We start from the raw sequence: 113,676 nt of genomic DNA, 5'->3' as shown, positions 1-113,676 counted from the left end.
TAACAGTAATTTGTATGTAGCAATAGACTATATATATTTCATCATATTCAACATCTTATTCAATTCAACCACTGATAGTGATACACCTAGTTGCATTTCACACTTGTGGATGGGTTTTGTCAGTTTTCGCCAGTCAGTCCTTCCATCCATTCATTGCCATTGGACAATTTGCAGACTGAATTCAATCATACAGATACAGCCACATGGCACAATACACAATGATACACTCGCAGTCATACAGCCACAAATACTGTACAAGACAACACAAGAGGCAGGAGTAGCCTACACAAGCTTATAAGAGTGGGACTAAGCAACTCATCCTTCTGGAGGCTGCTTACGCTACAGTTGATTGATGGTTTCTCGTTGTCGACGACGATGTCGAAGGCATACCTACTTTTGTTGTACATTGTTTTACTTTATGTAATGAAATATGAATTCGCGATGATACTCACAACGGCTGAAGCCATCCTTTCACGTAAACACGGACTGTCCGATGTGGGGAACCTACAGTATCTCAAGCACGATGTAGCAGCAGCGCGATCGGCGTATATGTAGCACGTGCATCGCTCCATCTCCACACGATCGTGACGAGCACTCACCGGAGCGGTGGGCGCAAGATGCGGCGCCGGCCGCGGGCGGCTGTTTCCCCTGACCCCTGAGTAAACTTCTCGATGCGGCGCGGCGGCGGCGAGCTGAGCGGTAGGATCCAGAGTGCCCATTATTTGAGGTCTGTCAGAGAGGACATGATGAGAGCTAGGAGGAGGCGACTGCTTACATGGCGACATACACTCAGGAGGAAGAAGACACAGAGAAAGATCTTGATGAACTTCTCCTGATACTTCGAGTATAGACACCAAGGCAGATGCAGAAAAACTTTCAAGAGCTGGCTGACAGTGACACTCAGTACAGTAGTGACAGGAGTGGAGGCCAGCTCTTAATAACCTAATATCAATAAATAAGATAAACTAATTTGATAAATAATGTCTGTCCTCAGACCTGCAAGTTGCAGACCCCAGTATTGTGTGGTAGCTCTCAGAAGAATTTTAGGATTTGACACCTGCAATTGGTACCGGTATCTTGGACGCGGACGAGTGCCTGTACAGCAATATGCGCCTGCTGAAAGATGTTTCGCTGATTTGACTTATCAACACAGTGGCAGCTGTAGAAATATTCACATTGGAGAGCAAAGTCTCCACTTGAGCGATGGGCACAGACTTGTCACGAAGAATTCAATCCGAAAATATCTTTTAGCAGCCAGAGTGACCCTACCCATTTGGAACAACTTCTGCAAGGCATTTGACTGCACGTACACTGACACTGTGAAGAGCGTTGGAAGGCAGCAGTGTTACAGAAGTCTGTCTTCGCATCCTCCAGGAGGCTCGTCACCATGGAAACAGGAACCCATTGCACTAAAAAAATCTGCATTGTTTAGCATCCATGGACATCAGTGGGTGGATGAGTTTTCATGGATGCAAGAAGGCATATCAAAGGTATAACCATGGTGACACACTAAACAGGTATGCTACAGGATGTTTGTCAGAGAGTTCAAAGTAAACATTTGGGTCCCAAAAATTATTTGTGTATCATATAAATTATAATTGTAATACTTTATTTGTTCGGCTGTGAGAAAATTTCAATAGAATGAAGTAAGGGTACAGACTAGAGGGGAAATTGATGGGATGACAGTTGTGTTGAGGACAATTAAAATGTGAAATACTGTACTGAGAGCTTCTAGTGATACAATGAAGAGTGAAGTCACAGTGGTACTCAACAAAGTAGTATTTTAAAACTACTTTTCAGGTCGCAAATTGAGTAGGCTAAGTGCTCCTATACTGTAGTTATTACAAATGATGGTAATCCGGCCCATTTCTGTTTTTAATTTATACAGTCAGTATGATCGAATGCATTATGCAAAACAGTGAAGATATAGTACCTGGTACTGAACTCTTTTGCACAAACTCATTTTGAAAAGCTATGCTGCCCCTTTAATCATCACTAGCTATATTGCATGTGGTACTGATGTTTGACAATATTTAGTGGTGCTATCCAATGTACCGTAACTGAAATTTTGAACTTTTGTTCATATACAAATTTCTATTTTGCAGGAACTCCTGAGCTACATCAATGATGAAAACAGGTGAGCTCATTATCCTATTCCTATATTCCAAAGAAAATTCTACATGTATGACCAGCAAGTTGTATTTCTGTTAGTGTTTTACAATGCCTTCTGTGATCTCACCACTTATTGGTGTCATTCACTTTATTTCTGTTTAAGTTTCATTTCTTTTTAAATGTTGCCCACTATCTTCTATATCTCCCAAGCCAAACTGTGACTGGTTTGAAGTTCTATGAGAAAGTGTTCTATACTGTGACTAGATGATAACTGTTTAGAGTGCATTGTAAGAGGGACCTCATCCTGTTTTCCTGAATGAGCAAAACATGTTAATCCATAGTTTGTTCACTTGAATATGATAAATGTTAATTGATAAAAACTGAACTGACTTATTCAAATGTCAAATTTGCTTTCTGTATAGAAGAAACCTCATAGAAGAAACACCATCCTTATAGTGTAATATCAGAAAATCGATCACAACTCCATTTATTACTTTCAAAAAGGCATTATAATAACAAACATTTAAAGATGGATATTTATATATATATCTCTTGCTTTCCAATACGTTCATTACGCTCTATGGTTAATGAAATTGTAACGAGATGCAAATAATTTTTGTATTTCTGTTCACAGATACTGTGATGCTGTTCTATCAGAATGGGCAGACTTTCAAGAACAAGTGAAGAGAGAGATATCAGAGCTGGATGAACTTTGCTCACCATCACCATCATATGGAGATATTCAAGTGAGGCATTGGCATTTGAGCCTATACATCCTCCATAAAAACTGTCCATTCACAAAATATTTGTAATGAATACTTTCATGCAGAGGAAGTTTTTTTTTGGAGAGAGAGAGAGAGTTAGGTTCACTCTTTCAGTTTTCACCCTAGCATTATGATATGAAGATTTCATTTGAGTTTTTTTGTTTGTTGGTTTGTTTCTTTGTTTGTTTGTTTTTGTACAAGACAGTGTATTCCATATGATTGGTACATCTGTAACCCATTGATTAGGGAAAATAGATGTGCCATTTATCATATGATCTATATTGGGAATCGCAGCATCCCAGAGGCAGTGCATTGGGTTGCTCAGGACCCAGGGAGTAGATGATAATCAATGTTTATAACTCAGCAGAAAAAGATATTGTTTAGAAGAGAAAATTAAATTATGTCTGGAAATGCAAGAGATGTTCAGACAATTTCAAAAGACAAGCTTTCAGTGCACATATTCATAGTGTGACCAGCCTTGCATTGACACCAATATGTGTGTTTCTTTAATCTTCACTCAGGTCATTGGAGACTTTGTGTATTATCAAAGAATCTCAGAGAAAGGCACAAATACATTCTGCCGAAGGAGCATCATTTCAGGTACTAGTACACTGGATTTGATGTATGCTCATATTTTGTTGCCAATTTAAGCTCTGCATTTGATGGCTTCTTTGTATTTTGTTCCTGTTATCCATTCATTATTGTTTTTATTTGTATTTACTCCTTTGTGATGTCTTCAGTCAATTCTTCTTGTCCTGTCATGAGCACCATCCTTTGTCTTTTTATCAATAATATTGCTCCTGTTTTTTTCTGTTGCTTTTATTATTGTTATTATTATTATTATTATTGTTATCATCATCATTATTATTGTTGTTGTTATTATTATTATTCATTATTATTATTATAATTATCTTTATTATTATCACTGGTTTTTTTTTTTTGTTGTTGTTAGTTAGTTAGTTGTACCGATACTAGTATCATCATCATCATCATCACTGTCATTGTCCCCATAGTGCAATTATATACTGTAATATTGTCTTCTTCCAGTTTTGTTATTGACAATTAAATATCAAAATACCCATAATTTATCAATGGCAGTAAAATCTTTGACTCTGAAATTAGACTTCCATATTTTGACCAGCCTCAACTTAAATGCAGGTAGAAATTGATGTAAGTAGTGGAATACATGTTTTTTTTAGAGTTGACTCTTTAATTCTATATTAGATACAAACTGTTAATAAGTGAAATATGCAAGTGCATGTGAAGTATATTGGAAGAAAGGAAGACTGTTTGTAGAGTAAATCATACTTATTGAAGTTATTTTTTTGAAGCACTTTGTTACTCTTTTGTGCACACAGGAGAAGAGCTGGTTCTCTTGGATGCTACAGATCTTGCTGAAGAGATTGGAAAGCCACATGTGGTCATCACAAGACTGACCATATCGCCATGCCAACACTTTCTTGGGGTTGTCATAGAAAGTAGTCCTGATGTGTATGAAGGTTGCATCTTCAGTATAGAGAGTGATGCAAAAACCACAGGCTTGGAATGTATACATAACATTGTCAATTTAGGTGAGTGGTTTCTCGTATTTGATAAATCAAAACATTTATGTGAACATCTCAACATTTGAAAAGAAAAAAAGATATTTGAAAAAAAAAAATGAAGTTATGATATAATGTTACTTGAAATCGCTCATGGTACAACTTGTTATACATATTTCAATTATCATGAAAGAAGTGATTACCTTGCCATGTCTGTAAAAAGAAAAACTTGGTTGCTTTTATATTTTTTCCATGTAACTAGCAAGAGAGAAATATTTGGTAGATTGATACTTATATGTGTCAACCTGGCTGCCTGCAAACAAGCATTGGTGTTATCTCACTCCCAACTTATATAGCTTTGGAGAAGCTGTGATCGTTGTAGGTTGATATACAGTGCACTCCCGTTATAACGAAATGCTCAGGACCGGCAGTTTTCTTTCGTTATAACGAAATTTCGTTATAACCGAACAATACACTATATAACGAAAACAAGGAAACCACGTATATACATGTATATCATATTCAGTTTGCTGAATACTCATCATACACTGGAAAGCTATGTGAAACTTGATGGGATAACTGTATTACAATAATAAATGCAAGTTCCCCTCAGAAACTGTGCGTGATGCAAGGAGTGAACACACAGTGGTGTGAAGCGTTCACCCATGCAGAGACGCTATACGCTTGTTCCGCTACGTATTTTCGAAAGCAATTCGCATTTCGTTCTAACGGAGCACATTTCTTTTGTTTTTCTTTGTCTGTGCTGCTCGGAAAAGACTTTGTTATAACGGAAATTTCGCTATAACCATGTTCGTTATAAGCGAATTTTGTACCATAGACTTTAATGGTGATAATTTTGGGACCAGAAGATTTACTTCGTTATAACGAAATTTCGTTATAACCGTGTTCGTTGTAACGGGAGTGCACTGTATAGTGTTCACCATGAGATTTAGATTTTATTAAATCACGTTCTGAGAGTTAGACAAGGAACATGATGACTCCAAACCACCATATATGGATGTAGTTTGATTCTTTAGATGCAACAATATGGTGGACTCTGGTTTTAACAAACTCCTTAGGACCAGAGAAATATTGATGTAGTTATACTTATACATGTATTAAATGTTTGTTATAACGGGTATGAAAAACAATTTGATTTATAAAGACTTTGAACTTTTAGCAAGAAATATTACTTTGTTAGGAGAAGAGTTTGTTATACCAGTGCTCTCTCTAATGATAATCCATTGTGCAGTTTATTTGTGAAGAATCTACATGTCCTTGACTTAACTTTTGAGCATGGTGCAGTTGAAATTTGCAGCTGATGTAAGTCAGAATGTATGCATGCTTTAGCGGGCTACTTTCCAATCTAACACAGAGTTTGGTGCCAGAGGATCTGTGCTGTACACAACTGCAGACAATCTGTGGGCCCATCAGGTCTGGTGTCATCAGATTGGCTCCTCAACAGCAGACGATCACTTGATCTTCGAGGAGACAGATGCAAGGTAATACATGTATATATCTCTTACCTGCTTAATTGAAATTGTATGAACTCTGATTAGTAAAAATAACATTGTGTATATGCCATATAAAATAGAGCAATGAAATGTAGATGTGGTAAGTATTTTGGCTGAAACATTAAACAACAACAACAAAATAATAATAAGTCAACTCCTTTGAGAAACACACCTTTCTAGTTGTCAGTACATTTGTGCCATACCTAGTGCTTAGATTGTGCATTGTACATAAAGGATGGGGCCTAATGTTGTCCTCATTCTCTGTTTCTGTTCTCTACATAATGGATGCGTGTATGGATACTAATTGAATCCTGATAGAATGTCCATTTGTGACCATCCCTCACTTTCTATATCTCTTTCTTTTTTTTCTTTGTTTCCATTCTCTCTCTATCTCTCTATCCATCCTTGTCAAGCATCTACCTGTAAATCTCTGGCTATTTGATTTTATCAGTCTCTCTCTCTTCTCTCTCAATTATTCTATCTGATAACCTTGATGTATCTGTCTATGTCTCAGGTTTTTTGTGGACCTGTCTCATACAAAAGACAGACGCTTTGCTGCCATCAATTGCAACTCCAAAACGACATCAGAAGTCTGGCTAATTGATGTTCATGGCTCGGTGGAGAACCCACCCACCTTGATCTGGCCCAGATGCGATGGAGTGGAATGCTACATCGACCACTGCAGGGATACATTATTTGCATTGGCTAACCCTGGCCCTTCGAGAGAGTTAAAGGTTATAGTCTGTTATGTCGTGTTTGGTGGAGTACTTCCTTTGTTAGACCATTTATTCAACAAATTGTAGATAATAAAAAAAAAATAGGCACCTTTTGTTGCCATATTTTCCCCAGTTTGGCATTATTTTATGTATTTTTAGGAAGATGAATTCCATTATTCAACAATAATTAAAACTATCATGTGCTTTTGTGAATATCTTATTGTCATCAGGAAAATTGGGCTAGGATGTTTGCTTGTACACTCCAATTTGCTTCAGACATTCTTCTGCTAACTGTAATAAGCGTATGTACATGGAGCTAATCCAGAATATAAATACATGATAAATAGAATGATTAAGAGAATCAACTGTGCACAGCTTAATCAGCTTACTTCAAGCCTGGGATTTTAAGGATTTGAATAAAGAATAATGTGAAGTTATATCTGCATAGCTCAGTTGACTATGAACAGATACATGTCCTGCGGTAGCAGTAACTGTATATCAGTGGAAAGTGTTAGCAGAATCTAGTTTGCGGCAGCCTCATTGCAAGCCTTTGCTCATTCCCACCTTTTGACTCACCAGTGTTAAACTTGTTAAACTAGAAATATCTATTTGTGTTTTACATTTTTCCTTGACACATAGCTCATCAGTGCACAATCCAGTGGTATTTCTAAGAGTGGTTGGGGACTGAAGCAATCCAAGTTGTCATGGCGAGACGTGTTCATCCCTCCTCCTGGATGCGTGCTACAAGACATGGATGTCTTTTCCTCGGCCTGTGTGCTGTGTGCAATGGCAAACAATGTTCCACAGTTAATCACTGTACCGCACATCTCCACGTCTGGGAAGCCCTCATTTATTGAGGTATGAAATAGTGTTTGCTTCTGTCTCGCTACTCAAATTACTCCCTCTGTGACTTATTTTACTGATCCGATTATTAGGAAGTGTTATACAAATTACATCACATCCTTGACGACATCACAATCATTACAATATATTGTCTGTGATATGTACAACTGCTACACGATTTTGAATGCACTATTTTTTTTATATATTACTATGTGTATGTGTATTTGTGTGTATGTGTGTGTGTGTGTGTTGCTAGACTCGTCTCACAGCAATCTGTAGTAAAAATGTATTTGAAACCAAATCCTATTCTTGCCTTTCAGCTTCCTGCAGATTGTACAAGCCTTGTTCCAGGGGTCAACTCTGATCATAACTTGAAGACATTCCAGTTCCAGCTGTCCTCTCCCGTTCTCCCACCTCGCGACTTTGAGCTTGACCTTCAGACTGGCAATGTGTGTTGCCATGACAAAGATACAGTAGAAGACTCAACTGGACAGAACACAAAGGAAAAGAGGGAGGGGAATGACCCATGGAAAGAAAAAGGATATGTTTGCACAAGAATGTTCTCTGATAGCAGGGTAAGTGATATGAAGTATTCCCTCATGATGACCCTTTTTGTCTATTTACTTTTCTCTTCTCTTCTCCTCTCTTTGTTTTATAGTATGACATTTTTAAAAACACAGGTTAAGAGTTATCTGATATGTTACGAGTCAGATTTTCAAGAAAATAGCTTATTAAAGATATATTATCAGAGTTGAAATTTCATTTATCATGATAGTTTGTTCCATAATATTTCACTTTCCTGAAAAAGAAAAGAAAAGCCTCTCTCTCTCTATCTCTCTCTGATTTTTCATACAGTGTTTTTGAGAGGAAAAGTTGACCAAGTGGTATATCATGACATAGTTTTTGAAGATGCCTGAATTGATTTCTTTCTACTGTAAGAATAGGTGTCAGTCGATGGTCAACCTATAAATTGTCAAGTGACTTGTGACTTATCTCCCTGTATTCATACATTTTTGTAGCTGAATGGAAGGCATTTCAGTTGTTTACTTTTTGGTTTGTGCTATGAGTTGTGTGTATTAGCAACAAGTGTTATTTACATAATCATGATATCAAATGATATAATAATATAACATATCATATCATATCATATCATATGATTGTGTGTCAGGTGTTTGGTGTCATATTTTTCTTTTCATGAAATAATCTTTTTGCAGAAATATATATGTATGCAGATGTCCATGGTCAATAGCTTTGTGTAAGGTTATACAGGTAGCACTAGCTCCTACCACAATTTACTAACTGCCTCCTTTCATTTCTTTTCCCTCCAGGACGGAACACCAGTCCCACTGACTGTCATCCACAACAGACATCTCCGCCTGGATGGCAGCAATCCCTTGCTGGTGATCGGCTATGGTGCCTACGGGAGGAGTGTTGACATGCAGTACTGCCCAGAGAGGAGAGCTTTGGTGGACCGTGGATGGGTGCTTGCTTTCTGCCATGTCAGGTAAAAATTTTCTGGCCGACAGCTTGATGAAATATCCAAGTTCAGTCTCGTATCAGACTGCATATATATATAATAGTGACTTATGTGATACTTTGATATTACTTTACATGATATAAGTGATCAGGTTGTTGCAATGTGAAGAAGGTCTGATCCTACAGAAAACATTTCTCAGAATTCAGTTCTCACAATATGATCAGAATCTTTACTCTTCTGTTGTTTCACAGGGGAGGTGGAGAAATGGGAAGACACTGGTACGATGATGGAAGGCTTGGTCGAAAACATCATAGCTTTGAGGTAAGTGTTTGACTAATTAGTATAAATACGATGGGAGAGCAAAACAGCTGGTAGAGAGTAGAGAGAGTGGCCCTCTCTAACAATGCTCCATTGCTTCTTTGAAAAGAGCAGTTTTTTGTTTTGTTGGGGTTTTTTTTTTTTTGGTAGGTAGGGATGATTGTGCAAGTAAAAATCAAAATTGTTCTATGTTTGTCTGTGAGAATCACTCTTCATGTGGCAATGGATGACAGCAAAACAGAAATCAACAAGGATTCTGATAGCCGAAAGATGATATTATTACATATCTGTGCTGTATATTTGCCCTTCCTCTCTTTGTTAAGAGGAACTGGTAATGGTAATTGCAACATTTCTGGAGCCCTACTCATGACGAGTTCTGTGGGAATGGACATAAAGATGATAAGTCTTAATGGATTTTTCTGACTCCCACACATGCTAAATATATCTTTTTGTATCATTCTCTGTTTCCAACATAAACGTAATGTGCAATATAATGTCATGTCAATATATTGTGTGTTTTATATATTAAACTAAATTGAAAAAAAAAAGAATTTAGATGGCACACATCACTACAGAGACATACCTTGTACCACAAGGGAGTAAAATGTGTAGAAAGTTGTTGTGTTTGTGTGTATGTGTGTGTGACTGACTGAGAGAGAAAGAGAGAGATACATACATGGGCCTAATTTACTGGTAAAGTGAGACAAAACATGAACCTATGGATAGGTGTGGTGCAAGGCAAGCCTGTACTGTTGTATCTGACATCGCTAAAATGGGACTCCCCCATATCATGCCTTTGCTTTAACCACACAACACATTTTTCATCTTTGCCCAAGTCATGCTCACTTTGAACACTCCCCTTCACAGGACTTTGAGAGCTGTGTCCACCTGTTGCACTCGGCAGGCTACTCCCAGCCCCAGCTAACGGCAGCCTGGGGTGCTAGTGCAGGTGGGCTCCTCCTAGCTGCATGCTGCAACAGATCCCCTGAACTACTGAAAGCTGCTGTGATGCGAGTAAGTCGCCATTTTCAGCTGCTCAAGTTTATGTGAGGTTCCTTCTGACACACTCCATTTTGCAATAATGGCACATTGAAAAACTGGTCTTTGAATTCACAGTACACAATCAGGCTCAATAATCTATTGTCAGCATTGCCTCCTTTCCAAGCCAGAAAGAGTATGTATGGTACATATATCACATTGGATCACCAAAGACAGTCTTCGGTATTCTTTTCCGATGACAACCGTTCAGCCTTTTCTAGATTACAATGATCTGTGTGTAGTACTTTTCCAATGGTATACCAGTAGAGTATTGTGGGGTTTTTTTCCCCTTTCTGTCAAGTCACAGTTTCTAAAAGTTGCGGTGCTCATTAACTTATCAATGCTTGCAAAATACTACATAACCAAAGATAGCAATATAACTTAATACTTTTGCACAAATTGCCATCTTACCATATCTTTAATCCCCTGGTAGATGCCTTTTGTGGATGTTCTGTCAGCCATGTTGGACAGAGACTCACCTCTGACCCTACAAGACACCATGGAGTGGGGCGACCCTCAAACTGATGCTGCTGCCTTCAAGACCATCTTGTCATACAACCCTTATCACAACATCACATCACAGGTAAATTTTAAGATCACTTTTTCACTCATGTCTGTTTTGTTTTTATTTTTATTTTTTTTTAATTGGTTTCTTCGTTTTTTAGGTTGTCAAGTAACATTCATAGGCAGGCCTTGAAATCTTCAAATATCATCTTGTCTGTACACAAAAAAGTCTGATGTATGGCTTGAGGATAAAGTGCTGTGGCCTGAATACAGGTTTTTGCACACACAAAAAAAAACATTACTCTGAAACCTCTGAAATACTTGTGCAACCTCTTGAATATCAGTGTGACTCTATACACAGCATGTAGATAAATTGTGTCATTAAAAAAAAAAAAAAATGTACTGCCATCCAAGACAACTTCATTGTCATCTTGATCTATATGCAGTACTGTTTGATTTGGGGATGAGTTCCAGGAGTGTGTGCTAATAAATGGTTAAAAGGTACACATTGTTGACTCATCAAATGTCTAATTTTATGTTTGTTTTTACTACATATTTCAGAAAAAGTACCCATCCATTCTTGTTACAACATCGACAACTGACCCAAGGGTCCCCATCTGGGGTCCCCTAAAATACATGGCACAACTGCGAGACGTAACAAGCAAGGACCACAAGCCAACATATGTGATGAAAGTGTATACCGATGGAGGACACTTTGGGCCAGAAGAAGTTGATGGAAATTTCGATCAGGTGATACAGTACATTGCACTTGATGACTGAACATTCAAAAAAGCAAGACCAGCCCCTTTTATTTAGTGTGATTTTCAAGAAACTGCCTTTACAGAGTGTAATAAATTGAATGAATGGATTGGACAGGTACTGTAATGTTTCAAATAAAAATAAATAAGTATCGGTAACCAAGACTTCCCTAATTTGTAGATCTATATTGCATTTACTTTGCTACTGCCATTCAATTATTTATGGTTTAATGTATATGTTATCCAGGTTATGTACACTGTATTTTGTTTTTCATGATAGATGAAAGGAAGGAATTATTCAACAAATATGATACTAACTTTAATTTAATTTCACCACAAAAAAAAAAAAAAATCCTGGCGTGTACACAATTAAGGTTATTTCTTCGTTACAAGACTACTACGTCATCCTTGAAACTTTCTGAAAAATACTTACCGGTATCTAATACATGTACGTGTATATGATACTAATACAACTGTATGTCATGTCTTCTGGTTTTTTTCCCCATCTGCATGCAGGCCACTCTGGAATGGGCTTTTCTTCAGAGAGAGCTACGACTTGGTAGATGACACTGACCGCCTTTGCCCTGTTTGTAAACGGCTTTTTCATAATCTTTACTCTTCTGCCATTGTTTGGAGAATGCAATCAAGGCAAAAGTATCCTATTTTAACCCACTGCCTAGTGGAAGTGCAACTCAGTTTAAAATATGTCAAAGTAGAGGATGAGTTTACATCTTCAGAGGCGAATGAAAGAATTATGTTGAGGCTTTTTCCATCGAGTAACTTTGATGGGAATGGGGTCATGAAAGGAGTTGGAGATTATGTCTGGAAAAAGGGGCATTGTGTGTGAACAGGGCATTGTGAAAGCCCCAATAATGTGGGGTGTGTCTAGAGAGGTAGAGTAGCCATGGAGCACTGCTATATTACCTCTGATAGGGCCTGCCCCCAGCATGTCTGCCAAAAAGATGCACTGTGGAGGCAGTCATTAAGAAAATTCCTCTGAACACCCAAGACAACAGCAGTTTTACAATAGGTGGGACCCACCTTTTTATAGGACCACTTTGTTTTGCTTTGTTTTAGGATATCTCAGCCATTTCAAAACCGATTTTCATCAAATAAACTTTTAATTCCCCTTAGAATTGTATGCTCTTCAGTATCAGTGGTTTCTAATTGTATCTCACAAAAAGTAAAAACCTGAATCCCTATCTTAACCAAAACTAGACCATCCCTTTAACTAAATGCACATTGTACCTATGAAAGTTCTTATTGTACCTGAAGTCCTTTAGAAAAATGTGTATTCTTAACATCAAATCTTAATGTGTTGCCGTATCCTTCCAACGTAACTTATAGATGAATACAGTGTAGATTGTAGTTGCTGGACAATCATCCATGCGCATGATTTTCATGACGTTTTCTGCACAAAGGAATGGAAGAGTTGCGAGTTGCTGGCATCACCTTGGCTAATTTTCATTGTGTGTGACTAGTGTCATTTGGTAAGATTTTATGAACTAAAAAAATTCCACAACTTTCATAATTCATGTCCAATTTGATGAAATTCTTACTCTACTTTTGAAAGTCATCTAGTGTGGAGTTCCTTTCTTGCTTGTAAGTAGTTGCACCTACACAGAAACTGTTTGTACACACATACGTACAACACATTGATTATGATAAAGGTGGAATCATTGGACCAGTGTCTCAAGAAGTACAGAACTGTACACTATGAATTTAAGTCTTTTGACTAATTTTCTTAGACATATTTATTCTGCTGCAAATACACAGAATAGAGTACCAACTGTGGAGAATGATTACTCATATCCAACAAGAGAATTACATAAATAAAGTGGAGTGACAATGGGTTACTTTATTTTTACACTGATGTTAAATTGCTACCGGGTAATGTCATGAATGTTACAAATGCTCATAGCATGTGTGAATGTGGTGGTATTTTCAAGAACATTTATATTTATATGATCACCCATTTTCCATGAAAGCAGGCAGGAAAATTTTTGATTTAACACGAGCGTATAGAACATAAAATTATATTGACAATGATTTATTTAAAAGGAAATTTTCATTTCAAGTTACATATTTTTGTGATGAATCACTCTGTAATTGCTTTACAGACACAATATTTTTAGCTTCTTCACAATTGAGAAATGGCTACATTTAGATTGGTAAATTAAGAAGGCTTTCCTCATTGTCCAACGTTAAGGACACTGTAACCTTGTTTAACCCAGTGTATTAAACCATGACAATTTCCGAAATTGTCAAACTTGGCTGACTGAGCTGTATTGTAATGTTCAATCATGTGAATAAATGCTCCATCATACAGGAGTCCTGAGAAATGTGCTGTCACTATCAAGACATTTTTGAACAAATAACACCATACTGATAAACTGTTCACTAAATGGTTCATTCTAACACGACTGTCAAGGAAATACTGAGTATGATATATCTGGTCACTTGCAGAGGCTTTCACTTTTTTCAAGCATTTCATGATTATTTTCAACCCTATTTTTCCAATACACTGGTAGGTTCATTTCAACACAATATCAAAGACTGGTACAAAGTGTTGAGCATCTTGGACCATGTAGCTCAGAGTTTTCAAACAGAAAATGTGTTTAAATAGTGCCTTCAATAGTTATAGGGAAAGAACATACAATTAGCTTCAGGTATTCACAAATCTATAGGAAACTGGCAACACTTGGATTCCGATTAGCAAATTTCCATGAAATATGGAGCCAATACTGTAAAATCACATCAAGATAATGTCTCTGCAGACTTAAAATCTTGTCATATAAAAAAACAGCACCTAAAATTTCAGGCTAATCAAAACAGTTTGACATTTTCCTGTGCTTGCATATCATGAATTACATAGAGTAATAAGAATCATCCACATTTATCTAATACTGTACATGTGTACATGTGTACAGTGTATTCTACATTACATGAACAGACATGAAATATTTAGAAACAAACACAAAACAATCGCATGATAGATTCATGTAATGCTACATACTTAACAGACGTGAAAGGAGCATTCACTGCTCTGGAAAAGTGGGAAGAAAATGTGACACAAAACCTGTGACACAATACAAGTATTGACACAAATACAAACTTTCATGAATTTAATATGCTGGATACGGTTGTACACGACTCTACGCTTCACAGTCGGACCTGATACTTTTTCATGTACCACTGTACTCTGACTTAGAAATGAATGTGCATTTGCACATCTTTGACTCATACGGAGTTGGCTGTGCTACACTTGCCATGGTCAAATCTGAGATGCGACAATTAAAGTCATGTTACTATGTGTATTTGAAATTTGGCAAAATCCTTCTTTCAGCTGAACTTCAACTTCATGAAGTACATGTCTCCATCACAAGAGAAAGGCCTGTAGATATCTGGTAAAGTTAATACTTGCAGTTCTAGTTTATTTTTCCATAAATTAAAAAAAAAAGGAAAATGTGAATCTTTAATGATTCATATGAATTGATTTGGATATCATATTTGAAGTCCCATGTTAAATTCTTTAAATGAGTCATTTTTCCAATACATGTATGTACCGTATCAGAAAATATGATATGTGTATAGAAAGGGCAAAACAGTGCTTTTGGCAAGTACAGTGGACTCCCATTATAACAAACTTCTCGGAACCAGCAATTTCTTTCATTATACCCAAATTTCGTTATACATGTACACGAACAAATAGACAATAAGAAACAGAGAACGGATAATGTGGCAGCCTGAATTTTTACTTCGTTGTAACTAGAATTTTGTTACAACCATGTTCGTTATAACGGGAGTGCACTGTATCTGACTTCAGTGACCTTATCACCTTTGGTAATGGGTCAATGTTTGCCTTCCATTTTGCTGTAAGATTTTCCCGATTGATCAAATGTTAACAAGGAACTATCTTTTTAGCTGACTTGAATATTCTGGACCTACTTTCTGATGATATTGCTTTAACAGCACAAGTAGATAAATAGTCAACAGTTGGCTTTTTTTTTACATGTTAATATTTACACTGTTCTCACTTTTACAGATGACTGTCTAATCATGTATAACCTGGAAAGAATGCTGTCCTATTTACTGACATCTCTGCACGGTGCTAGTGTCCCAGATTGCATGTATTCAGTCACTTCTGCAGAGAACCTTTTTTTTTTTTGTTCTTCCATGGAAGCACAGGGTGTTAGCTCACAAGACCTGCAATGCCAAAAAGAAATTCAATTCCAGTACAGCTGTATTTCATTGTTACTGCTTGCATGACCAAGACAATAGGCCAAACCACTCCAAGTAACATTACCTTTTACTGATGCAATCAAAACCTTACTCATGGCATTTGTAAAATTTTTGGCCATATATGGCTTTAATAGTTCTTACATTGTACACAGCACACTGCACAAAACAAGACAATATACTAATGTCTTTAATTCAATGATTGACCTGCCTGATTTTGTTTTGGAAGATGGGTAACAACATGCAGTACAGTCCATAATATCTTAAGCACAGCAGAGTTTCTGCACAGTGATATAAAAGCATCGTTTTATGTACAGATAAAACAGTTCAGTGCCAGTATGCCAATAATAGTGATACTGGGATCAGACGACCTACACCAATTTTTGGAGGTGTTTGCAGGTTGCCATATAACATGACTCACAAACATTCAAATTATCACTTTCTCATAAATAAATTTCATTGTAGAGATGAATCTGTGCAACATAATGACAAATGAAACTTACCGAGGTAATCATCCATAAGCGTACCAATGGCAAACTGTTCAAAATTAGGACATGAAATTATTGATTAGTGCATGCCACTCAGGGCAGACAGAGACATATGAATACAAGATTTTTTTATTTTTTTCTTCTTCTTTCGCACAAACCTTGATGAAATCATCTAGCTCTATAATTCCATTATTTCTCTCTACTTGAGTACAGCAAGTTTAATGTATATCAATCTTTTGAATGCAAAAAGTTGTACACAATTACTTGCAGTACTTCACAACTATGTACAATAGGTACATGTCACATGCAGTGACAATCATCTGATTTTAGACTGTGAATGGGATGAAATCTCTCAAATCCATTATTCATTTTATTTACAGGCAATCTTTTTTCCCTTTTTTGTTTGTGATACTAAACTACTGAAATTGATACTCATATTTCTTATGGCTACATACTTCTTGAAATGAAAATATATTTCACAAAGAAGGAACCATAGTTAAATTAAATCTTTAGCCTTGTCTCTGTGATTTTTTTTTCTTCTTAGTTTGCTTTCTTTGTTTGAAATAAAAATGATATATCCATGCTTCCTGTTAAGTTTTATGAACAGTCAAAATGTGTTGAAATATTTCCTTAATATATTCTGTAAATTGCACATCTTTCAAACCACCATGTCACCTCACTTTACTGTTAGGCATGATTTGCTCTATCAATAAATTGGTCTTTGGGGGTAAGACATCATCAATCCTGCAAAAGTAATTCGCAAGCACTGCTGTCGGTTCATGAGTAACGGGAACCAGGGTATACAAAGAATCTTGTTACAGCCAAGGCCTATCACACCACACTTCTCCCTCTAGTTCCTCCTTGATGACTTATTTTAAAAAAATGCACCTTTTGAATCATTCCTTCACCAGGGCTGCCAACATTTGCAGATCAAAATCATGCACTTTGAGATGAGCTTTCAGGAAGATGCTTGTGTATCACATGCATTTCCATGGGTGATTACTTTTCCGAAACCGAGGAGGAGTTTTTTTGCTGTGTTATCAGGATTCATAGAGACACTCGAGTCTTCAAGGAGCCTCCTACACAATCAGTGAGACTTGGCAGGTCTGCAGTACAGTTGACCCCCATTATAACAAAGTCCTCGGGACTGGCAGTTTTCTTTAGTTACATCAACATTTCTTTATAACCAAACAAATAAAGCACACAAAGATATATAGCTGATAATATTGGGGCCTGAATTCTCACTTCGTTGTAACCGGAATTTTGTTATAACTGTGTTTGTTATGACAGGAGTGCGCTGTACCTTCATCATAGTACAGCCTTGAATCATAAATGATATGAAAACACAACTTCATCCATGAAGAATTTCGGCCCATCAAGGCATTGTTAAAGACATAAATTGCTTCCACTCCCATGATTGAGGAAGCCAAACAATATCATCAGGCAAATGCCCATTCATTTTACTTGCCCTGCAAGCCCCAAACTGACAAAGTGTGTTTTAAGCATTTGGCACATATTTTGCATTTTTATTCCACTGACTGCCAGGAAGTAAACTTACGATGTCTGATGCATCCACTCTTGTACCAACGATCTTCAACCTTATTTCGTCATCTTGCTGGATAACAATGTCCTGGTAGTGTGAAATGGAATGACAATATGGATGTTAAGCTCATGGACATATTTTCTACAGTTAGTATTACGAAGAAGGTAAATAATTGAACAATGACTCTCTGTTTCTGAAACATACATACAACTGCATGTCTGTAAATAATTGGCACATCACATGCCAAACACAATGTTCTACACCTGTGCCTCATTATCTTGTATGTGATATCATAAAAAATACCTTCAAATAGAAGTTTCGGACTGTATTTCAGCAATAATTCATTCATGAATAACATTTAGTTACTCCTTATTATATAAATTACTTGCTGAATGAGAACATTTTATGATGTGTATTAATACGTCAAAGTAAGTCTGCAGTAAGATGCCAAAAAAATTACCCAAATTGACTAAAAATTGTTTTTCTATTATTATCAAATCATCTCTGGATAATATGACCTGTTTAAAATGTTCCTGTCCACTTGCTTTAGTCAATGTAGTCAGATTCATATAAAAATAATTTTCACCAATTAGGTATTGCTCCAGATGACAATGTTGTAAATTTGTTGCGCATAAAATGGCAACAAACTTGTAACATGGATCCTATCTGCTCCTTCTTTGTAATAGATTACCTCATCTTTCGTCTTGTAGCATGGTGGTTGCGAATTGGGATCAAACTCCATATCGGCAGGGATGGACTGCAAGGGGTTGACAGACAAAATTTAAACTCCACATGTCAGTATTTTGGTATAAATTTGTGAGACTATCTGGTTTAGTAGGAACAATTAATGTGGGTAAGTTCTTTTCCCATTACACATTTTACATATTATTCCCACAGTAGTTGCTAGGGCAAATGTAATACATCCATATGTACATATTGCTCACCATTTCCACTTTAATTGGAGTATTAACTTTCAAGCTTCAGTTACAACTATGCTATACGTAATCTATTCATAGCAAATAAATATTCATATATTCTTAACACTTATGGAACCGGTACTTCATTTATGAGCCCTTTATCTTCTCATATCAATAAAAGATAATTGTGGCCATGGTGCTTATCAAAAATATGAATATACAGTGGAAAACATAACTCAAGTGTTGTAACACATAAACGTAACAACATAATCTACCAAGGAACTTACATGTCTCGATACAAAGCATGAGAGGGGTCCAATCTCAGTGAAGAGGCCAACCTGCACAACACAAAAGTCATGGCTGTTAATCATTCAGTTTCTGTAAAGTTTGCACTGGAAGAAAATATGATGTAGCACTTTAGTGTAGCATTAAACTCTCAACATTGAGAAAGACAAGTCACTGTTACACTACTCTTGTGCTCTGTGTGATGCGGGTATAACTACTTCTGAAGAATAAAAGCATTACACACTTCCCAGGGCTGCCAACTCTCACACAGTTAGTGTGAGATTCACACAATTCACCAAATCTTAACTGTCTCACTCTAATGAAAGAATTCTCATGCTGCACCCCCAAAAACTGGTAAGTAAAAAAAAAAAAAAAAAAATGAATAAAGGAATGTCCCCAGAATCTCTGATAATTGGAACATTCAATATGCCCAAGTTCAAACTTTCTAGATTTCCCCAAGGCACACTCTCTCTATGCATGTGTTGAAATCTTTACTGAACCCCAACAGAATGCAACATTTAAAATGTAAAACTGTAACAAAGCTCCCTCCAATGGAGAAGGGGGGGGGGGGGGGGGGGGAGTCACTCCCCTTTCACACCATCCTTAACCCTTCCCCACCACTGTCGCTTCGATCCCTCAGATTTGGTCGCTCGCTCCCTCACATGTCACACAAGACTCTCACCCAAGGTTGGCAGCCCTGACTTAGTTCCACATTGCTCTTAGTCTACATATCATATATCTATTACAATACAGATACAGATACAATCACACACTGTGTGTGTCATAAAGTTAATACCTGGTAGATATTATTTAGTTCAATAGCCATGCCTAAGGCATACTGTGTTTAGAAATCAGAAGTACATTTGTAATACAAAATAATCTGTATGTATACTACAGTGTAAAACTGAATTGCAGGTAATGCTATTGATACACTTACAGTGAACTATAAAACAAAAGAATCCCAGAAAATTAATTGCACCTCAAACAATGATATGGTTTCGAATTAAGACACACTTTACCTTATTGACCTGAGTTACCATTGCATCAACAACTTCCCCTTTGAATGGTCTGAAAACGATGGCCTTGTACTTCACAGGATAGAGAACAAACCCTCTACCAGGCTGAATCATCCCAGCTCCAATGTTATCAATCGTTGTCACAGCAATCACAAAGCCATATCTTGAAAGGAACAGACATTGTTTGACAACTTGACAATAATCAATAAACAACAGCATTGACAACTTGACAATAATCAAACTAAAGCAAACTGTTCATGGTTGTGTAAGTGCCAAGAAACTTCACATTTCAATAATAAAGGTTGTAAATCTCAAGGGAATTTGTCAAGATACACCAGTCTTCTGAGAGATCAAGGTTAAGTAAAAGAATATGCATATACCTTTGGATCTGTAGAACAAGCAATGCATAGACAAACTCTTTAAAATCTAAAGACCACAAGATGTCAAGAGCATAGACTTGTCTACATGACCTCTTTTTTTTCTCCTTTTTTTTCACTGCTAATAGGATGGGATCTGTCAGACTTATTCAATGGCCAAACTGTCTCATATGTTTCCATGCTAAACTTCTGTGCGAAGATGGCCTGCCATAAATTGAAATATGGCTTTACGACAGATTTTCACACCAAGGAGAGAGTGGCTATCTGAAAAACAATTGTAACATTAAATCTATAACAGCTTGAGATGCTCCTAAAATTGTCACATGTTAACCTTTCCGTACTATTTGTCTAGCTTTAGCCAAATGTCACAGTTTTGTTTATTTTTTATATGACAATGACACCACTCAACCTGTAAAATACTGTGTCACAATTATTTTGTGGGAATATATTGCACATGAAAGAGCACAGAAGTGACTGTGAATTACTACGAATGAACATGAAGCAAGGCATAAGGTAACAGCTTCAAAACCTTTGGTGTACCTCACACTCACTAAATTCACCAAAGTTTCCATGGCTGACAAAATACTCCTGAAAAGAACCTTTCAGAATTTGATAGCATTCTGTGGTGGATATCTTTGACAGAAAGACATATTGTGGTAAGACAATGCAAGAATATTACACATATCACAAACAATTTTGGAGTGCTCAGGATGTTACAGAAAGAAAATGAATATGAAAATCTTAATAAGGCTTCAAAATTAAAAGCATTGAAAAGGATAATTGTAGAGATTCCTTTATAGGGGTCAGCAGAATATCATCATAATAGATTAATCAATGGTAACACTGCTCAATCATCACTCACTTGCCAGTGCATGTTCCTTCAACTTCTGTGAAAAGCTTCTGCTTGACTGTGTTCAGCAGGTTGGGTCCAAAGTACCGTGGATGGAGCAAGATTTCATGCTCCAGGGATACCTAAAAGTAAGCATAACCTTCCTGTATGAATTCCAATTTGAATGCTACATGAAAATCAATGTCTATGGATATGGGTTCAACAGCCCCATTATAAACTTCACTCAGGTATATAATGTAAGTAACACAGGCAACATTCAACATTTCTTCTTTAAAATAAAAAAAATTTCAATGCAACGGAACACACACAAATTCACACGTGAAAACAACAAATTCTAAACTTTCAGAAACTAAATTCACATCTTTCAAGATATGGACAAATTCCTCCTTTTTCTCTTTTTTTTTTTAATCGAGGGGGGGAGGGGAGGGGATGGGGAAGTATATTGTTGTTTAATTATTTGTAACACCCTGTACACAAACATCAAAAATAATTCCAGATTTTGTGCCCTTTCAAAAACATGTAAGGATACACTCAGACAAATACATGTGTAGTGTCGTGGCAACAACAAGTACAAGAATTATGCAGAGAACCGATTTATCCTATCTCATTCTCTGGATATAGTGAAGTCATTGATCAGATATACAGATAAGGTTCTTGGAAGTCACTCCAGGTCCGATCCTGGAAAAAAAACAATTTTATAATAAAAACTCGCTAATATTAGATGTTCTTAACCAATTAAAATAAGTGACAGAAATCAAAACTACAGGAATTCAGCTTTTAGGAAAGAGCTTTTAGGAAAGAGGTATGATAATCAAGATTTCGTGACTGACCAACTTAGTTTTTTGAAAGGATTTAATCTAGAACTTTCATTATTCATGCATTCACAAACTTGTACAAATCGTGAAACAAAAGAAAGTTAAAAACAAACCAGGAGCGTAAGAACGCCCTAAAAATGCCCTAAAAACCCCATATGTACAACATGACATCCCCTTCTAAACTCTACCCTCCATGTCATTTAAATGGGAATTTTGGTGCAGTTGAACATTATTCTGAAAAAAAGGACAAACATTTTCTTAGCATAACAATAAAAAAAAAAAATGATCAAAAATGGATGAAAACTAGAAGTTATGATATTTTGAAGCTTCCATAATTTTTTCAGGAGACATTTCCTAAGCAGTCAATGTGAATAGCTCTACAGACTGCACAGTGTACATTAAATGCAAGTATTGACGTGATGATGTCATCCACTCACAACTTGCCATATTTAATACATTAAAGTTTCTAGTTTTTTAGTTTTTCATTCAAAGTCTCAAATCCTGATATATTTAACTGATCATTATTCTTCAGTAATTCAAGCAGAAATAATATGTTTTACACTTGATTATTAACAGAAACACTAATTTTCATCTCTCTTTTTTTACACAATCAATGGGATCAATGGGAGATTGTGAGATAGTGACATCATCAGCTCACTCAATTTGCATATTCCATTTAACTATGACAACTTTTCTGCAGAAACAGAAATTAGTAAAACTTCACAATTTCATAACTTCCCTATTATCAAAAATTCTTATCCAATTTTGATGAAATTTTCAGTGTTGTACTCCTATTATTCTATTTACTCTTTTCTTTCTTATCAGGCTAATGGCCTAATATCTGAGGTGGACTGGAATTCCTCTTTAAAAATGGAAAATTTCAGATTCAGAGAGAAGTAGACTAACTATACTCCTTGTGAAAATACCAAATATTGGAAATCAGCATTGATGATCCAGACACAAATCTTTCTATAATTTCAATATTTTTAATTTTAGGCCTAAAAATGAAGATGAGACATTGCTTTGAGCTTTAATACTAATTACTAACATTATTTGATTGAGTAATTTCTAGTAACACACTTCTAGATCTCTAGTCTACGATCTGGACTAGATTGTAACGTTAGATAGTCAGTAGATCTATCATCTAACGAGTTAACATTAGTCTTTATAGTAAATACTCATTTTACTCATTTCATTTGATTTGGGTCCATACTTTGCTCTCTGTTTGCGCATGTATGATGGGGGGTTGTGTTTCCGGACACTTAAGTTCGCGCGTGAAAACTTATCTATTTTACATAGAATATGCACCCTTTACCTCAAAGACTTGATATAGACTCCTCATATAGACAACTAGTAGGGGCAAGCATGGTGTCACCGGACACCATGGTATTACCGGACACGCACATTTTTGCGTACTAATGACATTCTGTACGCGCGAGACTTCGTAGATTAGCCTCACAGAACTTTGTGTGGACCGAAATCGCAAAAAACGGCACATAAAAATGTAAAAACACGAAAAAATTCACATTTTACCTCAAATTTATAGTTGAGTGACCCGCACCTCGTTTATAGTTAATATTTATGCATGTTTGAATCACATTTCGCGACTGAAATTCTATGAAATCCCACTCACATACAGGAAAAATGCTGAAGATTCTATTAGAACCAAAAGTTCACTGATCAATATCGGAAAAATTGTAGCTATCGTCCTCAAACGCGAACGATGCGGAATAGTTGTGCGCTAAGGGGCACGCAACTCATCACCCGCGCGTGCAGCTCCCATAGACAAAGCACGTATACTCTAACCAGTTGTCGATTTCTCACAAGGTTTTATTGCGTGAACTGTTCGAAATGGTCAAGACAGACATTTTACTGTAAAATACGAAATTTGAGCTTCATTTGCAGATTTTTTTTGTGTGTCATCCGCTCGGTGAGAATGTGTACGGTGATTTGTGGGATGAATTGTGATTCTGGTGCAAGGATTAGGTGCGAAAGACCTTGATTATTCGATTACGATAATAGCGTCCGGTAATACAATGCGATTTTGCACGGCGCAAAAAACCACTATTTTTAGAGGGGTATGTTTGAAGCATATTTTCTAAAAACTGGAACGAAGAAATGACGTAAGTTGGCTGAATTCGTAATTTCCATGAGTCTGTGAATAAGTGGTGTTGTTTTTAGCCGAAATTTCATTCTATGAGTACGGAATTCAAAGCCACAAAGAAAAGCGTCCGGTAATAGGATGTTCCACCCTACTAAACAACATACTCTGAGTCTGAGAGTGTGAAAATGGCATGAGAATTATCTGCTAAATCGTTGGATTTTCCCTTCAAATCAAGGTGACTCTATGTACGCGTCCGGTCCCACAACGCTTGGTCATACTATATCTGTATAGAAACACTTCAGATATGCCACCTTATAGGATTTAGACCACTGTTCTAACTTCAAATTCCAAGTATCTAGGGCTTCGGGAGGTGACAAACACAAACACAAACACTTGAAACCTTGTTAGGCAGGCAGGCCGCGCGCGCCGCGCCGCCGAGCCGCTCCGAGCGAGGCCAGGGCAGCGTGCCGCGAAGAGGGTTCATCTCATGTAGGCTTACCCCACAAAAATATGAATACATGGGACAACGACCACGGGCACTCAAAACCCATGAGACATGACAGAGGCTTACTTGGAACTTTCAAACTACAGATGTCTGTGCGATATAAGACGAATTTGTCAAAATATTACAGCTAATGGCTATACATATACTTACATGGTAAAACATCTTTATCGGGGGTCTCTAGTTTATGAGGAAATCCCAGCCACATACGTAGCACAGACTGTAATCGTAGCGATGGTGCAGCGGCCTGGTGGTAGCATAAGCATACAGAACAATGCATTTTTGGATACTGCGAGGATGGACCACAGAACTCTTACTTCTGTGGGATGGACGCGCAGCTAGCAGCCGCAATGATGAGAGCCAGCAGGGGGGTCGCTATTCAAATTTCTCCATGAGCTCTGTCTGGGTGTGTGAGGTGTATTCATAGAGCTGAATTTCCTAGATGGGATATCTCCGCATCCTGCTTACAAGAGCTCATGGTCGATCAAAACAGTTGTGATCTAGGTCGTCAGAAATATCACACACTAGAGAAGAGCAAAAAGAAAACGAGAGAGAAGAAGAACACGATGTGAAAAGACATAGTTTCGGTTGATATATGATGGGGTTTCATAGTTTATCAACGTTTTTTGATGGTGATAGTTTTTTAGCTAGGTAATGAGAAACCCTTCTGAAATTTGAAAGAGCATGATTCTAAAAAGAATTCAAAGGGTTTTTTTTTTTGATGAAAATTGGTCTTCAATGGCTGAGATATAAAAAACAACAACAAAGTAACCCTAATATTTATTAAGATCTCTTCGTTTTGCCATGTTTCTGGATATCTCAGTCATTTCAAAACAGATTTCATCAAAATTAATGAACTTTGAATTTCTCTTAAAATTGTATGTTCTTTAGCATTTCATAAAGTAATTTCAAAGTATCTCGCAAAAAAAGTTAAAAGCTGAATCGTCATTTAAATCAATACTATATCGTCCCTTTAATTGCACACTACATGTATATGAAACAAGGCAGTAAAAAATCATATTTTGCCAAGTGCATATGGTAGGCCTAAGTACAATACACCAGTATATATTATCAGAACGTATAATGTCGAGGGTTCACGTTTTCCACTCCCTTTTTCTTATTATCTGTTATACATTTTTTAAAGCAAATATATATAGCTGCTATGTCATTCACCCAATTTGTTTTTGTATATCTTTTAAAGCATAGGCCCTATCTTCATCTTTTTTTCTTTTTCTTTTTCTTTTTGATTCTACTATTACACTTAAAGGGGAATTAACCCCAAATATACATGTGGATTGAGTGAATGCAGCAATATCAGTAGAACACATAGTGAAAGTTTGAGGAAAAACAATCTGTTGAAAAGTTATGAATTTTTGAAATTTGGTGACGAGACCACTGGATCATAAGACTACTACAGATTATGACATCACATATGGACTACGATATAAAGAAAATATAGAGAAAATTCAACAAAATATCATTTCATATGAAAAGTACACATTCCCTGGACTTGTTATTGACATTATGTCAAGGGTAATATTATTCCCCCTGCTTTCTGAAAGAGGTAAAGTCTAGTGCTCTTTCGTTATGCTAGAAAAATGAAAAAAATGTTTAATTTTCTCTATTTTTTCTTTGTATATGGTAGTCCCTGTGTGATGCCATGATCCGTAGTAGTCTTCTGATCCAGCGGTCTCATCACCAAAATTTCAAAAATTCATAACTTTTGAACGGATTGTCTGATTTTCCTCAAACTTTCACTGATACATTCTACTACTATTGCTCCATTCACTCAATCAACATGTATTTGGTGGGGGGGGGGGGTTAATTCCCCTTTAACCTATCAATTACTCCTCACAGGTTCTTCTTCTAATTCTTCTTCTTCTTCTTCTTCTGGTTAAATTTGCCTACTTCAGTTCGCTGAAGATTCTTGCAAACCATGTGCGTTCACCGTGTTACGTCCATTCAATTGATGAAACAGTTCATATATTTACAAGCACATAGATAGCTAACCCAGGCCAGGTTCTGGTTTGGGTTGAGAGCATCCAGGTCATTTTGACGACATTATGATGTCATTTGTCTCTGCACAGGTCTAGGTCCGATGTAACGATGACGTAATACTGTTCACATCTCTATCTATCTATCTATCTATCTATCTATCTATCTATCTATCTAGCTATCTATCTATCTATCTACCTTTTCATCTACCTATATATCTAATCATCCATTGCAGACCCATCTATCTAATACAGTATAACTATAGGCGTACTTACTGTATAATAAGACTTTAATACCAATATAGGCTCTATATACACACTGTGCCTATTTGCCTAACATTTGATGGAACCTTATTCCACTGTTCTGTTCACGACTTAAATGCTGAATGGATCAAGGTCAAACCGAGTTTCTCATATTGCGGCTAGAGCAGTAATACCGTAGGGCCATATATACACGCACATTATAAAAATGGGGCCTATATAGTCTAAAGATTGTGATGCTGATGATATCTGGATTCACACACACACGCACACACACACACACACACACACACACACACACACACACACACAAAACACACACACACACACACATGCACATGAGTACTCATCATATTCCTTCAAGTTTCTTTTCATGTAGGCCCTATAACGAAGTTGATGAATGGATATAATGACTTACTTGACACGCGGGAGATACAAGATCGAAGCATTGTTTTACAGTTGCTGAATTATTAGGTGATCCGAGTATTTTAATATTGTCAACTTTAATATCATGGAGTTGCTGTAAGTCTCAGGAACAATTTTTAGATTCGTAGCGGAAGGGAAATCTACAATAGATTCAAATGTCATTTGGTTGGTCAACATATTATGTTGAGACAACACTGTTGGTCATATCCATCAGCGAGATGAGAAGAAAATCCTCCCTATATAGACCTATACCAATCACTTGCGCACCTATCAAACTATAGACTGTGGGACCTGCATTATGAACAGAAAGAAAATGAATATAATATGAGACAGTTCCGGTGTAGCAGTTCGATATCCAGCTTAGAGAGGAAATCCGACAGATCTTGAATTCATTATTTACAACTATGTCTCAGTTCTGCAGTCCCAGGTCAGTTGTTAGTTGACGATACTTCGTATCGTCGGTGAGCGGCTTTCCGGGCCCCACGGCCCCACCCCACCCCCAATATTGCTCGTATTACTAGAATTTCTTCCCAGAATATCAACGCCTCCTAACGACAAAAGAAATGTTAGCAGGTTCAGCTGGATGGTCCTTGGCCTTTGGCAAAGGCAGCGGCGGCGTCCCGGAGGGCGCATTTTGTAAAAGGAGTACAGTTGAAAAAGGGTCTGGAAACCAAACACTACGCTTGTAGCGAAACCGTAAGTTTACACGTGCTCACGCACATGTGTACGGAGTACACAACTAAACGTAGACATAGTAGTAGGCTACGCATGCCATACCTTACTTCCCAAAGATGGTGATTATGCAACCTTTCGGAAGTAATTAATTTTGTATATCTATCTTTAATAGCAAATCAGAACCGATCTGTGATATTATCTTTTATTTCAACAAAGATTATATGTTGTTACAGTCTATTCATGAATACACGATTGACATATATGCGAGCTATTTTGTCAATACTTGTCTGAACTTAGACTAGCTTACTCGGGAATTACGTAAAGCAAGAATTGGCAGAAAACAGCTGTACATTACACTGCGCATACAGGTACAGCATAAGTAGACAGTGGTTAATCTTTTGGCGTGGAGTTACCACCGGACCGGGTAACTGAAGCACTTAATCATCAGAGAGAGGTATATTTCAAGTGATTTTACTTCACACTGCACCGCTTGTTCCACGTACATGTACCTGTGGTAAGTTGATCTCGAGTACTGACTAGAAACTATTTGGCTTCAATTTCGCTGAGCGAAATTGTTGGGTTTAATTTGTTGTAGACAATGGAATGGAATGGACTTTTGTTTACTTCAGTCATCACAGTCACGACACAGACACCAGAGCTAGAGGTGGTACGAGAGAGCGAGAAATAATGAGATGTGAGCACCGCGCCCCTATATAGCCTGTCCTGCTGTTGACCGACAAGTATGTCTAATTCCGCGAAAAACTTCTCATTTATAGTAATGACATTTGCTGGGTCAGTTTTTCGCTTCTTTAAAAACTGACCCAGCAAATGTCATTACTGTAAATGAGAAGTTTTTTGCGGAATTACAATTAGACATAGAATCTACTTGTCGGTCAAGTCCTGCTGCTGAGCCAGGCCGGGTCGGGGGGAATACCAATAGCAAATGGACCTCTTCGCATTCCCATGTTCGCATTCTGGTCGAAGGCCAATTAATCTGAATTATTTTGTTTCTGGTTGAAGGCCAATTCTATAATCTGAATCATTTGTTTTTGTTTTGTTTTATTCATTTCCATCTGAGAAGATGGCTGGATAGCCCATCTCTTAATGCAGGCTGCCGGCTGCTTGCAATTGCATGTCAACATTGAATCCCAAGCAAATACCTTTGCTATCACAAACTGACTGCTCAGGACAGGATCAGGAGTTGCATGCCAGCTAGAGAATACTGTTGAATAGATTATATTTCTCTAATGGTTTCTGAGATTCTGACTCTTTTCTATGTCTAGTCTATAGTCTTACAATCCAACATCTTAGAAGGGTCTGGAAAAGGGAAAAACAAACAAAAACAGAAGTAAACGACTGATCTAGCATCTACGGTAGGTGTGTGGGTATCATGAGTAAATTGTGTTAATAATTATGTAAATGGATGGAAAGTTAAGTTCTTATATAGGCCTACATATAACAAAACGGAAATCACTCATTAGTTCATCAGCATGCCTTAATTGCCTTAGCCCTTGCTGTCAATAAAATTTCCTGTTGGTCATTAGAATTAACGGTGGGTAGTTATTTAATATTAAAGGGTGTGTACAGTTCTGGTCGAGGTGAAGATTTAGCTTTTAACATTTTGCGAGATATTCAGAAACCACTCTATGAAATGTCAAAGAGCATGCAGTTCTAAGGGGTATCAGAAGTTTAATAGATGAAAATCGGTTTTGAAATTGCTGAGATATCCAAAAACAAGGTGAAACAAAGAGATACTAATAAAGTTGGGGCATGTCGCCTTTTATTATTAGCACTTTTTTTTTTGGATATCTCAGCCATTTGAAAACCAATTTTCATCAAATAAACATTGAATCCTTCTTAAAAGTACATGCTCTTTCATATTTCGTAAGAGGCTTTTCATTATCTCACTTAGGAATGTTCAAAACATGAATCCCTACCTCAACCAGTACTGTACAGTCCCTTTAAAGTGATTGTTTGTCGATCTTTTTGTAGAGTTTGCTCCATTGCTTGGCAGAACTTATTTAGGGATTGTATGGGAGCTGTGAAGAGGTTTGTCTCAAGGTGTGCCCATTTTATTAATTTTCAGGTGTGTTAACTTTTATGCATTACTGGAACATGAAACATGTCCTTCATTGAAGATTGTTTAATTTTATCTTCAAATTCAGGATTTTCATCTTGGCCCAACAATAGCAGTCGACATGGCTGGGAAAATGAAAATCATCATCTGCCTCCTGAGAAATGACCTCCGTTACCATGACAATGAGGTATGAATGCGATTGATCGTAGATTTTTTATCATCTTTGTGAAGTTGTATTTAGTGATGAGAGTGAGCACACAATAATGACTTGAAACACAAACGATCAACCCATATAAATACCCAGATGAGACATATTGCACGAGCTTGCCTGACTGAGAATGTGCCATTTGTGTTCAGTTTGGCAAAGAATTTGAAGCAGTTGTCTGCACTCTTATCCCTGAAGTTGAAGTCGTTGCAAATTACTGGACTTGTAGCGATGATAACAACTATGGTGTGGCTATCTCATTGCAAATCTGAGGAAGGATGCCCTGAAATTTGAGACATCCCATTGCTGGTGAGAAATGTCCGTCAGATGTGGTGTGCTCATATGTCAGCATTATGGTCAGTGTTATGGAGAAGCCACCCAGTTGTCTTTGAGTAACATGGCTGATGTCTACAGTAAGTTAACTCATTTCATAACATGGCTTGTCTTTAGTCATCACATTCAAAATTCACCCAGGATTGGAGAAGATGTACATTGTCACTTAGTCTGTTATTGTTCTCCCAATATTTATGTGCACATTTTTCTCTTGTGTTTCAGGTTCTCTTCTGGGCGCACAAGAATGCTGTAAATGTGCTTCCCCTGTACTGCTTTGATCCGAGGCATTATAAAGGAACATGGCACTTTGACTTTGCCAAGACTGGCCCTCATCGGCTCAAGTTTCTTCTCGAAAGCATAGTTGACCTGCGGTCCACTTTGAAATCCATAGGAAGGTAATGTGTGGTTTAGCAATTACATTGCATTATGAATTTTCTTCTGCTTACCATTGTACATGTGCTACAAATTTATGTGTTTATCTCGTAATTTTTCTACCAAAAGTTATATTGCCAAATTGAAATCACAATTTCAGTAATTGTCATAGGACCATGATCATTTTTTTTTTCTTCCTCTCAGCATGATATTCTTCGGCAGCAGTTGCAGATCTTTCCCATAGTACATTGCATCAATTGTTGCCCACTCTAGGAAAAGATGAAATTAAATGCAATGTTTTTCTTCAGAATGTATGATATGATTTTCCTTCCATCTTGCTATTTTGTGTGCGTGCATGTATGCATGTACCTTCCAAGTTCCATGTCTGTATTGAATGTCAGTGTCCATAAAAAGTAGATACCGAGTGAATGTTCAAATTAATCAACACATGTCCATGTTTGTTTGTTTGTTTGTTTTTTCAAAACTGCAGTGGCTTAGTGGTGAGGAATGGCCCACCCGAAGATGTTGTTCCAGAACTGATCCATCAGTTGGGTCAGGATCAGGTTGGAGCTGTAGCTCTTCAGGAGGAGGCAAGTGTGTCTCAATTTTTCATTGTGAGGTTGCTTAAGTTTTAGGACATCTGGTCAAGTGGTAGTCAACCTGATCAGACCCTCCCTGAGTAAACCCAAGCCAAGATTATGTAATGTTGGTCGATATATGTAGTTACTGTCATACTTTGTTCTGTTCACTGGTTATCAAAGAAAACCCACTTATAAGCTATATATCTTAAAATGTACCAATGAAGTTGTGTACTCCGTAATCATTTGTTAAGATGTTAAAATGTTATGTAGGCTCCTATATGCAGTATGTCCCCAAAAAAAAATTACAATCGCATTTTCGCATTGATAACGCCCAATATGATCAAACTGTTCAAATGCTACTTCAGAGTCTTAAGATATAACATCTTAGCTCTATTTTGCAGGAAACCCCATTCAATTTGGTTAAGCGGTTACAGAGAAATGTGGATTGTTGTACAGCATGTCATGAGTCTGATTCTTCCAAGTTTAGCACTTGGATGCTCTTGGAACTGCATATCAATGTGTAAACACAATAGACAGAATTTGGAGGGAAGAGATTCCTGACATGCTCTACAAAATTCCTCATTTCTCTTTGACCACTGAAGCAAATCGAATGGGGTTTTCCATAAGATGTGGGCAATGAGTTATTGTTTCATACCCTGAAATTGTATTTGGATTGATTCACTATTTTAAAAGCTATCATTGCAGGGGGTCCCGTTGTAATCTTTTTTTGGACATACGGTACATGTCATTCTGTCTCGAAGCTTAATAAGATTTCTTTGGAACTGCAGCTTTAAATTGTTTATCAAGTCAATGGTGATTAAGTTCTGTTCTGAACTCACAGATGAAGTGTGTTGCCTACAGAATTAATCTCTATATGCTTGGTATAATCGTCGCTTATCATCGATAGGATTGCTTCCCAGCATTTTGAGTGACCACACATCGTGTCTTTGCTGCATCCTCGTCTTCCGACCTCCTCCTTTTTCACAAAATAACCATTACAGCATTATTCATGAATAGGTGACTCGAGAAGAGCTGGATGTTGAAGCAGGGCTGCAACAGTCCTGCTCCAAGCTGGGTGTTCACTTCAAGAAGTTCTGGGGTTCTACACTCTACCACAGGGAGGATGTTCCATTTAGCCCACAGGGGTGAGTGGCACATCTAAGTCTTCCTTCTGTATTAAAATGCATCAATCTCATCTTTTTTTCTTATTTTTGCATTGCATTGCACTACTTTATAAACAATCAACTTGTAGTCATCTCTATTTTCCCCCAATGAGAATACTCATAGCACATCTTGCATCAGAGTAAACTCTTCTTCAATGAAATTATTTTGACATCACTTCAAGTTCCAGTCCCTTGATTATCTTTGTTTGTATGGTTATTACATTTGAATGATTCATTGGCAAATTAAAGTGATATTTTGGTGCACATATCTCATAAATTACAGTTTAAATGCACACGAATTCCTTGTCAATTACCTAAAACAACAGGAGTTTGAATATATATATATATATATATATATATATATATATATATTTTTTTTTTTTTTTTTTTTTTTTTTTTTTATGAGGCAAAAATTATTTTGGCCTGAGTAGACCTCATTTTGGAAGTATAAGTCCACCAGGCTTAGAAGGACTTTGGCCAAATCAAATACTGGCATTGCCCATTCAAGCTAACTATAACTCCTTAGTTTGCTTACACAGAGTTCCAATATGTTCAACTCTATACATTGGGGTCTCCGTCTGCATCTTGTGTATTTCGTATATATAGAGATTTACAGAGCTTGAAATGTCTTTATCAACTTCTTTCCTATATACACCTTTCCTGTGCAGAGTCCCAAATATGTACACAGAGTTTAGGAAGAGAGTGGAGAACCAGGCTAGGGTGAGACCTGCCATTCAGATGCCCAAACCTCTGAAAGGTTTACCAGAGGGCATTGAGGAGGGCGAGATTCCAACCTTTGCCATGCTTGGTATGAAAGGTAAGAAAGGGATGAAGGAGAGCACAACATCAAAATGTGGCTTTGTAGGCTGCACATGTACCTTCGCATGTCCATGTATGGGTGTGCAGGCTTGCTTGTGTGCCAGTGTGTGTGAGTGTGTGTGTGTGTGTGTGTGTGTGTGTGTGTGTGTGTGTGTGTGTGTGTGTGTGTGTGTGTGTGTGTGTGTGTGTGTGTGAAGGTAACACTCTCCAAATTTAAGCCAGGAGGAAACTCATTGATAAGAATATTTTGCCCTTCAATCATGGTATGCATGGTCCAATTTGGAAACATTACTCTTCTGTGAAAGGTGGAGAAATACCTTAATTATGCAAGATAATGGATAAATTTTCTTTATTTAATGATATGATGCATGGTATAAAGGTAATGTTAAGTAAGAGAAATAAGAAGGGACTGAAATCTATGGCATGGTGAATGAATAGATTTCAGGGTAAAGTGCCTGTGTGGTGTCTGATTTGTTTGTGATGTTTTCATCGTATTCTGTGTATTCTGCCTCAATCTTAGTAAGAAGAAAAAACAAATTGTGATTGGATATAAACATGAAATCCTGTTGTGCTTGAAGTGGTGCAACAAAGATTTCACGGTTGTGATTGAAAGTTCTTTAGCCATTGCCTTGTGGAATATTAGAAACTTTTCTATGACTTTGGCAGAAATATTGGTGTCAAATACTGAAAATTATTCTTTCTCTAGAACCAACTACTGATTCCAGGACAGCGTTTCCATTTGCTGGAGGGGAGAGCACAGGCCTTGCCAGGATTAATGATTATTTCTGGAAAACTGTGAGTGATATCACTTTTTTTAACATATATTTGTCTGCAAAGTAAGCTGCTGTGATGGTAATAGATTAAACAGACATCATCATTCGGAGATAAATAAAAGGGAGCAGAGTAACAAGCAAAATAGTTTATGGATGTTGTTACCCGTGGTGAGAAAGTGAGTGGCTATATGCAGTACTTGAAATGGGATTGTGATAAAACCAGGAGAGGGGACGAGAAGCACTCCTTCATATGTTACCCATCACTTATCTGTACTTATGTGTAATCTCGTTGGACACAATGATATATGTATGTCATCAATAATGAATTAAATTTTGCAGAAGCTGGTTTCTTGTAGGCTCTCATGTCATTTTGAGAATTTGGTCTACTTCCAAGCACAGATCAGTTGAAGTTTAGTAAAGTTAGTTTTAAAGTATGCCATTTTATCCCAGTAAATCATGAATGATACAGCTTTGTTTCCTCCAGCCTGCATATAGCCATGTTTGTATGTTGCGATAGGTTTATTTAAAGTTGCTTTATTATTTACTGCCACAGGACTGCATTGCCAAGTACAAGGAGACACGGAATGGGCTGATTGGGGCAGACTACTCGACAAAGTTTGCAGCTTGGTAAGCTGTTCATCATGTCATTTGTGTTGTTTACCTGATTCACAATGAAACTGAAACACTGTTTTTTTCAGGTCAGTAACCTTGTTCAGAGACATTATTGTGAGTTTAAGGGAAAATATTTTGTATGGTTTTGTCATGCAACTACAAGTGCATGGTACAGGTCAACTGGTATTTACCACAGACTAGCAAGGTTGTGGTCACGAGAGCAATAGAAATGAAGACAATTATATTTGACAATTTGCCATTATTGTAGAAGATTAATGGCACATTTCAACTCTGAAAATTGCATAGAAATATATCCTAACCTTGCAAGGCAACTCCTCTCAAATGTGCAGAATCAAACTGTAAATAAGATGCTTTCTTCATACATAACTGACAACACAGATCTTTGTATTTGTGACGTGAAATATATCTTAAGCTGTGCAGTAATTGGGATGAATATTTGATTATCTTAGTACTTGCTTTAGTCATCTTATGCAAGGAATTAAGACTTTGGTGCCCATCTTGCTTCATTAGGTTGGCCCATGGATGCTTGTCACCTCGGCAGATCTATAAAGAGGTGAAGAAGTACGAGAAGGAGAGAACAGCAAACCAGTCAACCTACTGGTGAGTGGAACATTGGATTCAGTCTCCTTCCTTTCCACTAATGTCTTTCCTACTCAGTCTAGTCCACCCTTAAACTGTGTTCATGTATTGGATTTCTCTATCTTTTGTCTCTGTGTATTTGATGTGACACGGGTTCTTTTTCTCTGTACAGGGTCATCTTTGAATTGATCTGGAGGGACTACTTCAAATTTGTGGCTCTGAAGTTTGGAGACCGCCTCTTTTACCTCAGTGGTAAGATTCAAGTGCATTAGACTGTTCACTGGTAATGTCATTTCTTACATTGACATCATGAGATTTTAGTGATGTACAATTTTTTTCAACATTTATCCACGAGAGAAGAAATTTCATGAGAAGATTAGTTACTCTGTGCATTTTATTTCTGAGCCTTTCGTGTGTAGCAGCTTGAAGAGTTGAAGCCAACGTCAAAATGTAGAATGTCACTATGTTTGCTCCCTGGTAAGGTAGGTTCAAGGTATCTTTTCACTTTCCTATTGTGTTAATCTCATGACAGTTTTTTTTTTTCTTTTTGACAGTTGTATGCAAAGATATGACCATAATGTTTGATGATGGGTCAGGGAAGCATTTTTGGGTTCATGGTTTTATCATCTTTCAGCATTTTGAACTAAGTCACTTTTGTGTGAAATACCAGATAATTGACATAACAGTTCATTATAGTACAAAGGATGTGTCTCTTCTCTTGCACACTATACATATATGTCCGCAGAGTATATTGTAATATAAAAGTTTTCTTCCCGCAACTCCTGCAAGAACCTGCACATTGCATAACCTTGAATCTTCATATTCTGCTTTGTGTAAATGATTTAGCCTATATTTATGCTCGGTGTACATGGTCATATAATGTCTAAGGTATGAATTTAAGTAGCATTGATTGATAAGTTTGTCTGCATCTTGCCATATGCAGGACTCCTCGGCACCCAGAAACAGTGGAACAAGAACCAGCGCTGGTTTGAGGCGTGGTGCCAGGGTCGTACAGGGGTGCCCTTCGTGGACGCCAACATGCGAGAGGTGGCTGCCACAGGCTTCATGTCCAATAGAGGGCGCCAGAATGTGGCCAGTTTTCTCACAAAAGACCTTGGCCTAGACTGGCGGCTGGGTGCAGAGTGGTTTGAATATCTCCTGGTAAGTCACCCCAACTTACCATTTTTTTTTCAATGAAACTGATGCCAAGTGAAATGTCAATCTGTTAACTTCTTGTATAGTCTCAAAGTTAGATGTCTGGGTAGCATTGCATTGCTAACTGCTGTCGTGAATGTTAATTCACAGAGGAACAAAGAGTTACTGGTACTAATGTCCGCTCATAAATACCCAGTTTGTACATTTGCCTGACTGTGTACACACAGAGAAGTACTATGAAGGAGGTTTTTAAGTAGTTGCATGAATCACTTGTCTACAGTGATTAAAATTAGTTTGTTTCTTTAATTCATTTGTTCCTTTAATTAATGTACTTCTCCTTTTGACATGCTTTAGTGTATTATTTCCTGAGTCAAAGACCTCACCATTGGTATGAAAGATTCTTTTTTTTTAACATGTTTCATGTTTCTATAACTGCTTGCTTACTATCAGTGAATTTGAATTCTATATATGACAGTAAAGTGATGGTATCAGCTATGTCTGTGTAATTCAGGTTGATCACGATGTCACCAGCAACTATGGCAACTGGCTGTACAGTGCTGGTGTGGGCAACGATCCGCGACAGGACCGGAAGTTCAACATGATCAAGCAAGGCCTGGACTACGATCCTGAAGTGAGTATACTGAGCTCTTGATCTCAGACTGGGGATGAAACCCTTGCTTGAAGTCAGAAAAAAACTGAGCTTGGCGAGTTTGATCAATAACAAGATATTCTTTTTGTTTACAAAGAAACATTTTATAGGCATTACCAGATGATGCTTGCAAGAACAATGAAAACTTGGTATTTAGGTCATGTGTGATAATTCCTGCTGTCGATTACAATTATAAGAAACATGTTCATGTTTATTAGTGAACTAGTTAAACTCTTGTATTTTGTAGTGAGGATTATCTCTTTTCCTTCAGAGATTGAAGAGAGTGTGCAAGTCGTTTACATAGGTGCAAAGGTAATTTGATCATTTCTCTGAACTGTGAATTTCAACGTTATCGTTTCTTACGCATAGCGCTTACACTGCTTATGAAGTATTTTCCAAAAGCATTTATATCAGTCTTGAAAGCTAAGGGATGTTTTCATGCAGCTTCAAGAAGTAAGAGTTGTAAAATTTGTCTGTATGCAGGGTGACTACATCCGCCAGTGGGTGCCGGAGCTGAATCGACTCAAGGGCAGCGGGATACACATGCCATGGACCCTGAGTGGTGCCCAACTCTCTCAGGCTGGGATATCCATTGGAGAGACATACCCTGCCCCAATTGTGAAGGCACCAGAGTGGGGCAGGCACACAAGCCGAATGGTGAGAACACTCCCTTTCTTTTCAGATTCCAAAGTAGTGGACCTTGTCAGAAATGTATATATCGTCGCTGGGGTGACAAGACCTTGTATCTGCAATTTTGGTGGATATGACTTTTTTGGCTTATCGGTCAAATAATGGGTCAAGTGATGTCCTGTCCAAATCCCAACTGTCTTATTCCAAAAAATGAAGCCCCCACGGTATGTCAAAGGAAAGGCTATCCCATTCGCCACAGTGCTTTGGCCGCCATGTTTTTTGGCTCTCCTGAACATTTGACATTTTGTAGATACGAGGTCTTGTCCGCCCAGCGACGATATATTGAAACTGAGGATGTCTGATGGAAAAGGACTGACCCTAGTTGAGACTATGACTTTCATAGTAATCAGATTCAGAATTTAAACAGGCAGTTACCATGACTGTATTGTTAATTTAATGCTCTATAAAATATGTTTTAGCTGAAGTGGTACACCAATCAGAAATGTGATGAAGGATGGTGGTACACATGACTGATTTTACTGTGGAAAAGAAACAATTAACACTGATGTAAATGCATATACACTCATTATAACCTGTCCGTATAGTAAGTTCTTACCCATAAAATCCAGCCCATGAAACTTCGTGCTTTTTGGTAGATGGGTAAATGTGTGGTTTGAATATGAAATGTGATCACCCTGTGACTAGAATTTATTTGCTGATTGTGAATGGAAGAAAAAAAATAAAGGCACTGTTTCTTTCTTATTTGTTCACACCTCAGGGGAGCTCAGGAGGAAGTAGAGGTGGAGGAGGAGGAGGAGGGGGAGGGAGGAACCAGTCTGGGAAAGGTCAAAGGAGGAACCATGGGTCAAGGGGTCAGCAGAGGGGGATTGACTTTTACTTCTCTAACCCAAGCAAGAAGAGTGAATATTACTGAGTGGCAGCCGACAGCAATCTCTGTGCATCAAGGATCTCAGTGATGCATCAACAGATACTGTAAAACATGATATATTCGCGGCATGAAATTTTCGCGAATTGGAGCTGACAGCCCTTTTCGTGGCATGAAATTTTCGCGAATTGCCACTGGTGTTCAGTGCACGTAGTGTAGACAAAAACTTTCGCGTGCATTTTAATTTCGCGAATTTTGGCACTCACGAAATTCGCGAAATTAAAATGCACGCGAAAATTTCTCGTTTTACAGTAGTGTGTGTGTGTGGGCATTCTGCAGCCAAGCAAGTGAAAACATGGACTTCACTCATGTGCTGTTCGTCCCATATTTTTGTAACCAAAGAGACCTCGACAACTGGTGGAGACAAAGACGTTGACACCTGAATGACGATATAAAGTCTGGTAGAATGCCAGACATATGCTATGTAACCCAGGAGTAAGTGGAATTGTTTGATTGTAGATACATCCGATTGGTTTGACAGAATTGGTATTAGTCTTCAACCTTCAATCTGCATCACTGCCCATTACTTTTTTTTCTTTTTTCTTTTTTCTTTTTTTTCTTTTTTTTTTGGGGGGGCATATCCCATGTTCTTTTTTCAGGTTTTTTTGCTTCTCTGTTTCCTTATGTGTGTTATGTCATGTGTGGTGTGTTATCTTGTAAACTTGAGGTATCTGACGTGACTATGAACTGTTTAGAGCAACTTTGAAAATGAGTCAAAGAGAGGAATCACTGTTCCTTTTCTAGTTTGTGTGTGTGTGGGGGTGTGTGTGTGCATGTGTGTGTGGTTTCTTTTTTTTTTTTGGGGGGGGGTTGGGTTTGGTTAATGGATATCGGGATGTTGTACCATATAGCATAGTCACACGCATTGATGAAAGGATGTGAAAGTCAGTGGCTGTCTATACTTGGGATACCCTTACAGATTATTATGAATGGCAGTTCAGTCAGTAATAATTAGGGTCAAGCTTGTTTACGAGTTTTTGTTGGTGAGATCATGTTCTCTTCCATAGTGCTCTCAGGGTGTGTACAGTTTGTTTTGTGTTCTTTAAAATTTCAAAGTTGCTCAAGGAACAATATTTCAAAGCATTACTACATATATTATAAGGAAGCACATAATCATGTTGGTCACTCTTAGATTTTTGCAGGCTGAAGCATGAAGATGTTGGTACTCAACTACTGAATACTGTTTGTGAAAATAACTGCATTTATCTATGACTGCATAGATGTAGTGATATGACTGTCATTGATATGTAGCCTATTCTTGGTTTGTATGCAGTTGTTAGTGTTAACCTTTACATTTTTCTAGCATGAAGCTGATAAAAGCACAAAGAGCTGAGCATTATAAGAAGTGGTTTTGGCCATTAGAATGATAGACATGCAGACAGTACACAGTAGTATGAAGTTCTGAAACTATCGGGATATGAAATCAACGTTCATCAGACCTTGACAAATTTTATTGGGAAAGGGCAATGGATGGATTCAAGTTTGGAGAGGGTATAACAGTAAGGGATAGCTCTGAAGTTTCAGCATTTGTGCTTGCTTGTTGAAAATGAAAATTTGGGTCTTCACATTGTTATGTATACATATGTAATGTACTTACATTGGAGTTTGCTTATTGCTGTCTGGGTCATCATGACTGATGACTGTGAAATACCAGTGTCAAAGTCATAGTCATACACTTAATGCTCAACAAGATACAAGATATTGATATTTCCACTGCCTTCTGTGTATTTTTGGTATTTAAGTATGTAAGCTTATTGAAAAGTATCACTTGCCCAAGAGAGAAGATTTTCTTTTGTCGGAGACATTCAACCTCCCAAAGTGGTATACAATGCATGGCCGGCGGAAAGGGGGGGGGGGGGGGGGCGGGGGGCCTGAGCTCAGGCCCCCACTTTTTGTGCACCATACAAAGGAATACATAAGCTGTCATCAATTTGGGCCCCCCACATAAACTTTTTTAACCCAGAAGTACGTAAGTGGCACTGAAAAGAAAAAGAAAGAGATCTTGAGGACAGGACTTTTTTTTTTTTTTTGCTTGTTAGCTCATGAAACCCGGAAGTGGCCCCCCCCCCCCCCTCCCCCCCCCCACCTTGGGAAAATGCTCCGCTGGGCCCTGCAATGTACATGTATTTATAGTTTCCAAGGTTTGCCAGAGGGGCACTATGTACTACCTTTGAGATAAGCGTGTAGTGTAGTACTATGTATGTGTGCTTCGTATCAACTTTTTTTTTTACTTGTTTATTGTAATGAAATTTTACAGCACATATTAGTTGGGAACTCTGTACAGACCTCATAATCGACCACACTCTCCTCACTTGTGATAATTATGGACAACTGCTGAGGAAAATAGCATTAGTCATGCCTAAACTATACTTGTGCTAAGGTATAGACAACCTTGTTAAAGTTGCTCAAACATGCAGACATCAACACAAACTCAACTTTTAATGGAGCTGCTCAGAAGGCTAATGAATTGTCTCAATTCCAGTATGATATATGACCCTCCCATGATTGACTGTATTATGCATGTCTTTCAGTGCTTCCCACACCCCCCTACCTCTCGTATTGTTAGAGATTGGGATGTGTAATTTTGTTTTTGTTCATGTTCACTCTTTGATGTAAGAATATTATTGTAGAGATGAAGGAGATTATACATACAGTATGAAGCCCTCAACAACTCAATTCATGCTAGTCTCTGGTATCGAGCATGTTGGCATGCAGACTATTTTTTAAGTTATAGGTGTGAACAGGTCACAAATAGTGTGTGTGTCTGGCAATACAATCATGACCTACATTAGTGTGGTGATACTTGCTAAGTTATTGGTAAAATAAACTGTTGAAAATAAAAAGATACACTGCGTAAAACATGTGTACTTACTAGAGCTGTAGAATTTCACCAGGCAATCATCAATTTCACCAGGCAATCATCATCGAGACAGCAGAGACACAGTCTTACAATGAAGTACAGTCATGTTCATTATATTTTGCAGTATTTACAGAAGATTTGTTATGAGCACAGTAATTCATATTTGACATGGATTCAGAAAGAGGCTACATTGCTCTATTCCCCCCTTTATCAATGGTACAATCACAAACAATGGTGAAATGTATATGATGAAAAAGACCCATATAGTGTGGGCTTCTGGGTGATAGGACAAGATGCTCTCACAGACAGTCTGGGTCATTTTCTTTCAATATGCACACAGTCATAAAGCTCAATGCAGCCCAGACTGCTCTACAAGATCATTTATATGTACTGTGTGGGCCAGTTGCTTAGGTTCAAACTGATTTAACTTGCATAACAAGCAGGTCTGCCAATCTAACAAGTTGGGCTTTTGCTGCTACAGTTTATTTGTGGGAAATGGTGTTTGTTTGATAATACAGGTACAGTATACATGTACATTTTACGGCTTAAACACTGCAAGCTACTCAATACATGTACACTTGTACATGTACACATGTCTGAGTGAGGTGTCATTTCTTCAAATTACTTTGTCACAGGAACACAACAAAATCATCATTTGATATTCAAATATCTGTACAAGAGGGGATATTGATATTGCACCATAAATATCACTGTACATGTATGAGTTATAGGTATCTTTATCAACCATTAGCAGTATGTGCTTCACTGAAACCTGGACACCGTCCAAATTAACAACTGATGCTGTCCCCAACAACTTTGGAATGCTAAGGAGTTTCCCTTAAAGTACTCTAGAGAGTTGAGTTTTACTTAGCACATCACTTTTACAAGACAAGCTAATGGATACACCAGGAGTGATGGGGCCTTCAGCATACTTTCTCCCAACAAACCACTCTAAGACACTTTTGTAACATAAATGCTAGTGACAGCTAATGCAAGACTGGTTATGTCCAGCACTGTTGACACCATTGATTTCTGGAGTCTGGACAGTCTGCAATTCACATCAGATATTAGCTCTTGCCAATGCAATTGATGTGTTGTATATACCATTTATCTATCTGTTACAGAAATCACATCAAATCCCCACACAATTTAACCCTTCTCGAGCTAAGAAACTTGATATGGTAATTTTTGTGATTCCCTCCCCCCCCAAAAAAAACAACAACAACAACAATAAAAAACCTCAAAACATCCTTGTGTTATGAAATAGGATGTGAAAAACAATTAAAACAGTGGTATATTGAAATCTCATACCATAACATAAACACAATACAAAATGTTATACATGTACATGTAATCCATAAGCAGGTGTGGTAATCAAATCAAATCAAATCAAATCAAGAGTCCTTGCAGAAAAAAAATCTGAAACTTGTAAGAAAAAAAAGAAATCTGAAGTGCATGAAACTGAACATTTCAATGCATTTAGATTACCAAAATGTTTGAGACATGGGTTTGGGGCAAACCAGAAAAATCTGAAATCAGATTAAACTCTGAACTCCACATCCCTGCACAAGCTCAGAAAATGGGAAAGCAAGAAGACAATGTTCACACAGCACAAGGGCCAAAGATACAGTGCAGAGTTGAGGACTTGGATGGTTTTGAGAGAGCTGTTCCTCCATTTGCTGAAGAGATTTTTAGATATGTAAACACACCAAAATATAGAACATTGGCAATTGGACAGGAAGAGAATCATAATCTTTTGTGCCGTACTTGAGAGCTCAAATAGCCTTCAGCATCAGCTGCTGGAAAAAGGTCTTCAAACACTAAATCCCTGATAAATGATAAATTTTAAAATGATGAATCTACATTGATATTATGCAGTGGAAACTCATTATAAAGAGGTTGGATATAACAAAATCCTCTTGTGACAAGGTGATTTGACAGGTCCCTAGTCTATATTCCTGTGCTTTTTTTTACTCTGGTATTGTAAGAAATCTGATTAGCGTGCTAATTGCCCTGGTCTGGTAGGGCTTCATTACAACGAGGTTCCCATATATTATCAGTCATTGCAAATTTTCTCTCAGAGGGAGACTGATGTTTGAGTGCCAATTAGGAAATTTTGCTCGGCTATAGCTAACCTGTAAGAGGATCTGTCAAAACTAAATTTTACAGTGGTCATAATTTCTAACACCATCATCACAGTAGCATAATTTCTAAAAAAAATACATTAAGTAAAGTTGAGATGTGGTATAAATGAATCTTGCTAACATTAATATTTGTTTACTTGCACTTGTTCACAGTGACACACTCCACTAAGAAATACACAAACCCTTACACAACTTGCCTATGTCAATATCACATAAACAAAGTACTAGGTCAAGCCAATGCTCCATGTACAGTATGTTCAAGTTGTGCTTGAATCAAGACTTCACTAATGGCAAGACAAATATTGTGTTGAAGTCAGACCCATCAGTCGGCCTCAACAATTGACTTCTATGTAAGGACAACTTCGCGTCATGCATCACGTCACTCGATGTCCCTGTTAATTCCAGCCAATAATAGCAGTTGTTCACAAAGATGACTGCATCTTGAAGGTGCACACTAATTCATGGATGTTGCATTGCAAATCTACCTTATCGCAGCAAAAGCTGTGATAAGGTAGGTCCAACTCCACATTTACCTGGAATTCAGTTTTCATGACATGTTCGAGTAGCATTAGGCTCACACTTTAATAATGCTATGTTCTGCTCCAACAAAGGTTTGATGATCTCCGCCTCCAAATTGGCACTATGTTCTTTGGATCATCACTTGAAATTTACCTGAAAGATATTACAAGGTAAAGGTATTAGAAGATAATGAGAAGGTTGCATATTATTCCCACTACTAAATACAGTGTATTGAGGAAATATCATCTTTAAGTCATCACTCATACTACAGCTGAATCCAAATATAAGACAAGAAAAAAAATCATGCTACAGTTATCTGAGAGTAATCTACTACACTTATATCAACATGACCATGGCCCCTCATCACACCACTTGCTGTAAGACAGGTAATAAGCAGCTTTCAATGATAACCATAAGATACTATGGATAGTGACTGTAGGATGGCAGACACTGGCAAAACAACAAACACTATTATCTGGTTTCTGTACACTGCAATAAATGTCAGGAAGTTTACATGCACATTATAATTAATTCCTTCTACGTAAAGAAAACATACAGTCCTTCATGAGATATTCATTTTTCTAGTACATAGTCACATGAGGCTGCAAGATCGCCACAAAATAATTAAGGACCCCAAGGAAGACCAACACTGTCATGTTGAAAAAGCAGAATAAGGGCAATCCATCTGGTTTTATTGTTTTACACAGAAATAAGTACTGCTATATAATACTGGACTCACATGCAGGCATGGTGCTAACTTCTGCTGTGACCACACAATTGATGCCAAGGTTTGCCAGTGCACCGCGTATAAGACCACATGGAAATGCTAGATACTGAACAGAAACAAGAAAACAAGCAGAGAGTGTAATAATATAGAGGACACAGTATTGATAATATATTGTACTACATGATCAGCTCAAGTTGGGGGGAGGGGATGGGGAGAATACAAGAATATATCTTTTAGAGAAGGGCTATCAGTATCACAGACCAAATCTGTGCTGTCATATGATATCATCTTTCATTCATTTTCTTTTAGAGAAGGGCTATCAGTTTTACAGACCAAATCTGTGCTATCAAATGATATCATCTTTCATTCATTTTATTTCTATCTTTCAGTACATTTTTATCTTGGCATGAATCAGTCTTCCTTGCACCATCTTCATGTAGACCAAAAAAAAAAAAAAAGTATCAACTTATAAAATGTATTCAATCTACAAGAACAAGAATCCACCAAATAATGCCTTGCAGATACCAAACATATTCTGTGCATACATGTAGTAACGGCAGATGCAGCACTTGAATGAATGTCATGCAGTGATGGGGGTAAGAAATGTAAGAAAAGGTACCTGTGGACATAGAGCTGCATACAGGACGAGACATTTACTCTACCAATCCTCACTCAATGCATGTATATCATTTCCTTTTCAGATTTTTTTTTAACTCATAAAAAGTACTTTACTTAATCCAAGCCCCTGTTTTACATCGCTCTCTTGTTCTGCCATTTAAAACACCATCAATTTACACTGACAACAAAAAACTGAAGCCATAAGTCATGATGTCTACATGTCTGGCAAATTCTGTTTTATTCTGATTTGTAAGCAGTGAAGTACTCACCCTTGGTGCTGATTCCATGTACTGCTTTCCTGCAGACATCTGGGTCAGCAGTTTGAATTTGTTGTCTTGAAGGACATATACACCCTGTTGGGAAAAATTACTGTGATTAGTCTGATTCTTGATATTGTGCTCTCTTAATTTTGCCCCCCTTTTTTTTTTTGGGGGGGGGGGGGGTGGTTTAACCCTGGGACAAATACGAACAAAACAATTAATAATGCCACTGTATGAAAATAATGAGTAGCAACTAAAAATATTCTGTCATGTTATGGCAAATAGGGAAATCATTTTTCTAAAGTGATAATATTCACCAAAAATTAAAATTTCTTGTATGAATGACTCACGCAAAAGATGCCATTGGTGGGAATTGTCATTAATAGACACAGCAGCAAAGTATTAATATTAAAACATTGTTTTTCCTCATCCCAGTCACTAGAAATTCTGAAACTCTGTACTCAGTATAACTTATTTATAGTTGTTCAAATGTAAAAATCTGAAAATCTTCCGGAGGTCCCCTTTAAGAGTGTCTTTTTCTTTCACTGTTTTTACAGATGTTTGTTAGGAGATTTCACTGTATCTCTCACAGTACTTAAAAGGTGATGGCTGTGACTTGTGAGATGCAATACTGCCAATAGAGTATGAGACATGCTGAATTCATCTTTGTGCAAATTGTGTTTCATACAGGTAACAATATTCAGAGAGAATCATCTCACCTGGTGATTTGTCCGCAGGTTATCCACCTGTTTCTTGTAGACACCATTCCACAGGTCCTTGCATACAAATTTAATGATATCCAGCTCACTGCTGAAACGTGGACTATCCCTGGTGAACTTCTCAATCAGGCTTTGGCCAACACGATAGCCCATTTGCTCAAGTTTGGAGATCACTTTGTCCTTCAAAGAAACAGGCAAATTATAAAGTCACATGATTAAGGCACATGATTCAGGCACATGATCAGCAATTTTAATGTTTAGCCATGTAATATTCCACCATACTATGCATGCTACACATTTTGTCTCATTCAAGTGCTGAGCATAGCCTTAGGTAGTGTAATCTAGTCTAATCAATCCAGAAATTAAAAATCATCATAAACACTATTCACTACAGTAAACACTCACTCACAGTCCATCACAGTTTAGCATTCTACGAGCTGCTGCAGGGATTATCCTTTCAAGGTTCAAGTCATGACCATGTTTTCTGTAACACAGCTTTGCACTGCTTTATCACATATCATTATCAATATCAGACTGAACTTTGTAATGCAATTTAAAAGTAAAATTTTTGACTTGAGTATAGGATGGCACTGTGCTTTCCGCGTTTTGACAGTTTTTTCCTTCTCTCTCAATTTTTCCCTCTTCTCTCTCTCTCAGCTCAGTCTCACTTCTCTAGAGAAACAATATGTACTCATGACATGACTGTGTTAGATCAATTATTATCAGATTACTGATTATTTACAGTAACAGAGTAAAGTTAGATGTCTACACTCCAGACTACTAGAACTAGTCTATCTAGTTAAGTTTGTTACATAATCTGCACTTGGCCGAGAACTAAACCACCACTTACACGATTTATCGCAAATGGGACTGTAGCTAAGCGTATGACATCAAGATTATGGAAACGTACGGGTACTACGGGCAGAAAAATCTAATAAGTGGATGGGCAAAACATACCTTTTCGTCTTTACACGCCGATCTTTGCACATAATCTACAATCTCCATGTGAAGAAAATCAAATATAAAATCATCAGCCATGTTGAGGTGGTATTTTCTGAGCTCTACTCACTGACCGCAGCTTTACAGAGGTGGTGCGTGTGTTATCTGTATCCGTGTACAGTGTAGAATTCCAGAATCGAGTCGTAATCGACTGATCGTCCGTGACCATAAAGGCCGCCTCACACTACACGATTTTTCAGGCGATAGCTTGCGATGCGATGCGACATTGTATCGCAAAAAAATCGTGTAGTGTGAGGCAAGGATATCAATAACGGGTGTTTTTGTTGTTGTTGTTGCTGTTGTTATTCTTGTTGACATGGTATACATAGCAATAGTGAGCAACACACCCCTTCTCGATCTGCTTCTTACCTTGATTTACCTCGATGTATGTTGGGAGTAATAAACATAACTTATTTGCCCCTCTGCATGGATCCTATTCAGTCCTGCTGAAAATGATATGTCTAGTACACGGATGTATTTTTGCCCTACTAAAATTCACATGTGTATCCGCTTTTTCTTTTTACGTCATGTCTGCATTTCTGCATGTGTTAAGTATTCTGTATTAGTTGCACTCTGCTTACCTTTTAGTTATTACTTTTATTTGTTCACTACCAATTGATTTACTGTAGTCCTGATGCCCGTGTAGGCACGTACCATATACGATCTCTTATAGTCTCCTCATGAATCCGTACAGGGCCTGTTGTCTGCCTAACCCTTGATCAAGGGCTGCAAAATGTTTTTCAGGATGGGGTGGGGTGGGGGGCTGTGATGAGGGTCAGAGGTCAACATGGTCAAAGGTATATCTCCTTCGAAAAGTCAATGGTGTTGTATGATTGTTTGATTCTTTTTTTTTTTCGGTTTTTCCCCCAACATTGTTGGGTTTTTGTTTTGTTTTTTCAGACCAAACAAAGTAGGGGTGCTGCAGCACCTCCCCCCCCCCCCCCCTGACCTTATGGTTCCGCAGCCCCCGATTATGTCTTGTAAACACATCAATTAATATACTTCATTTTATCACATCTAAATATGCAATTAAATGCAAAGATCACAAACATATGAAAGTGATTACATCCTATGAAGTCCCTCATTGTCTTCCTACATGTAATGGAAATCATGTTCTCTCTCATCTATATCTTTCTGTCCTTCTCCATAAACATACACACACACACATGCATATGTACCTACATGCATACATACATAGGTCCTACATACATACACGCATGCATAATATAGATAGATAGATAGATAGATAGATAGATAGATAGATAGATAGATAGACAGACAGATAGATAGATAGATAGATAGATAGATAGATAGATAGATAGATAGATAGATAGATAGATAGACAGATAGACAGATAGATAGATAGAGATCTACCCTACAAAGGGATGGTACATTTTCAGTTGAGATGGGGCTGCAGGTTTACATTTTTGTTATGATTATTCTTTGAGATAATGAGAAACCTTATATGAAATATGAGAGAGCATATAATTCTCAAAGGAATTCCAAGTTTATTTGATGACAATTGGTTTTGAAATGGCTGAGACATCGTAAACAGAGCAATCCTACTAAAAGGTGGGACCCACTTTTACTAGGATTGCCTTGTTCTATTTTGCTTTTGAATATCTCAGCCATTTCAAAACTGATTTTCATCTAATAAAGTTTGAATTCCTCTTAGAATTGTCTGTTCTTTTACATTTCATAAAGTTGTTTCTATGTACAGTATCTCGCAAAAAAAGTTTTAAGCTGAATCTTTATTACCTCAGCCAATACTATTTATGGTCCCTTTAATATATTCAACACAAACAAATGCACACGACTAACTTATCTGTATTCAAATGCAATACTTTAATGATTTTCCACATCATTTACTGTGCTCATGATTCATGATAACATATGAAGTAAAAGCAGTGCTCCTTTCATGTAAGCTAAATCAGCACCGGACAGGTAAGACTGCTAAAGTTTCCTTTATTCATATACTAAAACATAGCATAAGAGACAATAATAAAAAAAGGACATACAGTATTGCAAATGGACATATCTGAATTTGAAAACTTCTTTACAACAAAAAATGTATACTCAAAGGTTGATATTCAGGTGCATTACTAAGGTCACTGACAAATCCCCATTGAATGTACTCTCATTCGAATCCTGTGGTCTGGCAAGCCGATATGAGCTCTTCTCTTGAAGCAATGTCAGCATTGCAAATTGTGATCACTCTCCTATGCATTTAGTGCTATTTCCAATTGAAACACATAACAAACATGTGCAAAACTTTCTTCCTCATGACACACATGTGCACATATGATATATAAGGATTATTTTCATCTATATAAGTAGCTGTGGCTACTATATTTCACCGTGTGTCAATGCTTAAAGATGACAAATTTCACATTCTATCCCATATCCATTTATAATCCTCTGAGCACAAACAAGACAAAAAATATACTGTAATATATACGTATATTCTTCATCATAACAGGTTTTTATGCTGTAAAAATGTCCATGTCGATGACATACAGATGTCATGAACATCCATAAAAAGAACTGGCATTCATAATTTCACTACAAAAATAGGAATGGTAGAAAACATCTATGCCTATTAAAGCATTTCTTTAAACACACATACACACACACACACACACACATACGCGTCTATGGTGGAAACCGAGGACCTGTTTTACCCATAAGAATTTTACCACATAACCGAGGCCCTGTGTGTCAGTAGGACTCTTGTCAACCAAGGACTCATTCGTATATTACCATCCAACCGAGGACTTATTACAACAATGCTAATCAAGAACCTACAAACATGTACCCCTACACGCAAAAGCACGCAAAAGCAGATAGTTTGGAATGGTCTGCGTAACGAGGACGTCCTCGGTTTTCTGTGTGTCCTTGGTTTAAATGTAAAGTTCGTATGTGTGTCCTCGTTTTACACCATGGGTAAGTGCGCACACACACACACACACACAAAATCAACTGGATGCGTGTGCAACCCCCTCCCCCCCCCCCCCCCAAAAAAAAAAGCAACAACACAAAAAACAGCAGTCTTAGTTACAAGAGAGACATGTAAATTATTACAATTCACAGCAAATGTTAAAACTCAGCATATGTGTAACCATTTTCACCCTTTTTGACACAGGTTAAAACAGAACATAAAAATATGATAGTAAATTACATGACAGATTTACACTGTAGGGACAGCTTTTCAAACATGTTAATACACTCTGTCTCTGATTCAGCCTGTATTGTTAAATGGAAGCATCAGTAATCCATATAACGCAAGATATGATGAAATATTTAAAAAAAAAAAAAAAAACTAACTTGGGACATCCTGTTTATTGGACAGAACACATTATTACAGTACAAGAGAAATAAAGTTGAGAAATGAGAAACAAAGAGAGAGAGAAAAAAAAAAACCAGAAACAGACAGACAGACAGACAAATAGATAAAGATGAAAAATGAGCAATGAGACACAGAGAGAGAGAGAGAGAGACACACACACACACACACACATAAAGTATGGGTAATCTGAATGGTTGATTGGGCAATTTGCATACAGCCTCAGATCATGTGGTTTTCAGTTGACGATTCTTAGGTCCACATACCACATAGTTTGGCTGAAGATCATAATATAATCTACCCAGTTCACAAAATTCCTGGGTAGTTTTTCTTTTTCCCCACGGATGGCATAAAAGGCTGGTTCCAAAAAAATATCACAGGCTTAACTGTGTGGCATTACATCACTAGTAGGGGCAAAATAAGAAATAATATGAGAACACACAAACACACATACACACATACATATGTTGGTTTACAACAGTTAACCATGTCTGCTGAAATCCCCAACTTAGCCATGGTGGCGACAATTTTTTTTAATGCTCTCCTATGCATGCTAAACATCGGAGTTTGAAGATGATATGCAATAGTATTCATTTTGGTTTCACATTTCTTTCACAAATTCATCATCACTGCCATACACATTTAAAAAGGGTTACTTCTGATAAAGTGGAGGCATCTTTGCTAAAGCTTTTCTAATCTTGCATTCCTACATTGGAACTTTCAATCTACATTTGATGTAAATACCAAAAAACATTTGTGTAATACCAATAAATAGCGTGCACAGCACTGTCGCCTACACTGTTACACCACAACTATTTTTTTTTGTCAAAGAGTACAATGCGTGTACATTTGGATATCAACATTTCAGATATGCTATCACTTTTTTTTCTGTTCTTTACAAAGTGTCACTGGAAAATGTCACTTAAGAATATTGGCCTAAATATTCAGAGCACTGCTTGACATTGGATAAATCATTGTACACTGGGGGGGGGGGGGGGGGGGGGGGGGGGGGAAACAACATAGTGTACACAGATGGCTATAGATGGAGGATTTGCATTAAGGAATGTCTTCTTTTTTTTTTACGGCCCGCTTTTATTTACAAGCAGCAGAATACTGAAAATGCAGGCAGGCAATGTCACACAAACCCCAATTCATCTACTGGTCTTTTGGACGATGGTTTATTAGCTGATGTAAAGTTCTGTATGCCACATGAACTCGATGCCTCTTATGGAACACTCTGCAAATTGATTTGCATACATAGCTAAATTATTAATTTCTTCTATCATGGAAGCTGCTTACAAACATGATGTCACAGGGGATATCCTGAGCAGGGTTGTGAAGAAAATGTGTGTTTTGGGTGAAGAGTTACATTAACAACACTTAAAGCACACACATTTAAAGAATACTGTGTAAATGTCTACAATATGTGACTGTCACTTTTTACCTGAGATACCTCCTAGACATGAACTTTTCTCTACACACAAGAACGTAACCTTCCAAAATATTGTTCGAGCTTACTTTGCTTCAGTACAATTGTTCTGTTTCATTGATTCCTTTTAAATTACATTTTCTTCAGGATTAATTTTCTTCATGACTCCATCATCTTTATACAGTGCAACACCTCTACTGCTTTGTAAATGTCCATATTTCAAATTGGCGAGTTCATATAATGCAAGCTACAGTATATTACACCAAGGAATGTTCAGAAATTCCTACACTAGACATTCTGTTTGACAAATTAATGCAATTTACATGCATACCCCTTATTCAATATTTACAGTCAGACTATAGATGCAAAACACTAAACATGAATCTAGATTTCATATATTATTATTTCATATCAATATATTCTATCTTTAAGTGCAGGTATATTTGCTAAGTTGCATAAAAATAAAACAATTACATGAGGTTCCACATGATATTCAAAACTGCTCACATACAAATGAACACTATATCATTTGACCTGCTTATTCAAGCATGTTCACTTGAAGAAAAAATCATTTCATTGCCTCAGGAACTAAATGATTAGCTTTGTTCATACATGTATCTGGCCATGTTACATTAAAAAAAAAAAATCTTAAATAAAATAAATAAATGCAGCCAGAAATTTCTCGGCAAATCTGCAAATCATTGGATAACAAATCATTAGCCCACTTAAATGATATGATAACCAACACACACATGTTCAACACGTGTGGTATTAAACAAAAAGTAAACTGGGCATAGATTATCATGAGTAGAAGAAACTCAAAGATACATTGACCAAGCTAACTAACTGGATATATCCTTGTCACATGCACCTACAAGCTGCGCCAGAATGATTTCATGATGCTAAATCAGAAAGTTTGCACCGTGTGGTCTTTGCTGGTACTCACTTACCTGAGAATTGATAGAGTGCCCTGGTGAGATTGCTGGAATATGAACTTTGCAAACTGTATTTAATGCAGACAACTACCACAATTTATTACTTCTTAATGCATATATTATGATCAACGAGGAATTACCCCAATAAATATGTTTTAGCTGGCAAAAAAGACAACAAGTCAAAGAAAACTGAACAAAAGTCTTTACAATTTTGTCAGTCAAACATACAAAAGGCTACAAGTGCCTTCTCCATTTTTTCCCCACAATGCTCTTTCCGGTATCACATTTTCTCACTAAACTGAGGAAGATTTACACATTTAGTAATGAAGCAACCAAACAGACACAAAGAAGACACATTGTTTATCTGCCATTTGCTACTTTTCATTTAAACACCTAATCACTTTGCATACACTGCACATACAGATTACACTAAATCAAGTTCATACTCAATGTAAAACCACAAACTTGAAATTATTGCTGTAACATTAGCTTACTGTTATTTCAAATATCAAACTTGTCAAGAATATTTTCATTAACAAAAGAAAATGCTTGGCAAGGAATTTGCAAAGAATGCTGCAAGCTACAATTGAACCACACATGTAGACATACAGACAATAAATAGTTGAAACAAATAGCATCAGTATTCTGACATTTAGAAATGCTACCATATGAGTTCATAATGTACTAAGACTAACAATGATAATAATACTAGGAAGCATTTGCACAATATTTCATGTATTGCCATAAAAAAAAATCACAAATAAATCAATACAATTTGAGAGGCAAAAATGTATGGAGAACTAAAGTTGGTCCTACTCATATGTGAAAATGCACAAATTAATGATGAAATGTGATTCTTCGCATTAGGCATTATATGTTTTATATGTCATCTCAACAGAGTGGAACAGGTGTGGATTGGCATTCTATTTTTAAAAAAAATTCCACATGATTTAGATAGAATACTCATCTCAATTCTTGTTTTTTTAATCAACTTGGGCAAATAATGACTGTAAGCACTGTCACAGTCACTATTCAAACAACATGGAGGTTCAGATTTCATGATTGTTGATTAAGCTTTGCACTGGTCAGTCCTTATGAGTTATGAATAAAATGAGAATAAAAATCAGACTTTGAGGAGTGCAACTGCATTTTCACTTTCTCTTGTGTCCAGCTCCACATTGCACAAACTCCTCATGTATGGAACACCAGCCCAACCATGTAACCCCACCTTTTGGCGCTCTTACCCATTCACAACATGGCCAACAGAATATTTCAATAGAGTGTAAAATTCATGTGTGCAAAATCAGAATTTGGGTATTAAGCCCCCCACACAAATGAATGTCAATATTATCATCATTATCATAATTATTGTTACTATCGTCATATTCACTATCATTACTATTGTCATCTTCATCATCATATTCCATTTCATGCTGATGAAAAAGTGAATGTGACAAATTTATGCATAATATGCTGATGGTAATGTTAAATGGATCAAGCAAATACAGCAAGCATCTTACCCAATGATGCTTCATACATCTTGTTCAAATACATTTCTTATAGATATCCAAATTTCTTATTTTCTTTTTGTTCTCTACACATTGCTGCTTCACACCTACCCCCCCCCCCCCATAGAGTTGAAATACTCGTACATAAAAATCTGAGTGCCAACCCACCCCCCCTGTGAGGCATTAACCTTTATCATTTATGCTGCTTTCTCCTACAACATGATACCTATGAGCGACTCTGGGAAAACCCACAGGAGGAAAATACATTGATAGAATTAAGAGGCAATTTACTGAAAAATGATGAGCCTTTTCTGGCATTTCTATTCATTCTGCCCCAAAGTATAACAGGAAGAATTAGTCAGATATTCAATCTTAGATCCTTCAAAAATTATGTGTCTAATCCACATTTCAGGCATTTAACACACACAAACATAACAACAATGCAGCAGTCTTCAGTATAAAACAAACACTCAAAGCACTTCTTTTACATCATGACTAGTTACACCAGCACACACATTGTCAACATCTAAGTCACATTACTGGTGTATGTTTCTCCCTTACAATGAGACCAGCACGAAAAATTCAATGCGAGAACTACTAGATAAAAGAATGACATTAGCTCCTGGTGGATGGTTGTAAATTGGAGATGGTCCCCGAACCCAAGCGCCACGACCGAAAGGCCAGGTAGTAGGACCACATGTAGGTCCAGAGGAACTTGGGGGAGACGATCACTGAGAGCCAGCTATAGGTGCTGTAGAGGGTGTACATGGTGAAGGCCTGCCAGAGGAACCCTAGCACCATACCCGGTATACATAGTAGCACCCAGACCAGGTGCCTGGTGTCGTGCTGCTGCTTCGCGGTGCGGTTCGAGCGGGTGACCGTCCCGTTCGACACGTGGGAGGGCGGTGGGGAAAGTTGGACGGCACAGAAGAGGAGGAGGGGGAAGAATATTACATATGCCTGGAAAATATGAAGAAATGAAAAAATAGGAAAGGAATTATGAGCAGCAGCAAAAAAAAAATAAGACATGATGAGTTTACTTATCACCTCACTGATCTATTTATCATGTATCAAATTCCACTGTCCAAAAGAAGCCTTCTACATAATTACACAATGATTTATCAAAACCAATTGTTAATCATCCTGTACAAGTACTTGTCATATGCCCTTGAAATGTTCTTAATGCTCATCATATGGGCTAAATGATTTGCTTGACATCCAAACTACTTTCTTTCTCAACTATTCTATGATTTTTTTTTAAACACACATAAAATTGCACTTTAGAATAAATCATACAGCTTTCACATAAACTGAAACAGCCTCTACATTTTACTTCCTCTCTTTCAATTGTCTTTCTATGGAGTCACTTCGTGATGTAACATTACATTCAATACAAGGAAAAGTAGAAATTACGCGGTGCGTAAAATATGTCCCCGCCGGAAGTAGCATTTAGTAGCAAAATGTACAATATCGGTAAAAAATCAAGGTCAAAGGTCAAAGAAGTCAAAGGTCAAAATTCTGTGTAGAAGTTTTGAAGCCCTCACCTAGTGCCATCACAAAAAGCAAACGGAATCGAAATCGGGTTAGAAATGGCGAAGGAGTAGCATTTTGTAGCAAAATGTACAATATAGGTCAAAAATCAAGGTCAAAGGTCAAAGAAGTCAAAGGTCAAAATTCTGTGTAGAAGTTTTGAAGCCCTCACCTAGTGCCATCACATAAAGCAAACGGAATCGAAATCGGGTTAGAAATGGCGAAGGAGTAGCATTTTGTAGCCAATGTACAATATAGGTCAAAAATCAAGGTCAAAGGTCAAAGAAGTCAAAGGTCAAAATTCTGTGTAGAAGTTTTGAAGCCCTCACCTAGTGCCATCACATAAAGCAAACGGAATCGAAATCAGGTTAGAAATGGCGAAGGAGTAGCATTTTGTAGCCAATGTACAATATAGGTCAAAAATCAAGGTCAAAGGTCAAAGAAGTCAAAGGTCAAAATTCTGTGTAGAAGTTTTGAAGCCCTCACCTAGTGCCATCACATAAAGCAAACGGAATCGAAATCGGGTTAGAAATGGCGAAGGAGTAGCATTTTGAAGCAAAATGTACAATATAGGTCAAAGGTCAAGGTCAAAGGTCACAACTGAAATTCTGTGTAGAAGTTTCAAAGCTCCCATGTAGTGCTATCATATAAAGCAAACAGAATCAAAATTGGCTTATAAATGACAGAGAAGTAGCAAATTGAACATTTTGATCACACACGGACGCACAGACAGACGGACGGACAGACAGACGGACGGACGGACACACGGACACACACACGTACGGAGCCCGTTTCATAGTCCCCTGCTCGAACTCGTTCGGCGGGGACAAATATCATGACACATCTGACTCTACAGGGCAAAACATTTACAATGACGTCTGGAATATAGACTTACCTCTATGATTGTGACACAGAAAGTAAATGTTTCTGTGACAAAAGTACCATGAACATACATTCCATAGGCAGTGCTTATTCCGATATGATTAGTTAGAAGATGTCCTATACACCATGGACCTGGATAGGGGGAAAAAAAAAACCAATAATTACTGCAAAGATCAACCATAATTCTTTTACATATAAAACCAACATCAGTCTGACTCATGGACTGACAGAGATACTGAGGAAATTTATGCATTTTCATCAGTTTCTAATCACATACAGACCTTCCAACCTTTCAGACTGAAAAATAGGAATGATTTGGCTCAAAAATAGGAAAGAAAGAGCAGTTCCCATAAGAGTATAGAGTAAAATTATCCAGAAAAATAGGAAACTCCTGTTGAAACATGAGCTGGGGATGGTCAAAATTCAGATTCTTTCCTCCAAATTCAGTATGGATGGGAGGTCTGCATATATCACACACACAAAATGGAAAAATATTAATTCTAACTTTCCTGGTGCTGCATGTGTCATTATTTTTAGCTCAGTGTAACACTCAATTTTAGTTACCCAAAGTTATCATGTCATCAGCTTTTGTTACTGACACATGACCTTAATTCAGCATGCTGCACGGAAGGCATCCATTTGAGAACAATCAAACACTCCTATCACTGCACAGCAAACTGTTAGACCCATTGTCACACTGGTTCTCCAGGGATTAAATTCTGACTGTAGCTCTCTCGCAGGGGACTGATGTACTTACCAATGAATGGATAGAGTAACATGACAACAAAGGAGTAGAAGAAGAGGTCTGTGTGAGACAGACGAATAAGGCCCCTGATGACAATGCTCCTGTAGAAACCTGTGAAAGCAATTCATAAGAATATCAGGATAGCAAATCATGAGATCATTTCTAACATATATAACGAATGTAGGGGGAACAATGAATGCTTTTGGAAAGTGCAACCCTAGACAAATCTCAAGGACATAATTTAGTGAGACTGAGACCTGTCATTTTCTATACAGATTTCCTTTCTCCTCCCCTCTCCCCCCTCCCCCCTCCCTCACACATACAAATCATACCAAAACAGAATATATTTATACACGTACATATGAATAAATAAATAAATAAAGTATAAAGGCACTACTGCCTTGGCATAATAGTTATGACATTATCATTTCAGATCAATTGATCATTCAATTGACCCCTCCTGAAATGGTAAATTCAATCAACCACACTTACAATTCATTATTAATGGTTGTCCTAAACAATAATTGGTTTTAATACATACATACACACACTTGTGCATACATTAACATGGTGATATACGCTTAATTATATGTGAAATCCACACCGCCATGACGGCAGCAGTGCAACAGTGGATACGCCTGTCCGTATTACCTGCAGCAGGCTTGCGTATCTGTGTCCTGCAGATAGTGATTGTGCCAAGCAAGAAACCAACCAGAAGAAAATTCCACAGCTGGAACTGCAAAAAGACACAGACGATGATATTTGCAAATCAAGTATCACTCATTGTTTATGCATACGAATTGAAGAAATTACAATTATTGAAAGAAAAAAAAAACTTCAGCAACAATTTATCACCAGAGCAGAGAACTTTCTCTCTGATTGGATGAGTGCTGCAAAGGAAAAACAAAACAAACATGACATCTGAAGTGCTTGGAGTGTAAAGAATATATCTCTTGGGAAAGACACTTCACATCACTTCCCACCAATTTTCAACTCCATACGGCATGCTGATTGTTAGAAGACATTGTCATTATTCAACATCACAGCAATTAAGCCCACATGTTATGCTGATTGAAGTCACACCCACTCTCTACTACCCTTTACACGTTGCACAATTGAAATGATCCCTGCAGAAGTGAGGGCCATTGCCTTTTTTTTTCCTTCTTCTTTTACTGGTAATCTGGTTCAATCACATTAAAATTTACTCGCCTTTCAATAAACATGCCTACGTATTTCAAGCAGTCTCTACAGCACAGCAAAGCTGTCATCACATGGAAAAGACAAATTAATGTAAACCCACACATTTTCGCGAGCGTGAAACTTTCGCAAATTTCGCAAGGAGGCAAGATTTGCAAAAGTAAAATGCACACGAAAGTACTTGTTTGCAAAATACATTAAATGCCAGTGGCAATTTGCGAACAAAGCAAAATCACACTACAGGATTAGTGAACATGAAGAAAACCAGAAATAAAATAGTAACCGTAATACTCCTACAATAAACCTCCCTTGAGATCAAAGACACAAATCAATCGAACATATAACAAGAAAACAAACTTTGCATGCTTTTAATTTCCAGCTAGTTTCATGTTGCACCAAATCCATGCAAAATTTTCACACTGCAAATATTTCCACTTTAACAATATCTCAAACCGGAGGAAAAATTCTCTCCACGTGAGCGCTGAGACTGTACATGCTTCCACTGCTTTTCCATTTCCAATCAGAGTCGTCATGCAGCTTTATATGTTTTACTCGTTTCACGTGGTCATCATCAAGGGTAACTAGACTGCATGGGTAGTCAATGGTATTCTGTATGGGTAGTCCCAACTTACCGCTCTGGTTATGTCAATCATGAGGATCAGTGCCTGTACGAACCACTGCTGGGGCCTGCTCTCGTCCAGCGAGAAATGCTCCTTGTTCGTACTCCTCCTTCCTCTGGCATCCTGAGAAATGAAAAAAAAAAAGTTATAGAAAACATGCACAATATTTGAACACATCAAATCCCTGCCTACCATACGCTTCATCAACTGATCAGATCTTTGGGTTTCGTTTTGTTTTACTTTTGCTTTCATATACTGCACTTTTCAAAATGATGTTCTTGTTTATACAGGGAATACCACATCCTTCTCGCTAGATGTCCAAGAATTTTGTCAGAGCAATTAAAATAAAATCATGTAAGACTCATAAAATTCTAAAATGCTGTATCTTCCCTTTCTGAACACTTGACAGTGTGAAGTGTGAATGTCTTAATGGTTTCACTAATGATGTTTTTTCTTACTAATCATGTATACATAAACAAGACAGTAAAGAAATGAGATCTAGGAAGACAGGATTTGCTCCAACTGCCTGACTACATCACTGCTCACCTCTGCTGTCACTTTAATAGAGTGAAGTCCCTCTGAATAGGCATCTGGTTTCCACGGCAACACGTGGAGTGGTCCCTCTACATGCTTGGCAACCCCTATCACTGCATCATCAATGCTGATGGTGACAGATTTGATGGGGTCTGGTGAAAAGACTAGAACCCTGTAGAAATAGTAAAAATAAAACATAAAATGCATGCACTTCTTAACACATGAAAGTGATAGAGCAAGCACACAAACACACAATGATTGTTAATCAAAAGATTTGAATGAATGCTGATATAAGAACATATCATTTTCCTCAATTTTTCTTTCTTTCCGTCATAAAGATCGGGCTAAAAATTCACTGCCATGATATAGAGTCATTCTGCAAGGTAATCACTTCAAATGAAGTTGATGACTTGCCATGCCTTCACAACAGAGTTTTCTCACAACCATCACAGATTATACACAACAATGCACCTGCAAATTTGACACGGAACTGGCATCTTAAACAAGGAGATGCACACAGCTGTAGTCATACTGTACACAAACAAGAATATCAAACATTTAATCATCTCATTACTCCTTATCATCACAGCTGCTCTGAAGCCTAGGAAACAATTGTCCACATTAATCATATGTCTCCCTCTGAAATTCCAGTAAGGCTGAGTCAGAGGGGTGGTTGTAGATACAAACAGGCTTAAAGTCACATTTCCGATGCAGGTACAGTACAGGTCAGTATAGCATGATTGGACCAGCACCAAATACCACACCTGATATGGGTTGAGTGGGCCATCTTTTTGAGGGGCTCATGCCTGGGCACCATGAATCGGGCTCTCTTGGGATTGGTGATAAGGATGGCTGGCCACTCATTAAAATGGACATCAACGAACGACAGCAAGTCATGGTCGAAGGCCATGATTCGATACCTAGAAAGAGAGAAAGGGGTAGTCAAACATAAAACTGCTTGCTTTGAATATCTTCAAGGAATGAGGATGTGACCATTGGACATCACTCAAGAATCTGCATCATACAAGCAAGGTGCAACAGACTCACAAAACTCAATTGCGGGTACGTAAAATAAACGGGCACGGGCATGGCCAGTGGAAGTATGGTGCCCTTGCTGGAGTGCATGTTTGGGCAAGTAAGAAGAGTGATCGTTTGTCACTCCGTATACAGTTATCTCGTAACTCTTTGTGTGCCACATTCGCAATATGACCACTTGCTAACTTCACATATTCTGGTCAAATACACAACCACCCACAAACCCATCAGTAAATCACAACATGCAACAGTCCATTAAAAGCATCACGCCTGATTCCATCCCTCACACACATTTGCATCACACTACACAGCAAAGCTTGCCATCATCTCTACAACTTGACTGTACTGTATTTCTACCATGCACATTTCTACAGAAAGTCATATGACTTTGAAAAACTGAATGTTTTCTAAAAGCGTTCATGAGGTTGTAGTCTCAGAATAATGGGGCACACACAGAGATAACACCATGGCACACATAGAATTGATTTAAGTGTTAACTTTGTTTTCCCAGAGGCTACTCCTGCCATTATCACATTCCCAATCATTGGCAAATCACCATTTATACATCAAAGTCCAAGAGTCTCCTCCAAGGGTGTCCACACCAGACAGGATTTGACAACCAAACTTTCTGTTTCTATGGTCAAGAGCCCTATCCACTGCATCCCAGCCCTTCTTTACTATGTCTCATTTACAAATAAGAAAAAAAAAAAGAAAAGAAAAGAAAAGAAAAAGCAAAACACCGTGGCTCTTGTGTAGGAAAGTTCACTGGCATGTACTGATGTAACAAACTGGCAATAGAATGAACCCATACAATGTCTACTGACAGATTGGCTAGGAAATGTTGTAGGACATTTCATATGAATTACAAAGTACCGGTAATTGTTGCAATGTTTTTTGTTTTTCTCTGTCATTCATGGGATCGGTCCAGGGCAAGGGATATCAAAAGAAGGCAGTCTGCTCTGGCCAGTTGTCTCTTGCACCATACCATCAAATTGTCAGTACGATCGCTAATCATTTTTTTTTTAAAGTCCCAAAGTCAGGTTGCATCTTATACACAGGTGCGCCATATACATGGGACTTTACGGTAATGACAAGTTCATTTCTGAGAGAACCATGGATGTACTGGATTACAGCTGATTAGGTGGCATAGATTTCCAAGAGATTTATTTTACCATTGGTTCAGGACAAAATAAGAGAGAAATACAGAAGGGAAAAATTACCAAACACTATACCAATTCAATAGTAGCTTGGGTAGTTCCACAGCACAATCCCTCAAAGTCTGAGCAATCATATTATCAGTTGTTGTCACAATGATAGCAACAACAACATAAACGGGGCTGTACTGCTACACATACGAATCCAAACAGATTTACATAAATCTTAGATGGAAGACAGAGAGATGAGGTTTCTGTTGTTGTTGTGTATGAGTGTGTGTGGATTTTTGTTCTCTTTTTGCTTACATTCTATTCTTCTTCCAGTCCTCAATCTCAAGTTCCAGGGATCCAGTCTTCTGCAAAGCTTCCATATGTCTCACAGATCCCCCTAAGCTATGCAGGTGGCCACACAGATAGGTAATGCCGCTCCTAGGAGGCAAAATGCAACAAGATGTCAGCAATACTGTGAACATTCTCCCCCGATACACCACACTGTCACAGCAAAATGACTCCACAAAACAATTTCTGTCTGATCTAGAAGTATCAAAATGATTGCATCAAGCATGAAATTTTGTCATTTCAGTCAGACTGGCATTACCAATCTGTTTTTTGATCAAGACAAATTATATTTACTAATACCAAGAAGATTGTGTGGCTAACAAAATTAGCAAAGTGCGCAACAATGTATACGGGAAACATGTGGTGTAAGTGAAGTTCTTAAAGGGGAATTCCAGTGCAGTTGAAAGTTGGTCTGAAAAGAAGGAGTAATTTTTTCTCAGCACTCACACGATGAAGATTTCATAAAAATCAGATGAAAAATAAGGAAGATATGACATTTTGAAGTTTTGCTAATTTTTCAGGAAACAGCTCTTGAATAGTCAATGAAAATATGCAAATAGTGAAGGGATGATGTCATCCCCTCACAACTTGCCATATAGTTTATACATAAAATTTTGTAATTTCAAGATTTTCATTCAAACACAATTATGCCCTACCTCAAATCCTGATATACCTAACTGATCATTAATCTAGAGTTAATCAACAAAGAATAACATCATGTGCTACATTTTGATAACAAAACATTGAGTTTTCATCATTTGTGTACACATATTAATGGGGAATTGTGAGATGATGACATCATCAGCTTACTCATTTGCACATTCATATCAACTGCACAAGAACCATTCTGCTGATATTAGCAAAGCTTCACAATTTTCTAACTTCCCTAATTTTCATCCAATTTTGAATACATTTTCACTGTTATGCTTGTAAGGTTTTCTTTCATATCATACAAACTTATAACAAGACTGGAATTCCTCTTTGAAGTAAAACTCTATACCAATTTTACATTGATTTTAGCAAATAGTGTCAAATCAGATGAACAGATTTCTGTACAGGCTTCATCAAAGTCAAATAAAATGAAGGTTAGAGAATTCTGAAATTTCACATCTTTTTCCAAACAGTGCTAACATTGTGATCACATGTGCAAATGAGAGGAGATATTGATGTCGTTACATCACAAGTCTCTTACTGACTAGTGCATAAAACTATCATACTAATCACGGTTTGGAATCATCTGTTTGTTTTCTTTGAAAGAATAAGAAACAACAATCCTACCTCAGGGTTGAAAAAAAAAACTCTAACTCAGGGTTAACAACTAATGCATGGCATTGCTCATGCACTTCACGGCTCAGTAAGCTACATTTGTAACATGGGCTACTATCATTGCTAATTCTTGACATACAGTGTACACGCTTCAGGGTGAAATATGTTGCAAATTTGCACTATGACGTAAGCGGCACATGAAATGAGATAATTGAGTAACTTCACCGAGATAGAGTGTAAAATGATCTATTGGGTATGACATTTGACAATGGGGGATAATCAAGTTACAATACTGGTTGGCAAGGAGATGGGCTAATGTGATTAAGGGGTGCACAAAATTTGATCCTTCTTCCAACTGCCCACTTTAAAGTGGGGCACTGCCAAACACACTTGATGCAGACGAAAGCGAGTAATTGAAATCAAGGAGACAGGATGGGCGAACCGGAGTAGAAAGTCACGATATGACTTACTGCAGACTCCGGCTGAGCCTTTGGTGAGATGTGATAATGGTAGATGTTGGATAATGGCCGAAGAATACTGTGTGGTTGTTTGGACCTTGTGCGGCCTTCGACACGTACGAGTCTAGCCTGTCAAGTTCTTCCTGTCAGGTTCACAAGGTGTATAAGAAGATATAGTCACATGAAGAGGTTAATAACAACAGAGCAGTAATATGCTACAGTATCTAACTACAACATGCTCGTAGGAAACTGCGTAAATGGCACTTAATATTCGCAAATACCTAGGTACAACAAATTAATGCTGTTCTAAATGTAAAAAAAGGGCCTCATTCTGTCATATTTTAGCCGGCCACATTGACAAAAAATTTCTTACTGCTGCACATATCATTAAATGTTTGAAGACATACGTCAATACATTTCAGAGGTTTATTGATTTTTAAGACATAAATTGTCCCCCCCCCCCCCCCACAAAAGAATCATGCATGAAATAGACCTGGATATTTGCATTCCCTTTCTTTTCTTGTATTTCCCTTCAATCTTCCTCCCCCCCCCCCCACACACACACACACCACTCTCTCTTTCTCTGTCTTCCTTCCTCTATAATACCCACAGTTCATCACAGCTAGAGTTAACTGGCATCCAAGTCATTTGTTAGGCTAGAAACGAGAAACTCTCATTCCAATAAATTGTGTCATTTGTCAAGGTGAGTTTATATACCCTGTCTGTAATATATCAACACATCAGTTCTCTAATTTATTTACATTCCATTTTATCTCTCTACCAATTCTATCAAAGCAATCCCTCTTCATCTCTTTCCACACTTTTGTCTCTCTTGGAGAGATCCACTCTACTGGTTCCCCCCCTCCCCCCCCCCCCCCCCCACCGTCTACCCAACTAATAAGGCATAAATGCTTTGGACTAATCTAATTTATGTAAACATAGCCCCATCTGTCTTCATATATGGTCTCCTGTCTGCACAGAGCTATTTATTCCAAATGATATTCTCTTCCAGAGAAGATGGTTGCAAATTATATGATCAGCCTCCCTTTGAGCTGCTGCAAAATCTTTGAATATTTCTTTGAAACATTACACCAGCTAGCCCATTCTGATATTCCCTGTCTGCTGCAGCAACTGTCATACATTAAAACTTAATGATGGGTAAATGTCAATTTAAATTACAACTACTGCATTGAGCACAACAAAAGCCATTCTTCTTGGGCCTTCATTTCTCATTTGTGACAAGTTTATGTGCAGCCATCTCATAAAGACATACTTTAACTCCAACTCCCTCTCAGAAGCCATAAATACTGTACATACACCCCCCCCCCCCTCAACACATACCCCAAACACACAAGGTATATATTGTACACATACAAACACACAGACAAAGACAAAGAGAGAAAGAGAGAGAGTTCAACACTTGAGTGTATGCACACAATAGATATCAATAGGCATAAGGATACACAGTGTAGACAGCTATTTATCCAGAGTTATGCATAAAAATGTTTACAAGCATATACACACAGACACCAGAAAAAAACACAAACACACATACTCAGTGCAAGGCTGCACATTTGGCACTGGTCCGATGGTCCCTGACCAGTAAAAATCACTGTCAGACCAGCAACTTTTTCAGGAAAGGACCAGTAAACAAATGGCAAAACTGGGTACCTACTGGTCCAACATACAGGTCAGACCAGTAGAAAAAAATGGGTTAATGTGCAGCCCTTCATACTGTACATGAAATTCTCTCCAAATAATATAGATCTCATTCACTTTCATTTTGAACACAGTCTTATTGCCATTGTCACATAACTCTAGAACGGACTTTCATTTGTTATCAACAATCCTACCTCTGGCATGGTTCCAAAGAAATTAAAGGGCCTCTTTGGACCTGGATCCAGGAGAGCGTACACCGAGATGAAGGAGTAGGTGCCAAATGATGTTTTGTGTTGGTACATGAATGTTGAATCTCCCAGTTCACCTTGGACAGAATATTTCCTATAGCAGAGGAAATGGATACATATATGTGATGGTCAAAGTGGACATCTGAGCACATTTGTAGGTTGAATGATTGCATCTTTTTGTTCCCCTGTGAATGTTCTTGCTGATTCAATGTTTGAAATTAGTCATAAGATTTCAGTTGCATCTTTAGAAATACCTCACCTGACCCATCATCATCTTACCCATGTACTGCCGCAGAAAGCACTTCATAAAAATGCAAAAACAAGATGAAATGTAGCAATGTAAGAACTTTGAGTTAGCTTAAATAACTCAAAGTTTGAAAGATCATCTCATCTCTGTCCAACATTATAGTCTAAGAATTACGTTTTGAAATTCATTTTGTAAAGGTTTTCATAACATACTTTGATAAGACCAAGATATACAATGTATGTCTTGAACTTGATAGTGTTCAAATGCAGATCTCTTGTGCACTTGACAACACATAAACTTTAATGGTGATCTCCTTGAAATTGGTGTACAGCTGGTTGGGGAATTTCTCAATGTTTCTGCGGTAGATTTTAGGAAATAAAGCAGAACAAATTCTAGATTATGAAAGGATGCTAAGAGTCTGCAGGATATACATTCACAAAAACCAGGAAATCAATGGGCAGGGATTCTCAAAGGTACATGTTTCGGTGACCGGTCAAATATGGTGGAAAAAAAAACCACAACAAAAACGCAGAACATGGTGGTGGAGAGACACAAGGATTTTAAAAGCAACATCCAGTGTGCAGAGACAGAAGGGGGAAAACATGGTTTCAGAGCCCTAGAAGCCATGACTGACAGAATACCTAACAGATATGTATTATCATGACTACTATATGTTATCAATGCCCTGAATGTGATTTCTTCCTGTATAAACATGATGACACTTGCATATTCATATCGATTCGGCGTACAAATTACAACATACGCTAGTTTATACTCTTTGGAGGTACTGGTACATGTACTTATTATGGCATCTGTCACTGTCTGAGGACTGCCATTTTTGACAATTTAATCACCATATTAAACCAGTCTTTACCAACTTACACACATATGATCATAAATTATGCTGTTTATGATCATGTCATATGGGCTATTACTGCGATATGAAATAGCTCACCTGTAATAATTTGTCTCATGTTTCAGATGTGGGATATCAAATGCATCTGGAGGAAAAACAAACAATTCAGAAAAATAATTGTGGTGTCATAAGCCATATGAAGTCATGGTACAAAATGGTGCATTCATATGGGCACTATTCTCTGCCATTCTTTTTGACCAAATTGCTTCCAAATGTTTGCCTTTTGTCTATAGAATACGTAGAAACTCATGTGCATACTAAATGACTGCTTACTTCAGGCACACTCTCCTGCCGGGCAAATCACACACACACACACACACACACACACACACACACACACAAAGGTCTCATATATGTGCACATGATACAGATAACTTCCCCCTCCCCCATATACATGTATCTGTAAAGTTTGTTCAACAAAAAAGTAATAACAATAATCCTTATACAGGCCTCGAAATAGGATTTTGGAGGGGCAAGGCCATTTAGAAAAGGGCACTTTTTCCAAGAGGCCAGGGCACTTAGGTCAGTCAGAGGGGCACCAAGGCCACATTGGAAAGGGCATGTTGGGTGTTTATGAAAAAAGAAAGAAGAAAAAAAAAACGAGAAAAACAAACAAACACACACACACAAAGTGCAACACACAACAAAAACCTCTTCCCTACAGCTGTAACACATTCCCGATTTCTGCGTTTCTATCAGGTGAAACGACATTTTTTAAAACAGGAATAAAACAACAGTAGGTATTGATTGAAACTCGACACCCTTTCAGGCCAGCCAGGCCAGGCTGCCATGTAACTTCAAAGCACATTCCGACAGTTGGCTGGCAAAACCACATGGCAAAGGAATTTGCGCGCGCGAGTGAATTGCTCGAGGCCTGGGAGCATGGGTGATTAGTCTGTGAGCTATCACAAGCAGACCTTTTGAACAACTGCGAACGTCATGATACTATTTTGTCTTCCTTTTGGCCTCAAAGAAAAACATCAAAAAGACGAGTTGAGTATCACGAGTTTGTACATCGCCATGCAAAAAGATTACTACACTCATGTCATGACACGAAATGAATAGATATTCCAAGACAAAAACAAAGCAGCCTCGGGTATCTATACTAGTAGACGGTGACATCGAGACACCATGCATTCACCATGCACGTTGGGGAGCAACGAGTTGGAGTTGGCAGGGAGGGGTGATCCAGGAGTTTGTGAGAACTTCCCGAGTTACAATCTCAAAGCAAAGCTGAAGCTTCTTGTGGTCTCACGCTCAGCGAATCTGCGTGCTAGTTCTCAATTCGAAGGAAGTTTATCTCTGATCTGTTGCGTTATTTTTGCTGAATCACAGGAGCTTATCATGCCTGAAGTTCAAATGGAAGGTTGCCAAAAATTTCATATTCACAAAGCTTCAGAATTTTCTGACACATTGCCTACTATATTCATTTGAAATAGCAAATTTAGAGGGTACAAATCAATGTGGATGATGATCATCCACATCCGATGATTATCCACATATTTGCATCCTCAAAATTTGACATTTCAAATGCATTAAAAATCTTCCAGTAATTTATTCTAGGCTGCTGATGCAGCAGTAAAGACGTCAGATATTTCATATGAACTTGAATATAAGTCAGGATAAAGACAAAAAAATATGCACAAAAAAATACAATTCTTTCATTATTGTCACTGGTAGTCAAATTTGTGTTTTCACAAAAATATGACACACTACTAACACCTCAAAATCGCAGGAGAGTGATAAGAAATAAAGAATCATTAGGTGATCCGAGAATCCTCTCGGATCACCTTCTGTATCTGTACTGATTCTTTGTTCTTCTTCTTCTTCTTCTTCTTCTTCTTTATTTCTCCGCAAAAGTTGTGTAGAGACTAGCTCAGAAAGTGCATTGCCTATGAATGTCAAACTTATACCATATGTGTATCATGTCCCAAAGACGACATGTCAAGTAAAATCGTAGTGATCAGTCGACCGTGACGTCACTATGACGTCATTATATGAAAACACATTTTCAATCATATCTCATTAATGGAGTGGAATTTCTCAATGAAATTTACGTCACATAAATTTCAATTCAAGGGAATTCTACCCATATTTTCAGAATTCCTCGCATCGTAAAGACGTGCGCGTACGCGCGCGTTGAAATATTTGTATGCTCCAATCAAGCTCAAATTTTTTTTGTATACGTTTCAGACCATTTGGAGCATTTTTTGAAAAATTGAAAAAATTGGACGGACGCGTACGCGCGCGCACATATACGCACGTACAGCTCATATGCAACAGAAATTTCCCGATTTTTTACATTTATCGGATGTCTGAAAAGTCAAGGAATATTTCTAGCAAGTTTCAAGTCAATCCGACTCAATATGACGTCATACGGGACTGTCAAAGTTGAAATTCCGCGCGCGCGTCAATGGCGATATACAGTACAACAATGCCCCAAAACCGCCAATTTTAAATCCGATTTTACTCGTCAGGATGGACGGTGACCCCCAATTTTCTTTACATATTCTGAAAGCTGATGAGTTGTACATGTCAGTTTATGGGTTGGCGATACTGAAAAAGTGATTCAAAGATATCAAATTTCTTAATAAAGTAAAAAAAGTAAATTTTCAAAATGACGTCATCAATTTTCAAGTTTACTTGGGCGTATCTCACTTATCCTTTGCCAATTTTCACCCAGATTTCAGTATGTTGTAGCTTATTAAATGTTCTTTCATTAATGTAATTACAACATTTTGATTGGATGGCGGCATCACCTCGTAAAAATGGATTAAATGTAATCTTGTCAAATTTGACCAGTTTACGTGTTATCTCTATGGGAGAGCAGTTTTTCTGGCAGTGAAAATTGACATGACTATCTTTTTCGAGCATTAGCTCACTTATGCTTCGGTGAATTTTTCCCAGATTTTAGTATGTTGTAGCTGAGACTTTGGGCTATCGTTAATGTGCCCTCCATTTTTTCATACGAGGCCGGCATCACGTCGAAAAACTTGGTTGAAAATGGCACGTGGCTTCGATGCAGCGTCATTTTGCTTAATACACAGGGCCTATGGAGCATGAAATAGGTCATTGCATAGCGCATCCGACTCGTAATCCTAAGGTCCCTGGTTCGAGCCTCACCCTTGCCAATATTTTTTTTTTCAAACTCTTTTTTTCTTCTTTTTCTTTATTTAGTCTTAATCTCCCTTCCTATTTTAATCTTTTTCTGATTTTTTAATGCTTCTCCTTCAAATTTCTATAAAATAACATAATTTTTTCTTTATTTTTCTTTCTTTCTACTACATTCTGTGCAATAGATGAAGAACAACAATGGTTATCAATCCCATATTTTGCACATGTTTAGTTCATGTCACCTACATTATTTCATAAAATAACAACTTCTTGATCAGACACCATCTTGGGTATGTAAATTAGGGTCAAAGGTCATAAATGTTTCATCCTGTATCTTGGTGAATACATGTCCTATCTTTCCAATATTTTGCACACACAAAGATCACGTTACCAGGATCATTTCACAAAATAACCATTTCTTTCTCAGATGCCATCTTGGCTGTGCAAAGTGGGGTCAATGGTCAAATATACTTTATTCTGTATCTTCGTTATAGTGTATACGGAATATGGTACCAAAGATGGCAAACCCGACTCCCTTTTTTTTAAATGAGAATCCAAACATCACACGGCCAATGTCCATAACCACAGATGAACCTTTACGGTCATGCCTATTGGGATCAGGACTCAAATCATTGACTTTCGAAGAGATCGGATCACCTAATTTGTCAGTGTTGACAAATTCCGAGTCTAGTTACATTTGTAATCCTGGGTCTTCGCCCTGGGACTTCGACTTAAAGAGCTATCTTTGATAATTAAACATTCTTTCCCTGTTCATCTCCAAGACCCCAGACAGTTCATGACCTCCAAGAATGCGCCAGTACGCGCGGTTTCTTCTGTTGATTGGTCTCTAGCTCTCTCTCTCCACCCCTCCCCATTCCCCAGTCTGGCACCTTGGCATCGTGGGGTTTTCTTTTTTCTTGGTGAACTTGCTGTTCACTCTTCACTACTCTATCTGAATATGCGCTGCCTTGCTTGTAACTCTACGGCCGCTGCGCTGCGGAGGCAGTCGGGACGGTAAAAGCCGGTCAGGCGTACATGTACGTACACGTCGTCTCGTATCTCGGAAAGATACTTTGAGTTTGAATCAGATATATTGGGACGCGAGTGAACTGAAGGTATGATATTTGAGATCAGGAAAGTTGTTCAAGCTTATTAAAGTGTAGACTTTGAGAAAGGGCATATTATACGTCATAAATAATAACTTTCATTCTAAAAGGGCACCACGGCCCCAAGAAAAAGGGCACATTTTTTTTTGGCTGTAACTTTGATCAAAAAACAAAAGGCATTGCGGCCAACGAGAGGAGCACCGACGGCCATGGCCGTCGGTGGCCGTCGGTTAATTCGAGGCCTGCTTATAGCACAAAAGCTGTATTAAATGGTGATTGAAGAGTTACCTATTTTTTCTTTTTCTGTTTTTGCTAATTAATGAAATTTGCATATAATATAGCAAGAAGTGAAGTCAGAAGAACTCAGAATGCAACAGCTCACTTTTCAGTCTGTGTTGCTGCTACAAGTATGATTCCACTTTGGACCACTGATACATGTAGATGTATTAACCCGTTGAGGACAAGTCCCGAGTATACTCAGGCAGGGATCTATGGAAATGTGTGTTGTAGCAAAATTAGTCTGTCCTCAACAACATGAACACAGGGAAACGGATTTGTGTGTGTACAGGTACACTGCAACAGAATCCTTTATCACAAACAGAAAGAATCAATAGATGGTTGCATACTCTGCATATTATGCTAAGCCTTGAACATTTAATAGTCCTTTGAGTCTCAGAGAAAATATTTTGAACAACTGAAATTTATATGGATAACAACCATTAAACACTTATAATATCAGGAAGTACAAACACAAACTAAATTTTGTCTCAAGTGAGACATATGTGTCAGATGTTATTAACAACAAGTACAACCAAAGTTTCTTCTCAAATCAATCACATACATTGCAGTGTAAAATCTACTCTGGCAGCATGTGGGAAATATATCCACAACTTATGCAATGTACAAGATGTAGGTCATGGAAAACAATGAGGCAATCACAGATTGAGATTAGATGGTACACCTACAAATTAGGTAGAATATCATAGGACAGATTTCAATGCTGACTGTTATACAGTACATACTGCTGAATAAAGGAGTTAAAAAATGAATACTTATCAAGTATTATAACTATCATGCACATAATATACCAATACTTGATACTACCAGTAATCATAATGATGAAGTACTACAATAGTGTTGATGACAACAAAAGCAATGACCACAAAAAAAAAGCTCTTCAATGACCAAATTTTATTCATATGAATATATTTTGCATTGTTTGATGTTTCTTTTATGTCTCTTGATGGGCAATTTGTAGGTTCACATGTACAATGTACATGTGTCACAGCCAATTGCAAACCACATTTCCCTGGCTAAATCTAATAGCGAGTATGTACATTGTAATTGTTGGATGTAGGCTTTCAGTGTGACCAACCCACTGCCCAAAGACATTACACTTACATCCTGTCCAAGTGTGTTAAAGGATAACTCTTTCCACAAAGAGATTTTCCCCATTCAAATAATGAAATGAAACAATGCAACAGCCAACATTGAGAGATAACAAGCACTATACTGATGAGCAGGTCAGAATTACATACACATTGTACATGGTCTAAAAGAGAAATGTTTACAATAACATCTCAATGATATCTCAGAGAGCTTTAGTCATATTGATTTAAGAAAAAATCACTCCAAGGTAAATGTTACTAATTTTACATTCTTTTTTCTAAAACAATTTCCAAGATCAATCGAGGATAAATCATGTTCCTCTACATTCTAGTAGATAATGATGTCTATAAAAGATAAAAGAACAATAAACACCCCAATTCCAGGACTTCATGTGAACAGAAAACAAACATGCAGAGTAGGACACGAGTGATAATTGCCCCCTCCCCCCCAAAAAAAAACCAATAAAAATAAACTTGAGAAGCACTCTGAGAGCGCAGACCTCCGCCAAGCATGCAGCTCATTTCCATCACTGATCTTGTTCTTCCATATATATATCAGTGATTTCCAACCATATGTACTTATACTATAGCATGCTGAAAGTGTTTATAATAGTGTGGTGCTGAAAGTCTCCCGATTTCCCAATATAGAAGCCTTTGTTACGTCATAAACCCTCCGCTACACAGCGCGCCTCACCCTAGCAGAAACTAGAGCACGCACTTTAGTGCGCGCATGCAAACCTCAAATACACGCAGCCTGAATTCCCAAGTTCATTGACCCTACCTGCCGAAATATAAAAAATCCTTCATAAATTCCCCAAAAATTCTCGGATCACTGCCAAAAGTTAATCGTTTGTTACTTGTGTCATTCTCAACCTTTCCTGCAAGTTTCATCCCAATCCGTTATCTACTTTTTGAGTTATTTTGCGCACAGACAAACGAACCAACCAACCAACCAACCAACAAACGAACGAACAAACCAACAGTAACGAAAACATAACCTCCTCCCTTGGCGGAGGTAAAAATTAAAAAAAATAAATAAAAGAGACCTGGTACTGGAGTATCCAGTACCACAGTGGGTTTAAGCTTATTGTCCAATGCTCACCCAGTATCCCAAGGTTACCTTTTACACATTCTTGCAGACTATCACCTAAGAGGAACATATCAAACTTGAGGAGCCTTGGGGAACCTCCTGTCCCTCAATTCGGTCCCAGCAAAGAAGGGAGCCAACCCTGGATCTGCCATTCACAAGCTTTACATCACACTCTCTCATGCACTTACAGGGCATTCAGACGTAAAAAATCTATACTAGAACGGTATAGCTATACCAAAACGGTATAGCTATACGATGAATTTATACGTCTGAAGGCTGACTAACGAAACGACGTAAAACGAAACGACATAGAGCGAAACGACGGTCAGAGCATCGTTTCGAACAAGAACTCGCTAAAGAATCAGCATTCCGTGTGCGTCTGAATGTATGGCGACCATAGAACGGTATAACTGGGCGGGGCTTAATGGGAGCACGCACGAAAGGTGACCCCACAGCTGTCACTCATGACTATAGCAGCATGCGCAGTGAGAAACTGCACATCTATACAACGTTTCCCAGAACGGTCGAAATTAGTGTCTGAACGGTCTGTCGGCTATACGATGATTCTTTATACATCGTTTCATTATCAAGTTTTGGTATAAAATGGCATGCGTCTGAATAGGGGGTAACTCAGAGCATTTCTTACTTTCGAAGATTTATTGAAGATTCTCTAGCTTGGGGGATCCCAGGGGGACATGTTGTTCAATTATATTCTATCATCCTGGCCTGGATCCATCATGAACAAACTTAGATCTAACAGCTGTATGTACGCCTGCACAATCACTAATGTACTTATTCATAGCACTAACTTATCTCTATCACATCTGGTTCTAGAGAAGAAGATTTTCAAAGATTTCTCAATTTCAGGGCTATGGGGCCCTCTGGGGGTAGGGGGGCATTGGGCCCACTTGAAGAAACTGAGATCCTATCACCCCTAGGGATGCTACCTGCCAAGTTCGGTGAAAATCCATCAAAAGGTTTTCAAGAAGAAGCTGAGAATGTAAACAGTGTATGCACAATCCACAACAAACAACACACGACAGAATGATCGCAATGCAATGTAGCTAACTTTAGCCTTTGGCTCAGATATAGAAAGCTGAAACTGATGATTCAAACTTTGAGTCACCCACTTGGGTGTATTGTTTGATGACTGTTTTCTTCTCTTCATAAGATTACTTCTACAAACATTTTCACTAATCAGTCACAATCAAGCTGTTGCTCTCAGTCGCATTCATCTGACCATGTTCAATAAAATGCGAAATGGAAAGCTAGGTCCCCTCCAGACCCCCCCCCCCCCACACACACACACACACAAACACACACCTGTGCTTAATTCTTCAACTGTACAATGTGAGAGAGTCTTGAGAGATGGCAGAAAAAGTAAATCTGCACAGATCTCACACGCATGACACAAAATATGTTTCTCTTTGTTGGCCTGGCCTGCTCCCTCATCTACATGATTGGATAAGACACTCTGGCGAGATTCCCTCATCCCCCTTAGATACACTTGATGCCAACTGTGAAATGGCCTGATCAATTTCACTCCACTGGAGCAGAATCGAGGTCTCTCGGTAGACAGCATATATACCATATATATTGTATGTATACGCATGCTTGGGTCTGGAATTATGCATGACTGTGAAAAAGACGTCACGGCCAAACCCTGGGGACGGGAGCATGCTCCTTATATCAATCCACTCAAGAATATTAAGGCAACATATGTCCAAACATACACATCCATACAATGTGTATATATGGTATGCCTGTAGTATTCCTACCAATGCACAAGATGGCTCGTGCAATGTGTGAACAACCATTTAATTGGGGGAAGAGGACAGAACTGTGAGCTAGCACACAGTCAAACTTCTCTTCCCCCTCAACCCACCTCTACTCCCATCTTCCCCCCCCCCCACAAAAAAAAAGGAAAAAATGATGATAATCATGTTTTTAAAAAAAACTGTGCAAAAAAAAAAAAAAAAAACCACCCAACATCATTCAATATATGGAGAAATAATGTGAGAGCAGAGATTTATATCAGCAATTCATGACCTTACACGGTTTGTATGACCATACACAGATAAATGGCTGTGGCTATAATTTGTTTACCCACAGCTAAGAAATATTTTTCATTACCTTTTTTTTTTTTTTTTTAGGGCAGCACATTGTAATCACACTCTTAAGTACAGTGTCTTGTTTTGTTTGTTTTTCTGCTGCTCTATCATTCTCCTCTTTTCTTGTCTTCTTTTACAATTTGCATATATTCCTCTACAAAAAAAAGGAAAATGTACTTTGTCAATGCTGGCTGACATTCCTCCATTAGCCTACACAATGAGCACAGACAGAGATACAACAGCAAGAAGCATACGTATGTCACATCCTGAGAGATATAAAATGTGCAATCTGTAATAAAGTCATAGAGAAAGAGAAAGAAAAGGAGGGGAGAGAGAGAGAGAGAGAGATGGGAAGTGCGAGACTGACAGAAGGTGGAACCAAGGAAGTATGAACATACAAACAAGGTAAGGTGACAGAGACAAACAATTAAAAAAAAAAAGAGACAGACAGTTAGGCACATTCTTCTGAGAAACATAGAAATCTTTATTACATGCTATCCACCACATTTTGGACAAATACTTTGATTAATTTTCCTCAGTACTGCATTCTTGGTCAAGGGGTAGAAAGGTGCAACCAATACAAGTGATGCAAGTTTCTGTTACATGTCGATCTAAATTTCGTTGGCGTTTGTTGATGCTATTCAATAACAAAATATTGTTTTAAATTTTTGTATTGTCCAATTAATAAACATAATGACATTACATAAAGAGAGACAAAATGTGTATATTGCATATAAATTCCAAAAAGATGTGTCAACATTACGAAAAGAAGAGAGAAAGATGAGCAAAACAAAATTGAGAATTGAGGTTACATGTAGCTGTGAGAATTGAGGCCACATACTTAGGGGGTAAATAGTAATATCTCAGTGACCCTTTACACAACCCTGTAGTTGAAGAGAAATGTCAACACTTCAAAGTTTCCCTGTACAAACGCCTTTTGCTCTCCATTCCCTATGATATTTGTCAAACTTGTGCTGACTGCACAGTGAAGAGAATACTCATGGCAATATTGGATGTGCACCAAAATGTTTCATATTAAAGGGTACAATTCCTGCAAAAAAATGCAGCCGATGATGCCTGCAAACATACATGTACTGCAGATACCATTTGTCATTGTTAATATCGTTTATCTGATCAGCAAGATGAACAGTGCTTATGAGGATAATTCATCAACCCTGATTATCTGTTCATGTGTTCAAGTGCACCTATCAACTCACTTCTGACGCAGAATTACAATTGTAAGGTTTCCAAACAACTTTATGGGAGTTTTGGGTTTTCTGATAAACACAAGGCTGTTATGATTATAGGGTTAGAAACGTGTTTCTGAAACACACACACACACACAAAGTGCCATTGCAAACGCATTTGAGCCAGAAATGCTTTTCTGTACACTACATTTGATAAACATTAAGTTGTTCTGAAATGCGTTTATAGCTCATACCTGGCCACGCCAACCACTGCTAACTACAATGGAGCTGAGTGACAAGGCCTCCTAATCGCCTCACAACAGAGTTAATAAACACAACAACTCGAGAAACGTTATCCAAAAGCCTTCGCAAACACGTTTTGGTACTGGGTATTGAAACACATTTCAAACATTGGAAAGTTGATAAACGCAGCCTTAGCTACATTGTACCACTGTTTATCTAATCACGAGCAAAATGGACAGTGTGCTTATGAGGATAATTCGTGAATCCCGATCATCTGTCTATGTCTTGGATGATAAATGTGAACAGTTCCACAGTCACACAATGTCAGCCCTCCCACGATGATAGAAATAGCTGTGAGAATTAATCTTCCACGATGCAATCTTGCTAATCAATGGACCTGTGGCATCTCTTCTTCAGCAGCACCCTATAACATGATAGTTTCAGTTTTAAACAAATTAATGTGAAACTAAAAGCAAACAAGTGATTGATCGGGTGTACGTCCACTTACCATGATTGCCTCTGACATCAATCCACACAGTCTTCTCCGGCACATGAGCGTGCTTGATAGCATTCTGATAAGTCTGCCACTCAATTTCAAACTGCGTCGATCCGATGTTATCGTACGTCTTAGCGTCAGTCAGATCACCTACAAGAATTGAGGAGTGGAGGAATCAGATCATCAGTTCTCAGTTTTAGGTATGTTGTTAAAATGACAACTCTGTTTAAACACGGAACATGATCAAGTTTAGAAACTAATGTTTCACATGTCAGAGCCTTTGCCATTTTTCAGTTTGCCAAGAAAATGAATGGGTACAAAACAACTATGATTCAAATGTTGCGAAGGAGAGATCATCACTCACTGAAATAAATGATACCGTATACATAACAAGAATGATGGGAGAGTATAGCAATAAACACATACACACAAAAAAAAACTAGAGAAGTATTCTGAGAGCACAGATCTCCACCAAGCAGCTAATTTCCACCACTGATCTTGTTCTTCCAAAGAGATCAGTGATTTCCTTCCATTTGCATGCTGAATATCACCTGATATTCCAATATAGAAGCCTTTTGTTACGTCATCAACTCCAGTTGCACCGCGGCGTACCTCGCCCTAGCAGAAACTAGAGGATGCACTTTACTGCAGAAACTAGAGCAGAAACTAGAGCATGCACTTTAGTGCGCGCATGCAAACCTCAAAAAATGTGACAGCTTCAACTCTCAAGTTCACTGACCCTACCAACCAAAATATCAACTAGAAATGTCGCTATGGCGACTGGTATGCCTCCGCCATAATGCATGATTCTCCTAATAGGTCTATAGTACATGTGGACAATGTGTGATTACATTTTCACAAAATTGGCAAAATATTAAAATGACATGTTTGTCACAAATGTATTGAATGTTTACCTTCCTTGACCTATGTTTAATTGGATGAATAGGAGAGCATGTATTTGGGGATTTAAGAACTTTAACTTGACTTTGACCATTTCATAAGTTTATGCACTGAGTAATTTTCAAGGTATGGAGAAAAAGCGCAATTTCTGTATTGAACAGTAAATTGTTATCATTTTCATCTGGCCTTTGATTTATAAGAGAAGCACTGTCAGGCAGAACATACATAAATTCAGCATGTGCTAAGTTTCAAGATAACTTGAGCCACTTCCGAGATATGGAGAAAAAAGTAAGTTCAGCACTTTCACTTGATCTTTGACCTTTTGACCTTTGACCTTCTTGGCAAAAAAAAAAATCCCAGAGAATCTCTATTGGGTTAGACAGGCATACATCAAGTTTTAAAAAAAATATATCCTGCTGGCATTGCATAAATATAAGGAAAATAGTAAGATTTTGAAGTATTGCCCTTGACCTTTGACCCCTGACCTTTGACCCCATGAACCCTAAATTCCCTAGATAACCACTGCCAGTCAGTAGATGCATATACACTATGTTCCATGAAGATACCTTGAACAATTTCCAAGATACAGAGAAAAAAGTAAAATTTTAACATTTTACTTGACCTTTTGACCTTTGACCTTTTGACCTCATGACCCCAAACTTTCACCAGAGAATCTTAATTGGGTAGTACATGTATACACTAAGTTTCAAGAAAATATCTTCAGGCATTGCATAGATATGAGGGAAATAGTAAAATTTTAAGCATTTGACCTTGACCTTTTGACCTTTGACCTTGAGCATGTGCACCCAAAAGTTGATAGGCACAACTTCACCCCCTAATACACATACATGCCAAGTTTCATTAGGATACCTCAAAAGGTTTTGGTAGTTACCCTGTCCACAAAATTCATTACGGACGGACGGAAGGACGGAAGGACGGACGGACGGAAGGACGGACGGACGGAAGGACGGACGGACGGACAACCCGAAAACATAATGCCTCCGGCACCACTTCGTGGCGGAGGCATAAAAATACTTCATAAAATCCATAAAAATTCCCAGATCACTACCAAAATAATCATCTGTCCCTTGTGTAATTCTCAACCTTTCCTAAGCTGTAAGTTTCATCCAAATCCCTTCACAACTTTTGAGTTATTGTGCACACAGAAAAACAAACCAACAAACAAACAAACAAATGCTGATGAAAACATTACCTCCTCCCTTGGCAGAGGTAGTAATAAATAAACAAGGAGGTCCTTCGCCCTAGCATACATACTGATAAAATGTCTGTACTACAGAAGGCATTTTGGCCACAGCCAAAGAAACACTTATGCAACAAAATACAATGTAGGAGTATCCATCTTTCACTCTCGGTTGATCCTCGACAAAACTACAGAGCTGTCTAAGCTTTTGTAGAGTGAGGTCTTGACTCTTGAAAGAGGTTTGACATTCTCCACCATGGAACAATGCATCACAGAGGTCAAAGAGCAGGTATTGTGATAATCCATGCCATACCAAGATTAAGCACACTTCTCTACCACAATATATCATGCTGGGATATCTGTTGATGCTCCCAATGATAACTGTGCAGTATATCATTATCAGGCATTATTCTTATCAAATCAATCCACTAAAGCTGCATTGTTCTGTATTCAGCAAGTGATATCTTCTGTTTGTTTGGTACATGTTTTACAATACAGTGTTCAGAAGGGAGTCTATCTTCTATATACTGAATTCCCATTGTTTCATAATTTCACTATAAGGAAGAATGTTGAAAGATATGTGGAAAAATCCTTCAAAGAGTCCTCACTCCATTTGTAAAAGGGTACAATGTACGTATGTTATGAAGTAACAAATCTCACACAGTAATGGCATAAATAATGCAAATTTCTCACAGCTGTGCCAAACATTTAGGCCCGAATTCATGAAGGTGGTACAATTGAAACCATGGGTTAAACCATGGACAAAGACCATAGTTTTTTTATGGGGTGCCAAGTGTCAAGTAGCCTATTTCGTTACGAAATCAGTTATTTCGATTACGGAATGTTGTCGATGAAATGACCATTTCGTAACGAAATAGGCCATGGATGCGACAGTTGGTGCCCCATAAAAAAACTATGGTCTTTGTCCATGGTTTAACCCATGGTTTCAATTGTACCACCTTCATGAATTTGGGCCATGGGAATTACTGTAAAACATGATATATTTGCGGCACGAAATTTTCGTGAATTGGACCCAACGGCCTTTTTCGTTGCAAGAAATTTTCGCGAATTGCCACTTGCGCTCAATGCATATAGTGTAGATACTGATGCACCTGTCCAAGACAGGAGGCTCACGCATCAACCACATCAAATATCGATGCACAAGGTGACATACTCTCTAAAAAAATTGAGTGAAAATATTCACTCTTGAAAGAGTGAATACAAAAAAGAGTGAATTTAGAGTGAAATTTGAGTGAATTTTGATTGAAAATGTTCATTTTCACTCGTTTTAGAGTGACCTCAGGGATCACTCCAAAATCTTCGAGTGATCCCTGAGGTCACTCCAAAATGAGTGAAAATGAACATTTTCACTCAAAATTCACTCCAATTTTATTCTAAATTCACTCTTTTTTTTTATTAATTCCCTCAAGAGTGAATATTTTTACTCTATATTTTTTTTTAGAGAGTACTTTTTAGGCTTGAAAAAATCAAATACTGATGGCAAAGTAATACAATGTGTAGGTACTATTGAACCTCTGAAAATTGAAATGAGAACTTGACACACACAAAAGATAATAATACGACAAATAAATGATACTTTCTATGACAGAGGATAAAGATAATTTTTATACCACCATTTCACTACCAGGAGGTTCATCCCCCCCCCCCCTTAAAAAAAAAATCAAGCTCAGATACTGGATAATGGGGCTTTTTAAAATACAGCACATGCAATTCTACAAACATGTTTAGAATGATCTCTCCTTCTCCTTGTATTTGTACACCATTGCACAGTGAACAGTGGTAACAAATGATGAAACCTTACAAATTCATAACCATCTCATGTACAGACAGTGAGTAAAAACTTACACTGTACACACATACAAATATAAACATACAAGTGTACCTAAAATTTTGGAATTTGACTTCTTAAAGCAATGTACATCCATAAGGTCATTGCCATCCACATGAAACAATGTATAAAATGCAATATGGCCTGCAGATCTCCTTTAATAATTATACATGGTATTCAACATTGTTCTGTTTCAATTCTGGAGTCTTAAAACTCTAGGTGCTAGGGAATATAATTGACATATGTATCTGCATGATTTTGTATCTTTATGACTTGGAACCATCATTTCCCTTTCATTTGTGGGAGGGGGAGGGGACATGAGAAGATGGTGTGCAAAGAGGCAGATTACCAATTTCCTTCATTACATTTGTGCAGAGGGAGAAAAAAAACTATTGGAGCAGCACTTATTTCCTCATTATGAAAGAAGAAATGAGAAACATGAACATTTCTCTGAACATCACAGGTGTCTCTGCCTGATGGGGAGGGGTAAGGGGGAGGAGGTTGGGAAAGTGGACCTAAACCGTATGTGTATGTATAGGTCTTGTTATATTGTAGGCCTACCTATTTGTACACTGCTTCTAATATACTTGTACCATGGGCCCATTTCATAAAACTTGTCATCAGTGACAACTGCCACATTTCTACGACAAATTTGCTCTCAGCCAATCAGATGCAAGGATTTCAGTAGCTTGTCACATCTATGACAACTTGTCACTGATGACAAGTTTTATGAAACGGGCCCCATGGCTATATCAAAATGTTGTACAATGTAGGACAGCTGTATACGTAAAACACAATTCATGATATCTCTAAATAGAATCATTGATCATTGTTGTCAATATCAAAACATAAAGTGCATAGTATTTAACTTGATTGCTTACCCATTTACCCCCACTCCACATCCCCTCCCCATATACACACATAATGCCTACCGGTACCTCTCTTGTGTTTTAACCTAGACTTCACCTTCTCACTAACACTTTCATCATTCCAGCCACCACAATGCCATATATTTCCTGCTAGTCACAGGAAGTCACAGGACTCTTTCTGTAAACCAAATACCTAGCCCCGATAGTGTCTGTTGTTTGTGGTTAATGAAACCACATGACTGAAACAAAGTTTGTCGACCTTTGTATGACAAAAATGTTTGTTCCTTTGTTGTTTTCAGAGTGCATTGTCAGTGATTGTGGATCAAGTTGTTCCAGTTAACAGGTCAGAGTTAAACATGATTTATTTTCACAAGGGCATGATATTCTTTATCACTTGCCCAATTAAGTGGGTGTTTTTTCCCCAATCTCCCTACATGTACTTGAACCTTCTTTCCCATCATGCACAACAGTGTTTCTGTACAGAATAATCTCATTAATCAAGGGCACTAACTACACAAAAGATCTATATATATTAAAAAAAAAGGTTTCATACAATAGCACAAAAGTAAAAGTCTCCTAAGAGAACAAGGGATATGCCTATCAAAATGGCTACTTTGTGAGATATGGCACGATCAATGAGGGGTTTTAAAAGCATGATATTGCAAAATGCTCAAATTCTTGTGCAACATCTTCAAGAGCCAGCAAAATGCTATGCCACATCCTTGAGAATTGGTGGCCTGCTCAAAATAAAATGTAATCAAACATGTGCAACACTTGAGAAATGACAACATGAAATATATACCTGGTCAAGCTTCCCACCCCCCCCCCCCCAAAAAAATAACATACATGTGATCAAAACAACTAACTCGTTCATAAAGTTCATTATTACAAACCAAAATTACAATCTTTGTTACCATTTGCAAGAAACAGAATGATGAACAGATGTTATACTAGGAAAGCCAAATGCCTCCTTGGTAATGCCACTTAGACCCTGTTTACACCAACTGAAAGGCCGGCCTTTCAGTTGATGTGAACGCATGAAAGTCGACATGCGGTACCAAATGAGGTACCAAATTGCGGTACCAAATATGGCAACCCATGTAGTCTCGGGCTGGCCTCAACGGGCCAACCTTTCATTGGCGTAAATGCAAGCGGACCCAAATGCGCAGTCTGCCCTCTCAGCTAGCCATAGAAATTGCACTGACGTCACGCACCAGTTCAGTTTCATTTTGTGTCATTTTGTGCAGCTGAGACTTGTATACATTGTGCATAGTAAACCGGCTGCTCTCTCATTAATTTTTTAGATTATTTCCTTCTTGAAAGGTAAGAATAGATCTTTATAGATCTGTGTAGCCTTTGTTTACCCCTATTTTTACAATTAAAATTCTGTAATCAAACATCAGAGTAATGTTGTCTAGTTTCTCAACAGAATACAGTAACCCTTTTGTTAATAACAGTCCCATGCGGGAGGGGATTTCTCTCCGAGGCTGCTGCTCGACAAGGCAACTAACGCACAAAAATGTGAGTCCAAGGACCGCAAGGCGGGCCGGCCTGCCCGCCACTGTAAACGGGGTCTTACTGTAAGCATTATTTTGGCGTACAGATATTTTCGCAAATGAGGTCACAGTCATTTTCGCGAGATGCTGTTTTCACAAAATAACAGCTTATACGGTAAATGTATGCTATCACAAGCCACTAGTTTGTATTTATGAGTTTAAAAGAAAAACTAAAACACAAACAATTGTGTAATACATGTACCTGCTGACTGCAACTCATGATTATCCCTAAGAGTAAACATAACATACATCTGTGACTTTAATACTAGGAGAGAATGGATGAAACAGGGGAGTTTTCCAAACCAAATGTGGAAATAATTTGTCTACATCACATGTACACTGTACAATGTACATATGTACGAAACATCATCAAACTCCTACTTCACACATTTCAAGCAAACCTCCACCTCTGTGATCACTTCATTAACTGTGGTACAGCTAAGCCTGTAACCTTCTTCTACTGGCCATAAAATGTGGTCAGCATACCACTACATTTACTCTTCACATCTCATATCCCTTTAAAAAAAAAGACTACCTGCACTAGATACTGCAGTTGGTCATCCATTGAAATCCTGATGATTCGATGGGAAGAATTTTGTTTAATGTCAGTGAAGAATTGTTACGATGTGGATCTCTTGAAAATTTCCCAAGTCTGAAACGGGTCTGAGTCAGACCTACCAATGTGGCGACAATTAAATGCATGTACTGTACATGTGTCTTCTGTGTGGTTTTGGAAGGGTTTTTGCCTGAGTGCCGAATACATTGTAGGCCTACTATTTTTCAACCCATATATTTTCAAAATGCAAAATATGTATATGTTGAGTTTCTAAGGTTATATTCTGCAAAGTTCTTGATGAAAAGAAACCCATCTGTATGTTTATTGTCATCAAGAACTTTGCAGAATTAATTATATAAAATTGCAATATTGTAATATATCAAATGTAGGAGTGTTGTTGCTACAAACCCGAGCTTCAACCACTACAGACATGAGGGAAAACTCCTTCATTGTTATTCCCAGAATTTTGTCCAACCCGACTGGTCATCACATCCTGTGGTCAGTCCACACACCCTACCTCCCTAGGAGCCTAACCTCTCCCATAAACATTTCTGGATAACCTGTTTCCCCACTGTCTACCAGTGCTAAGTTTCTCCCCCATCATCCCCATCATGTAATATGTGAGTCATTGGTGTCAGTGACCCATGGATTGACAGTGGTCACTATTAACCTACTCCTTTATTTTATTATAATTTGAATCCCTCTATTTTGGATATTTGAATATTGTAGATTAAGCCCCTCCTTCGAGTATAGATGTACTATAAAAGTGACCATGTGCTTTTGGTCAAGAGTTCTCTCTTTCACCCTCTTCGGGGAGAGACACACAAAGCGTTGGTCTCCCTTGCCATCCCTCTTTAGGGGCAATATATGGCCGCTTGATGGGGAGTACCTGTTAATATATCATATCTCTGTTAAGCGCTACTGTGATTAAATAAAGAGCCCAGGATTGTATATATAATATGAACTGGTCTCTTCTGTGTGCTGTCGTCGAGTGTCGAGAAACTTTACCAATGTAACACCGCCTATCGTACGCCATCGAAGAATAACATCAACACTACAAAACAAAGGTGTTACATTCTGGTGGCAGCGGTGGGATGATATGACGAGCCCATCTTCACATTATACCGTCTGGATTTTGCTGTTTCTGGACTGTTTTATATCATTTGTTTCCTTCGAGTGGATCATCTCGAGACAGTGACCTATCTCTTCTGCCGAACTGAATTCGAGCCTTTGTGCAGTATAAGGCTCCTGCTGACACAATATATATATATTTTTTTTTTTCCACTGTGAGATTGCAGTTTCACACAGTGAACAGCTGTGAACTATCACTTCTGCAGAGTTAACTATTATATTTATCATCACTTTCCTGGATTTTGGAGCAGTGGATTGATATCCGTTTTATACTTCAAGCGACGTGATATTGTGCTCCTTAGCGGATTGTATCCTGTCGTCATTGTGGCATCATCATCTATATGCTGGAGTGTTCTGTATTTTAATGTAAGCTGTTCACCACTGCTGGAGAACCAACCTTTGCTGTTTTACAGTGCTGAGCTGTTCTTCATTGTGGATCTATTTTCATCGCTGACTCGAGCTGTGAATGCTGTTTAATGTTACCGGGAGTCTACCTGTGCTGTACCTGGTTGTGTCTCCTGTTCAGTCGTCATCAACCAGTGACGTCATACATGGACTGTACAGAGCTATCGGTCATCTACGAGGGATCTGGATGAGTTCTTGTTATTCATATCATTTTTTCTTTCTCACTGAACATTAATTACTTAATTCAGACAGACTCTCTTGCAAATAGTTTTTTTCTTTTGTCCTAATCCTGTCCTCATTTTATGAGATTTGTTTTTGATATTCTGAGTGTTGGTACATAGCTTGATTACACTCTGTTGTTTTAACAATTGTTTTTGCTTTCATTTTATGCGCATGTTGATATACGTATTTAATTGTAATTGTTTGACGTGTGTTTGTTTGTTGATGACATTACTTGTTTTTCTTACATTGATTACGGTTCATGACATACTGCTAGTTTTGTATGTCAGTTTATGCTTGATTGAGCATAAAGTTTGTTTGCTGATTTTTTCCTTTTTATGTTTGCATCTAGGGTGATTTATTCACATCTGCATATTTTTTTTCTCTTCATCTTTCTTTTTCTTCTCTCTTCTCTCTCTCTCTCTCTCTCTCTCTCTCTCCTGTGTAATCAGTTAAGTAGGTTTACACAGTACTCTTTCTTTCTCATTCTTAACGTACACGTGGTTAAACCGTTTCTCTACTAACAATGGCCACGTGTGTACACTCCTCTCCTACTCCATCACAGTTTTCCTCCACCACCCCTTTCACCCCCGCCCCCTCTGTCGATGATTTGAGCAGAGTAGTAGAGTCGCTTGCACAACTTCAGGCTCAAGTTGGTGATTTGGCGAATACTGTCACCAGTCGTTCGCACCACAACCACCATCATTATACAGCCGCTAGACATCGTTCCCCCTCCCCATACTCTCGCTCAGTGCCACATTCACATCCTTACCACTCGTATACATCTCGTCAGGAGGATATACCGTATCGTTCCCGTTCCCCGTACTCCCGTTCTGACTCACCAACTCGATCTCTCCCTTCATCCTCCTATTGTCACCATCCACGTACTCGCTCCCCATCCCCATATCATCCTAACAATTCACGGCAGTATTCCCGTCGGGAATATCGTTCTCCTGATCGGTCTTCCAGTTATGGTGGACCTGACGTGCGATTTTCACGCCGAGATTACATGCGATACAGGACTGATAGTCCCGCTCGCCCCCCTCCATCTCACCCCCCGTATCGTTCCCATGACTACCGCACCCCCACTTCCTCTCGCCATGTTTCATTTGCAGACAATCAAAATGGCGGCCCCCATGGATCTCAGCATGCCTTTTCTCAGCCGGGAAACAGGTATTAGCTGGTACTGCGGGTCGACTACCAGCATCCATCTCTCCTGATAGACCCACTGATTCCCTTCGCTCCGATTGCCTTCCTCTTATCTTGGTCAGAATTGACAACATGCAAATTCCTGCCCTTATAGATACTGGTACATCTGTCTCTCTTGTTAGTGATCAGCTGCGTTCAGTCATTCCTAGTTTGCGTACACGCCCTTTCCATTCATTACCTCTTAAGGTAAATTCTGTGTCTGGTGTCCCCCTTGACACGTTAGGTACAATTAATGTGGATTTTTCTGTGACCTCTCATTGCTTCACATTTCCATTTCAGGTGGCCCGTGACATTGATCCCCCCTTAATCATTGGCTGGGATTTCTTGCTTCACTATCAGACACAGCTTGACTTCACTTCAGGTGTCCTCATTATTGACAATGCCACTATCCCTCTCATGCACCCATATGAGTTCACACCACTGGTGTGTAATGCTGTTGTTGAAGAACAGATTGTGCCTGCATGGAGTGAAATGACAATACCACTGTCTCTCGCTGATGCACCGCTCTCTATCCTCCCTGGCGGCTACGATGGCGTTCTTGAACCATCTACAGATGCCCCCATTCCTCCTCCTCCACCTTTTCCACCACCTCCTCCTCCACCTCAAACTCCACCACCGCCCCCTCCACCTCCCCAACCTCATCCTCCACCCCCTCCTACTTCTCCCCTCACTTCTTCAATATCTGACAGTGATAGTATCCCTCCTTTTTCACCTGTGTCTACCTGTGATACTCATGACCCAGATTTCTATACCCCGGAAGATAGTAATGACCTCTGTTTCTTGTTAGTTAATGAAGGTTTCAGATTACATCAAGCACAACACCAGGACCCCATCATTCGTGAAGTTCGGTCCTGGGTGAGATCTGGGAAATTTCCCCACAAATCATCTATCCCTCGTTATGAGACTGCTCTTCGCAAATTTCACTCAGAACGTGATCGCCTAGTGCTCCATGATGGCTTGCTTTGTAGATTAAGACGTGCTTCAAATGGTTCCCTCGATCGTCAACTTGTCATACCGCACTCTCTCGTTCCTAATGTGTTGGCTATTTTGCATGGTTCCCCATTTTCTGGACATTTTGGTGCTGCTAAAATTATCCAGCAAGCTGACAAGGTTTGCTATTGGCGGTCTATGCGCCGAGACATTACAGATTTCTGTCTCCGCTGTGCGCCGTGCCAAGCACGTCGCAATCCCGTTCCTGCACTCCGTGCCCCCCTTCAACCCATTACCTCTTCTCGTCCCTCTGAACACATTGCCGCTGACCTGACTGAACTACCCCTCATCTCACGAGATGACAAAGGCATTCAATGCCATCTCATTGACCCATCCTCCCCTTCTTCACAGCCGAAAGTAATACACTATAATCGGCTCAAGCCCTATCTCGACACTTCCCTGCCTCTGTCATCCCCGACAACTCCACCACCTTCCCCCGATGCCCTCCCCCCACCAGTACCCCCACCATCACTCTCTACTAATATATGGCTTGTCCCACCTCCCTCCCCACCTGTCCCACCTGTTGTATCCCCTCCCAGTCACCCCAACTTGCCGCCCCCTCCTCCCTCACCATCCCATGATGCCCATGCACGTAACCATGATCCTCCGAACCGCACTCGAAGCGGCCGGATTGTACACCCTCCCGATTACTATGGTAACCCCATCTCCTCCGATTTTGCCCCTTTTTCTCGTTAGGCCTTGGTTAACTTGACTTTCAGACAACCTTAATTAAGGATTGTTGCCATTTTGAAGTTTATCGCGTCATTTGGCTAATGTTCACTTATGTTTCTGATGTCTGATTTCTGAATGCAAAGTAAGAAGGTATTGCCTCCTAATGCCATTCCTTTGTATATAATTTTTTTCATGACCATCAACAGTTAAAGCAGGTCATGATTTATGTTAATAGACAAGAGTAGTTCCTACCGATTAATGCCTTAACATTCGTATTTGCTATAATTTTATGTGTGATTAGCTTTTTTAGCTAATGATGTCATGCTCATATCCCACACAAGTGTTGTGTGGTTTAAGTTTTAATAATAGCCTTTCTATTGCTTTGATTTTTCTTATGTTCTGCCTGTTCTCTGACTCCTCAGCTTTTGAATCTCCTCCTCTCTCTATTTCATTTCACATGATGCATTCAACATATTTCTGCCTGTCCACAGCCTCATGTGGACCAATTACTAAACTTTCTTTAGCTTAGCACATTTCTGTGAGATCTCAATTTTCACACAAGTATTTATTACCTTATCGCCATCTATACCTAGATTGGCCTATTTCTAATATCTGTTTGAATGTTTTTTTAAATTATGTTACGCTAACAATATCTTGGTTTCAGGTTTTTCATTCCATAATTTTTGGAATTTTTTATTCCTTTTTGTGTGTTACACCCTATTACACATGGAATTAATTGTTTTGGATCAATGGGTTCAATATTGTAGTTTTGTGTATTGTTCAGATGAAGCTGATTTTTGTTTAGTCATTTAAATTCATTGTGCAAACATATTTTTTTCCTCATAGTTTGAATCAGTATTTATGCGATTCTTTAATTTTTGCCTCAGTTTTACAACTTTCAGTATTCCAACACAGAACCAGGAACATGTTTCATGTTATTTTAACCATATGCTCGTTGCCTTTTAACTATGATTTTTCTTGATATTTTTGTAGTAATGTTAACACCATGTTGAATTTGATGTTTCTATGTTCTTTTGTTTCCTTCTACCCCTTTCCACTTTTTCCATTCCTTTAGTTATGCTTTATTATTCTGTTTATTGTATTTCAGTATCTTCTAGTTTTACACAAGTTACATTTTGTGTCCAGTTCCCTCTCTTATTTTCTCACTGGAGAATATTCTCAATTGGGTTTTCTTAGGTCACCTGTCCCACTGTAATAAACCTCCTTGAAACGAGGACGTTTCATTTTGAAAGATGGAAGTAATGTAATATATCAAATGTAGGAGTGTTGTTGCTACAAACCCGAGCTTCAACCACTACAGACATGAGGGAAAACTCCTTCATTGTTATTCCCAGAATTTTGTCCAACCCGACTGGTCATCACATCCTGTGGTCAGTCCACACACCCTACCTCCCTAGGAGCCTAACCTCTCCCATAAACATTTCTGGATAACCTGTTTCCCCACTGTCTACCAGTGCTAAGTTTCTCCCCCATCATCCCCATCATGTAATATGTGAGTCATTGGTGTCAGTGACCCATGGATTGACAGTGGTCACTATTAACCTACTCCTTTATTTTATTATAATTTGAATCCCTCTATTTTGGATATTTGAATATTGTAGATTAAGCCCCTCCTTCGAGTATAGATGTACTATAAAAGTGACCATGTGCTTTTGGTCAAGAGTTCTCTCTTTCACCCTCTTCGGGGAGAGACACACAAAGCGTTGGTCTCCCTTGCCATCCCTCTTTAGGGGCAATATATGGCCGCTTGATGGGGAGTACCTGTTAATATATCATATCTCTGTTAAGCGCTACTGTGATTAAATAAAGAGCCCAGGATTGTATATATAATATGAACTGGTCTCTTCTGTGTGCTGTCGTCGAGTGTCGAGAAACTTTACCAATGTAACACCGCCTATCGTTCGCCATCGAAGAATAACATCAACACTACAAAACAAAGGTGTTACAATATGATACCTACTTAATCTCTGCATAATTGCTCCAGCTGGACCAAAACAATTTCACTCATTCTTGGGTGATGATTTGATACTGTTGAAACTCACTTTACACCATCTCCCTGAACAAAACTGACATCGCCGGGATGACTCGGTGGTGAAACCAAGATATATCCCTGTGTCATACAGTATAGTGCATATCATGATGGTATGATATATTGTTGTTCCTATTTGACAAGGTATTGTCTAAACAATGGGCTGTTGTTAGCATGATCTAATACCATAAATACCTTCACTGCTCTGCATGGACATAAATTTTATATGGTTACTATTAAGTCGTAGTTCATTTGACTGAATCAACACACAAAAGCAGTTGTGAGTCATTTCTCCCATTGTCCAATCCTTCAATTCCTATCACACGGTCAATGAGTTTGTGTACAGCAGTTTATTCTACTTTCATTTTATCTTCTCACATTGAATACTTCCACTCTATTCTCACATCTAACATGCTGGTAATATTCACAGTTACGTAAAGGTGACATTAACTCGTTGAGGATGGGCTGATTTGGCTACAACATGCATTTCCCATAGACATCTGCCTGAGTATACTCGGGACTCGTCCTCAACGGGTTAAATGATGGATGGTTGTGGACTATCCACTTTATAGATGATTCAAAGTCATTGAATGGGTCCTCTTCTGGGGGTAGCTTTATGTTGCACACCATGTTCAAAAAGCTCAGAGATTACTTGATCGTACCATGAACATAAAATATTTCCTTCTTTAGAAATCTCCTCAGACTTTTTTTTTAAATTGTGATACCTGTACAAAATTAAAAGAATATTAAGAAAAAATCTTTTCTCTCTTTTGTCAAGGATGTCAAAATTGTACTTCCAGTATACGTGTACCTTGTTCAAGAAACAGCATAATGTACAGTCAACATACATAATGTCACTCAGCTGCATGAAAAAAGAAAAAAGAAAATATACCCACATATCAACGGCACGAAACAATTACTTTTTTTTTTTCAACTGTAACTTGTCATACTGTACAAAATGTGCCTTCACTTTGCTACTGGTATCAACTGATTATAATCAATTGTACATACTGGCACACTGTACTTACTTGTACAATACACCAATGTGTATAAGTCTACAAACTTGGTAAATGGGCTTAATACATTATGTTTTGTTTCAAGTACCGATGCTACATGTACGTACATGTATCATTACAGGGATGCCAACATCAAATAAGAAATGAGAACAAGACATTTGTGCGGGAGTGAGAACAACGGGGGTGGGGCAGAGTCTACACTGAGAGCTTCTGCATTTTTCATCACAAAGTGGTGTGATCAGGTGCATTACTTTGGGGACTGTATTTTGTGTCTAAATTAGGATTCAATTTATTCTGATCAAAAATTGCATACTTGTAATTACTTCTGAAGTACAGTGTAGGCCTATATCACTGTTAACATGAAACATTTACATTAAGTACACTTCTCAGGTTTTCAGAAGGTACTGACATACATTTTTATCATCAGGGTTTTCTACCTGTAAGTATGCATACTACAATGTATGGGAGGATTACCTGAGCAATAGTGTGTGGAATATAGGTGAGTCTTACACTCGTTTCATTACACTTACAGCCCTATCATAGTCATCACCTTAATCAGAAACATTTCTATTTTTCACAAATCCTTGTAACATAGGCCTATATGTGATAATAGTAGACTTTCATCAATCACATTATAAGGTGTATATGTTGTGGACTTAGCTGTTGCTGTTGTGGTGCCGGTAGTACTGTAAAACTGTAAATACTGTAAAAGTGGAAATTTTCTCAGTGTTGAAATTTTTGCACATTTTGCGCTACCGGTACCAGAAATTAGTGCAAAAATAAAAGCATACAAATAGTTTTGCTTGCCATTATGTTGCAGTTAGTTACAAATTGTAATGTCTTGATTGCGCAGAATCAAAAACAAGTGAAACTCATCTTACCTGGCCGGGCACAAAAAACATACTTGAAAATATCCACTTTTACATTATAGGGCCTGCATGTATATTGTAGTGTTGATACTTTGTAGCAGCTAGATAGATAAAGATAGGACTGAAGTATCAAGAAGAAATAAATTTCATGTCATACAGCTACGTCATCGCATTTCATCATTTGAACAGAAAATATATGAATTCATCTGAGACTGATAAATTTCTGGATGCAAACACACCAACATGATGCTGTAAAATTCTTTCTGCCTGTAGATCTTATGCATCAAAACAGTTATTATTCACTGTGTTTTTTATATTCTAACCACTATCTAAAATGTGAATACTGTAAGCTTCACTGGATGATAAAGGCATCAGCATTTATCTCAAATTAAGGTATAAACCCTAGGAGAAAATTACCATCTTCTGACCTTCACTATGATCTCTATACGAAGGTAAAGATCGTCAGTGCTCATATTTACGGTGTTTATGAAAAATAAAACCAAAAGATTCTCCCTCTACATAAAAATATGCAATGTCTTTTTAAACACCAGTCAATGATCAAAAGGCCTTGATGCTCTCTTGTAGACACACACTTTCCAATACTAGTATTCTTCACAACATGTGTGTGATCACACACAGCTTAAAATACTCTGGCCAGTATCTCTGCAGCACAATTACATGTATGCCTGGCTAAACAGCTTGCAGTATTGCATACCAGGTCACCTACAAACCCTGAGCTGTATCGCAATGGCTCACCTGACTTGTGCAGGCACTTTGACTTATAAATATCGGTATACAGCTTTACCTGGCCATCAAAAGGCAACCAAACTGAGAGAAATTAATTGCCTACAGTCATTTCCTTCTCAGATCTCTATTGCATGGATCACATTTTTAAAAAAATGCTTGTTAGAAAGTGCTCATCATTTAATGATCCACTCACTGTTGCTACATATCTCACATGCATGTACACTGTATACAAGATATAATGGATAGAGAGGCATAGTATAAAGTAAACATTATACAATGTACAACAATTTATGTATGTCAAGGTACTTTCTGTTCTTCACTACTGCCTCATCTGTTGCATGAAGTGCACCCAGATGATATAAGAAAAAACCTTATGAAATTTCAAAAAGATTATTCTATTTTTAGGACAGTCACCATCTATATTGTAATGAATCAACTTCATACTTGGGCACAAATCTAATCACTACCTGGGAACCATATTTCTCATAGAAGGAGAGTTCATTTTCCAGTCCTCCAGCAACAATTAATTATGTTAATGAAATGTACAGTGTAACTCAAATTGATGGATCAGAAGTGTGAGTACAAAACTCTCTTTTCATCAACACACAATATAATGCTGTTTACATTGTATGTAGCTCAGCATATCGTGCAAGAATACAATGAACTTTTCAAAATTAATGTCCCACTAATGCATGAGTCACATGCATGGAAATGTGTTTGAAATTGTGTACGGCTGAGCTGAGTGATGGTTTTCTCAAGCTCAGCATAGTCTAAACCACACTGCCCCTTCATGTGCAGTGATGTCATCAGCCAGCGCACATAAATCCAGCACACACTTTTCAGCACCGCATGCTGATTATGTGGCCACATGCGGCTGTTTGAACTCCTGTATCCAATACATTGGCACGTTAAGTGTAATTAAATGTGTAGCCCTCTTCCAGTAAGTTTACAATCCTAGCACAACAGAGTGAATCAGTCAAGAGTTTGGCTATTGTCAATGCCTTTTGTCACATGATATTCTGTGAATTTGGTTCTACATCCAACTATATAATTGCACCTACACTAGCGCTGGTATCAGCATAATGTAATGCAATTACTATTCTGTTGCTCAACAGGCTGAGACCTACAATACCAATCAGCAATTCATATTCAGCCAAGAATAACTGCAGCTGTTTTTCAATAACATGGAAAATGGCTCTAGTTAGATATGACAGCAAGGCACTATTCCAATCAAGAACTGAATGATATCAAATACGAACACAATCAACAAATGTCTGTCGATGATAATGAATATTTTTGCAAGAATGATTGGTAATGCTATCATGATAACACGTACTATCTATTATGCATCATAGACCTGCCCATTCACAAATTGGTTGTAACTGCTCTTGGATGAAAGATGTATTACTTCACATATTGTAAAACTGATGCAGCTACAAGTGTCCATCTCAAACTATCAAGACACTGTATAAATAATTTGACTAAAACTCACACTAGCTGCATTCACACACGTGGAATATCAACAGTTTAAAATATTAAAAAAACACAGATATTTCGAAAGCAATGCAAATGTTAATTCATGTATGTGGACACCAAAAATGATAAATTGTTGCAAATTGATGCAAATATTAGTCACATTTTATTATTTTTTTAACATTGCGATAAATGTCTCTGTGCAATGTGTCTGAACATTGTGCTTTTTACAAAAACTTTCACAATAATTTGGCTTACACAGTTTGTGTAAAAAGAGTGACAAATGAAATTAATTTTTGCAACATGATGCAAAAATTGATAAATCCTGTGTGTTAATTATGCAGCTTCTTAGTCATTATCAACCTGCAAAGTGTCTGAAAACATGCAATAAATGATTTGTACAGGGATGAAACAAATCCTTACATTTGATAAGTAATAGACTTGCAGTCATGCTTCAGATATGTAAACACATCCAAAGTCATATCTCACAGATTCTTAGCAATAACAATTTGATATTCATCCATAATATCAATCTTTGGAAATAAACCCATGATAACTTTACGTACCCGTAACACTGTATGTTGAAGACCTATGGGTTGCTCTGGCTTGGAATTAAATACATACTGTATACTTTCAAGCATTCAGCATTCAGTCTATAAATTGACAGTAGGCTACAGAGCAGCTTCATGCTGTCATGGCCCTCTCTCAAGCTACATGTACTCTGATTTTTATCCTCTTTAACTCCAAAGATGGCACTCTGTACCTGAATGATAAAATATTTATGTTTCTGTTGGAAACAGAAAAATGAATGAATGAATGAATGAATGAATTAATTAATTAATTAATTGATTAGAAAATCAGGTTCTTGAAATCCTACCGAATATGTACAACAGTATAGTATTGACACAGTATTCTACTGATCTGGTATGTAATATCACAATTTCAAATCTTATGCAACCTCATGGTGGGTAACCTTTGGTACCTGTCTTTGACTTGCATACTAACTGCCAAAACAAGGAGTGTCTGACCATTGGCAAACTACTAGCATGTAGTGTCCATAGCATTTTGAGCTAGTGGACTCAGCACGATGTAAGAAGAGATAACAGGTATATATACTGAGGGAGCATTTTGATGGTATCTGCAGGAATTTCTAGCCCAAATCAGGCCTTGAGAATATATCAAAAAGGTTGCAACATTTCTCATTCAAAAAAAAAACAACAACAACCAAACAAACAAACTTATTTTCAGTTTGGTATTCTTTCAACAAATATGAGGACTGTAAAGAAAGCTGCTTGTTAAAGAAAAACTTAAAATGGTGCTCATGGGGACTGGTATGCCTCTGCCATCTCGCATTGTGTTCCCAGTACAAGTTATAGACCTTTACAACCATCTTGACAATGTGAGACAAAAGTTTCACATGATTGGCATGTTTGAACATATGATGGCTCAACCCTAAGAAATGTGTTGAGAGGTTTGAAGTAAGGCTCAGTCCTGCCCCCCCCCCCCCTTTTGGTATAATACATAGGAATACATAGGGTCTAACCACTCGGCCCCCCTCCCCGCAATTTTTTTTTCTAACCCCAGAAGTGACATCAACCTTTTGCTTTCAAGCCGATTAACCCGGAAGTTGTAACAGAAAACTGCCACTGAAGGTCATTTTTTAAATTTATTTATTTTGCTTGTCAGAAGTGGCACAGAAATATAAACTGCTCCCCCCCCCCCCCACTTTTAAAATAAGTGTAAATACCTCATGAAATGTAGAATTTACTTGCTGTGAAAAAATGTGTGAAGCAACAAGGATTACTGACATTGTGTTTCTGTTTTCGACCCATAAAGTACATTGTGATGGATCATTTGAATCTGAACTTGTGTAATTGTGGTATTGATGAGGGTTTTTTTTTTATAGTATCCACTAAACATGGTATCAATCAAACCCATTCCTTTCTTGGTTTGTTTTAAATACAGTGCTTTCTTCTCTGGATAGCTACATGCTCTAAACATTCATGTCAGATCATACCATTCATTTAAAAAGGGAGAAGACGAGAATCAAGTACTCAAAAAGGTATCATTTTATTACCCAAACCCATCAAACTCCAACTTATTGCACCTTTTGGAAAGTAACATAAAGTCATATTTCACTACAAACTCTCTCCAAGGAATCCACACATCTCACTGGGTACAAGGCACACAGTGACACGAAACGAACCACAGGTATGCCTCCATGCCTGCATCCCAGGGCATGACATGCTTCACTGACACTGACGTGGTCCCCTTTGGGTACATGATCCCCATAAGTTTTCCCATGAAACATGAATTGTGACAAAACGTGCTTCTCACACACAGCTCATTGCATTTTTTATGTGTGCAGAAATTGCCTTGAGGGCAGCTAGATGAAGTTTGTTCAAGCCACATGACACTTTGCATCTGTTTCTTCGCCCCACAATCTGGCCTGCACTGATACGATAAAGCAAATTTTGTGCACGTTTATGCTCAACTTTTCAGGGCCATAATCAGCATTTTTGAAACACGATCAGTGCAAAATGTGGTTGCATCCATGCTCATTTTGATATTATGGTAAACGCCGTTTCAAAATGTGTTTCAAAATGCACAAATAGGAGCATTTATGTACAATCGGTGATTCTGCCTTATCACGTTTCATGAGTATGCATAAATGCAAAATTACATACACTGCAATTATATATACGTATCTAAATGACGTCAGCTCAACACCTTTCCGGTTTACGCGAAAATCTGCACGTCAGGCCAGCCGCCATTTCAATTACTGCACAATGTACAATTTGCAGGTCACGGTGTTGTGCTTTTTAGCTTCAGCTCCCTGCTTGTACATTTGTGTTCTGTATGTTACACAGAAACATTAATGCATGAAGAGCCCACTTCAATACGATACGATTTTGTCAACAATTTGTTGATAGAATAAATACTCGTATACTATCATTGTCTGCAGCTCGCACGTGTGTACTCCCGAGTAATTAGTTGAAATGATGTACTTGTATACTGTATTAGACATATACACTGTATGCTAAACACACAGCCAGTCGAAACGTGAACGATGCACACACTCAGTCCAGAACTTCGAGAAAGCGCGCTCCCCAATTCGACCTGCCTCTGCTTAAGTCAACAAAGCAATTGCAAACACTCTTTCCCAAGCTCGAAAGGAGTGAGCATTTAAACAGTACTCCTGTGAACGTTGCTTTTGTTGAATCAACGTTCAAAACGCTGATTCTGCTTCGCAAATTGCGCATAAACGCACCCTTTGACAGTTTGATGCTGAGCCATCTGTAAAATCTACAAACTAACAGAGGTCTCACAGAAATACTATACAGTGGAAACTCGATATAACGAGATGGTCGGGACCGAGTCATTTTCCTCGTTATAGCCGATATCTCGTTATATCAGTAGGCATAAAAGAAGGCATAAAATAAAGACATTAATTTGCACATGTGGGACTATACCCATCATATTTCAATCAATACTGATAACTTGATATTGTGTGTGAGGGAATTACTCACCTTTATGGGTAAGAAGATGTTTTTTGCCAAGGAAATCCAATATCAAGAATGTGTTTCTTATTAATAGTAGATGTTTGAATTTGTAAATTTATATAGCTTGCGATTGTATCAAGATCGTCTGTGGATTGGTATGTGGTTATCGTATGGGTGTGTGTTGTGTGGAAAGCTTGAAAATGGTCTGCACAATGCTGTGTGTGTATGTGACACATTCTGCATGTACATTATGACTGCGTGTGTGTGTGTGTGAAGACGGGGAATTCCCTAAGTAGAAGGCCAATCACAGCATCAGATTGCTTCACACCTGCTAAACGTCATGATGATGTCATGTATACATATGGCCGTCCCACCACACTTTCTGCATGTATCAGTGTGCGTGCACACACACACTTCACACGTACAACATGCAGTGCTAGCTGGAGTGCACTGAAGAAAATGATTATGTGTGTACAAGACAGTTTTTGGCGCATCAAGCTTTACAATCTCGGAAGATGATAGCACAGGCGAAATAAAGCTTTACCGAAGGCATTTTGCTTTACCTCGCTATAGCAGGTTTGATTTACTATGTTTTTCTTTGTTTGGAAGTCACAAAATTTATCTCGTTATAGCAGTTATTTCGTTATAGCCGATCTCGCTATAAGAGTAGCATTTTACATAGACTTGTGTGGAAGGAAATTTGGGACCGAGAAAATTTCCTCGTTATAACCGATATCTCGTTATAGCAGTGTTCGTTATACCGAGTTTCCCCTGTATTTGTTAGATTGAAAAGTGGATTTAAATATTGAGCTAATAAGTGTACACCAGCTACTGAACACCATTGTCTACTTCCCAGTAAAAACAAATTTATACAGCATTCTACCCACCCCCTCCAAACTGTAACAATGGGCTACGAGGTGAAGATTTCAGAATATCTATGAACACAAATCTACGGCATATTTCAGCATTTTTCACAGACGTGGAGCATATTGAACAAAACATCCCCTGACAGCTGCAATAATATTCAGGATTGAAGGAGGCAGATTACATTTACCCCAAAAAAGAAGAAAAGAAGCAGAGAAAGAGGCGGAACTGACACTTCACACTCACCTGTTACAAGGACGACTTCAGGATTTATGATGTCAATGTATTCATTGCAGAATGTTTTGAAGTCTGCTGTCCGTGATGGATCTCTGAAACGGGATATGTGGATATCCGATATCTGCAAAGCAAAACCACAATTTAAACAGCCAGTGAATTTCTGCATGTTGCACAATAGAAGGCAGATTGATAAGAAAGCACAATGAATTTAATGGTCAACACATTAAAGTAAGAATGTTGTATTTAATCATTATTATGTAACATTTGTACTCCAAAAGTGTCAAAAGGTAATGAAATATGTGATCCAATCTTAGATAATGTACTAAGTAATCTGTATGTGATTACACTTTTATATCCCTGTACACAGGTCACTCTCTAGGCACAACTGTGGGGGTAAATGTTTCACACGTTCTATACAGAGTGCCAGATGTCCTACAAATAATGTATTTTTCTTGGATATCAAATTTAGTTTATCAGATCTCGGTGTTTAGAGAAAGAGGCTTTTCATAACTTGGCTTTCTGGAGACTTTCAAAGATGCATGCTGATATTAACTTCTACAAGTAATCATTGTTCAGTAGGACCTACCTTAGATTTTATGCATGCTACTGATACAAAAGCTTTACTTGCTTGATACGACAGCAACATCTACATAACAATTAAAAAGTTAAAACAAAGTATTGGCGAGCCATGAAATTTCAGTTACACCCTATACAGCCAATGGGTGTGACTCAGACACAACAAGGAAAAGTAGAAATTACGCGGTGCGTAATATATGTCCCCGCCGGAAGTAGCATTTTGTAGCAAAATGTGCAATATAGGTAAAAAATCAAGGTCAAAGGTCAAAGAAGTCAAAGGTCAAAATTCTGTGTAAAAGTTTTGAAGCCCTCACCTAGTGCCATCACATAAAGCAAACGGAATCGAAATCGGGTTAGAAATGGCGAAGGAGTAGCATTTTATAGCCAATGTACAATACAGGTCAAAAATCAAGGTCAAAGGTCAAAGAAGTCAAAGGTCAAAATTCTGTGTAAAGTTTTGAAGCCCTCACCTAGTGCCATCACATAAAGCAAACGGAATCGAAATCGGGTTAGAAATGGCGAAGGAGTAGCATTTTGTAGCCAATGTACAATACAGGTCAAAAATCAAGGTCAAAGGTCAAAGAAGGCAAAGGTCAAAATTCTGTGTAGAAGTTTTGAAGCCCTCACCTAGTGCCATCACATAAAGCAAACGGAATCGAAATCGGGTTAGAAATGGCGAAGGAGTAGCATTTTGTAGCAAAATGTACAATATAGGTCAAAAATCAAGGTCAAAGGTCAAAGAAGGCAAAGGTCAAAATTCTGTGTAGAAGTTTTGAAGCCCTCACCTAGTGCCATCACATAAAGCAAACGGAATCGAAATCGGGTTAGAAATGGCGAAGGAGTAGCATTTTGTAGCAAAATGTACAATATAGGTCAAAAATCAAGGTCAAAGGTCAAAGAAGGCAAAGGTCAAAATTCTGTGTAGAAGTTTTGAAGCCCTCACCTAGTGCCATCACATAAAGCAAACGGAATCGAAATCGGGTTAGAAATGGCGAAGGAGTAGCATTTTGTAGCAAAATGTACAATATAGGTCAAAAATCAAGGTCAAAGGTCAAAGAAGGCAAAGGTCAAAATTCTGTGTAGAAGTTTTGAAGCCCTCACCTAGTGCCATCACATAAAGCAAACGGAATCGAAATCGGGTTAGAAATGGCGAAGGAGTAGCATTTTGTAGCAAAATGTACAATATAGGTCAAAAATCAAGGTCAAAGGTCAAAGAAGTCAAAGGTCAAAATTCTGTGTACAAGTTTTGAAGCCCTCACCTAGTGCCATCATATAAAGCAAACGGAATCGAAATCGGGTTAGAAATGGCGAAGGAGTAGCATTTTGTAGCAAAATGTACAATATAGGTCAAAGGTCAAGGTCAAAGGTCACGACTGAAATTCTGTGTAGAAGTTTCAAAGCTCCCATGTAGTGCTATCATATAAAGCAAACAGAATCAAAATTGGCTAATAAATGACAGAGAAGTAGCAAATTGAAGATTTTGATCACACACGGACGCACACACGGACACACGGACGGACGGACGGACGGACACACGGACGGACGGACGGACGGACACACGGACACACACACGTACGGAGCCCATTTCATAGTCCCCTGCTCGAACTCGTTCGGCGGGGACAAAAAATCACCAAAAGAGAGATATACCTGGTACTTGTATACTGGTGACCAATACCCTGGCCAGAGACAAACATGCACTCAAACATAGTGGCAATATGAATAGGGCAGTTGGTGCAAAACATATGAGATACACATGTAGCTATGTAAACTTACATGAATGAACCACCACAAGTTGTCTGCTGTTTCCCCTGGGAAAGGGGCTTGCATGCTCCTTGGATGGGGTGGCCCCTGGTAAGGAGTAGGAACCATGAAGTAGTCCAGCAGCAGAGCAGACAACCATGCTGCTACTGTCATTAGCACAATTAGTATGATTGCACAGAGCCCAAGTCTTGCCATTTTCTGCCAAAAGATTCCAGAGCAACAAATAACAACAACAAAAGTAAACGCAACTTCAGATTGCTTTTCACGTGAAGCAAGATGTTGAGAAATCAATACGATGATCTGGCACTACTAGATCCATACCATATAAAATCTGCATATTTATAATCAATTACATCTCTGATTAAGGCATTTAAACATTCAGTGATACAGAGTATATCAATTTCAGCAGAAAATTTGAGTGGCATTAACATGTAACCCGGTCCCTGTTTTATCAAAAGATAAAATCGATTTTAAATTTCCTTACCACACAGGCTGCCATAGACTTACAGTTGAAATCAACTATATAATCTAGATTTTAACTCTTCATAAAACAGGGCACTGGACTCCTCAATACTTGTAATGTAATCAAGTCAACATTGACAATTATCATGTTTGCTAAGTAATCACAGTAGATAAGGCAAAGTACAAAGCGTGTGGTTTTTCATCTGGTTTTTGGAGAAAGTGATGTGGAAGGCTATTACTATTTGATATCTTATTATTTTTCTGAAGCTGTTGCATGCACGGGCAATTGCAAACTAGTGTAGTTTTGCACCACCTCATATGATTTCCAAATATGATGCACAAACTAGCCCAAAATATTTCACAACCTGAAATACATGTACCAGCAAATTTGTGTCTCAATAGTTTGGAAGAAAATGAATATTTGCTGTTATTTTGATACTTTTTGCACATTTCAGAAAGACTGTACTGCACTACTGTGTATGTGAACGTATCATACTGAGTGCAGCGCAGAGCTTCAAGGCAGGCGTAGAGATATTCCAAAATGTGTAAATGTGTCTTTAAGTGTCTTTAAGTGTCTTGATGTTCAACTTCTTCTAGACTTTGGAGACTCAGTCTATGCAAGTGTTTAAGGTTGTGAGATACAACATATTTAGTGTGAGTTTGTAATGTACAGTGTACAACATGTACATGTTTGAAAATCATTAATAAGTAGTGGTGCGAATTTACATACTGTACAAAAACATCCTAGAGCAATATCAGGTACGAGTACATAAACTTTGAAAACCAAGCAAGACTCAGTATGTGTAAGTAGACTTAAGCGTGCGAAGACAACTTGTCCATTCACAAAGTACAAGTACAAGTTATGTTACACATACAGTACATGCAGATCTACATGAATGCTTTCTCAACAGTGCACCACATTCAGGCCCGGAATATGCGCAAAATTATTACATGAGGAGATTCTAATGCTATGTTTGCATGACATCACAATCAGTAGGTGAATTTCCATAGTTTTTTTTGTTTTTTTTTTCAGCTGCCCACGATAGACATGGCAACTCAAAATGGATGTGGACGGGGATGAGAAAAACAAATTTGTGATAATTTCTGTTGCCACATTTAAAAACAATAGACAGAGACTCCAACTCTCCCGCTTTCGACGGGAGATCTCTCTCTAAGATTTCTTACTTATTGCCAAATGTATGTTGAAAAATAAGCCTTAGGTAGCACAAGAGAGCATCTTGAACCCCAGAGCTTCCAGGGCCCTTAAGCGGGCCCTGGACCCCGGCCGCAAGAAACTTCACGCTTCATGCTCATGATGTGCACTTCGCACACATCAACTTGGAGTCTCCCGTTTTCTAGGGGTTTCAGGCGGGAGAATCTCCAGATCAGGAGGTGTTTGGGGTTGGAGTCTCTGAATAGATATCAAAATAAAACAAAAAATGATGTGGTGACAAAATTGGATGTGTAAAAGATGAGAAACTACTTTCTTTTTGTGCTTGTCCTAACTCTACAGTGTAGTTTTAAATATCATATAGAGATTGCTCATACAATCAGCAGATGCAAAACTCATCATATTGTACACACATACACTCTAATTTCTTTCGAGCCATTATCAGATATTTAAAAGTACATCAAATGCCATGCTGCACTACATAGAGTACATGTCCACTGAAATTGTATCATTGTCTACAGGTTTTATCAAGTTTGTGTGTTTTCTTAATACAAGCAAAACCTTTGCGCATGATTTAGTTGCACTCAAATACACCGTACTATCAGTCTGTACTGATAGTCTTGAATCCTATAAAGTTGATGTTGTTTCCTTTCTACAATAAATTGTACTACTAGTAGTCCGTTGTGATAGTGACAATTATTTGTGGAGATCAGGTGGGGGAACTACACTTGTATGCTTCCATCACATTTAGTAACCAGGTTGATGGTCCCATTCAGGCCATTGGGAACACATGAAGATATTCAGTGATAAAATGAACTTTTTGGAGTGAACTACTAGTACTTTACCAGGTTTCCTCCCCCCCCCCCTCGTTCTGTGGCCCCTGTAATGTTACTGTATGCACATCACTTTTAATTACCTCTGCCAAGGAGGTTATGTTTTTGTCAGCATTGGTTTGTTGATTTGTTAGATGCAAAATAACTCAAAATGATGTGAACGTGTGCTCTGATCGAGGCACCACGCAGCATGCAGGAAGTTAGCTGATGAGGTAGCTAAGCCTACCAGATAAACACAAGGCTTCTTTATCATTAGTGAGTTTCACACCTATGGCTATACGAATCTAGAGTCCGAGATTCGGATGGTAATATTCCACTATTTTGTATGTGAATGCGGCTATAGGGAAATTGGGCGATTTTCAGCATGCATACATATGGGTGGAAATAAGCTGCTCGGTGGAGGTCTGTGCTCTCAGAGTGCTTTTCTAACATTAGTTGTTTTTTAACTTTATTTTGGATCTGCCAAGATTTTCTTCAACATTCCTGAAAGAAAAAGTGTCTATATGAGCAATACAGAATACAGTGTATTTATGATTGAATTGGTTATCTGTACCCGATGTCAAAATGACTCAAATAGTGAAGCCCAGCAGGCAGTTGTACTGCCCATCGCCCATGCCCAGCCCAGCCCACTGCACTGGCACTGCACGTGATCCTTTCTTACCCCGGAGCACTCCATCGTGCTGGTCAAAGTTATGTCTAACGTTAGATCCTTTCTAAAGACAAAGTCTTACACGACGTCTCTTCCACCTCCTTGGTCTAACTTTGTTAACCCACCAGCCCGACATAAATCATCATACCACAAATACATTGTTGCAGCTTGCCCACCATGATGCCTGCTGCATGATGCCATGATGGCCCATGCCATATCATCAAGCAGGGCCGGAGAGTGAGACTGCCCCCTGACCCTGAGCTATCCCTATGGAGTCTGAGACTAACTGCTAGAGAGCTAACAAGAGTGAGAGAGAGGCTCTCAACTCTCAGTCAAATATAACAGAGTATAACAAAGCAACAAACTGCAAGTAGTGCAACAACAACAAAAAAGTCAGAAGAAAAACCGTTGCTACCACTGGCACTGCATTGGCGCTGCGTTTGTATATCTGCCGTTTGATTTCCTCCACTATACTGTACCTATGGCTATGCTATCTACTTTGGAGATGGTTTCCCATCATGCATGCAGGTCGCACACTGATTCATAAAGAAACTCATTGTTTAATCCCGTCACACATAAATCATTTTAAAAGGAATGCCAGAAGCGGACCAGCAACCAGGTTAAATCAACCCTTGAATTACAATACTATTCAGACCAACAAAGATTGTTATCATCATTCACTTTATCCAAGGACAATCCCAATTTGGAATGCACTGCCAGCTGAAATAAAATCTGCAACCAATATTGATACCTTTAAATCTCGTTTGTCCAAAATGAGATTTTAAAGTGCCGCAACTGTATGCATGAGGGACTGCACGTTTATAGCCCAGCAGCGGCGGTTGGTGCAGTACTGACAAGACAAGACAAGACAAGACTTTGTAGCTCGGCCCCGGCCCACGGAAAGCCAGTTCCGACAGAAAACGTAAACAAAGCGTGTGAGGATCAGCTGATCGACACAAACTCGCTGTGTGTGTTCCCCACATTTGTATCCCGCCGGCGGCACGACACAAAGACAAACACCGACAGTGATGAGCCACTCGATCTAGAATCTAGATTTCAGTGTTGCGTTACTGTTTGGGCTTTGTGTTTCAGTATGACAACATCAGGCACTTATTATATGCCCTTATCATGATATATGGACAGAATAACGCAATAAGGTGAAAACAATTGTAAACTTACCAAGACTGCCTTCAGCTTTCTATCACGATTTCGCATACGCCACAGTTTATTTCACAGCACTGACTGACCAGAGTGTTGGTAACCTGACGATCCGAGCTGACTCGATCGTATACTCGACTCGCCACCGGACCCACCGCGTACCGCACCGCATGAAGAGGATACTGTGCGTGCTGTGTGCATGTTACGTACCGTAGTACGTCCACATCTCCGTTCCTCGCGCCAGCATATCCATGCAGGTTTAATTCGCACTGCACACGATCGCGGATCGATCGGTAAAGGTCTCGTGATTCAAGAGAAATGTAATGACTATCATGTTCAGCGCCCTCTGTTGGTATGTGTATTCACATCTCATCGTCGTCGTCGTCTTCGTCACGTCGGCATCCATTCGTCTCGAGAGCTTGTAGCGCTCTAGGCAATGGTTTCGCATCGCCATGAATGGTCAGAAATTGGGCCTGCTTTCCGTGGCATTATTGTTGCCCCGAGGACTAAGGATCTCAAGCTCCTCGATCGGGTCTTGGACGTTTATGTGACTCTAACCTGTCATTAGTATCATGAGTTGAGATTGAGACCCCCCGAAAAGTCTAGAATAATCTATTTCTAGCTTTTATTTCACATATCGAACGAACGAAAATCAATCGAAATCATTAAATGAGGGGGTAGGTGCAATTTACTGCTAACCCACACTGTTGTGAAAAATGAGTAACATGCACTTATACTACCCTGAATCACTGTTCTATTAGGCCTAATCCTTAAAGAAATTCACCTTGAAATTCAATCAATAAGTGGTTCTCTTAATGCAAGCACCTTTTTGCCTCGAAAAAAAAATCACATCTTCTAAGCAGGAATAAAGTTCTAAGCCACACTTTTCAAGATGGTGATCACAATGGTAACAAACAGACTGTGTCTGAAAAAGAACTAAATGAGAATATTTTATTGCATAAGTTTAGTCATTACGGTATACGGGGCAAACCTCTAATGTGGTTTGAAAGTTATTTAGATAATCAGCAACAATATTATACTGTAATAGGTTTCAAATCAGACTATAAGTGGCAAAAATTCAATGTGGAGTCCCTCAACGTTCCATTCTTATCCCTCTTCTTTTTTCTTTTTCTTTTTTTTTATTTAGTGATATATAAATGATTTACCAAATTGTTTTTAATTGTTACATTCCCCATACTGTTTGTTGATGATATACAAATATTTCTATGCGTAACAATGATCTATCATTATTTGACAACATGAATATAGAATTGAAGAAATTAGATGTATGGATGCAGGAAATGAGTTAATTTTGAATGCAGGAAAGACTAATTCTATCATATTTGGGACTCATGAGTGTGTTAATAATTTCGTTTTATATTACAATAGTGATATAATAAAACGTGTAACAAAATATATAAAGTTTGGGTGTTATGTTGGATAATAAACTGTCCTGGAATAGTAATGTTAATATGCTTTGCAACACACTGTCGAGAAATATTGGTACATTGCGAAAACTGAATTTTTACCCAAACATGTGTTGAAATTGTTATATTATTCTTTCATTTCATCTCATTTGAGTTATGGTATATCCTACTCTCGTCTGGGGCCATTCAACTAAAAAGAATGTGAAACGTATTCATTTGTTGCAAAAGAAAGCTATTCGTATTATAACCCACTCACATTATTTGTCCCAAACTTTTGCATGAACAATTATTCCAGAAAATGAATATATTACCAGTTCAAGATATAATCTGCTTCCAAACATGAATTTTTATGCAAGAGTATTTATTTGGCGCATTACCAGCCCCCTTATACAACATTTTTTTCATCTCAAAAGCAGTATTCATTCTTATCATCAGGGCCGGCGGCGCAGCCGTGGGGGCCGTGGGGGCTCGGGCCCCCACACTTTTTGTGCACCATACAAAGGAATACATAAGGTGTCATCACTTTGGACCCCCACACTTTTTTCAACCCTTGTATACGTAAGTGGCACTAAAATAGAAATAGATAGAGATCTTGAAGTATGGCGGCGGTAAGGTTACAGTAAATATGTGTTTTCTCTGAAGACCTTGTGTTTATGGCACCCGGATATGGGAGGGGAGAGAATGAGCTTTTTTTTTGCTTGTCAGCTGAAGAAACCCGGAAGTGGACGGGGAGAGATGAGCTGAGGACCTTTTTTTTTCTTCTTCTTCTTCTTTTTTGGCTTGTTAGCTCATGAAACCCGGAAGTGGGCCCCCACACTTTTGAAAACACTGCGCCGGCCCTGATCATACAAGAAACTAACAAAATGTTCACTCCCCTCTCAACAATTTTTTATCAAGGTCCCATTTTGTGGAATACTTTACCAAAGGAACTGAAAAACTGCAAATCATTACAGCAGTTCAGAAATAACTTTAGTCTCATGCGCTTTCCGTGAATAGCAACATAGTTTCGTATAGTATTTTACTCTTTACTTTTTTCTTTCTTCATGCAGCCTGCTTTGATTGTGTACCACTTGCGTTTTATGTATTTTGTACCTATATTAAGTTGAGAAAGTCTTACTTACTTTGGGGTCTATTCCCAACAAGCCTGAAAGGCTTTAATTGGTCCCCACAATGAATGATGACCTGAAAATGTAATGATTGTTGTTTTTAATGTGGAAATAACATAGAAACAGTGAGCAGACTTTTTAATCTGTACTTGAATGACTCTGATTCATATAACCGTATATTATACTCTCCCGAAAGTTATGAAAGGCGGGAGATGAGACAAGCATTTATAAAATTTAAAGCATTTAATGAGTAATCATTGTTAATTTTTGTTCTGTTGGGGTTAGCATTATTTCTATGCTAAATTTATTGACCATGACATTTTTTGCCAGTTTAGTTTTTTGTATTTTTGTTTATAACAGGAAAATACCACAATTGCAGGTTTTATGAGTACCAATTAGCATTGTGCCTTTAATGACCAATAAGAAAATCAACCAACGTTTGTATTCTGCACCAACACTTAAAAGTTTCATTAGTGTGTTAGCACTTTATTCATGCTGACATTTCGCTTCAAAAGGAAAGCTTCCTTCAAATTAATTGGTAGTTAAATGTTTGGCGAAACATATTGGAAATAGATCTTCACTTGTTTATGTGATTTCATCATCGAAATTACTTATTTTATAATAAGTGTATCATCTCTACATTATTTTTTCTGATCCAAATGTGATCTGGAAACGTTCATTTGGGTTTTAAAAAATGTGCAGATAGCTGGATATTTGGACACTTCCTTTTCTCTTAGTGAATCTCACAGGCTTAGATTAGTAGTGGAACAGAATTTGAAATTGCCATTAATCTGTTTGTAACTGTATCTATTTGGAATCTAGCTATTGACAGTAGAAAATGGATGAAAAAGGCATTTTTAAAATCGTTTTATTTCAAATTTCCAAAGCAATCCCTGCCTCTGTTTATGCAACAGTGCTTCCAAGTAGTTTTTACATAACAGAGACACAATTGAGTACAGTCAAACCTGTCTATACTTATAGCCGCCACCCAAGGGAAGCAACAAAAGTGGCCGCTATAGACAGGTGGCCGCTATAGACAGGTTGGTGGCCATTTTGAATTACTTTTCAACACTTGCATTTCATAATACAGTTGTACATGTAGCAGCAAATTATATATCGCATGTTATTCTTTAAAAAAAAGCAAATAGTCTAAGCTTGTATGGGCAGCTATTATGGGGATTTTCGTCGTACAATTCACTTTATTTTATTTTTTTTCTATGCCTGCCTCTGTTCTTTTGATTTTAAGAACAACATTTCGGGTCTGAGGAACTGCTCTGTTTCGTATAGGCCTGTATACCGGTTGCCGTTTGCATTAACGGGATGCACGAGTGAAGTAGGGAATGTGTAATAGCTTATGTAAATAACAAACAATACCCAGACAAGTGTCATCTTTGTCCTTCACAAAGGAACTTAACACTAATTAGTCGGTATTTCAGTAAAATTCTAAAAAGTTATTAGGAGTTGTCTTTGCGATTGTAGCATCTATCCAGGGCGGCATCACTGAAGCCTATTAGTCAATTTAGTGGTAAAACGGCTCTTTGTGGCAAAGAGCTATAGCTAGTACATTGATTTTTGAATGGTGTCTGTGTGATTGTGACTGAGCTAGGTAGGACTCGGTAAAATTCACGCAATGAACGTAAAAGACATCGTTTTCATGGCCGATTTAACGGCTCAGTTAAATTTTTGTGGCCGCTATACTATACGCAGGTAGATATTCACCATATATACCACGGGATACAAAATGAGTGGCCGCTGGCCGCGTAGAAACTTGTGCTTTGTAACATATGAGACATGACTTGTTTGTATATCCATAGTACGGTTCATGCATGTTCCCTTGTAAATAGTGTATATAATTATGATGTTTTTGTTATATTTCACTCAGCCTTATCTTTGATATCATTTTGTCTATAATCTGTAGGGGGACTACATTTAACAAGCAGTGCTTCTAAGTAGTCTCCTCCACATTTGTATATGGTGTTATTCCATCTCAGAATGATATCACTATATCTTGTATATACATGTAACATACTGTGTATAGTTTTGATATAATGTCCACTATGTGTTATACCCTGTATATTCTATCATATAATGTCCACCATGTGGAATATGAATAAATTTCATTTCATTTCATTTCATTTCATTTCATTTCAGGGTGGCCGCTATGAATATAAAGGGTTCACAATACATTTCGTCCGGGGGATTTTTCAGTGGCCGCTATAAGCAGATGGCCGCTAAGACAGGTTTGACTTTACTTACATGTTAGACATTCTGGAAAGGGTGTTACCTTTATAGGCCTTATATACACTCAAAGTTTATTTTTCATATCTGAAAAAAAGAAAAATACATTCATATAGTTCCACATTGTGGATTATACCTCTGAGGTTTCTCAATTAATGTAAATCGATAAACGTTGAAAGCAAAGCATCAATTTAAAGCATCAATTCTGATGTAGTTTTTGTTTAATATCGTAATCTGATTTTGAGTAAATAGTTCCCTTTATTCTATTACTTAATTCATCCTTCAAATTTGGCATTTATCATGCATTTTTATAAAGAGCTAGTCTCCATGTTGTTGGACAGAAAGCAATCAAAGCATAAATTGAAAGTCTCAATTCTGATAGTAGTTGTTTTTGTTTAAAATCGTTATTTTATTTTGAGTCAATAGCTCCCTTTATTCTTCTGCTGAATTAACCCTTTAAACTTAGCATTTGGTATGCATTTTATAAAGAAGTCTCCATTTTGGTGAAAAAATGACTTTGCTGTATTCTGTTACTATGTCCCAGAGTTATTTCAAGGGTTCAGTAGTGGGCAGCACGTATGGTACTTATATACAAGAACTACACGCGTGTACATCTAGTTACTGTACCAAGAACTTCAGAGAAGCACACGCGGTCCGGAGCGCCCACGCGCGTACGTACAGACCAGTGCCGTCTGGCCAACTCGGTTTTTGGCTTGCGTGTTTTGAAGCCTGTGATTGGTCAAAAGCTGGTCCCGTGATCTACAGGCGCCATGTCGTTACTGAAGTGCGCTCATACGCAATGCCCATTGTTAACTGCCCCTTATTTGGCTTGGTTATTTTGTTACGTCTGAGCGTACACGCTAATCCTGTGACGCGTAATACGCGCGGTAACGACATGGCGTCCAAATTAGCAGTTGGCCAGACTCTACGGCACTGGTACAGACGAGACCCGTCAATGCAGGCGCCACAACACAAACTCTATTGTGGCCAATGCATGCGCTATGATGCCCGACTCATTCTTTTCTTACTCGACTCGTTCGTGTTTGGGTACAATTGGTCGAAGTAGACTACACGTAAAGTACGTGGTACATTGATTGTAGTCCCATACATCAATCATACTGTTTGTAAAGACAGTGTCATACTACGCTGCGCGCTGTTGAATCTAATCATCAATGTTGTGCACTACAACTGCTTGCGCAATTGCGAGCTGCGATGATGTGGAGCAACCTGACATTTTTTGTACGCTGTTGTATTCTACATCGCGCATACGTGTCTGATTGAATTTTAGTCTTACGGACTACTCAGTATTAACGTTAGTTGCCCTAATCTACTGGCAGGATTCAGAATTCTATAAACTTTAG

General features: G+C 38.1%; 6 protein-coding genes across 6 annotated transcripts in view; 3 read left to right on the top strand and 3 right to left on the bottom strand.

Annotated features, from left to right (window-relative positions):
- Positions 1-671: 671 nt before the first annotated feature.
- On the top strand, positions 672-12,152 carry LOC139741190 (prolyl endopeptidase-like). Its single transcript, XM_071651782.1, has 16 exons — positions 672-699; positions 1,252-1,490; positions 2,106-2,137; positions 2,747-2,858; positions 3,398-3,476; positions 4,235-4,447; positions 5,793-5,919; positions 6,446-6,665; positions 7,287-7,505; positions 7,811-8,065; positions 8,819-8,994; positions 9,219-9,288; positions 10,153-10,299; positions 10,757-10,906; positions 11,389-11,577; positions 12,102-12,152. Exons 1-16 carry the CDS (start codon positions 672-674, stop codon positions 12,150-12,152), a joined length of 2,307 nt encoding a protein of 768 aa, XP_071507883.1.
- Positions 12,153-17,216: 5,064 nt separating this feature from the next.
- Positions 17,217-24,962, bottom strand: LOC139741189 (DNA-directed RNA polymerase II subunit RPB7-like). The gene is made up of 7 exons (XM_071651781.1): positions 24,875-24,962; positions 21,313-21,422; positions 20,077-20,236; positions 19,060-19,110; positions 18,547-18,612; positions 17,871-17,942; positions 17,217-17,225 (listed from the first exon to the last, which is right to left on the bottom strand). The coding sequence occupies exons 1-7, from the start codon at positions 24,884-24,886 to the stop codon at positions 17,217-17,219; spliced, it is 480 nt and encodes a 159-aa protein (XP_071507882.1). The 5' UTR covers positions 24,887-24,962.
- Positions 24,963-28,536: 3,574 nt separating this feature from the next.
- LOC139741188 (cryptochrome DASH-like) lies at positions 28,537-38,980 on the top strand. Its single transcript, XM_071651780.1, has 14 exons — positions 28,537-28,591; positions 30,243-30,341; positions 30,915-31,087; positions 31,555-31,654; positions 32,663-32,790; positions 33,477-33,625; positions 34,334-34,422; positions 34,954-35,027; positions 35,544-35,633; positions 35,785-35,864; positions 36,556-36,773; positions 37,279-37,398; positions 37,900-38,073; positions 38,825-38,980. The coding sequence occupies exons 2-14, from the start codon at positions 30,276-30,278 to the stop codon at positions 38,978-38,980; spliced, it is 1,617 nt and encodes a 538-aa protein (XP_071507881.1). The 5' UTR covers positions 28,537-28,591; positions 30,243-30,275.
- A 5,144-nt stretch (positions 38,981-44,124) lies between these two features.
- LOC139741222 (trafficking protein particle complex subunit 6b-like) lies at positions 44,125-47,930 on the bottom strand. The gene is made up of 5 exons (XM_071651816.1): positions 47,797-47,930; positions 46,840-47,019; positions 46,130-46,213; positions 45,255-45,348; positions 44,125-44,668 (listed from the first exon to the last, which is right to left on the bottom strand). The coding sequence occupies exons 1-5, from the start codon at positions 47,875-47,877 to the stop codon at positions 44,637-44,639; spliced, it is 471 nt and encodes a 156-aa protein (XP_071507917.1). The 5' UTR covers positions 47,878-47,930; the 3' UTR covers positions 44,125-44,636.
- Positions 47,931-55,668: 7,738 nt separating this feature from the next.
- LOC139741187 (transmembrane protein 62-like) lies at positions 55,669-107,638 on the bottom strand. The gene is made up of 15 exons (XM_071651779.1): positions 107,566-107,638; positions 103,284-103,469; positions 100,944-101,055; positions 78,631-78,768; positions 67,923-67,968; positions 66,667-66,814; positions 64,826-64,956; positions 63,057-63,179; positions 61,326-61,481; positions 60,574-60,733; positions 60,040-60,150; positions 58,862-58,946; positions 58,223-58,321; positions 57,479-57,597; positions 55,669-56,013 (listed from the first exon to the last, which is right to left on the bottom strand). Exons 1-15 carry the CDS (start codon positions 107,599-107,601, stop codon positions 55,669-55,671), a joined length of 1,995 nt encoding a protein of 664 aa, XP_071507880.1. The 5' UTR covers positions 107,602-107,638.
- A 5,835-nt stretch (positions 107,639-113,473) lies between these two features.
- LOC139741221 (uncharacterized) overlaps positions 113,474-113,676 on the top strand; it is a 7,813-nt gene continuing 7,610 nt past the window's right edge. Inside the window, exon 1 of the mRNA XM_071651815.1 lies at positions 113,474-113,676. This exon is cut by the window's right edge and continues 246 nt beyond it. The gene's annotated coding sequence lies outside the window, so the exon portion shown is untranslated.

This window comes from Diadema antillarum, unplaced genomic scaffold, assembly GCF_040938485.1.
Source record: "Diadema antillarum isolate AM-2024a unplaced genomic scaffold, OU_Dant_1.0 seq00000910_RagTag, whole genome shotgun sequence".
NCBI classification, from domain to species: Eukaryota; Metazoa; Echinodermata; class Echinoidea; order Diadematoida; family Diadematidae; genus Diadema; species Diadema antillarum.
This window is presented reverse-complemented; position numbering and strand designations above follow the sequence as displayed.

Bases quoted from the DNA above. Each gene is read 5' to 3' on its own strand.
- LOC139741190 (XM_071651782.1), top strand. From the start codon at position 672: ATGCGGCGCGGCGGCGGCGAGCTGAGCG. The intron at 1,491-2,105 runs GTATAACCATGG...TCTATTTTGCAG, and splicing joins TGCAAGAAGGCATATCAAAG to GAACTCCTGAGCTACATCAA. The intron at 11,578-12,101 runs GTGATACAGTAC...ATCTGCATGCAG, and splicing joins TTGATGGAAATTTCGATCAG to GCCACTCTGGAATGGGCTTT.
- LOC139741189 (XM_071651781.1), bottom strand. The intron at 20,237-21,312 runs GTGAGTGATGAT...GTTCCTTTCAAG, and splicing joins GAAGGAACATGCACTGGCAA to ATATGGCTTTGTGATTGCTG. The intron at 18,613-19,059 runs GTAAGTTCCTTG...AACCCCTTGCAG, and splicing joins CATGCTTTGTATCGAGACAT to TCCATCCCTGCCGATATGGA.
- LOC139741188 (XM_071651780.1), top strand. From the start codon at position 30,276: ATGGCTGGGAAAATGAAAATCATCATCTGCCTCCTGAGAAATGACCTC. The intron at 30,342-30,914 runs GTATGAATGCGA...CTTGTGTTTCAG, and splicing joins TCCGTTACCATGACAATGAG to GTTCTCTTCTGGGCGCACAA. The intron at 35,028-35,543 runs GTAAGCTGTTCA...TTGCTTCATTAG, and splicing joins TCGACAAAGTTTGCAGCTTG to GTTGGCCCATGGATGCTTGT.
- LOC139741222 (XM_071651816.1), bottom strand. From the start codon at position 47,877: ATGGCTGATGATTTTATATTTGATTTTCTTCACATGGAGATTGTAGAT. The intron at 47,020-47,796 runs GTATGTTTTGCC...GTTTCTTTGAAG, and splicing joins CGGCGTGTAAAGACGAAAAG to GACAAAGTGATCTCCAAACT. The intron at 44,669-45,254 runs GTGAGTCCAGTA...AATATCTTTCAG, and splicing joins AGTTAGCACCATGCCTGCAT to GTAAATTTCAAGTGATGATC.
- LOC139741187 (XM_071651779.1), bottom strand. From the start codon at position 107,601: ATGCGAAATCGTGATAGAAAGCTGAAGGCAGTCTTG. The intron at 67,969-78,630 runs GTAAGTGGACGT...TTTTTCCTCCAG, and splicing joins TGATGTCAGAGGCAATCATG to ATGCATTTGATATCCCACAT. The intron at 58,947-60,039 runs GTAAGTTGGGAC...GTCTTTTTGCAG, and splicing joins TGATTGACATAACCAGAGCG to TTCCAGCTGTGGAATTTTCT.